Source organism: Lipophrys pholis (genome assembly GCF_963383615.2).
Source record: "Lipophrys pholis genome assembly, chromosome: 8".
Lineage (NCBI taxonomy): Eukaryota > Metazoa > Chordata > Actinopteri > Blenniiformes > Blenniidae > Lipophrys > Lipophrys pholis.
Genome location: NC_137630.1, coordinates 18830389 through 18972199, shown reverse-complemented (window position 1 = coordinate 18972199; position 141811 = coordinate 18830389). Strand labels below are relative to the sequence as shown.

At 40.5% G+C, this 141811-nt stretch overlaps 12 protein-coding genes across 14 annotated transcripts in view; 7 read left to right on the top strand and 5 right to left on the bottom strand.

The window, feature by feature from the left end:
• The window catches only part of LOC308113318 (uncharacterized protein), a 7153-nt gene extending 3380 nt beyond the window's left edge, over window positions 1–3773 (top strand). The window contains exons 6-9 of the mRNA XM_080469519.1: window positions 436–573; window positions 1189–1329; window positions 2264–2404; window positions 3433–3773. Coding sequence (XP_080325645.1) covers window positions 436–573; window positions 1189–1329; window positions 2264–2404; window positions 3433–3467 — 455 coding nt within the window. The 3' untranslated portion in view covers window positions 3468–3773. The remainder of the gene's footprint in view (window positions 1–435; window positions 574–1188; window positions 1330–2263; window positions 2405–3432) is intronic.
• A 4300-nt stretch (window positions 3774–8073) lies between these two features.
• On the bottom strand, window positions 8074–11446 carry LOC308112896 (uncharacterized protein). Its single transcript, XM_080468713.1, has 8 exons — window positions 11305–11446; window positions 10575–10727; window positions 10215–10364; window positions 9823–9978; window positions 9353–9508; window positions 8889–9038; window positions 8542–8717; window positions 8074–8452 (listed from the first exon to the last, which is right to left on the bottom strand). The coding sequence occupies exons 1-7, from the start codon at window positions 11381–11383 to the stop codon at window positions 8560–8562; spliced, it is 1002 nt and encodes a 333-aa protein (XP_080324839.1). The 5' UTR covers window positions 11384–11446; the 3' UTR covers window positions 8074–8452; window positions 8542–8559.
• Window positions 11447–20967: 9521 nt separating this feature from the next.
• On the top strand, window positions 20968–24789 carry LOC308113781 (uncharacterized protein). Its single transcript, XM_080470244.1, has 8 exons — window positions 20968–21072; window positions 21660–21812; window positions 21998–22147; window positions 22547–22699; window positions 22810–22965; window positions 23899–24051; window positions 24158–24330; window positions 24419–24789. Exons 1-8 carry the CDS (start codon window positions 20994–20996, stop codon window positions 24440–24442), a joined length of 1041 nt encoding a protein of 346 aa, XP_080326370.1. The 5' UTR covers window positions 20968–20993; the 3' UTR covers window positions 24443–24789.
• Window positions 24790–32593: 7804 nt separating this feature from the next.
• On the top strand, window positions 32594–35562 carry LOC308112965 (uncharacterized protein). Of its 2 annotated transcripts, XM_080468815.1 has the most exons (7): window positions 32594–32698; window positions 33285–33437; window positions 33623–33772; window positions 34172–34330; window positions 34584–34733; window positions 34926–35099; window positions 35191–35562. In XM_080468815.1, the coding sequence occupies exons 1-7, from the start codon at window positions 32620–32622 to the stop codon at window positions 35199–35201; spliced, it is 876 nt and encodes a 291-aa protein (XP_080324941.1). In that variant the 5' UTR covers window positions 32594–32619; the 3' UTR covers window positions 35202–35562. The 2 variants fall into 2 exon arrangements, with proteins under 2 accessions (XP_080324941.1, XP_080324942.1); XM_080468816.1 differs by lacking the exon at window positions 34172–34330.
• A 1940-nt stretch (window positions 35563–37502) lies between these two features.
• LOC308113965 (WAP four-disulfide core domain protein 18-like) lies at window positions 37503–42165 on the top strand. Its single transcript, XM_080470555.1, has 4 exons — window positions 37503–37630; window positions 38316–38453; window positions 38547–38612; window positions 41175–42165. The coding sequence occupies exons 1-4, from the start codon at window positions 37528–37530 to the stop codon at window positions 41216–41218; spliced, it is 351 nt and encodes a 116-aa protein (XP_080326681.1). The 5' UTR covers window positions 37503–37527; the 3' UTR covers window positions 41219–42165.
• A 670-nt stretch (window positions 42166–42835) lies between these two features.
• pigt (phosphatidylinositol glycan anchor biosynthesis, class T) lies at window positions 42836–52276 on the bottom strand. The gene is made up of 11 exons (XM_080468711.1): window positions 51845–52276; window positions 49964–50141; window positions 49435–49562; window positions 47857–47957; window positions 47540–47714; window positions 47353–47450; window positions 47106–47262; window positions 45473–45673; window positions 44747–44912; window positions 44576–44659; window positions 42836–44456 (listed from the first exon to the last, which is right to left on the bottom strand). Exons 1-11 carry the CDS (start codon window positions 52236–52238, stop codon window positions 44207–44209), a joined length of 1932 nt encoding a protein of 643 aa, XP_080324837.1. The 5' UTR covers window positions 52239–52276; the 3' UTR covers window positions 42836–44206.
• A 702-nt stretch (window positions 52277–52978) lies between these two features.
• On the top strand, window positions 52979–94070 carry phactr3a (phosphatase and actin regulator 3a). The gene is made up of 12 exons (XM_080470145.1): window positions 52979–53246; window positions 80129–80293; window positions 81662–81829; window positions 82589–82804; window positions 82886–83114; window positions 84069–84319; window positions 85735–85888; window positions 91886–91941; window positions 92210–92271; window positions 92379–92519; window positions 92899–92975; window positions 93432–94070. Exons 1-12 carry the CDS (start codon window positions 53144–53146, stop codon window positions 93445–93447), a joined length of 1638 nt encoding a protein of 545 aa, XP_080326271.1. The 5' UTR covers window positions 52979–53143; the 3' UTR covers window positions 93448–94070.
• A 31-nt stretch (window positions 94071–94101) lies between these two features.
• On the bottom strand, window positions 94102–110466 carry sycp2 (synaptonemal complex protein 2; the record flags this gene model as incomplete). The annotated part of the gene is made up of 43 exons (XM_080470049.1): window positions 94102–94517; window positions 94750–94806; window positions 95100–95178; window positions 96978–97036; window positions 97244–97343; window positions 97479–97573; window positions 97715–97896; window positions 98153–98293; window positions 98575–98700; window positions 99359–99401; window positions 99502–99774; window positions 100613–100908; window positions 101390–101540; window positions 101853–102014; window positions 102466–102630; window positions 102743–102807; window positions 102895–103060; window positions 103159–103219; window positions 103308–103351; window positions 103437–103482; window positions 103584–103642; window positions 103740–103776; window positions 104010–104134; window positions 104217–104644; window positions 104742–104809; window positions 104955–105000; window positions 105101–105227; window positions 105621–105689; window positions 106572–106658; window positions 106906–106950; window positions 107111–107259; window positions 107579–107639; window positions 107719–107817; window positions 108004–108049; window positions 108308–108360; window positions 108449–108591; window positions 108701–108735; window positions 108832–108926; window positions 109024–109109; window positions 109261–109285; window positions 109905–110002; window positions 110087–110222; window positions 110305–110466. 43 exons carry the CDS (start codon window positions 110464–110466, stop codon window positions 94461–94463), a joined length of 4647 nt encoding a protein of 1548 aa, XP_080326175.1. The 3' UTR covers window positions 94102–94460.
• Window positions 110467–112621: 2155 nt separating this feature from the next.
• On the bottom strand, window positions 112622–114461 carry ppp1r3da (protein phosphatase 1, regulatory subunit 3Da). Of its 2 annotated transcripts, none has more exons than XM_080468744.1 (2): window positions 114300–114461; window positions 112622–114049 (listed from the first exon to the last, which is right to left on the bottom strand). In XM_080468744.1, the coding sequence occupies exon 2, from the start codon at window positions 114007–114009 to the stop codon at window positions 113095–113097; it is 915 nt and encodes a 304-aa protein (XP_080324870.1). In that variant the 5' UTR covers window positions 114010–114049; window positions 114300–114461; the 3' UTR covers window positions 112622–113094. The 2 variants fall into 2 exon arrangements, with proteins under 2 accessions (XP_080324870.1, XP_080324871.1); XM_080468745.1 differs by having other exon boundaries at window positions 112622–114037.
• Window positions 114462–114774: 313 nt separating this feature from the next.
• Window positions 114775–117566, top strand: fam217ba (family with sequence similarity 217 member Ba). Its single transcript, XM_080468592.1, has 4 exons — window positions 114775–115249; window positions 115356–115455; window positions 115616–115680; window positions 115802–117566. The coding sequence occupies exons 1-4, from the start codon at window positions 115143–115145 to the stop codon at window positions 117237–117239; spliced, it is 1710 nt and encodes a 569-aa protein (XP_080324718.1). The 5' UTR covers window positions 114775–115142; the 3' UTR covers window positions 117240–117566.
• A 1827-nt stretch (window positions 117567–119393) lies between these two features.
• On the bottom strand, window positions 119394–122581 carry ttll9 (tubulin tyrosine ligase-like family, member 9; the record flags this gene model as incomplete). Its single annotated transcript, XM_080470048.1, has 13 exons — window positions 119394–119464; window positions 119636–119760; window positions 120029–120142; window positions 120259–120455; window positions 120527–120585; window positions 120858–120945; window positions 121132–121172; window positions 121274–121364; window positions 121466–121534; window positions 121654–121839; window positions 121947–122058; window positions 122263–122353; window positions 122563–122581. The coding sequence occupies 13 exons, from the start codon at window positions 122579–122581 to the stop codon at window positions 119394–119396; spliced, it is 1263 nt and encodes a 420-aa protein (XP_080326174.1).
• A 7230-nt stretch (window positions 122582–129811) lies between these two features.
• Window positions 129812–136185, top strand: edn3b (endothelin 3b). Its single transcript, XM_080469660.1, has 4 exons — window positions 129812–130167; window positions 130307–130514; window positions 132825–132983; window positions 134171–136185. The coding sequence occupies exons 1-4, from the start codon at window positions 130107–130109 to the stop codon at window positions 134223–134225; spliced, it is 483 nt and encodes a 160-aa protein (XP_080325786.1). The 5' UTR covers window positions 129812–130106; the 3' UTR covers window positions 134226–136185.
• The last annotated feature ends 5626 nt before the right edge of the window (window positions 136186–141811 follow it).

The following is a 141811-nucleotide window of genomic DNA, read 5'->3' as shown; positions in this document are numbered from 1 at the left end:
CCACTAACTTCTAGTTCCACCGTCAGAAATCCTGCAGGAATGAGGAGAGGTGGGGTAAGGGGTTTTAGAAAGGAAAGAAGCTCAGTAAAGGTCTCCCAGCAGTCTAAACCTCTAGTAGCGTCACGAGAAAATGATCCAAAGCAGCCTGAGCCAGGCCTTAAATGTAGAGACTGTGTTTGTCTCCTTAACTGAAAGTGGGAGCTGGTTACACTTAGGAGCTTGACAGCTGCTTGTGTGCTCTTGCACACATGTGTGCATGTGTGTGTAATGAATATTGTGTGTCTCCCTCCTCTGCTGTTTATACTAACTCAACTGTTTAACTTAATATATTTTCAAATGTTACTTTGCAGTAAACTTCTGTTGAACAGAAAGTCAAAAGTTACATCATTGTCCAGATGTTGTTGGCAGATGTTGATTTGTCTTCTTCTTCTTCAGTCAAGTCAGGAGTGTGTCACCGCCTGAGACCCGGACCACTGATGTGTTATAAGATGCAAAGGTGCAACAATAACTACCAATGCCGTGGAGTTCAGAAATGTTGTAACACTCAATGTGGATATGTCTGCTTAAGACCAGGTGAGATGTGATTGAAATCACATATTTTCATATATCCACTGTGAAGTTGAGACTTTTCTCAAATTAACACTAATTTTTGGGAAGAGAAAATAGTTTCTCAATTAAGATCTTAGAAAGCATGATGTTAATGATACACAAAGTGAAAGTGTTGAAGTGAGAGTAGAAATGGGCTCGTCGAGGTGGGTGAAAAACTTATTTGAACAGATTGTTCAGGTATTTCAAATGAATATGTTAGGAGAATAGATCATAATGAATACATTTTCTTTGAATAATTTTCTACTGGTCAAGAGTGTGTGTGTGTGTGTGTGTGTGTGTGTGCGTGCGTGCGTGCGTGCGTGCGTGCGTGCGTGCGTGCGTGCGTGCGTGCGTGCGTGCGTGCGTGCGTGCGTGCGTGCGTGCGTGCCTGCGTGCCTGCGTGCGTGCGTAATGAAGATTGTGTGTCCCCGTTCTCTGCTATTTGTGTCAACTCAACTGTTAAATTCATTATATTTTGGAAAGCTATTACATTTATGTCAAAGGTTACTTCACACTAAAGTTCTGTGAAACAGAAAGTCAAAAGTAACATCATTGTCCAGATGCTTTTGACAGATGTTTATTTGTCTTCTTCTTCTTCAGTCAAGTCAGGAGTGTGCTCCAGTCTGCGCGGTGGACCTTTGGTGTGTTCCAAGCAACAAAGGTGCAATAATAACTACCAATGCCCTGGAATTCAAAAATGCTGCAAGACTCAATGTGGACGTGTCTGCTTACCACCAAGAGGTGAGAGTTGAATTAAATAACATATTTTCAAATATTCACTGTGAAGTTGAGACTTATCTCAGAATACACACATCTTTCAAAAGAGGAAATTGTTGAAGTGAGGGTAGAAATGGGCTCGTCGAGGTGGGTGAACAACTTATTTGAACAGATTCTGCTGCTACTTAAAATGAATATATTAGCAGACTAGCTCATAGAGAATTCATTGTTTCTGAATACCTTTCTACTGTTCAAGATAATGAAATTAACTCTACTTGGCATGACGCTTGCGTGAGTTGTATTATCGCGATTCCATTCTTCTTTTTTTTTCAATTTCTTCCTGTTTGGCAGCTCAGATGTCCAATATTACACGATTGAGGGCCATTTTCTGGTAACAGTTTTTGCTCTTGCAAGGTTCATGCCGATTTACTGGGGATTTGAAAAGTAAATCAAAACAACACATACATAAAATTTTTGTTGAATCCCATGCAATGAAATCAGTAATTTTTAATTTAGTTCAATTGAATTTTATTTCTTATTACTAAATACAAGTGTAACTCAGTCATCTAAAGGCACTTTTACGTACGAAATTCCAACCTTTCCACTTGAGCAACCTTAAGTGAAAAAGTGGGAGAAAAAACTACTTTTTATCAAGAATAAACCTGCAGAACCAGATTCAGACAGAGGTGGCGTCTTTCTGCTGTTCTGGTTGCGGTTAGGGAATAGAAAGAAAGAAAATGATAGGATGGAGACAGAGAGCAACAAGCAAACAGACACGCGTGTGTTTAATGAAGATTGTGCGATCCCCTCCACTGCAGTTTATCAACTCAACACTTTCACTTTTCATATTTTGTAAAGCTACTGCATTTTTATGTCAAAGGTTACTCCGCAATAAATGTCTGTTAAATCATAGTCCAGGTGCTTTTGCCAGATGTTGATTTGTCTTCTTCTTCTTCAGCCAAGACAGGAGTGTGTCCCGGCCTGGGCCCCGGACCTTTGTTGTGTTATAAGCATCAAAGGTGCAATGGCGACTACGAATGTTCTGGAAGCCAGAGATGTTGTAACACTCAATGTGGACACGTCTGCTTACAACCATGGGGTAAGATTTTAATGAAATTAAATCTTTTTAAATATTTACTGTGACGTTCAGACTGAAAGTGTAGAAATTGTTTTTTTGAGGTGGCTGGAAAACTTATTTGAGTAGATTCTGCAGGTATTTAAAAAGAATACATGAGCTGAATAGCTCAAATTGAATTCATTGTCTTTGAATATGTTTCCACTGCTCAATGCTACTTGACCATCAGTTGCATCATTTGTAGTATCACAACTCCACTTTATTTTGTCCTGTTTGGCAGCACAAACGTACCGTATGACACAATTCAGGGCCTTTTTTGTGGTGAAACAGTTGTTGCTCTTGAAAGGTTCCTACCGATATGCTGAGGATTCTAAAAGTAAAATTCTCCTCATGCCAACAAAATTGGTAACCTGCTTGTAAACCGTAGCAGCTTTGCCAATCACTTTAAGTGATTTACATTGTTCCACATCGGTCACTGTTTGTTTCTTCTAGATTACTGTACAAATAAATTTAGTCATTATTAAAACATGTGTCAGGCAATGACATAGAGCCACTTTTGATGGGAAAAATCCAGAGATAACTTCTACAGACTGTTAATGTCTTTCATTCTTTTCCACCATGTGAATGAAATTTGAGTAAGGAATTTAATTTCTGAAGTCACTATTACAGTGAGGATTTACAGTGAGAACTCTTTAATTTTTTAATGCTTCATTTCTACAAAATATTTCGTGAAATATTCTAACTTCTGTGGACGACAATTTATGACAGGTGAAAACATAAAAAAGGTTAGATAATCTCTTTCAATTTTTTGGACATCAATTTCATTGTTCGTCAAGTCAGGAGTGGGCTCCAACTTTAACTGGTGCAGGGTGACGTTGGCTGCCTCAGACATATTAAGTGCTGCATCAAAAGTTGTAGACATGTTTGCATTTGAGGTTTGGGGGACATATAAATATGAAGAAAGAGAATGACAATTTAAAAAGAAATATCCTCCTTGTGTGGTTGTGAGTTCCTTTTGTAATTGACAGTGTTACTTTTTTATGTTTTGCCAGGTGGACACCCTAAGCCCCATCCAACGGCCATATGAGTGTTCACCAGGAATCACTGCAGTGATGTCTACTGATTTAACATTCTACAAAAGCTGGATTCTTCATCCTTCATCCTTGTTGTTTCTTTAATGCTGTAATCATAAAATTTGTTGGGAAATGTCTCTTGTGAGATTTTCCGACTTAACCAACTGCAATGCAGGGTATTTGAGCTTTGGTTGGCACAAATATTGATCTTAATGATTAGATGATTTTATGCTATGCCTTTCTTATCAAGGAATGGTATGGCAACTCTTGCTTTGAATCTGTTCTTTATAAGCCAATAAAAGAAAGTTGCATCAAAAGAGGATCCGTGTCTACTGTATATGCTGCCTTCACCAGGCATATTTCTGCATCTGTAGTTCCTTTGAGGACCAAGGTTTGAGTAGGAGCGTAAAACCAAGTTAGTCTAACATAAATCTTTGAAGGGAATGAGTTTTAATATTGTTCATTTGTTTCCATAAGCATGAGCAAGTATTTTTGTTGACAATACAGTAATTTTAACTGATAAGTTTTCTTTCTCAAGACTTCAAGTTCTGTTAATACTGATGAGGAACCAAATTGCATCAAAGCAACATATTTTTACCAACTCATTTGAGGAATAAAACTTTTTTGCAACAATTTTGATCAAGTGAGTTCTTAAAAGTCGTAGCCAAGTCCACGCACAAACTCACCCAATGTTTTCAAGAATATTTAGACATTGACATTAATCTGTCACAATATCACAAAAATAGACCAAAAAATAAAATAAAATAAAACTCAGCAGTAAGACTGTACGTGCTCCCACATATATATGCAATAAGAAGTATTTTTCAATCAGGGATTTGCTCTAAAAAAAAAAATCTTCATTGACTGATATGAAAACCAGACCCATAATAACATTACATGGAGAAAATAAACTGTGAGGGAATAGCCAATATGAATGAACTTGTCATGTGACCTTTAGCAACAGCTTGACAATGACATGTCATCCTGTTCACTAGTGGACTTAATGTCTGCTGAGGCTTGGCATCCTTCTCTTCTTGAAGGGCGGCCCTCACAGAAGTTACCAGCCTTCACATGGCGACTCAGCGGATCCCAGAGGTTTTCTATGAGATTCAGGTCTGGACAAAGGACAGTTCTCTCCATTTGAGCTCCCCCAGTCTCAAGCAGCTGTTAGTTACAACATCACAACAATATTGCTGGAGCTTAGCGTGTAGTTATCAATCATCATCCAAAACAGCTGGGTTTGATCATGACTTAAAGTACCATCAACTTGTTTACATTTTCAGCAAAATGCTGAATCAAACAAATCCATTCTAAATAATCTACTTGGTGTCCAACAGAAGCAGTGTAACATTTTGAACTGCATCAGCCTCATTGTTAGGGACTTGATGAAGTACAACTATGTACACATATTTTCTACCAGTCGTGGTTATCAAAAGAAACTCCTTAGTCTTTTTCCTGTTGGGCTCCAGATTCCATTGAACTCCAGAAGTTTCTCCCCCAGAGGGGAAACACCAGGGACAATGAACAGGCCATAAAACAGCAGGGGAGAAGCCAAAGGCCCCAGAAGTTTCCAACCTCCCAGGTTGGCAAACAATGAGAATGGTCGAACCCGACCCAAACACCACAGGGGTCCAAAATTCAACTTGGTGAGACTCCCTTCCTACCTTCCTACCTTCCTACCTTCCTACCAACTCTCTCTGCTTCTCAATCCGACCACCGAGAGGGACACACGTCTCTGCTGCTTCGGAATGGTAAAGAGAGCACCAAGTAGGTCCAAAAGAAACACCAACGCCAGCTCGCTGCATGAGCAGGACCCAGTTTGGACTACTTCTTCTGTTTCCTCTATTTTTCCTTTTTTTGGGGGGATTCTGGAGACCCGAGTCAGCGTCTCCTCTCCAAAATCATCTGCCACGCTGTCCACTCCTGCTGCTGAAGCCAGGCCTCTGAATTCAGCATCCTGAATTCAGACCCGGTAACAACCAGTTACCACAGCCTCACAGAACCAACAGCACCATGGGTGGTGCTGTCCAGAACCAGACGGTGAGAGCTTTTGTCGGGGCAGAGAAATTATTAGATTAGCGTGAAGCTAACATGCAATGTGTTTCAATGTGCCACTGAGAAGGCTGCAGCATCTCATATGTTTGGTTCTGAGGTGGAAAACCCAATTCCTGGACTTGGTTGTTGCGCGGGAACACGCGTACACAGAGGTCCAAGTGAGCTCCAGGCCCACTGGGAGCTCTGTGTGGAGGAACCAGGGTTCAGAACCGAGCCTTGCCAATATTCGCTGTCTCCCCCCTCTCTCATTCCCCCTTTCTTTCACTAACCCGGGTCTGCCTGCAGCCATGTGCTCCTATTATCTGATCAGATAAGCTCACAGACACACACAGCTACATGTAGCAACCAACTGTTATCTGTTGCAAGACCACATCTGCCTCGATCACCAGAGTTCTAACTACATGTCCCGACATCCACTTAGAACTCCGGCGCTCAGAACCGGGCCACTAGAAACCGCCCGTTCGTTACGCCCTCGGTAGACTGCCTCGCTCCGAGACCACCCTCGCGCATGCGCGCTCGATGGACGTCTTGTTTATCTGGCCGCGAAGCAACCGCCGCCTCCCCAGAAAGAGCGAGTCAAACGCCTCTGGTGGTCGCCTGGGTCATCGCAATCCCTCTTGACATCCACCTGGTGGACGCATCAAGTCATTGCGCTCTCCCGCTGTGCGCCGCCACACGCCCCTAGTGGTCGTCACGGTCACCACACTGACCCGCCAACGTCTGCCTCCACCTGGTGGATGTTCGCGGTCATCACACCCACTCGCATTGACCCACCGACGTCTGCCTCCACCTGGTGGACGTTCGAGGTCATTACACCCCCTCGTCACACCAGACCATGCACGCACACACACACACACACACACACACACACACACACACACACACACACACACACACACACACACTCTTGCTGTTTAATAGATTAGATCTCCGTGTTAGATGTCATTTGCTATTTGAATGTGTTGATTTATGAGATGATTTCCGAATTATTTATGAATTAATAAATTTTTATTAATAAACGCCTGTTAGCTGAAATGAACGCTTCTTGGTGATTATTGTGTATTTATGAGATGATTTCCGAATTATTTATGAATTAATACATTTTTATTAATAAACGCCTGTTAGCTGAATTGAACGCTTCTTGGTGATTATTGTGTATTTATTGTTGACAATTCACTGGTTTGTAACAGTCTGTGCTTGGATCTCACACCTTCCATTCTATTTAAGATTGTTATATTTTATGCAGAAATATTAACTAACTTAAATAAACTTTTTACAAACGAGACTGATATTTTGGTATTAGCTATTTCCAGTTTATCTGGTGGTGCCCCGATTTATTATTAATACATAAATAACAAATTTATGCAAATTAATCATTTTTAATTTTTTTGTTTTTAAAGTAATTATTCAATTACTTTAGGGGTTGTTAATTAGTAAATGACCGTTTACTTCCATTAATAATTTCAATTTTTCATAAATTACTTCCAGTGATTTATTACTTTTAGTAATCTATTACTTACAGTAATTATATGCTAATAACCAACCATAAATCCCAACAACAGCTAGTATGATTCCAAAAATGATATTTATTTCAAATGAAAACAAATAACACACAGATTCTTAACTACCCAAATAGATCTTGGTGTGTGTGTTGGGGGGAGGGAGAGAGAGAGAGAGGTGGGGGGAATGTGTGTGGGTGTGTGACCTGAGAAGGAACTACAAAACAAGATGGCGGATCACTAGAAACTCCTTTCAGAATGGAGGTTATCAGAGAGGCATGAAGGCTGTCCTCGGTCTCCACCATGTGCTGGGAGAACAATAGAACATAGAAGCTCGTCGAAGATTAGTTAACGTGGGTGTGATTTGCTTTGTAAGATAGTGTTCAATTGCGTGTGTGATGTTGTCTTTGATGTGATATGTGTAGGTTTGTTAGTTAACAAGTTGAATGATTGATTGGCTCTAGACTTGGACTTTGGACACGCCTGATCTAAACAAACCAACTGATACGAAGTTCCTGCTCCTGCTTCATCTTTTCTGTGTTCATCACATTTTTCACTTCGCTCCTCTGAACTCCCACACAAACTCCAATTGTTTGAGCTGCACAACTCCAGTCCCACCGTATTGCCGTCTAAAAAAATGAAAAAGATGTTGTGTCCTGAGGATCTGAGCTACCTGCTGGACAGACTCCTCCTGGAGGACACGGCCAGCGACCAGCAGATCATTGACTGGGTAGAGGTATGAAAATTAACCTTTGAAATAACTCATAAAAAGGCTGCAGAGACAATATCTTATTGATGTTTTGTTAATATTTATTGCTGATCAGGCCAGTAATTCACTCAGGAGAGAGGAGAGGAAGAGTAAAGGAGAAGAGACGAAGAGGAGCTGTAAAGTGGAAGAGACGAGAGGAACAGGAAACAAAGCTGTCAGCTGGCCTGGGTGGATGGAAAACTCATTCGGTTTTAGTTTCACCCTCACCCTGCCTATGGAGAACAGATACTTCAGCCTAGAAAATGTCTGGTGTTTTAAATGCAAAGTTGAATAAATAAAAATGAAAAAATTACCGAACAATTTTTATGCAATGGTTTGTTTTATTGGCTTACAAAGAAAAGATTCAGAGCAAGAATTTCCACACCACCCTTTAACCAAAGATGCTTAATCATATAAAGAGCAAACTTTGTGCAAAGCTATTACTCATTTCACTTAAATGCACTGCAATGCAATTGATTAAGTAGCAAAGCATAAAGAGAGAGATTAATACATTTTTCAATAAATGTTTTGATTATAGCAATAAAGAAACAACGCAACCACATCCCAGGAGGTAAAATCCAGCTTGTTGTAGATGGTCAAATCAGCAGAGCCCACTGCAGTAATGGCTGCTAGTTGATCTCAGCTGAACACTGCCCCTCATGAACAGAAGAACTCAGTTGTAATGATCATTTTTCAACTGGAAAAGAAGAGGAAAAGAAAATATTTCATACTGTTAAATACAAGAAAAGGACTCAAAATCACACTAGATGAATTGAAAAAACGTACGGTTTTCTTCCAAATATATCAACCCCGTCTGAAAAATAGGGGAACACAAACGCGTCGACATCCTATCATGCAGCACCTCTTATGTGCTGGGCAGTGAGAGTCCTTAGAGCACCTGTTCCTTCCAAATCTAAGACAGTTGCGTCGGGGAAAGTTGGGGCACACTCCTGAAGAGAAAGCTAAATGGATATATACAAAGAAAATTACAGCGTTTATAAAAGCAAATTTTCGCAGATTCTTTGGTATTTGCCAAAGTTAAACAGTTATGTTGTTAAGAAGTGAGCATTTCAAGAGTCTCAGCTAAAATAACTCTTTAATTGGATATTATTTCTTTCACATCTCACTTGTACCTTTTTGGGGTGCAACACACACTCGTCCACATCCGTTGTAGCAGCACTTGTGATTTCCATTACAGTCATAGTCATCAGAGCACTCATGACGTGGATGAAGACATTTAATTTTCCCGAACCAGGCCGAGCTGGGGCACTGTCCTTGCTTAACTGTGAAACACAGATCAAGATATTCCATGAGTGGAAATCCCAGCACAGTCATAGTCGTAGGAGCACTCATGTTGAACATTAAAACACTTTGAATCCCCAAACCAGGGAGAGGCGGGGCAGACTCCTGACTTCACTGAAGTGAAAAACAATTCAAGATGTTGTCAAGATAAAATACATTCAAATGTGGTCGTCAGCGTTTCTGTCATTATCAGGAAATACAACACTTCAATATCCAGAACAAAAAAAAAAGCAATATTAAAACTATTGTAAATTACAAATAATTCCAGAAATATATTATTTCATTCATATCTCACCTTGTCCTTTGGCTGGAGAAACACAGACACGTGCACATCCGTTGTAGCAGCACTTGTGTTGTCCATTACAGTCATGGTCATCAGAGCACTCATGACGTGGATGAAAACATTTAATTTTCCCGAACCAGGCCGAGCTGGGGCACTGTCCTGGCTTAACTGTGAAACACAGATCAAGATATTTTATGAGTGGAAATCCCAGCACAGTCATAGTCGTAGGAGCACTCATGTTGAACATTAAAACACTTTGAATCCCCAAACCAGGGAGAGGCGGGGCAGACTCCTGACTTCACTGAAGTGAAAAACAATTCAAGATGTTGTCAAGATAAAATACATTTAAATGTGGTCGTCAGCGTTTCTGTCATTATCAGGAAATACAACACTTCAATATCCAGAACAAAAAAAAAAGCAATATTAAAACTATTGTAAATTACAAATAATTTCCAAACTATATTATTTCATTCATATCTCACCTTCTCCTTTGGCTGGAGAAACACAGACACGTGCACATCCATTGTAGCAGCACTTGTGTTGTCCATTACAGTCATAGTCATCAGAGCACTCATGACGTGGATGAAAACACTTAGCGTTCCCGAACCAGGCCAAGCTGGGGCACTGTCCTGGCTTAACTGTGAAACACAGATCAAGATATTCTATGAGTGGAAATCCTACAAACATGTTTTTTTACTACTGTTACTTTTCTTACAAATGTTGACTTTTAGACTTGGTGATTGTACAACACTCCAAATACATAAATCTATAATCCAAAATAAAAACAGAAGAGTGTTGTCACTGTAAAAGAAACATTCAACTTTTTTTAAAAGGTCTTTAAGGCTGTGTTATTTCATGAACATCTCATTTCTACCTCTTTTGGGTGAAACACACACACGAACAAATCCTTTGTAGCAGCACTTGTGATTTCCGTCACAGTCATAGTCGTCGTAGCATTCGTGTTTAATATGTGAAAAATTTATCACATCGTCCCGGTGCAGGTTGGGGCACACTCCTGGCTTCACTGAAGAAAAAGAGACATTTTGGTGTTATGAAATTGTTGTAACTGTCCTTGAAATGATGGATTTCAGGACTTGACCTTTCTCAGTATCAAGTAATGAAACACCACTTTACTTACATACAACTAAAATATTTAACAGCACGTCAAAATAAACCCTCAACCACGAAACAGGTCTTCAGATTCATGCTATTTTCATTCAGATCTAACTTTTACCTTCTTTTGGTGGAAGACAAACACGTCTACATCCTTGGTAGCAGCACTTGTAAATTCCTAGGCAGTCATAGTCGTCCTGGCACTCGTTTTTCACTCGTAGAGAACATTTCAGATCTGCGGCCCAGCCAGACCTGGGGCACGCTCCTGACTTGACTGAAGAGAAAGACAAAGCAACAAAACAGAAAATCATGAAACTGCTTTATTGTTTGTTTGTTTTTTACTATTTGTTGCCTTAAGAATATGGTCAGTTCTTGTCGTCTTTGGCAGTTTGTAACACAAAAAAGTTTTCACAAAAGATTTCCTAGTTTCATCTGAATATACACTAAAAATTGTGCCTCAGAATTTAATCACAGAGAAATGCATATACCTCTGTATTTAGAGACAAAATATACACATCTTTTACACATTTTTTTTTTTATCATATAAGAAACCTTACTGCTAAAAACAAAAGTTAAATAATGGGAATCTAACATGACTGAACAGTAAGAAGATGAGTGCAAAGCATTACACAAAAATCTTACTATTTCTAATTGATGCATATTCCTCCAAATCTTTCAGGAGAAAGTATTCCATAACGAGAAATGTGGATAGTATATCTCAACAGGAAGTGACAGCGCTCTCGTATTCAGTTCAAACTTAGCAACCATCCAAAAGCTGTATTAGTGTCACACCCAAGGCAAGAAAATGAACATTAGCAGTTCACATTTCAAATGAGATTAAAGAAATATACCTCTGTGGGATGCATCAGAGAGTCCGATTGCAACCAGAACCAGGATCAATGCACAGACTGTAGACAGGTGTCCCTCCATGTCTCCACTTCCTGCACACTTGAAGGCAAGTCATGATCAGGAAAAAGTCCAGGTGTATATATACTGTCGACAGAGCAGGAGAGTCAGGATTGGTCTGCTCAGACTGTCATCCTCTTTAATTATTGATAGATGGGTGTACTGACATGTCACTCCCTCTATTGATGGCAATTGTCATAAAAACACACAAGTTGAACATTTTCACAGAAAAGCTATAATCAAGAATGTACTCAATGTTCCTACAGAAGAAATGCAATGCTTTCTGCACCCTTCACCATTTCTCCATGTCTGGAACATTTCAACCATATGGAAAAGAAAAAATCGACATTAAACCAGAAAGTCAAAAAAATTCATTTTAGCACCACCTTAACATAGAACACTTGTAGCACCCCCATACAATCTCTGATTAAGGGGATTTGGGTGGAATGGTCTGCAGTGCTGAGTTGCTCTGATTGAACAGATAGTCAGCAGAGGGTAATTCCATTCGCCATGTTTAGTAAGTGAAAATCACAACGAGCGATACATAAAATTGGTGCAATAAAAACAAAAAGTAAGAATTCCATAAAATACAGTAAAAGTGGGAAATGTATTTATCCAAAAGCTTTCTTAAATAACGTCTTTAAGTTCTTTTTAAAAGAGCTTGTGGAATCGAGCGTGTGGAGGGACAGGGGCAAGTCGTTCCATAGCCTGGGGGCTACAGCCTGAAAGGACAAGTCCCCCCGGGTTTTAAAGGAGGTCTTCGAGACCTTCAGGAGACTCTGGCCTGAGGATCGGAGGCTGCGGCCTGAGGTGTCGGGGCTCAGCATGTCAGCGTTGTATTGAGGAGCCTGACCATGCAATGCCCAGAAAGTGGGAATTTAAATTCTAAAGTCAATTCTAAATTTGACTGGCAGCCAGTGAAGATTTGACACAATGGGGGCGATGTGGGCTTCTTTTGGGCGTACCTATTTCAACAATGTGAATGTTTGTGGTGAAATTCAGACTTTTTTTTTGTCTCATTTCCAGTGTGGCCTCCATGAACTTCTTCATAATAACGCTTCATAAAATAAACCTCCTTCATCTTTAAAATCCCTCACACCAGGAAGCCACCCTTTCTGATGTTGTTGCTGTATCGGAGGTGTAGTTCACTTACTTTCACTGCTTTGCGTGTACCTCAACAGCTTGTAAGCAAAATAATATCAGCCAAGACTTTGGGTCATGGAAGAAATGCAGGCAGCAATGATCATTGGAATCTTTTTTTTACTTCCTTGAAGAGAAGTACAGCCAACTAAAGGTTCCACGTCCTTTTGCCGATAATGTGGCTCGTGTTTTAGCTGAACTACTTCCCTTCTCTTTCTAATGCACATTGTCGAATTCTAATATGCAGCAAACAAGAATCTCAAAATGTTCATCAAGAAAGTTCAAATTGGACCTACTGATGGAAAGTACAACTTAGTTCATCCAAATGTCAGTTGTTCAGTAATAAATCAACATCGCACGGAAAGCCACTCTGCACTGCGCAACCAAGTAAAAAAGTTCCTATGATACACATAAAACACCCTGAAGGACCTGATCTCAACACACATTCCCATTTTTCCATGCATGCACTCAAACTCCACACGCTCAGCACGAGACTCAGGACTATGGGGGACTAGGTTAGAAGCTCAGTTGCTCTATGTCTGTAAGGTCTAACAGTCAACATCCAATGTCAGCCCATCTATATTTTGGTCAAAACACACATACACGCATGACCTTTCTCTTCTCCATTTCTGAATTAAGGCCCCTTGATCCCAGCGCTGTTGAAACACAAGTTCAAGCTGAGCCCTGGCTGATTGAGACTGTGAAAGATGCTCAAAGCACATATTTTTCCCGGTTCTGTCATCAAACAGGAACAAGCCTGGTGTTTTGTTTTTTTTAAACAGTTAACACGATCTTAACTCCTCCGCGGACTCGAGGCAGCAGAAGCCAACCGGCGCATATTCTTTTTCAGGAAACAGGATGTTTAAAGTTGATCAAACTGTTCTGTGATTTTTAATTTTTTTTCATTGAATCTCTTTTCACTTTTTCTTTAGTCTGTTTATACGGGTCAGGCATGCTCAAAAACAAAAACACTCTTAAGAAACTCATCTCTGCCTGCAAAGACTTCAATAACCTTTCATTGTCTACCTCCTCCAACTTTTCTATATTTTATGTGACTACATTAAACTGTTTCATTGCTATAGAGATGACACCAAGCTCTAACTTTCCACCATGGACACTTTATGCAAGCAGCGTATTCACTTTCTTACGCAACGTGTTCTTGTCAGTCTCGTAGAGAAGTAGCAATTTGTCTGAAGCTACTTTATTATAATTGTTTATTATTTAAATTTAATTTACCTGAAATTATGTGCATTTCAACTTAAGTTTTTAATGCCAGTTCATTTTAAAGCAGTGTTTCTTTAGTTACATGATGGATACCTCTCGGCCCTTGCCAGTAATTAGTAGGTGAGTCAGTTGGCATGTGCAACAAACAACATTGTTGCTGTGGAAAACAAAGATTAGCAACATTTCTATGGAAAAAAGCTATCATCTTCATTGTTCTCAATCATCCAGCAGCACAAAAGTCATCTTTAAAGTTATTCCCATAGTGGGTTTCTCCCACATCTCTCAATCACACCCCGAAGAAGATTCCCAACTTCCAACCAGAAAGAACAAGATTCTCCTGGTCATTCTTTGACTGGTCTTTACGAATGCTCATGGGTCCAAGAAATCAAAATCGAGACCTTTGTGGTGCTTCAGAAAAATATGGTTACCAACAAGTTACCACTTCACATTTGGCAATAGCAGAACACCATCTACAACACTGCTGGCTGACTGCAACATTATATTCAGTCGACAATGACAGTTTTACATCCGAAGGAGGCTCTCTTCATCTCACATCTCATTCCCAAAAGAAGACCAGTCACGCACAACTGTTCCTTCTACACCCTCGACATTCACTCTACATCTATGGGGGAGGGTCAGTCAGGACAATACAGATTCACTGTGTTGGGGCTGAAGATTTCATTGAACTCTTCCAAGAAGTTTCTCCCCCGAAGGAAAACACCAGCAACAATAAACAAGCCATAAAACAGCAGGGGAGCGAGCCAGACCCCGGAAGTGGCCAATGAAGATGCTCGAATCCAACCTGAACACCACAGGGGTCCGAAATTCTAGCCTTGGTTAAACTTCTCCAACCAAATCTCTCTGCTTCTCATCTGACCATCGAGGGAGACACATGTCTCTCCTGCCTCAAGATGGTATAGAGAGCACCCAAGAGGAACAAAAGAAACATCAACGCCAGCCAGCTGGACGAGCAGGACCCAGTTTGGACTACATCTTCTGTTTCCTATATTTTTCCTGTTTTAGGGGGATTCTGGAGACCAGAGCCAAGGTCTCCTCTTCTCCAAAATCATCCTCTCAGCTGTCCACTCCTGCAGCTGAAGCCAGGCCTCTGAATTCATGACGCTGAATTCAGACCCGGTAACAACCAGTTACCACAGCCTCCCAGAACCAACAGCACCAAACCACGAAGGGTGAGAGCTTTTGTCTGGGCAGAGAATAGTTAGAATGATGTTCTGTTGAAAATGCAATGTGTTTCAATGTGCCGCTCAGAAGGCCGCAGTATCTCATATGTTTGTGTACGCGCGTTCATGCGCACCAACCAAGTCCAGGACTCTGGTTTTCCACCTCAGAACCAGAGGTCCAAGTGAGCTCCAGGCCCACTGGGAGCTCTGTCTGGAGGAACCAGGGTTCAGAACCGAACCTCGCAAGAATTCTGTCTTTCTCTTGTCTTCATCCTCTCTCATCTCTCCCCCCTTCTTCACTAACCCGGATCTCCTCGCAGCCCTGCTCTCCTCTTATCTGATCAAGATAAGGTCTCACACACACACACACACACACACACACACACACACACACACACACACACACACACACACACACACACACACACACACACACACACACACACACACACACACACACACACACACACACACACACACACACACACTCTTTGTACATAGTGTTTGCTGTTTAATAGATTAGATCTCCGTGTTAGATGTCGTTTGCTACTTGAATGTGTTGATTTATGAAATGATTTCAGAATTATTTATGAATTAGTACATTTTGTTAATAAATGCCTGTTAGCTGAATTGAACGCTTCTTGGTGATTATTGTGTATTTATTGTTGACAATTCACTGGTTTGTAACAGTCTGTGCTCGGATCTCACACCTTCCATTCTATTTAAGATTGTTATATTTTATGCAGAAATATAAACTAACTTAAATAAACTTTTTACAAACGAGACTGATATTTTGGTATTAGCGATTTCCAGTTTATCTGGTGGTGCCCCGATTTATTATTAATACATAAATAACAAATTTATGCAAATTAATATTTTTTTATGAATAAATATTTTTTGATAATTATTTTTTTTCCCTTTTAAAGGGGACATATCATGCTAAATCCACTTTTTTAGCCCTTAAATGCATTTTGTTGTATATTTAGAGTGTTTAGAAGTACAGAAAAGTTCAAAGTAGTCTCTTCAGGTGCTCCGTTGATATCTTTATATTCTGTTTTGGTCATATTTTGCGATCGGTTTCGATTTTTCTATTCTCTATTACGTTTTTTGAACAATGACGTCACAGTATTCTCAGCGGAACTGCCAAATTAGGACATCGACATTTCGAGCAATCCGCCATTTTTGTTTCTCGCTGCGATTTTGTAGTCCAACCGAAGTTACGAGAGGATAAGTCGAAATGTTCGGTTGTTGGATGTAGTAACCCACAAGCTTCGTTACACCGTCTCCCAGCATCAGAACCTTTTCGAAGTGCCTGGTTGAGTTTTATTTTTCACAGAAATGTACCCACATCTGTGGGTAAGGTCATTTTTGTGTGCGCGAATCACTTTAAGGACGACTGCTTCAGCAACCTCCGCCAGTATAAAGAAGGATTTGCCGAAAGACTTCGTCTGATTGAGCGGTCAGTTCCTTCTATCTATGGAGACGACGAACAGAGCACTTCGGTAAGCTGTATATAACGCTAAAAAGTGTGATGATAAGACGTCCCTGTCATTGTTTTGTTAGCATTAGCAGTTGCACCGTCTTCATATGTTAGCGCTGTGTGCTCGTTTTAGATTATAATGTAACTTCTGTGTTAAATAGTCGTTGTAATACAGGCAGTATTGTAGTAGTGGGCATGGATGGAGAAGTTAGTGTAAATATAGTAACACACCATTGCGTTACATCCATATGAAGACGTTGTTCTGTAGGTGCATCATCGTCATTTTCATCTCGCTCCGCCGGGTCCGACTCTGGCTCCAACATGTATGGCTGGATGGACAAATCTTCCGTTGTTGACATTTTGTAAATAATGTGTGAATATAAAGTTTCTGCGCCGCTAGATAATTGTATCTGTTCTATCAAACTACAAAGATGGCCGAACAGGGTGGCGTTGAACCGAGTGTCACCTCTGCAACCTGGAGAGGAGGCGGGGTATGAAGTGTCTCATTTGCATTTGAAGAGACAGCCCCAAAACGAGTTGCTCTCAGAAGCGCATCAGAAAAGGGGTTGAAAAGGGGCCTGTGGAGCTATAATAATGAGGAATTCAGACCCAAGCATTGCAGTTTCCCGTTGTATAGACCACAACTGTATGATTTATATGTAAAAAGGAAGGATTTAAAAGCATGATATGTCTCCTTTAAGTAATTACTCAATTACTTTAGGAGTTGTTAATGAGTAAATGACCGTTTACTTCCATTAATAATTTCAATTTTTCATAAATTACTTCCAGTGATTTATTACTCTCAGTAATCTATTACTTACAGTAATTCAATGCTAATAACCAACCATAAATCCCAACAACTGTATGTCTCCAAACAACAGACACCATCTTGTGAGCACAGTCATTTGAAGCCATTTTAAAGATCACTGCCTTCTCACATACTCTTCCATCTCAAAACGTTCATCCAGTCCTTTTGACCTGTCTGAGTCACACAACAGAGTACTTTAAACACTCGGCACAAGAACTTTGCAATGCGCTCGCACAAAACCCTCAAAAGTGCAACAGTCAACACCGCTACCCTCCATTCTGACTCCAAAACATAGGCATGCGTCTCTATTTAGTGTCAGTATTATTATTTATCGATGAGTCTCTCAAAAACTTTATGACTCCAACTACCCAAGTACAAAAGTTAAATCCTTACGCCTTTGAAACACGTCTTTCATAATTCCAAGCATAAGCACCGCATGTGCTACCCGACGCAACTACTAATCTAAACTACCACATCATTTTCCACATTATTAAAAAAAACACATCTATGTAATTCTATGAATTACATCACAGTTGACAGAACTGATGGTTTAAGATCACAGATCAAAGACTCGTTCAGGCAATCAATTCTATGAACCCACGATGAATATACTATAGCTTTTAAACACTATGAGAACTCTGTCTAAGACTTTTTAAAACGGCGATATGCCTGTGTACACTCCCATACCTGACATAACCAAACTACCCTGCGTCTACTATATTTCTATGAAATATATCTCAGTTTCCCCAAACTGAGGGTATGAAGTCCTCGAAATCAAACTCTTTACAAACAACTGTCTAAAATCATGTGTACACAAAATCACAAATGGCCAGAGAACACAATGCGGGGCAGTGTTTTTAACAACAATCTACTTGGATAAGGCTCCCATGCGTTATCGGACGCTTATCAGACTACTACTTCATTGACTATATATACCTGTATGAACTGCCATGTGTTTACAAAAATCACTTTCACAAATTTAGTATTAATTTCACTTAGGAGTAAGATGGACCTTCCAGAAACTTAACACAACAGGTCAGAGAAAATGTTCTGCTCACCTATTTTGTTGGCACCAAAGCATGCTGGAATGAGCCATGGGTGCATGGACAACTCATCCACAAAACTGCAACCCTGGACAACTCGTCCATGTGGTTCCAGACATCTTGTCCAGTTTATTTCAACATTCCTAATTTGAAGGATTGGATTTCAAAGTATATTTAATACATTTGGAAGGATTATGAAGTATATTTGACACAATGGCCTTCTTCTGAATTAAAAGAAAAATGTGATCAATATTTGTTTTTATAATTATTTCCCCATATTTCCACACCATAACTCAAAAATGGAAGATTGAGGGAGTTATATAACAAGTTGAGTGCAGATCAAATACTGAATACTGATCTGATTTTACGCATTATGCCAATATTTCTTTTGCAAATTTTGACTTTAGGATATTTATATACGGCTTCCAACTGAGCTTTTCATCAAAAGTAATTCCTAAAAATGTATTTACATGCACTTGTTGAATTTGTTTACCATTAAGAGAATGGTAAACTAAGACAAACAAAGCCATATGATACTATACTAAATATAAATGGACATATATGAGATACATGAAACATTTATAAAATATCAACTTGAAATAAAAACATGTAAAAGTGCATTATAAAAGGATTTATTTTCTCCAAAAAATTCTGAAATCTCATCCGTGGATGAGTTAGCCAGGGTTGCAGTTTTGTGGATGAGTTGTCCCTTGATAAACTGCTTGTTCAGGTAAGGACCATAGACATTATAAAGGACGGACAACTAATTTTTTTAAATGAACTAGCATTAAAAAGAAGAAAGTTAAAATGCAGAGAATTACAGCTCAATTTATTTTAAACAATACACAATTATAATAAAGTACAGTCAAATTCCAACTACTCTATGAGACTGACAAGAACATGTTGAGTAAAAAAATTTATACGCACCTTGCATAAAGCCAAGTTTCTTAAGGTATGATTGTCCGATTTAAACAGATAAAAGAAAGGTGAGGAGAGAATTCATTAAAAAAAATCTTTGATCTCGGAACAGTTCGATCAACTTTAAACATCCTGTTTCATGAAAAAAGAATATATGCTAGTTGGCTTTCTTAACTGCAGAGGGTGGCTCAAGTCCATGGTGGATTTAAGATAACGTTAACTATTTTAAACTGAACATGAGACTTGTGACTGTTTAATGACACAACCTGGAAAAATATGTCCTTTGAGCATCTTTCACAGTTGAACTAAGTTTTACTTTCCATTCGTAGGTCCAGTTTGTACGTTCTTGATGAACTTTGTGAGATTCTTGGTCACGATTGCTGAAGGGCTGAACTGGCCTGAATGTAAATATCATCAATGAAGTGGGAGACTTTGGCAAAGATGACTGATGATTAGAATTCAACAGTGTGTATGAGAAACAGAAGGGAACTGAGAACTGTGCCTCCTGGGTTTCCAGTTGTGAGGTGAAGGGAGCTGAAACAAGACAAGCTCATGATGGACAAGGTGGACTGTGAAGTGTGTATATAGATATGTGCTTATTGTGCTACTGTTGTAGTCAAGGTGTTTTTCAAATATATGCAAGAATGTCTGACTGTTGGAAGGATAATAGTTTTTAATGAAAATAGTAGCTTTTGAGCATCATCTGATTCATCAAGTGATAATTAAAGTCAACCAAACATTACATTTTAACTACATCAAAAATAGTGTTTGTGAACATTATTACTAATTATAGAACAATTAGATGAATTGGTACATGGGTCGAGAACTTCACAGAGACTGGGATAGGCTGGAGTAAAGTAGAAAACTGAAAGGAAGATGCATGTTTTTAGCTTTTTAAAATTATTACAGTTGATCAGTATTGATGCCAGTAATTGATGTATGATATAGTAGCAACTTTGACATTTTTAAAAACACTAAAGCGGTATATAAATGATTCATCTGTTAGTTTGTAGTGTGTTTTGACAAGTATTGTGGCCTGTATTTACACATTTTGAGCCACCATCATACTTTTCAATGAAGTATACGGTAGCCCGGTTAAAACTAGAGCCACATTGTGGGTAAAAGAAAGTGGAACCTTTGTTTGGCAATACTTCTCTTCAAGGAACAAAAAAAGATTCTTTTGATCATCATTGCCTCCCTTTCTACCATAACCCGAAGTCCTGGCTGAGATTATTTTGCCAACAAGCTTTTGCACAACATAAAAAAGGACTACACCTCCAGTACAGCAACAACACCAGAGAGGGTGGCCTCCTGGTTTAAGGATTTTAAACATGAATGAGATTTCATTTATGGAGCTTTATTGTGAAGAGGTTCAATGGAAATGAGACAAGCCCGCTAGAAAAATGACTTTACCAAGAACATTAGTGAAACAGGTGCAGAGGTTGACATATGTCATTGGAATGCCGAGTACCTGTTCAATCAGATTAATTCAACCCCCACCCCCCATCCCATCGCCCCCAACATTCAAAAGAACTACCCCTGAATTAGAGACTTTATGGGGGGTGCTACAAGTGTTATATGTAAGCATTGCATTTCTTCTCTAGGAACATTGAGTACATTCTTGATTATAGCTTTTCTGTGAAAATGTCCAACTTGTGCGTTTTTACGACATGCCAACAATAGAGGGAGTGACATGTCAGTACACCCATCTATTAATAATTAAAGAAGATGGCAGTCTGAGCAGACCAATCCTCTGACTCTCTTGCTCTGTCGACAGTATATATACACCTGGACTTTTTCCTGATCATGACTTGCCTTCAAGTGTGCAGGAAGTGGAGACATGGAGGGACACCTGTCTACAGTCTGTGCATTGATCCTGGTTCTGGTTGCAATCGGACTCTCTGATGCATCCCCCAGAGGTATATTTCTTTAATCTCATTTGAAATGTGAACTGCTAATGTACTTGTTTTGCATTGAGTGTGACACTAATACAGCTTTTAGGTGGTTAGGTTTTCACTGAATACGAGGGTGCTGTGACTTGCAGTTGAGATTTCACATTGATAGACCTTAATACGTCTTCGGATCAGTCACATGAAAAAGTTAATTGGAGTCTATTTCTGTTATCAAACAGGAATCTCTGGTTAGGGGTCAAAGACTGTCTCAGTCATTAATATTAAGTAGTTCTAAAACTGAGTAAACTTTGAATGAAATATTCGATATACTATCCACATTTCTTATGCCATAGACAATTATTGGAATGTTTCCTCCTGAAACATTTGGAGGAATATTCATCATTTGGAAATAATCACATTTGTCTCAAGCTCTGCACTCATCTTCTGACTGTTCAGTCATGTTAGATTCCTACTATGTTCCACATTTTCTTTTAGCAGTGAGGTTTCTTTTATGATAAAAAAGTTGGTGAGCAATGTCTGCAAACAAAGAAACAGAAAAAAACAAAATAGCACTTTCATGATTTTCTGTTTTGTTGCTTTGTCTTTCTCTTCAGGCAAGTCAGGAGCGTGCCCCAGGTCTGGCTGGGCTGCAGATCTGAAATGTTCTCTACGAGTGAAAAACGAGTGCCAGGACGACTATGACTGCCTAGGAATTTACAAGTGCTGCTACCAAGGATGCAGACGTGTTTGTCTTCCACCAAAAGCAGGTAAAAGTTAGATCTGAATGAAAATAACATGAATCTATGTTAGCAAAGTGGTGTTTTATCACCTGATAGTGAGAAAGGTCAAGTCCTGAAATCCATCATTTCAAGGACAGTTACAACAAATTAAAAAAAACATGTGTCTTTCGGATTTCCATTTTTACAACATCATGATTTGTCTTTTTCTACAGTGAAGCCAGGAGTGTGCCCCAACCTGCACCGGGACGATGTGAAACATTTTTCACATATTAAACAAGAATGCTATGATGACTATGACTGTGACGGAAATCACAAGTGCTGCTACAAAGGATTTTTTCGCGTGTGTGTTGCACCCAAAAGAGGTAGAAATGAGATGTTCATGAAATAACACAGCCTTAAAGACCATTTTTATCTTTTCTATTATTGAAGGTTTCTTTTACAATAACAATACTCTTCCATTATTTATTTATTTAACATTATAGATTTATTTAACCAGAGTGTTTTATAATCACCTACAAAGTTGTCAAGTCTAAAAGTCAATACTTGTAAGAAAAGTAACAGTAGTAAAAAAACATGTTTGTAGGATTTCCACTCATCGAATATCTTGATCTGTGTTTCACAGTTAAGCCAGGATAGTGCCCCAGCTTGGCCTGGTTCGGGGATGCTAAGTGTTTTCATCCACGTCATGAGTGCTCTGATGACTAGGACTGTAATGGACTGTAAAAAATTTCCACATTTGCCTGATTTGTCTTTCTCTTCAGCCAAGTCTGGAGTCTGCCCCAGCTTACCCAGGTTCCCCTATGTAAAGAGTTTTTCAGATGTGAAACATGAGTGCACTTATGACTATGACTGCCACGGCGATCACAAGTGCTGCGACCAAGGATTTGGACGTGTGTGCGTTGCACCATACAAAGGTGGGATGGAGATTAAATCATAGGAATGTTAAGGGTTTTTTCATATTCATTCTGATAAGCACATGTCCAAATTTCCTCTGCCAAACATCTTGATTTTCTTTTCCTTTCAGTCAAACCAGGCGTGTGCCGCAGTATTAAGTGGCTCCAGAAGGTCGACTGTGTTCATGTGCACTACCAGTGCTCTAATGACTATCAGTGCAAGGGACATCACAAGTGCTGCAACAATCAATGTGGAAGTGCGTGTGTTGCACCATTTCGAAACACTGGTAAGATGTGAATTACAGTACGTATCCCTCCACTTTCTACACTGCTTGATCCAACTGAGGATCGCAGTGCAGTAACCATGGGCTCACATTTACAGCAACCGGCTGTTTAGATTCATCAGTTAAACCCAACCTTATGTATTTGGGTTAACTTTAAAACTTTAGATACATCTTTGGAAATTGAGAGTTTTTAATAATACAGAATATTTTTGTCATTTGTGACAGTGAAAGTGTGATCATGAAGTCAGAAAGAGCCTGACTTACAAATGTGGCAGAAACCTTCAAGTTAAATCTGAAATTAAACTACAATTATTGTTTGATCAATGCTGACACATGCTGATATTACTGTGCTGATTTTTGCTCACTTCTTAACAACATAACTGTTTAACTTTGGCAAATACCAAAGAATCTGTTAAATCCGCTGAGTGAACAAAGCCTCAACACTTTAATAAACGAGAATGCTATGACGACTATGACTGTGACGGAAATCACAAGTGCTGCTACAAAGGATTTGGTCGTGTGTGTGTTGCACCCAAAATAGGTAGAAATGAGATGTTCATGAAATAACACAGCCGTAAACACCATTTTTATCTTTTCTATTATTGAAGGTTTCTTTTACAATGACAATACTCTTCCATTATTTATTTAACCTTATAGATTTATTTAACCAGAGTGTTTTGTAATCACCTACAAAGTTGTCAAGTCTAAAAGTCAATATTTGTAAGAAAAGTAACAGTAGTAAAAAAACATGTTTGTAGGATTTCCACTCATCGAATATCTTGATCTGTGTTTCACAGTTAAGCCAGGATAGTGCCCCAGCTTGGCCTGGTTCGGGGATGCTAAGTGTTTTCATCCACGTCATGAGTGCTCTGATGACTAGGACTGTAATGGACTGTAAAACATTTCCACATTTGCCTGATTTGTCTTTCTCTTCAGCCAAGTCTGGAGTCTGCCCCAGCTTACCCAGGTTCCCCTATGTAAAGAGTTTTTCAGATGTGAAACATGAGTGCACTTATGACTATGACTGCCACGGCGATCACAAGTGCTGCGACCAAGGATTTGGACGTGTGTGCGTTGCACCATACAAAGGTGGGATGGAGATTAAATCATAGGAATGTTAAGGGTTTTTTCATGAGTGAACAAAGCCTCAACACTTTAATAAACGCTATAATTTTCTTTGTATATATCCATTTAGCTCCCTCTTCAGGAGTGTGCCCCAACTTTCCCCGACGCAACTGCCGTAGATTTGGAAGGAACAGGTGCTCTAAGGACTCTCACTGCCCAGCACATACGAGGTGCTGCATGATAGGATGTCGACGCATTTGTTTTCCCCTATCTTCAGATGGGGTGATATATTTGGAGAAAACCGTAAGTTTTTTCAATTCATCTAGTGTGATTGTGAGTCCTTTCTTGTAATTGACAGTATGAAATATTTTCTTTTCCTCTTCTTTTCCAGGTGAAAAATCGTCAGCACAACTGAGTTCTTCTGTTCATGAGGGGCAGTGTTCAGCTGAGATTAACTAGCAGCCATTACTGCAGTGGGCTCTGCTGATTTGACCATCTACAACAAGCTGGATTTTACCTCCTGGGATGTGGTTGCATTGTTTCCTTATTGCTAGAATCAAAACATTTTTTGAAAAATGTATTCATCTCTCTCTTTATGCTTTGCTACTTAATAAATGGCATTGCAGTACATTTAACAGAAATATTTAATAGCTTTGCACAAAGTTTGCTCTTCACATGATTAAGCATCCTTGGTTAAAGGATGGTGTGGCAATTCTTGCTCTGAATCTTTTCTTTGTAAGCCAATAAAACAAACCACTGCACAAAAAAAAATTTGTGTTTTCTTTTTTCAACTTTGCATTTAAAACACCAAACATTTTCTAAGCAGAAGTATCTGTTCTTCATAAGCAGGGTTAGGGTGAAACTAAAACCGTATGTGCAGGGTTGCAGGGTGCTGGAGCAGATCCCGGCTAACTGTAGTAGAGGACAGTGTCAACCTGGGACAAGTCACCAGTCCATACACAGGGTCAGAAAACCACACACACTCACATTTACACCAAGGTACAATTTATGATCACCAATTAACCTCATATGCAAGTTTTTGGACTGTGGGAGAACATCCACATGCACACAGTGAGAACATGCAAACTCCACACAGGAAGGCACGGTTGGTATTTGAACACATGATATCCTCGCTGTGAGGCAAATCACTGCTCCACCATACAGCACCCAATGAGCTATTTCATTTTAAATCATTTCATTAAAACAGAAAACTGAATTTCCTTTAATAGCTTAAATTTATGAATTGAACTGAACTGAACTGAACTGAACTGAACGAGTAAAAATAGAAATGACAGGCACCCAACTATCTATATACGAGCCCCTCATTGCAATCATGTGTGTTGAAACTGGGAGAGAGCTAAAACATGCAGGACAGGCTCGTTATTTGGCTTTTTCATAACCTTGGTGATGAGATCGTCATTAGATTCAGGTATGTTGAAGCAGGGGCAGAACTAAAACATGCAGGACACTGGCCCTCAAGGACCGGGGTTGGACACCCCTGTACTAAATCCATCAAACCTTTTCCAATGTCACGAGTGTGAAATACCAATTTTACAATACCGGTACTTTAAATCCACACAATCCCAGCAAACCATCCAACCATCATTTGGACAGTCAATTTTTGGAAAAGACTGTCAAAAAGACAGCAGACAGGTTGCTCCAAGCCATCTAAAATATGTGTATAATGGCCATCATTATTTGGTCTAAATCCATTGGTTTTTTTTGCTGGAATATAGCAAATTATTTTCTCGAGTACATAATAAGCAACTGACTTCCGGTTTTGTATTATGCCAAGTATTGAGTGATGTGATTGGTCAATTGATACCAAGTGGGATATACCTTTTGAAAGGCGGCCTTTGATTGGTTTGGGATTCCTTGACTCATCCTGATGCGTTCCAATGCTAAGGGAGATGGGGGGAATTGGGAGGAATTTCGTTTCAAAGATGCTGGGGAATTATTTATGCAGAATCCACATGGGTGGTATTGATTCTATGGACCTATGATCCATGTAGTTTTTCTTTTCCAAAAAGTTAACACGTTTGATTCTCTACATCATTCATGTTTTTCATTGAAGAATGAAATATCCTTTGCTGTAAAAATGTTGATTTTGATGTAAGTATTGACAATCATGTTTGACCCTCTATGAATTTAATTATGTGTGACTGTGACATTCTAGGCCTTGGGACTGAGCTATAGGTGGCATGCAGATAACAAATAAGCATCCAATATCCAATTAAAACTAATAAGAGGATAATAGAAACTGTTTCACAGTTCAGAGTCTACAAGTGGACAGCTTAGGGGTGCAAATAGAAGCAATGTGTCAACTGCAGGGGGTATAAGGGGCATGAGGTGAGTCAGGTACAAGTGGAAACCATCACCAATAAAAAGAAGCCATTACCCTAAGAGAACAAAAAGACAACATTTAAACAAAGCAAGAAATGATATAGGATGCATCAGCAAAAATGGCAGGGGAAAAAAGGAAATAGATTATTGTTAAAAAGCACAAGTTGCCGACCAAATACATTTTAGACACCCAGATTTTTTGGATGAACACCGAAAACACTAATTTCTGCTTCATTAAGTTCTGGGTAGGTACCAATGTACTGAGAAGAAAAATGCATAACTTTCCTAAAAAACAATCCTGGGTCTCCAAGAGCTTGTTGGAACTTTTAGGCCAAATTTTAAAAAAGCCTTTTTGGGAAGGTGATAGGGATAAAGTGAAGTTGATGCAATGAGAAATGATCATGAAGATTGAAGAGAGAAAATTCATGCTTATGGGCAGAGAATAGAGCAACTTCCTGCTGAGTGTGCATAATCCTTTATGTCGGTTGATTGTTCTGACTTGGTTCACTTAGAACTCAAATGAGCCAATGTGCCGTTTAGCATTTCGCCAGTTGGTTGTGTAACTACCGGAACAACTGCCCATTTGTGCTTGCGAGGCGACAGACCGGATGGCCAAGTCTACTTGGACAAACTGCCCAAAATGCATTGTCAGAAACTTTTCAGGGATTTTTGTACCCTGGGTCACCAATAGCCTGTAGAGACTAGGATGAAAGAAAAAGCTCTTTTGAAAGGTGGAGACAAAGTGAATGAAGGTGATGCTGCAAGAACTGATCATGAATGGAACATGTACTAAAGCAATCCACTGCACATCATACGATGTCTAATTGTTTTGTGTGAAGAACAAAGGACTTGACTTCACTTGACTTGAAGTCTGAAGAGAGGAAAACACGCTTACAGGCATAGAATAGAACAACATTAACAGCAACCTGTAATAACACATCCAACTATGAATATAGATTGAGGATCAGAAGAATGGACTGCTGCCTAATAGAAAACAGGACCTGGGTTATGATCTTGTTTGATGGGGCTCTGCTTTCAACAACTCCAAAAAAAGTCCAAGAAAATCAGCACTTCACAGTCCAACCACAGCCTCTTCCTCTGAACCATTTACATCCCTGTTTCCTCGACCAAAGTGAGGGGGGGTGCTATTCGCCAGACTCACTCTTTCTCTAGTTTATGCCCACACTGGTGCCCTGCTCTATAGTCATGTTTCAACCACACCCATGGCCTCTGCTGCCCTCTGAATATATCCTGTCGTGAGTACAACCCCAGCCTGAGAGACCTTTGGTTCGCATCACTGTTGTTATTCCAGTACGGAACACCTTGAACTCTCTGCTCTTCTGCTGCCAATTGTGAAGTGGAATTTGTTCGTAACCATTTTTTCTGAAGCACCCCAAAGGTCTCACTTTTGATTTCTTGGACGCATAGGCATTTATGAAGTCATGTCAAAGAATGACCAGGTGGATCGTGTTCTTTCTGGTTGGAAGTTGAGAATCTTCTTGGAGTGTGATTGAGAGATGAGGGTAAGACCCAGGATGGATAGAGCTTGAAAAGGTTCCTTGTGCTGCTAGAATTTTGAGAACAATCAAGAGTATAGCTTTTTCCTGTTAAAATGTTGCCACGCTTATGTTTTCCACAGCAAAGGTTAGCAATGTTGCTTGGTGCACATTCCAGCTGACCCACCTACTAATTACTGGTGAGGACCAAGTGGTAAGCATCATGTAACCAAAGGACAATGCTTTAAAATGAACTAGCATTAAAAAACTAAGTTCTGGTCAATTAAATTGAAATAATACACAATTATAATAAAGTACAGTCAAATTACAACTACACACACACACACACACACACACACACACACACACACACACACACACACACACACACACACACACACACACACTCTTTGTACATAGTGTTTGCTGTTTAATAGATTAGATCTCCGTGTTAGATGTCGTTTGCTACTTGAATGTGTTGATTTATGAAATGATTTCAGAATTATTTATGAATTAGTACATTTTGTTAATAAATGCCTGTTAGCTGAATTGAACGCTTCTTGGTGATTATTGTGTATTTATTGTTGACAATTCACTGGTTTGTAACAGTCTGTGCTCGGATCTCACACCTTCCATTCTATTTAAGATTGTTATATTTTATGCAGAAATATAAACTAACTTAAATAAACTTTTTACAAACGAGACTGATATTTTGGTATTAGCGATTTCCAGTTTATCTGGTGGTGCCCCGATTTATTATTAATACATAAATAACAAATTTATGCAAATTAATATTTTTTTTATGAATAAATAATTTTTGATAATTATTTTTTTTCCCTTTTAAGTAATTACTCAATTACTTTAGGAGTTGTTAATGAGTAAATGACCGTTTACTTCCATTAATAATTTCAATTTTTCATAAATTACTTCCAGTGATTTATTACTCTCAGTAATCTATTACTTACAGTAATTCAATGCTAATAACCAACCATAAATCCCAACAACTGTATGTCTCCAAACAACAGACACCATCTTGTGAGCACAGTCATTTGAAGCCATTTTAAAGATCACTGCCCTCTCACATACTCTTCCATCTCAAAACGTTCATCCAGTCCTTTTGACCTGTCTGAGTCACACAACAGAGTACTTTAAACACTCGGCACAAGAACTTTGCAATGCGCTCGCACAAAACCCTCAAAAGTGCAACAGTCAACACCGCTACCCTCCATTCTGACTCCAAAACATAGGCATGCGTCTCTATTTAGTGTCAGTATTATTATTTATCGATGAGTCTCTCAAAAACTTTATGACTCCAACTACCCAAGTACAAAAGTTAAATCCTTACGCCTTTGAAACACGTCTTTCATAATTCCAAGCATAAGCACCGCATGTGCTACCCGACGCAACTACTAATCTAAACTACCACATCATTTTCCACATTATTAAAAAAAACACATCTATGTAATTCTATGAATTACATCACAGTTGACAGAACTGATGGTTTAAGATCACAGATCAAAGACTCGTTCAGGCAATCAATTCTATGAACCCACGATGAATATACTATAGCTTTTAAACACTATGAGAACTCTGTCTAAGACTTTTTAAAACGGCGATATGCCTGTGTACACTCCCATACCTGACATAACCAAACTACCCTGCGTCTACTATATTTCTATGAAATATATCTCAGTTTCCCCAAACTGAGGGTATGAAGTCCTCGAAATCAAACTCTTTACAAACAACTGTCTAAAATCATGTGTACACAAAATCACAAATGGCCAGAGAACACAATGCGGGGCAGTGTTTTTAACAACAATCTACTTGGATAAGGCTCCCATGCGTTATCGGATGCTTATCAGACTACTACTTCATTGACTATATATACCTGTATGAACTGCCATGTGTTTACAAAAATCACTTTCACAAATTTAGTATTAATTTCACTTAGGAGTAAGATGAACCTTCCAGAAACTTAACACAACAGGTCAGAGAAAATGTTCTGCTCACCTATTTTGTTGGCACCAAAGCATGCTGGAATGAGCCACGGGTGCATGGACAACTCATCCACAAAACTGCAACCCTGGACAACTCGTCCATGTGGTTCCAGACATCTTGTCCAGTTTATTTCAACATTCCTAATTTGAAGGATTGGATTTCAAAGTATATTTAATACATTTGGAAGGATTATGAAGTATATTTGACACAATGGCCTTCTTCTGAATTAAAAGAAAAATGTGATCAATATTTGTTTTTATAATTATTTCCCCATATTTCCACACCATAACTCAAAAATGGAAGATTGAGGGAGTTATATAACAAGTTGAGTGCAGATCAAATACTGAATACTGATCTGATTTTACGCATTATGCCAATATTTCTTTTGCAAATTTTGACTTTAGGATATTTATATACGGCTTCCAACTGAGCTTTTCATCAAAAGTAATTCCTAAAAATGTATTTACATGCACTTGTTGAATTTGTTTACCATTAAGAGAATGGTAAACTAAGACAAACAAAGCCATATGATACTATACTAAATATAAATGGACATATATGAGATACATGAAACATTTATAAAATATCAACTTGAAATAAAAACATGTAAAAGTGCATTGTAAAAGGATTTATTTTCTCCAAAAAATTCTGAAATCTCATCCGTGGATGAGTTAGCCAGGGTTGCAGTTTTGTGGATGAGTTGTCCCTTGATAACCTGCTTGTTCAGGTAAGGACCATAGACATTATAAAGGACGGACAACTAATTTTTTTAAATGAACTAGCATTAAAAAGAAGAAAGTTAAAATGCAGAGAATTACAGCTCAATTTATTTTAAACAATACACAATTATAATAAAGTACAGTCAAATTCCAACTACTCTATGAGACTGACAAGAACATGTTGAGTAAAAAAATTTATACGCACCTTGCATAAAGCCAAGTTTCTTAAGGTATGATTGTCCGATTTAAACAGATAAAAGAAAGGTGAGGAGAGAATTCATTAAAAAAAATCTTTGATCTCGGAACAGTTCGATCAACTTTAAACATCCTGTTTCATGAAAAAAGAATATATGCTAGTTGGCTTTCTTAACTGCAGAGGGTGGCTCAAGTCCATGGTGGATTTAAGATAACGTTAACTATTTTAAACTGAACATGAGACTTGTGACTGTTTAATGACACAACCTGGAAAAATATGTCCTTTGAGCATCTTTCACAGTTGAACTAAGTTTTACTTTCCATTCGTAGGTCCAGTTTGTACGTTCTTGATGAACTTTGTGAGATTCTTGGTCACGATTGCTGAAGGGCTGAACTGGCCTGAATGTAAATATCATCAATGAAGTGGGAGACTTTGGCAAAGATGACTGATGATTAGAATTCAACAGTGTGTATGAGAAACAGAAGGGAACTGAGAACTGTGCCTCCTGGGTCTCCAGTTGTGAGGTGAAGGGAGCTGAAACAAGACAAGCTCATGATGGACAAGGTGGACTGTGAAGTGTGTATATAGATATGTGCTTATTGTGCTACTGTTGTAGTCAAGGTGTTTTTCAAATATATGCAAGAATGTCTGACTGTTGGAAGGATAATAGTTTTTAATGAAAATAGTAGCTTTTGAGCATCATCTGATTCATCAAGTGATAATTAAAGTCAACCAAACATTACATTTTAACTACATCAAAAATAGTGTTTGTGAACATTATTACTAATTATAGAACAATTAGATGAATTGGTACATGGGTCGAGAACTTCACAGAGACTGGGATAGGCTGGAGTAAAGTAGAAAACTGAAAGGAAGATGCATGTTTTTAGCTTTTTAAAATTATTACAGTTGATCAGTATTGATGCCAGTAATTGATGTATGATATAGTAGCAACTTTGACATTTTTAAAAACACTAAAGCGGTATATAAATGATTCATCTGTTAGTTTGTAGTGTGTTTTGACAAGTATTGTGGCCTGTATTTACACATTTTGAGCCACCATCATACTTTTCAATGAAGTATACGGTAGCCCGGTTAAAACTAGAGCCACATTGTGGGTAAAAGAAAGTGGAACCTTTGTTTGGCAATACTTCTCTTCAAGGAACAAAAAAAGATTCTTTTGATCATCATTGCCTCCCTTTCTACCATAACCCGAAGTCCTGGCTGAGATTATTTTGCCAACAAGCTTTTGCACAACATAAAAAAGGACTACACCTCCAGTACAGCAACAACACCAGAGAGGGTGGCCTCCTGGTTTAAGGATTTTAAACATGAATGAGATTTCATTTATGGAGCTTTATTGTGAAGAGGTTCAATGGAAATGAGACAAGCCCGCTAGAAAAATGACTTTACCAAGAACATTAGTGAAACAGGTGCAGAGGTTGACATATGTCATTGGAATGCCGAGTACCTGTTCAATCAGATTAATTCAACCCCCACCCCCCATCCCATCGCCCCCAACATTCAAAAGAACTACCCCTGAATTAGAGACTTTATGGGGGGTGCTACAAGTGTTATATGTAAGCATTGCATTTCTTCTCTAGGAACATTGAGTACATTCTTGATTATAGCTTTTCTGTGAAAATGTCCAACTTGTGCGTTTTTACGACATGCCAACAATAGAGGGAGTGACATGTCAGTACACCCATCTATTAATAATTAAAGAAGATGGCAGTCTGAGCAGACCAATCCTCTGACTCTCTTGCTCTGTCGACAGTATATATACACCTGGACTTTTTCCTGATCATGACTTGCCTTCAAGTGTGCAGGAAGTGGAGACATGGAGGGACACCTGTCTACAGTCTGTGCATTGATCCTGGTTCTGGTTGCAATCGGACTCTCTGATGCATCCCCCAGAGGTATATTTCTTTAATCTCATTTGAAATGTGAACTGCTAATGTACTTGTTTTGCATTGAGTGTAACACTAATACAGCTTTTAGGTGGTTAGGTTTTCACTGAATACGAGGGTGCTGTGACTTGCAGTTGAGATTTCACATTGATAGACCTTAATACGTCTTCGGATCAGTCACATGAAAAAGTTAATTGGAGTCTATTTCTGTTATCAAACAGGAATCTCTGGTTAGGGGTCAAAGACTGTCTCAGTCATTAATATTAAGTAGTTCTAAAACTGAGTAAATTTTGAATGAAATATTCGATATACTATCCACATTTCTTATGCCATAGACAATTATTGGAATGTTTCCTCCTGAAACATTTGGAGGAATATTCATCATTTGGAAATAATCACATTTGTCTCAAGCTCTGCACTCATCTTCTGACTGTTCAGTCATGTTAGATTCCTACTATGTTCCACATTTTCTTTTAGCAGTGAGGTTTCTTTTATGATAAAAAGTTGGTGAGCAATGTCTGCAAACAAAGAAACAGAAAAAAACAAAATAGCACTTTCATGATTTTCTGTTTTGTTGCTTTGTCTTTCTCTTCAGGCAAGTCAGGAGCGTGCCCCAGGTCTGGCTGGGCTGCAGATCTGAAATGTTCTATACGAGTGAAAAACGAGTGCCAGGACGACTATGACTGCCTAGGAATTTACAAGTGCTGCTACCAAGGATGCAGACGTGTTTGTCTTCCACCAAAAGCAGGTAAAAGTTAGATCTGAATGAAAATAACATGAATCTATGTTAGCAAAGTGGTGTTTTATCACCTGATAGTGAGAAAGGTCAAGTCCTGAAATCCATCATTTCAAGGACAGTTACAACAAATTAAAAAAAACATGTGTCTTTCGGATTTCCATTTTTACAACATCATGATTTGTCTTTTTCTACAGTGAAGCCAGGAGTGTGCCCCAACCTGCACCGGGACGATGTGAAACATTTTTCACATATTAAACAAGAATGCTATGATGACTATGACTGTGACGGAAATCACAAGTGCTGCTACAAAGGATTTTTTCGCGTGTGTGTTGCACCCAAAAGAGGTAGAAATGAGATGTTCATGAAATAACACAGCCTTAAAGACCATTTTTATCTTTTCTATTATTGAAGGTTTCTTTTACAATAACAATACTCTTCCATTATTTATTTATTTAACATTATAGATTTATTTAACCAGAGTGTTTTATAATCACCTACAAAGTTGTCAAGTCTAAAAGTCAATACTTGTAAGAAAAGTAACAGTAGTAAAAAAACATGTTTGTAGGATTTCCACTCATCGAATATCTTGATCTGTGTTTCACAGTTAAGCCAGGATAGTGCCCCAGCTTGGCCTGGTTCGGGGATGCTAAGTGTTTTCATCCACGTCATGAGTGCTCTGATGACTAGGACTGTAATGGACTGTAAAAAATTTCCACATTTGCCTGATTTGTCTTTCTCTTCAGCCAAGTCTGGAGTCTGCCCCAGCTTACCCAGGTTCCCCTATGTAAAGAGTTTTTCAGATGTGAAACATGAGTGCACTTATGACTATGACTGCCACGGCGATCACAAGTGCTGCGACCAAGGATTCGGACGTGTGTGCGTTGCACCCAAAAGAAGTAGATGTGAGATGTTCATGAAATAACACAGCCTTAAAGACCTTTTTTATCTTTTCTATTATTGAATGTTTCTTTTACAATGACAATACTCTTCCATTATTTATTTAGCATTATAGATTTATTTAACCAGAGTGTTTTATAATCACCTACAAAGTTGTCAAGTCTAAAAGTCAATATTTGTAAGAAAAGTAAAAGTAGTAAAAAAAAAACATGTTTGTCGGATTTCCACTCATAGAATATCTTGATCTGTGTTTCACAGTTAAGCCAGGACAGTGCCCCAGCTTGGCCTGGTTCCGGAACGCTAGGTGTTTTCATCCACGTCATGAGTGCTCTGATGACTATGACTGTAATGGAAATCACAAGTGCTGCTACAACGGATGTGGACGAGTGTGTGTTGCACCCCAAAGAGGTACAAGTGAGATGTGAAAGAAATAATATCCAATTAAAGAGTTATTTTAGCTGAGACTCTTGAAATGCTCACTTCTTAACAACATAACTGTTTAACTTTGGCAAATACCAAAGAATCGGTGAAATCCGCTGAGTGAACAAAGCCTCAACACTTTAATAAACGCTGTCATTTTCTTTGCATATATCCATTTAGCTCCCTCTTCAGGAGTGTGCCCCAACTTTCCCCGGCGCATCTGTCTTAGATTTGGAAGGAACAGGTGCTCTAAGGACTCTCACTGCCCAGCACATAAGAGGTGCTGCATGATAGGATGTCGACGCGTTTGTGTTCCCCTATTTTCAGACGGGGGTGATATATATGGAGGAAACCGTAAGTTTTATGTCAATTCATCTAGTGTGATGTTGAGTCCTTTTCTTGTAATTAACAGTATGAAATATTTTCTTTTCCTCTTCTTTTCCAGGTGAAAAATGATCATTACAACTGAGTTCTTCTGTTCATGAGGGGCAGTGTTCAGCTGAGATCAACTAGCAGCCATTACTGCAGTGGGCTCTGCTGATTTGACCATCTACAACAAGCTGGATTTTACCTCCTGGGATGTGGTTGCATTGCTTCCTTATTGCTAGAATCAAAACATTTATTGGAAAATGTATTAATCTCTCTCTTTATGCTTTGCTACTTAATCAATTGCATTGCAGTGCATTTAACAGAAAGGTTTAATAGCCTTGCACAAAGTTTGCTCTTTATATGATTAAATCTCTTTGGTTAAAGGGTGGTGTGGAAATTCTTGCTCTAAATCTTTTCTTTGTAAGCCAATAAAACAAACTATTGCATGAAAAAAACGTTTTTTGACTTCTTTTTTTGTGTGTGAATTTTGGATTTAAAACACCAGACATTTGGTAAGCTGAATTATCTGTTCTTCTTAAGCAGGGTTAGGGTGAAACTGTAAAACCGGATGAGATATTCATCCACCCCTCAATACATCTTTATCTTGTACAGGTTAGCAGGGTGCTGAAGCCAATCTCAGCTAACTATGACACACCCTGAACAGATCGCCAGCGAAACACAATACAAACACAGAAAGACCCAACCGCACACACTCACGTTCACACCTATGGGCATTTTATGGTCACCAGTTAACGTCACATGGATGTTTTTGGACTGTAACCCAGAACATGCAAAAGCCACATGGAAAGACCTGGTATTTGAACCCTTGACCTTGATGCAAACCACTGTCCCACTGTGTGGCCTCTTAATAAGGGGTACTGTCCATGGTGCATGTTTGCTCTTTCCGGTGTTATTATTTTGAAGTTCTCTGTCTTCACACTTGACTTCCTCTCCTTGCATCTTGATTGCTGCTCTCAGCCTTGATGCCTTTCATCTGTGCCCGAGTGTGTGATTGTTGTCACCTGGTGACAGCGGGATATATCGGGCTTTTTTTCGTGTGTCCAGTCTGATGGTTTGTTGAGGCTCAGCCGTCCACCTCTTACTCCAGGAAAATCGACACTCAGCTGCACTCAGTCTGGGCGCCAAGCTGCCGCATTCCAACCATCACTCCTCCTCAAAGGATGTCCATGCCTCTTCCTGGATGACTTTCATCCCCCCTTGCTTTCTCAACGTGACGGTGTGTCCCACTACCTCATTCCCGATTCCACAGCACAAAATGTGCCTAGATGGAATGGGACAGTTTGGTACGGTACGGTCGGGGCCTGCCCCCAGCTGAGGCTACTGTTGCGACGTCACATCCCACTGACACTTTAACCCATACCGGCCCATTTTGTACCGTGGAAATGGAGCACTACTCTCACTCTTTCCCAGGTCACTGCCCACAACAGTACACTGTGCTGCAGACATAATTCAGCCACATCCAAAGACTGAGCTACCCTCTACTTAATTAATAATAAGTACACACAAATTGCAACGACTCTATGACTATGAAAAGAATATATTCTAAAAAAAAAAGAAAGTGAGTATGTTGCATGTTGGAGAAGTTTTAAATTGTAAAATGACTCTTGGCTGTGGGTTGTCAGGATGTTGTATTTACTTCAAATTTGTGATCTAAGGTGAATCAACAGCCCTGTGTTCTACAATTCAAGAAGAAAAGAAATTATACAGTAATTGTATTAAGTCTATTCATTTGTCATAGACCTGTTGGAGTATGAATCAGTACTGTGTAGGTGTAAAAAGTGTTTCATCCGTGTTTCTCTCTGGGATCAAAGTTTTCTGATTCAGAAATGGTGAGGAGATCAGTCATGAGTGCTCGACTGGGTGTTTTTGCCAAATTGCAGCTTGACTGACTTTAGATGTTGACTTTTAGGCCTTCAGGTTGGAATATTCACCTACTAAAATGGAACATGGACTCAACGTCCTGTGCTTGTTATAATTATACACCTCTTTATAAAGTTCCAAAGAATAATGTGCCGGACTGGCTCTGTTCTTTGTGTTCATCTTGGTTGGACCACCCACTTGACTTACAACATCATTGACTTTCTGGTTAATTGTTTTCATGGTGGCATGGTGTTGAGGGCTGGAAAAACATCTATTCTGTTGTTTGAATACATTGTTGATTACAGTTTTTTTTGAATGTGTCCCTTTGTTTGTGGGTCATTTAAGGATGTGCATGAACATTCTAGTAGGAGGACTTTTATTCTCATCAGATCTTTTCAAAACAAAATGTCAGGAAATGTAACTCTGCAGGCACAAGGACCCAGCGTCTTCTGACTGCTCTGTTCAGTCAGAAGACTATGTACTGACATATTTGTCCAAAGAGGAGTTACATTCTTGTGGGCAAAGAGTTAACATGGAGCAACACTGGTCCACAGTCTGTGCACTGTTGTTGGCATTTGGTGCTATTATTCACTTTGACACCGTTTCTTCTGCAGAGGATCCGCGCAATTTAACAGGTATGTTTCTTTTCTTTTGTATAACGCATGGTGTATCTTACAAACCAAGTGTATGACCAGGCAACCTTCAAGAATGTTTCAGCTGACCTCTGTTTCTGCTCTACAAGCCCTTTCTCTCAGAAATTCTTCCAAAACTTGCCCACTGTCCGTAACGCCTTAATGTTGTCCCATCACATAAAGGGTGTGTGTGTGTGTGTGATGAAGACTGTCCTGCAGAACACAAATGCTGTGTTGTTGACTGCGGAGCTGTCTGTGTTCCCCCTGCTTTCAGTACAAACCACAATGTTTCACCTATTCTCAAGTGGGCAGCTATTAATTCATTTGTTCAACAGTAGTTATTGAACTGCTATTAATTCAAGACCGAGTCTGTGCTTCATCAAACAGCAACAAACATGCCTCTTGCCAGTATTTTATTTTATTTTTTTCAAAACTGTGCTGTGCTGCATGTGTTGAAACTTTGAAAGCTCCCAAAAAAAACCTGAAACAATCCTATCTGAAATAATGCCAGCGCTGGCTTTTAAGATTCTTTCACAGCTGTGCTATATATTGAATATTTGAATAGTGAGGAAGAATTGGCCCTCGGTGTGACATTTCTTCCGGACTGATTTTCTGCATTGTTTTTTTTAATGTCACATGACTCAGTGTTTCGGGCTGCTTGTAAACATTGATTCCCGTCTCCCTTCAGTGAAGCCGGGACGGTGTCCTCGCAGACAGTGGGGCTCAGGACTGTGTGCTGAATTTTGCTCTGAGGACAGTGACTGTCCCAACGACGAGAAGTGCTGCAGCAATGGATGTGGACACGAGTGCATCGCACCATACACAGGTGAAATTATCAAGGGGTGAAAATATTCCTTGTTTGATTAGTACTTTTTTTTTTTTTCTTTAACTGAGTGTATTTTTATCTTTGCTATTCAAGTGAAGCGAGGACGCTGCGGGCTGCCCCAGGGTACTCCCATGTGTGCCGAGTACTGCTACCATGACGGTCAGTGTCCAGGGGAGCAGAAATGCTGCAAGACAACCTGCGGCCATGCCTGCAGTGAGCCCTGCTGATCAAACCATCTGCACCCAAACACCCTAAAGTGCACTTATCAGGTTCTTTAATGCAAGAACACAAAAAAATAGCAAACTTTTTTTTTTTTGTCTCTTACACCAAAGTGCGACATGTATTTTGTACTGTTCATAAAAAAGGTTTAGTTATCTAAGAAGACACTTGTGTCTCTTGCATTAAAGATTTGTAGCTGGAAAAATCTTAGTCAAATTTTCTTTCACGTTTTCCCCATGTAAGCTATAAATATTAATCTCCTATATAGAAAAAACGTCTTTTTTAGAGTATGACACACTTTGGGACTCTTTGTCTCTCTCCCAATAAACATCCTCCATAACCGCTGCCTAACACTGTGTCATGAATGTGTCATCTTGCCGTTTCTCAGTCCACAATGTTGCTGGGCTCTTTTAAATGAGATGAGTGCATGACTGTGAAAACAAAGGATGAGATGTGCCAAGAACGGGAAGAGTTTACAGAAAAAAAGATAATAATAATAATTATTTACAAATGTGAACACAAAGTTCTGGAGCAACAGGAAATCACTATTGCGTCATATCTTAAAATCCATCTTAAGCGGAGCTTTTGGCTAAAATACACTAGTTCAGCAAACTACATAAACACACAAGAGATTTCAAGAAAAGGCTCTGTAATTAAACTTTCTCTGGCTGGTATTAAGAAAACAAGGCATGTGCAGCTGACCACGTTGCCTTGTGGTATGCTGCCTTTCCTTTTGTTTGTGTTCCTTGCTTGTTTGTTGGCAAATGTGACGGGTGATAATCACTGACCGCCCAAACAGAGAGGTCTGTGTTTTTTCCTCAATGCGCTTGCCAGAAATGGGGCCATGTTTGTTTAGATAAAAACTTGGGCATTTGAAAAATGTGGGAGGTAATAAAAGCCCCAGCTCCAATGGTATATGAGCATTCCGTCTGGATTCGAGAGAAACCAATATCATTTCAAGTCAATTGCTTCACAGCACGGACTCAAACATTTACAGTACCTGTTGCTTGTGTTTGCACAAACAAATTCAACAATATAACCGATGAGCCAGAGAACGCCTAAGGCAACACGCTTGAGCGCCCTATAATTATACAGACATTCATGAAAAAGGCGTTCACCAAACAAGTTTGCAGCCAAATGCCAGTGCCAAATACACGTTTGGAAAAATCAGCGCTAAGCTCTCCAGTTGAAAGTGGCAAATCCTAAAAAGACAGAAGCAATGAGAACCAGCTGTCCGACAACAATGAAATGGATGTAAGAATGTAGAATTACACTGAATCGAGTTCAAGTGAAAAGTGATCAAACAATTAAAAATGAAGAAAACATAAAGTTAACAATATGGTAAAACCTTTACTATTTATAATAACAAAACCTCCTTAGACTCAATTTCTCCCTGCTTGGTCCAGATTAAAATATTGTTCTTATGGCTTTCCTTTTTGAATTATAGTCAGATGATAGCGTGGCCATGAGTAGGGCCTATGGTTTGTCCTCTCACAAACTGCTGGTGCACGAGGAGCTGGAGCAGAATTATGCCCCATTTGCTACTGAAATGAAGCCCTTGAGTTTCCTTATATATATTTATTTTGTGGGTGAAGTTTTTGGGGGAAAAAGTAGAGATCAGTGCAACTTTGCAGCACATATAAACAAAATTAGAGCACTAACAATGTATCAGTAAATGACTAATTGCAATGTGGTGTCTATTATTATATGTTGTCCATGAGAAACTGTTCAATCTTGTTCTTACCTGTTGTGTTCCTCTAGTCAGGGGTCTCTCCCCATTCACCGACTCACAGCTCCTTGTTATTTTTTGAAAGCACCTTTTTGTGGGGCATTTTCACACTAAAGGATAAAATGTTACAGTTAATAAGAGAAAATATATGAATAAATCTAATGTTACAGACACAGACACAGACACACACACACACTAAATGATGTAGTTTCATTCCTACACTGCCGAGCTTTTGCAGGTTACATGTCAGGTCACAGTAATTAATAGTCCAAGACAGAGAAGTAAGATTAAATTAATCCATATTGCACGTTTCCAATATGTAAACATATCAAACGTGCAAGCATGGTCATTGTATTCCGTACACACAACACACACTCCTATAGACCAGGATCCTCTCTGGTACCGAGCAGTAGGAACTAATCAGTGACGGGACTGAGGGAGGTGACCTTCCTTGACTCTTCAGATTAGATATCTACAGGAACCTGCAAGTGTTTTACTTACTAAAAAAATTAATTTAACTTAATGCTCTGATGAAGAAACTAAAGTCCATGTCAGGATCAGATTTAATAGCCAGATTTCTTTTTTTATTTAGGGATGGAGACAAATTGCTCCCAGACACTGAAGTGTTGGCTCCTTCAAGTGCAATAACGGACGGCCCTCGTTTATTTTTATTCATCCCTCCTCAATCAGGGACATAGAATAACGTAGAAAAAATCCAGAGGAGACTTTGCAGTCTTTCAATGAAAGTAACGTTCATTCTTTTCATTCTCCAGCTTTTCCTATTTTGTCCACTAAGAGTCGCACTTTTCAAGAATAAAGACCAAAGCTGAACCACAGATGGCAGCAATAACGAGTGATGCAGCGGTGAGCGAAGATCAATACCGTTTTTGCTGGTAGGAGTTTCATTATATCATCAGAGAGAGACACAATAGTCTTTGACCTGACATTGATTCTTTTTTCTTTACGCAGGTGTTCTTTATACTAGAATAAATGGGATTTACCCACTCCTCGTAACAAATTATTTATCAGCATTGAAAACTAAAATTCCTCAAAAAAATCAAATGACTGGTCATTTAATCAAAACTAAATGTAAGTGATTCACTTTTTGGCCTTCGTTAATGTGTCATTTCCTTAAAATAAAATGGCATTTCCACTTTAAAGCAGGAAAACATTGTTAAATACCACTTGTGATCTTACGCTACAGTTTTACCACGACAAGGGTTTATAAATAGTGATCTCGCCTCAAGGCAGGGCGAGTTTATTCATATAGCACTGAGCTTTTACTAATATGTCATTCATCCATGAGGTTTTTCTCCTACTGCACACATCTTTATCTCGAACTGGGGCTGTCAATGATAGAGCAATAGCATGAATGATATTTATAACTATAGAGCTGAATTCATCTATAACGGGATTGACGGGGGCTGAGGGCAGAGTTGGCATGTGAGTGAACACCTGGGTATATTATGTGCGCTTGTTTTCATCAATGAGATGTTCCGTGATAAATCTGTTTTACTTGTGCTGCAGTCAGCTGAGATTAAAATGAAACCAAGTAATGATCAGAAAGTCTAAAATGTGTCGTGTCAAACTTGTTTGATGCTGGAAAATAAAAGAAAGTGTGGTTTGTAGCTGGTTACTAATCATATCCAACAGGAAGAGCTCACTTGAAGGGCACATTGTTCAAAAAGTCAAACTTTCCATATGACATCCGTTTGCATTGATGATCATTAAAGAGAGAAGGTACTCCACCTCAGTCAACCAACCAACCAATCAATTGTTGTTAATTACAGTCGCAAGTGGTCTTTCTCGTCTCTGGTGCCATGAATGCAGGAATTTTCCTTTGGGAACTCAGGTTTTCCCTCACGGTTCATAAACATGCATGTGACGTTAACCGATGACCCGAACTTACCTGTAGAGTTGACTGTGGGTGGACTGGTGACCAGTCCAGGGTATATCTGGCCTTTACCATGAGTTGGATGGGTTTGGCTAAAGCACTAAAGCACAGAAAGATGGATGTAATGGAGGAAATTCTACTGTAAAGCTGGTAGACAGGAGTACTAAAACTGGGTTTGGATGAAGATCAAATTAGCTCATTGTTTAAATTAGTGTTAGTTTGGTCTACTTTGCTTTTTCCAGTTTGAAAATCCAGCATTTCCTCAGTTGGTGAAAAAGCTTTTAACACAACGTGGGAGTCAATAAAATGGAAGTAAAAATTGAATAATGTCTGTTTTTGTTGATGCTGGTTCAAGCCTTGCAGTGCAGGTTTGGTACATCAGGAGTCCATTCAGAGCTGATTTGCGTGACTGAATAGGAAAAATATGATCTGGATGAAAATGGCATGAATATTCATTTCTGATTCAGGCGGTGAAATTACGGGATGGCGTTTGCCAATCTTTCTGGGATGTGAGTTTCCTTCATTTACCAGCGTTTGTATCATCGCTTGGATATTTATTTGCGTGTGAGTCGATATAAAACTGAGGTAATTATGTTATGAAACGTAAATCTCCCGTTGGCATAATTGAGGGCAAACTACCCGAAAGACAGCGCTCAGTTTATTGAAAAGCCCGGTCACATACACACACAGTACAGATCCAACACTCGTGTAAAACAGAATGCACCTCTTGGTAGACAACAATGTGAGAGCGCAGTGGCTAAAAGAAGAAAGAAACATACGATGACATTTAACGTATTCGACAGAATTATGAAGCGATAAAACCATTTTGAACTCATAAGTGATATATAGATTCATCAAGCTAAAAGAGTAGTAACCATGGAGACAGTCCCATTGAACATTCAAGCATGCATTCATAAATCAGTGCAAAACACTTTGGAATAAAGGTGATTATTTTTTCTCTGGAACAAATGGATTCAAATAACATTATTATGAATTTGAAAAAACAATTTTAGTTTTTAGTATTTTTTCTTTCTGTAGAAATGTCTTTTTGTTTTATACCAATGCATGAATTGTGTTGTATCACTTTCATATAAAAAATATTGCTGGATAAATTATCCTTTTTTGGTTGAACCTGAAAAAATTGTACTGAAGAGCTCTTAAATTTCCTGTCACGGCTTATGGTTGAAGAAAAAAAGTGACTCTTGTTGATGTAAAGGTTTAGCTGAAATCAATGGGTATCCATCCATGGAAATGGGATTTAGTACCAACACAATCTGTGGCGTGATTCGTGTGGAACTGCCGGTAAATAGAAACTGTTTGTTTTACCTGATAATGAGTTTGTTTTCACGAGTCGACCATATTTATGCAGTAGTCACAAGATCCAAAGCCACTTTAGAAGAGCATGAAAAGACACTAGATATTTCACACTTTACTTTTAGTGCGTCATTTCATATACATTTTCTGGGAAAGAAGAATTCAAATATAAATAAACAAAGATGTCAGAGACAGCGTAAAGTAAAACCAACTGGATAGTAGGCAAGTATTTTGACCACAGTTTCCCCCCACAGTGATGGCATCACTGCATTGTGCAGTAATGATGATCAAAATCAAAACAAACATGGATGCAGTTGCCAGCTACTCCAGATTCACGGTCCAGGTTCGGTTCCCTTTGTTCTCAAAAGATCCCAAACTGTTTTTCATCCAAGCAAACCAAAAGGGTGGCATTTTTGCTGTCTTTCAGGAAAACATCCCAAATAAAATGTTCAACGGTAATCGTCTCCTTCAATTCGAAAACAAAACCTTCAAGTTGAACTTTTGGGAAAAAACATCCATATCAGTGTTTGACTTACTTCTTCCAGAGCTGAGCACAAGTTTCTTCTCAGAGGGTCCACTCTGCGTTCTGGCTCAGCTTCAGAGCGGTGGCACGCCCCTCATCCTGCGGATCACGTTCGCTATCCGCTTGGCCAGTCCGGGGTTGGGCTCTTCGATCTGGAAGCTTCTCGTCAGCAGGTTGTACAAGGAGCCGTAGCCCACGGCCACAACAGTGCAGGTCAGGCAGATGACGTTATATGGCATGCTGAAGTCTGGGGTGGGCAGGTTGACGAGCAGAGGCTCCGTGTAGACGCGCACAAAGTAGCTGGATTCCTCTTTACTTGGAAAACTAGTGGGAGATGGTCAATTTAAGCATTTCAATTACGATACAGTTGCTTTTTATCGACAGAAACTCAGATAAAGCCTACAGTAAGTCATAGCCTCAGAGAAATAAGTTACTTCACTTACAAGGAGCTGAAAAGTGGTCTTTCCTGGGTACTGTTCGTATCCATGGCAACAGTGCTTGGTACAAGAGAACTGATCACTGAAGATCTAAAAAGAGGAAAAGACAAGGTAGTGACTTTTAGGAAGAAATTCATCTTCCCAAAAAACTTCTTGAAAACAACCAGCGGTGCGTACCCGACGTAGAAGCCATGGTTGGGGTCGGGTGTGTACTCGGTCCATTTGAGCAGAGCCCTCTCAAACTGCACCGTGACCTCAGTCACGGAGTTGGGGGGAAGCTGGACCAGCATCTCCAGCAGGTGGGGGCTCACACGGTCCTTAGATGGCTGGTAGTGGATGTAACCTGGCAGAAACGGAGAAAGAAACTCAGGGCGAGAACCTGGAAACCACCTGGTTTTATACAGTGTTTGGATTTATATATGCATACTATCATATATAACAAAACTCCCAAAATAGCTGCACTTGAGGAAGGTTTTGAAGTAGGGCCTTGCAAGAGACAATTTTCCACTGCATTCAAGTGTTTGATATCTTGTGGTGAAAAGAAGCATCTGCATGAAGAAAAATTAAACTAACAGTTAGAACATGATGTCCTTTTCACAGTTTAATAAAATCAAATTATTTCTAATGTAAAGTTGACTGAAAACTACTATTTGAATAATTGAAATTACTCTTAACCATGACACATTTTGTTGCATGTACAATGACTTAATCTTAATCAGAAACCTTGTGTTAAAGTAAAGCACGTTACTTTAGGGAGCACAGTCAATGTACAAAATCTATATAAACTCTGGACTGTATGAGGCCGATCAGATTCCTGTCATTTGAAAAAGTAACCAGTTGTGATCAGCAGCTTCTATTTATCAACCATATAGTTGGCCATGTGTTTTCTAAAACACCACTCACTTGGCTTGTTTTCCTTTCCTTTGCTGGTGACGGTGAGCGTGTGGATGTAGAGGCGGAGGTACCAGGGCACAGAGTCCAGCAGCAGCACAGGGAAGGACCTGTAGGGGTGGTGGTTGTACATGAGCGTGTGAATCTCTCCTGCCTGGAGTCCGTATCCGGCCACGTAACGCTCGGCGTGCAGCAGGGGGCGCAGCATGTCACCTGCAGAGAGGCGACAAAGTGTAGAAGACAGACATTCAAAGAGAGAACCTCAAACTGAATTTTCTCATCTTAAGAACATTTCTAGAGTGCGACCCATTCTTTCCCAACTCATTATAGATATACCGATGCTTTCTTTTTCCCCCTGCAGAATTCACTATTGCAATAAGAGAGCACATGTTACTCCAATTTTAAAGTGGCTGTATCAGTCTGTTCGTTTTGAGATTCTTTTACTGGTTTATGAAATTCCTAATTTATGTCCTCACTATTCTCCACAGTTTCTTCTTATATGAACCCTCTGGAGCAGAACCGGGCCACAGCCTTTGTGATTCTGTGCACGTTTGAGAGCATAACTAACTGAAGTGAAAGGTTAAGTTGTGGGTTTGTATTGTGGGGAACAAATCAGAGTTCGAAGGTTGAAATTTGAGCAACGATTACAAAAATATATATAAAAAAAAACACACGTGCAGATCCGGAACAGCAGCTGAATAAAGCTGGAATATATTTCTATTGAGGTAACTGAAGCCATCTTCAGGCTGAGCGCCTCACCACAGTTTTAAAGTTTCATGTGGCTCCTTAGGGAGATAAATTGCCCCCCCCCCTCCCCCCTCCCAGCTCTAGAGCCTCCAGGTCCTTGGGAAGGAGCTTTTAATTATCTCTAAAGTTAGAACAGAAACACACTGTGATTCATCGTTTTCTTGGTACAGCCCACATTGGTGGAGCAGCTTTCCTGAAAAAAGAAGTGTTCATATTTTTTAAAAGCAAACTTAGGAGCTCCCTTTCAATCTGATTTTTAGGTTATTGGCTTAGAATTAAATTTTAAAGCTTCATACATTCTGTGTTAAATATTATTCAAATAATAAAACTTATTCATTATTTAAGTTTATTTTAATTGTGACTCAGTCTTTGGCGCATCCCCATTGATTATTCTTCAGTCCACTGTTGTGTCTTCGCCTAAATGTGTGAGATTATTGCTTTTATTGGGTAAATCCCTTTGTGTCGTTTTCCATTTGTATGAAAAGTACAGCACAAATACATTTGAGAGATTTTATTCAATTAGCTAAAAATGCATGCATGCATCATCTTTGCTTCCTTTGGGCCATATTAGGTGATGTGAAATTGTTCAGACAGATTATATTTTGAAAATAACAATAGTTGCTAAAACTTCGAAAATTAGTGCGCACCAATCAGATAACGATACGATCAAGAACGTCATCTTAGAAATAAAAGTAGACCAAAGACAACATCTCGAACAATAAAACAGTGAAAAACCATCAAACCGTTTTTTTTATTGTGATGAGTTCACTGTTTTTTTCTCTTCCTCATGAAGCACTTTGAGCAGGACGTCATATACAAACGGTCCAATAAGAATGAAGTTGTTGTTGATCAATTGAACTATGTGGGTTACTGAGAGCTCGCTGTTCTTTTCACTCACCGTCAGAGGACTTCCAGCGGATCAACAGGTTGAGGGAGCGCACACTGCCAAAGGTCGCTTGTTGGGTCAGATCGTAGACTGAGAAAGTCCGCCTGTCGCCGAGCACCATCGCCTGACTCAGGAGGGAAGTGGCTGGGCTGAGGTCAAACTGCTCTCCCTGCAAGACGGCGACAAAACTTCTTCAAATTAGACTACTGGAGATTTCCATTTGTACATTACATGTCATAAATGGATTGAAAGAGCAAACCTCGGGGTTGTCTGTGACGTCAATATATATTTTGCTGGAGGAGGCCAGTGGACAAGCTTCTGTCAGAGTCCGAGAGAACATCTTGAACAAGGACCACTCTGAAGGGGCAAACAGAAAGATAAAAGAAGGGGGCTTCAATGAAACACCAATTAACTGTATAAACACAGAGAAATGCTCTGAAGGTTACCTCGTTTTCCCTGCCCGGACGTGTGCAGGTCAAACACCACATTCAGTGTCTGCCTCAGCTCCCAGGACATTGATCTGCACTGCCAGTCCCGGCACACGGGCCTGATGTGCACAGCCTGGGAGTGAAAACTGCTGTGGAACAGCTTCTCCGACTTCAACAGGACGGCGAGACCTGCCTGCAGGGGCGGCCCGGCCACACAAAGAAACAGAACAGGAAAAGTGAGCTGGCTGCAGTAAAACGCAGGATAAAAAGGGAGCGGTGCTGCGTCTTCAGAACGGCAAACAGCTACAGACTCTTGGAGGCACAAATGTACTCACCTTGGATCCACACGGCAACAGTTTCTTCCAAGGTGTCAGATTCTCGGTGCAAACTATCTCTCGTGGGAGGGTGGCGTAGCGCAGGAAGTGGTGGTCTGTCACTTCAAGTTCAGGACACAAACACACAAATAAAATCATTCTGTTGTCTGTATACAGAGAAACGACGAATCACAAATAACAGATTGAGGCCGCATCACCACAAGGCAGAGAAAGACTATTGTGCTTCACTTTTAGTTGTTTTGGTTTTGTGGTAATCCGATACTAAAACGGGTCAGGTATACACACAAAATCAACTACAGAATGAAAGTAATACGAAGAAACCAACATGATAAATTAAAGGTAAGCGCTTGTGTGTCATAGTTGTGTACTGCTTGCACTAAAGCTGCAGTAGTAGGTTGGTCTCGCAAGCTGCCGTTTGCCCAGGTCGGATTTAAGTCAACAGTTGGGAAAGAGTTTCTGCATCTCTGAGGAAAATGTTGTCCCCCAACAGGGAAGTTGTTGAACAGAATATTTGTTCAACCACTTTTTAAAATTCATCGGAAAATTAACCCGGATCTAAAGAAAGTACAATTCTGCATATTACTACAATCCAACGATTTACTGCTGGGATTCCTATTTTCTATAATAATACTCTCGTCTCCTAGAACCCTGAACGTGAGGTGACATCTGGTATAAAGAAGCCAGGTCATTGTCCAGCTCTACAGAAGAGAAGCAACAGGAGACCTACAATGAAGCGTAGGGGCCCAGACTCGTTCTCATAGTGAGTTTGATAATAAAAAGACAATGAGCCAACTGGTGTGTTATCAGAAGCCTTCACTCGTATGACATGACTATTATTCTGAGCTTATGTTTCCTGAAATAAACACTTTTGTGTTTTTCTGCATGTTCTTTACTTCATATTAAAACACTGTCCACAACAACTCCACTAGTAGTAAAAATGTAATCTAACCAAAACGCTTAATGAAAGAAACTTTTGAATCCTTTCACAGCTCAGACATTTCGAGAAGATGTTCAGTGGATAAAAGCTGCTACATTCCGGCTCTGATCAAGTCAAAGGAATAACATGAAACTTCCGGAGTCAGTTGAGGCAGGAATGTATCTGGTCTTGTGAGAAAACTGCTCAAAGACCCTCTGTGTGCTGTGGCACCAGAGAGGTTCTGCAATGAAAAGTTGAATGCGGTTGCTCCTCAACAAAACACAACGAGCCATTGTTTTCATGGAGAGTGATCACTTATTAATACTGGCGAGTCAGACGTCAGCGAACATTTTTGATTTTATAAAGATAACCATCAATTAAAATGTTTGATTACTTTTTTTCATTAGTCTGAGTAAACTCCGTTTGCTCATGTCCTGTGGCACGAATATCTCATTTGAATACAAAAGGCAAAGCATGTTAAGATGGCTAAAAAAGAAAGAAAGTACGACACAGCCCTGTCTGTCACTAATTTGCTGGGAGAATTTAAATGGATGCCGTGAAGTCACAACCACACTGACCAGGCAAGGCCATTAGCTGAACACATCATTTGCTTCCACAATCACTATGATGCTTCACACAGAGGGAGGCTGAGCAGGCCGTACCATTTCCTACTCCCAGCGGTTTGAAGGAGGCACTGGGCTGCACAGTGTTAGTAGAGTCAATGAAGTTCAGTGAAGCGCAGAAGATACCAGACAAAACATTGGTCAGCTCCTTCCATGTGGCATCCACACTGCAAAATAGCACAAAAGAAACAAACTAAGTAAACATTCAAATGATTGATAAAAACCCAAACTGGAAAAGTATTAACGTACAATTCTTCTAATTCAAACAAGACATGTAGTTGTCAGTCAAAATAATAGTAAATGGAAAATGTTTTTAGTCTTGTGCTCATTATGAATATAAATAGTGTTTGTTGTATGTAATACCCCAGGCTCTACGTGTAATATTAATATAAATATAAAGCTTCAGTTCATAGTTATCGTATAGCTGGCAGAAAATGTATGTGATTTACGTCTGGCCTGTAGTTTTTAAATGGGAAACAGGCTTGTTTGGCGACGATCCTCCTGTCGATCTGAAGACGTGACTCATTCATGTGTTCAATGCTCTGCGGCCAATAGAGGGCGCACTCACTCTGTCACTGTGTCCTGGAACCAAACCCAGAGCTCAGCTCCAGGAGGGGAGGGCAAGAACGGCTGTCCCCACTGCATGGTCCTCCAGTAGCCCTGAGTGAAGGAGATGTGCAGCTCTCGCACGGAGAACTTGGAAATGACCTGGCCCAGAGACTTGGGGAAAAGCCGGTAGTGGGACACTGAGAAGTAAATATAGGAATAGATAATGTTAATAGAATAAAAGACTTTGAGACATTGCAAGAAAACTTGAAAAGGCCTTCTAACATTAGTGACAGAATATATTGCAGCCAAATACATCACAGGGAAACCTGTTAATCCAGTTAATGTGCATGGATGTATGCATATCATGCATACAGCATATCCAGCATACACTGGATTGTTAACTCACTAACGGGGAATCTGAACTGGGTTTCAATGGTTGTGGGGCCATTGAAAAGTTAGCAGGGCCCCAAATTTCAGATCCATGTCATCATGTGTATTTCTGAAACAGTCATAGTATTTGGCTTCATTCGAACAAATAAAAACACTAAATAAAACGAATTTTTTTTTATCTTGTTTTACTTTTTTAAATTACTCATAGGCCAAGACAATGGTCACAATGTTTATCAACATCTATTGTCATTTATGAAAAGGGCTGAACACAAAATATCACTACTTAGGTACATTTTAATGTTTTAAAAAAACAACAATATGATAATAATATTTCAGCCCCCAGTTTTGATACCACTGACAGTGGACACGAGTCCGTTCGGTGATGTGGCAGATTTCTGTGGAGCGCAAGTTTGTCTTTTCAAACAGGAAGTGAGACCAGTGGCCAAATTTACGGCCAAGGAAAACATTGTGAGCACCATCATCTTTAAAAGCATTCATCTGTGTTTATTTTGGTTTCAAAACCAAAGAGGGGAGTAATCAAATGGACAAAACACGAGCCGTTTGCAAACATTGCCACACTGGAATACGGCACAACCTGGCCAAGCTGCACGTTGACCTGCAAAGACAACACACTGAAAAGTGAGCAGTGCCAGCTCACATAGTGATATTAGTTCTCAGTCCTCAGATATGTGATGAGATGTAAATCTTACCCACATATCTGAGGACTGGGAGTGAACGATGCACGTTGTGCAGATGAGAGCCATGCTGGAAGCAACACTGGACTTATTGAAAACGGCGTTGGAGGAGTGGGACCTAGCAGGTAAGGAGCCGGCCATCGTCGCAGACATCGCCTCCCAACATGAGCAGTGCCCTTCGATGGTATGGAGCCAGTCTGTTGCATTTGAAGTATTTTGCACGCACACACACACATACAAACATACATACATACATGTGGCCTTGCAGTGTGCACTGAAGCTCTCTGCAGTCACACACTTGTTTTCAATGAATAAAAGTGAGACCTATGAGTTTTCAACTATTTTACCAGTATTATAAGACATAGTTTAATTGACAGGCTTTATACGAGACAATAAATTCATACGTATTGAATCATATCGTACCATATTACACTACGGTACATATCAAATGTATCTCTAAACCCATGTATCAAGGTACAAATTGTTTCATAACCCTGGTGTCAAAGTATGTATCGTAACTGAGGTATCGAGGTACTTATTGTATTGTAACCCATGTATCGAGGTACGTATCAATCGTATCGTGACCATAAAAGTAGATATCACAACCCATGTATCGAGGTATGTATCGTGACAATGACGATACCCAACCCTATTTATGAACATGCATTTAGAACATGTAGGAGCTGTAAAGGTTTATTTCAGCGACGTTCAAACATCAATATTTCAAATTTTGCATTTACATCATGTATACATCACATGAAGAGACACAGGTGTGGGGTCACTGCGTGTTTGTTGACTGCTAAAGGTGCGCTTACCTTTGTTTCCCCTCGTGAAATCTGTCTCCCACAGAGTGCGAAACTGGAAGCTGGCATAAATATCTCCCGAATGCAGGGGTCTGATCACTAACTCCTCCTGAAAGTCGTCTTTAGGCGGTGGTACTGACGGGGGGACCGTGGCTTGGGGGGAAGATGTGGCCTGTTTCACGTCTGCAGCATCAGCCGACGTCGCTTCTTGAACCTCGGTTGCTTCCCATCGCCTCTCCTCCACCACAGGCTGCTCGCGCGCTTCCTCAGCTGCTTGTGGATTATCAACCACTCCGGCATGGTGGCCATTGGTTAACGTCCTTTCGTGACCGTCTACCAAAGCGTTTACCGTCAAAGTGAAGAGAAAGAACAGGAAAGCCGAGTGACTGCACCTGCGAGCTGCCATTTTTCAGTGAGTTCACTTCCGCGTTCTGCGTCACGCGTAGAACTGGCCAATGAGCTGCTTCCATATGGAGTCAGTGGCAGTGACGTATGTCTGCTATATAAATTTATATTTCTACATTTTACGAGTAATATCTAATTTGGAAGAGGATTCCCACTCGATGAAAATAACTGAAAATAAATAATAATCCAGACTTTTGGAAGCAGTCTGAAGGAATGTTTCATATTAAAAGGCGCTCCCATACACACGGCGAATGAACATATGCAGACACAATTCAGCACATCAAATAACAAAGAATCATATCGTATATTCAGAAATTACCTAAACAACCACGTTCGTATATTGTAAGTCGTTTAGGCGTTTCATTACCATGCCTGAAACTAACACACAGCATATAATAAACAGTTCCAAGCCTGTTTTACTGAAAACCATAAAAATGACCCGCATGCATGTTAAATAAAATGTAGGTTAAGAAGGTGAGTGGGGTGCTGTTGGGAGATCTGCTCGGGTTGCTGGACAGGGATGGGCATCGTCAAGCCGCTGGCATCATCGGGGGCACAACACCCACCCATCCCTCCCTCCCTCCCTCCCTCCCTCCCTCCCTCCATCCCTCCCTCCCTCCTCCACGCATCATCTCCGCACACGGCCCAGACACACACACACACACACACACACACACACACACACACACACACACACACACACACACACACACACACACACACACACACACACACACACACACACACACGGAATTTCAGCTCAGCCATGGCTCCCCGCTAGATGCTCAAAGCGGCTGTTGTCAGAGCGAATTAAATCCACTCTCGCTCGCTGCTTTTCCTCCTGACCTTGCCTGCCTCCGGTTGGGTTTTCAATATTTTATTCAGGATTCCTGCGCTGCCTCCCCCATGGCTACATCCGATGGACTAGACGGCTGTCTGCAACGAGGCAGATCTCAAAGTGACCCGAACATAGTCACCGAACCGGGCATCGATCTGGCTCACGGCACAGGTAGGGAGACGGACGCGCTTATTTATCTGCTGTACATATGGAGCATGTGTCTTTGTGGTGCTGCCGCTTCTTTCGGGGGCGCGCAGAGATGCTCTCCTGTCCGGTGGGATGTCAGAACACCGAGCGATAATTAGCGCATATGCTTACAACATTGGATGTAGAATGTGGACTGTATAACGTTGCACGGTGGAGCCGCAAATTGAAAATTAATGTGCCGTATCACCGAGTGTGAACGGCTGCGATCCTCCAGATCTGCGCCCCATAAAGACGCCTGTAGCCATCTGTGCTCATGTGAATACGCGTAGTATTTATGATTTGGCGTGAAGGCCGTTTTATGTGACATTAACGTGTCCAACTTGTATCTATCTGGGTTGTTTTTTCGCGATCTCTTTATTTTATGCACATCATCGAATGCATTTGTTGTTTTTAATGCTTCGTCTAATCTGAGGCAGCCCTGTATAGGCTACCCTCTATTATTTGGGAGACACATGTTTTTGGCTCTTGATGTGTTGCATTCAAAAAAAGACACATGCACATCTTATCGGCTGTTCACAGAGCCGTGTGTGCGTGTGTGTACTGATAACAGTTATGATCAATGACAGTCCATCCACGTGATTGAGGTGGAAATATTCCCAATTCAGCACAGCCCTGGCCTCTCAGGAAAATTGATTCAACACTCCATGCTGCAGGTGTGCTTCCCGCTATGGAGCCTCAGTGCATATCCCAGTGGTCTGTTAGTCATCTATTCAGAATGGACTAATGAATTGATCTTTCATTAATAGCAGAACAGCAGGGTGCAGTGATGTCCTGCTCTTCTGCACAATAAACTCCTGCAAATGATGTGGCCTTCCTCGTGTTTGCTGCAGGCTTTCTTAAACCATCACTATATGTTCACTGGAAATACATGATATGATTTTTTTTTTTACGTAAGTGGGGCTATTTATGGACATATTGTGTGGGTTTGGAAAGAGTCATTGCTTACTCCCACACATGGTGAGTTTTACGCACATGAAGAATGCTAGAGTGAATGATTCAGAAAAAAAAATGGTCGTTCACCTTTCATCTCCTCTTTAATGAGAGCGGGTGTTTTTTTTTTTCTCCCCCATCTTTAAAAACAATCACACCTGTCTGCACTCATCATCTGGCCATAGCCTATTTTTAATGGACCCTTGCTGAATTCAACCCTCCCCAGGACAATTTAATTCACACATAGGTGAACGCAATGATGTCACACTGAGTCTTTGACACACCTGAATAAACAACACAGCAGTTTGGCAGGTCAGCCGTGCTGGCAGTGAGCGCCAAAGCTGTCAGGGAGCACAGGATATCAGCCTTTCGCACTGGAATAAGCACAACTGCGAAAGATGTGAGCACACTGTACAATACAAATGAAAGACAGAGTAAATATACAATTGTCACTACAAGGACAATGTCAGTGTCTGGTGACCCAAAGTACACAACATCGCCCAGCCCCTTTCTGTGTGGATCATCGCTGCACTAATGTCTGGGGCACCAGTCTTTGCCAAGGGATTACTTTGGCAAAGACTGGCCCTTTTTCCCCCAATACAGTGGTGTTTGCAGCTGCAGAGTCCGTCAGTGTATTCATCCTCTTACTGGAAATAAGAGTCAATAGAGACAACAGTTACAGCTGACCATGTCAGAGAATCGGAGCAATGTCTTCTCTTGAATGACGCTGCGATCATACAACAGGAGCCTCAGACGGGGACAAACCAAGTTCACTTTCACCTTCTCCTATGTGTGCAGAATGTGATCTCAAAGAGAGCTCTTTCATGAGCTCTTTCATTGTTTCTGGGGGATCTCCCTACATTGGGACATCCTCTTTGAGCTGCACATTTAAATCTGTATTAAAAGTTATTTATGATCATATGTTGGGTAATAGAAGCAGCAGCATGAAAAACAATGTTTGGTCAGTTCGTTCAGACAGGAGCCCCTCAGACTCCCCTGCTAATAAGATGTCACTTTCGCTGAAAGTTTCACTTATTCATGGAGTGTTGAAAAGGTAATGATGTGGAGCGGACACCTTGAAGCTTGCATACAGGCAGTTTGTCCAGGCAGGGTCGTCCCAGATGTTTTGTCCCAGCAAGTGTTTCTATTGTCCTACAGACAGATAAATATAAATATAGAGCTGGAGTTTCATACGTAGAGCTGTTTAGTTTGATGAACTTATTTATAATAGTTAAGATATCCATGGTTTACCTTCCTTTCGTCATCTGAAAAATGGTCAAAGTCTCAGACTCAGTTTAAAAACATTATTTTCACAATGTCATAATGTGTGTGTGTGTGTGTGTATGTGTGTGTGTGTGTGTGTGTGTGTGTGTGTGTGTGTGTGTGTGTGTGTGTGTGTGTGTGTGTGTGTGTGTGTGTGTGTGTGTGTGTGTGTGTGTGTGTGTGTGTGTGTGTGTTTGCGTTTGTGTGGGGGGGTAGTGAAAAAAAAACTATGCTATGTTGCTCTAAATCAATCAATAATTAGATAATATGTGTGATTTCCCAGCATCATGAACAACCGAGAGAGAAAAAGAAATAATTCATAGAGAAAATGATTTTTTACTTTCTCTTTCACTTGTTTACCCTCCAGGGTCATTAAAAAAAAAAAAAAAAAACAAGTACAATGTCCTCAGAGCTCACTTATCTGTATTATCTTTTTTTTTTTTAATTCGTTCTTTTTTCCACATGCCGATTGAAACTGTGGGACCCGATTACACGCTATCATTGGATTGTGTCTGACCACGAGTGTCCACTGATCAGTGTATTGAGGTCTCATCTTCCTCTGCTGGTCCGACTGATACTAAGATAATCTTTTCAGATCTCACATCAGAAAAACCTGAGAGGACTGCAGGTAGAGGTGAAGCCCCCTCTAACAAAATATAAGATATATTGAACCCAGTGAAAACTGCTCCTGAGCGATGAAGATGACTCACCCCAAACCAGAGTAATGTCTTCTCCGTAATTCTTCTCTTTCACTAAGGCCTTGATGAGTAAATATGGGAAATTCTGAGTCAGCGGGTCTTATATAAGGAGCTCACCACTTAACAGGACATTGTTCAAAATGAGGAAGTAATTATGTGCACAAAATGATATTAGTATATCACAGAAATGTATGAAATAGCAGAAAAACTAACACACAGCTTCAGAACTGAATCCATTGCATAACTGTAACGAACAAATATAGGAATGCATATTAACTTTATACAGTTGGAATTACCATATACCTTTATTTAGCGCTAAAAACTCTTTAACTGTGGCTCAAAGCTGAATCCAACATTGTGCAAAAGGCAGGGTACAGCCTAAACAGGTTTACAGGGAAAGTGAAGTCAACAGTTGATCTAACAAGCATTTCTTTGGTTGGTGAGATGAAGCAGTATCACTCACAGAGGTGTCACACAAGCAACCTGCAAACTCCATACAAAGGTGCCGCAAGCCTGAAGCTGAACCGATTTCTTCCTTATTTGATGTGAGAGGGCTCACCAGAACTTGTATAATCTATCCATCCATTTTCTTAGTCCACATTCTGGAGAGCAATGAAGTCCAGACATCTCTGTCTGCTGCAACATCCTCTCACTCTACTGAGAGACGCCGAGCTCTAGAGCCCCTTCTCATTCGGACGTACTTGATAAATCTATAATGAAAGGCGACCATGTGGCATCCTAGTCAGAAGCCAGAACCACGTTGAACTGGCTTCCCTCATCAGTGGAGGAGTAGCAGCTCGACATGAACTCCTCCCTCTGTTACAGAGAATATGGCCAGAGTACTGCAGAGAAAGCTCATTTCATCTGCATCTGTATCTGCAAATCTCATTCTTTCACTCATGACCAAACCTTTTCAACCATAGGTGAGGGTGTGTATGCAGATCAAAGCAGTAAACAGACAGCTTTATTTTACTGTTCAACTTCCTCTTCACCCCCAACAGTCCGTTTTAAATCTGGAGCTGATCTGTGGCACAATCCCTCCTTCTGTCTTCCGTAAACAGGACTGAAATATACTTGAACTTATCCCCCTGGAGAAGGCTGTTTCATCTACCTGGAGAGGGCATACTATCCTTTTATTTGCAAGGAACAAAGACTTGGAGCTAATGATTGGCATCCCACCCACCTCATACTTGGCAGCAAACTCCCCCAGTGTTTGCTGCAGGCTCTCATGTGACGGTGTCAGGAGTACATCATCTGCAAAAAGCAGAGGCGCCACTCTTTGGCCACTGCCCTTGGCTGCACCTTCACACCCTGTCCACGAACATCCCAAACAAAAGGAGGGCTGAAGCTCAACCTTGGCGGAGTCCAACACTCACCTTGAATAAGTCTGACTTAATGCCGAGCATACGGACACAGCTCACACCAAGTACAGAGACCGGATAGCTGACAGCAGTGGTGAAGGTTCCTCCTACACTTGAACACCTCACAAGATGTCTTGGTAGTCTCAAGCCTACTCCATGTCCACAAAACACACTGGACTGTCAAACTCCCATGTTCCCTCAATAATATCTGAGAGGGAGACAATATGGCCTGTTGTTCCACAACCAGGACAGAATCTTTAACGGCTCCTGCTCAATCCGGGTTTCCAATATCGGTTGGAGTCTCTTCCTCACCATAGACATCTTCTGGGAGTCTGAAAACTATCCGAATATAAAAACAAACTTTCTTTTGAAATACATGATGTTTCTTTAGGGCTAAACATTAGTGTCTGCTCTGCCTTTTAGTGTTTGAAAAGTCCCTTTATTAAGAAAAAAGAAAAAAAAAGATGGTTAAAAGTGAAGAAGCAACCTCACAGGATCCTCAGAGATCTTAAAAAAGATCTTAGTTGAAGGAGGGAAATCAAAATAAAAATGTTAATAATTCTTAAAAGGAGGGTTGTAACACCAACCTGATGCTGACAGGTAATTAATTTCTTCATTCTCCTCAGTTGTCCCATCTGTAATTAGGCCGTCAAGTATCTTCAGTGTTATGAACAAGAGCATGGAAGTGACTTGATAGTTGGCGTGGCGGATCATTTACTTGTATTGCAAATAAATGCATTGTGCTCCCTTGTGTCTCTATACCCATTTATCTATATATTCACACATTAGGCTAAGATGACTCTAAATGAGAAGAAACACCTTGCTTGTCTCAGAGGTATCAATACTAATCAAAATCCACCCACTAGAGCCACAAAAGCCTTTTTTTTTTTTTATCTCAGCACTGCATCTCATTTCTTCAATATGTGCAATGCTGAAGAGAAAAAAATATGATAAATTGTTGTTGATGTGTGTTTATGTGCCACAATATATCTTCGTCTTCCCCCATGCTTTCAGTCTTTGGTGTTGAGGACAACTAACCAGTGGCTGGTGGTGGCACTTAGCATGCAGACCTGAGGGCAGTATCAGCTTTCCTTTCTAATTCTTAGTCACAAAAACTAATTTAGTGCACTACAGAAAATGTTCAAAATAACAGCTTTCCCTTTGATAAACGACAGGCTCACATAGCGCCATATTCTCTCTTACCTGCAGGGCAAATGTTTTTTCTCTAAAAGATAGACAACCTCCAACGTCAAGAGAAAGGGCTTGAAAGTGTTATTACATGTCCCAAATAGGTGGGACACAATAAAACATTAACAACATATCAGAAGCTAAAAGTGAGACCATTGTGCATTAATTTTTAGGTTGTTTTGAAATTGATGACACTGGTATATCTGGGACAAGATAACTTTGTGTCATTGTATTGCAGGATACTCTCCACTGCATAGAATGCATTTTGGTTTCTGGCCAAATCACTCTACAGAGACGGCAAACTGCTTTTTCATTGAAAAACTGAAATTGTTATTGGACAAAAACCCTTGTGTCAGCGCTGTGTTTCTAGATCTCAAGAAGGCGTTTGACACAGTCAACCACCAAATCCTTTTGAATAAGCTCACATGTTTCAATTTCTCAGCAGACTCCTTAGCATAGTTTCACTCTTATTTGGAACACAGTGTGTCTCTACAACTGGAGTACAATCCCAGTGTCTCAGCAGTGATGTTGGAGTCCCACAGGGTTCTGTGCTTGGGCCTTTGCTATTTTCATTATAAATCACTGACCTATCAGATGTCTGCCCTGAGCTTAATATATTGACGTATGCTGAAGATGCTGTGTTGTTCATCCAGGGCGCTGATTGTTGGAACAATTGCTGCCAACCTCACAAATGGACTAAGCAAAGTGCATGACTGGCTTAAACAAAGTAGCCTCATGCTCAACTAAAAAAAAAACTGCATGATGTTCAGCAAAAAAAAACTGTTTAACAACCATCAACACAAGGCTGATCCTTTGTGTTCTTGGTTGGTGGAGAATTGGACTTGGTACCCAAGTTCAAATATCTTGGGGTCATGCTGGACTCCAATCTCACATTCAAAAAACAAATTAAAAAAGTCACAAATGCAATTACATTGAACTTACAAAACTTCAAACAAATCCGACCTTTCATCACAACAGAGACCACAAAATCCTACCACCCATGTGTGGTATTCTCCCACATGGAATACTGCTTCACAGTGTGGTCCTTTGCTGGTGTCACTGCGTTTAAGCCAATTGAACAACTATATAAAAAAGCTATCAAGATATTTGATCGAAAGCCTCAGTCTTATCATATATGTGCCTTGATAGAAAAATTCAATCTTTTAAATTCTGAAAATCTTTTTTTTTTTTTAACTAATTGCCTTGTGTACAGAGTGTTGAACACCCTGGCCCTGCCACCTCTTAATGAATTCATTAAAAAAAAAAGAATAGTGAGACTAGTACTCGATCCCCAGTGAGGGGGAACTGTGAAGTGCAGTTTTGGAGGTACATGTATTATAGTAACGATGTATGTTTGTGTTTGGTGGTATGGTTTTACCCCATGGGACTGCAGATGGAAATTAGCTCTGCGCTAAGTCTGGCATATTTACAGCACTGTGTGTCTGTTAATCAATATGCAATGTCGCATTCAAATAAAGTAATAAATGAAATGAATGAAATGTATATCATTCCCATTCTCTATAACGAGAGCCTTCTCAACCTCTGGCAATTGATGAAACCAATTCCTGAAGCTTTTGGGAAAGAAGATATTCCCATTCTTATCACTCATAAGATTCTGGTAAGGAGCTGCTCAATAGTCCACTATCTTCTGTGCCAATGTTTTTGTTTTTTGATGCACCAAATGTTTGTTCTGGTGTAAGATCTGAACTGCAGATGAGCGAGCTTGTCCCAATTCTTCTACTGTGAAGCTGTACTGCTGAGATGGATACAGTATATTGTCTAGCTCGGCTAAAATACACAAGACTTTTCCTGAAATAGAAGTTTGGATGGGAGCAGATGTTGCTCTCAAACCTCTCTTTACTTTTCAGCATTTTCTTTCCAGATGTGTAAGCTTGCAACATGATGTTACTCGATACTATCACAGACGCTGGATTTTCTCCAAGTGCAATGAAAATAAGCTGGGCCGTCCTCAGTTATCTCAAATTGATTTGACCACGGAACAATTTTCCATTTTCTCGCAGATCATTTCAAATGAGCTCTGGCCCATTAAAGCTGACAATATTTTATTTATTTATTTGTTTTTTTCTGGTCACAAATGACTTCTACTTTCCATGATACAGCTTCAACATACATTTGTGGAGAGCATGACAAGGTGTGTTCACAGACCATGATTTATGGAAAGCGTTATTGAGCCCATGCTGTTGTTTGTAATCTAGAATCATCTCTTCGCTTTACTGCTCAAAGGTTCCTCCACCGAGAATAATATTATGCATTATAGGTGATATTATTATTATATCAGTTTAGGAAAAACAGATTTGTGAGCCTCTCGCCATCTATACGTCTTGGAGACTTGCTGCATATTTACCTCAATGTTTGCAACCGTCTTCCCCAGCTGGTTACTGTGAATACCACTCACAACTAACTTACTTTAAAGCAGTTTTTTCCCTATCCATCTAAAATGTGTGGTTGCCATCAAAGCTAAAATTGATTATTTGTCATGAAATAGTAATGTGTCATACTTTTTAAGACAGAATGTGTTAACTATGTTCTATTGTGAATCATTTTTGGGGGTTATGGCAATAGTGAGGATTTGCACAATATTGTTATTCATACTTTTTACATTGTGTTCACATTTTTGGAAGTGGGTAGTCGCCTCCTGTCATATGTGTGAGAAACATCTGGGAAAGCAGCAGGGACTATAAAGTGAGCCCTTTTTCATACAAAATGTGTAAAGAAGTTGAAAAAAATTTAATAAAATAAATAAATGATAACTAAATAAATGACAAAATTAATTAATTTCATTCCAGCTTAACTGTAGGTCTCATATATCATCGTATGTCGTCCTGTCTGTGTTATGCAAAGTTTTTTTTTTTTTTTTTTTTAAATGCACCTAGACCAGAGGCTTCCTTCCATCCCGTGGCACGCTCACTCTGCATCTGTACTTTGTGCTGTGTGGGTTCAACATGAGGTAAAAACCTTCTTTATGACGTTTCAGTTTGTTTACGCCCTGCCAGTCTTTTAGTACTGCCGATGTTTATTCTTTTCTATAAAAAGCATGTCGACACCAAAACGAGTACCTCTTCTAAAAATTGGTATCTTTAAAGAAGAAATATTCGCATAACAACATTAAAAACTCACTATTACATAGTGCACCATGGGCTGTGTCTGACATATGGAGGGGGGGGGGTTAATATTAATAGATAAATATAAAATGTGGAACATGAATGGCTATCTCTGAAAACTGCTTGCTTACATTGTATTTCACTTCAGCAAAGAGCTGCAGTTATTGTAATGCAAGGCTTTTTCTTTGGCTGAATTTTGTCAACGATGTAATTCTTTTGGAAATGGAATTCACTTATACTGCACGTTTCCACTACTTCAGCATTCCTCAAAGTGCTTTACATCGTTAATCTCTCACATCCACACGGAGCAATTTTAGGCTCAGTGTCATTTTGACATGTGGACAGTGTCAAGTCTATATCATTACCTCCTGTGCGTCACTCCCGACTTGCAAGGATTGACATCCGTGCAGAGTTCACTGGATACAGGGGGATCGAACCTGCAATGTTCTGAGTAGAAAACAACCCCCCCTCTAACAATTGAGACTATGAGGGCTCAGCACTCCAGTCTGTCAGTCCAAGGTGAACGCAAGCCAACAAACATGGAAACAATGGTGTTTCCAGCAGATTGTTGTCATGTACAAAGAACTGAACGTGCATAAATCCCTCATGTGACTACTCTGGCTGTGACGTCATTCGTGACATTATTCTTAGTTGATTATGCGAAATCACAAAGTTACTTGAATTGATTCGGTTTCCCAGAAGACCACCTTTTCCACTCCCCATCCCGTCTAATTGAGTCGTTGCTTTCTTTCTTTATTAGTGGAGTCACGACTCTCGTCACGGTCAGCATGAAAGGACTGTGAGTCAGTCAAGGCCACCTGTTAGTAGTAGCCACTGGAGAGCTATTCATTCTTCCCTCTGTGGTGTATAGAGGCCTGCACAGCAGGCAAAGGAAAAAGCTCAGCCAATCAAAGGCTGTCAATAACTTCCTGATTTTCAAACTAAATATCTGCCACCTGAGCTACTTTATGCTTTTATTCCTACATATGCACACAAATACCTGTACTCCTTACTCCTTACATTCGCTCAAACTGGATTGTTACTTGTTGCCTTCTACAAATGATGATTCTGAGTTACAGTAAAAGCATGAAAGCCGCTGACAGTATTGATTACCATTAATGAAGGTGCAGAAATTGAATGCCGAATTTAAGCATGATCAAGTGACATCGACAACGGTAAATCGTGATCTGTGTCTTTGTTAATGATTAGGATGGTGTATCCACAGTGAGTATTTACATATATACTGTACCCCTTCAGCTAAAACATGGTTGACTTTAGTAAACCACAATAAATTACTCTGGAAAACGTTTGGTAAAGGTGACTGCAAAATGGCAAACACAAGTAAAGTGAGCAGAGGGACTAAGAAGAGGCGCCACTATCCCTATTCTTTGCGATATGCAAGCCAATTTTCCAGACATTAATACATGATAAGTTGTACAGGTTTAAAGAGAGGACAGTCATATTAACCTTGTTTGAACCCAATATAAGAAAAGACATTCCTTTATTTGTCCGACAGTGCGCAAATTTGCATTGTTACAGCACCAAGTGGACAGTAAATAGAAGAAGAGTAGCAAAAGAAAAGAACAATAAATAATAAGTATGAAAAACAATGACAATAACAGTAACAACAATTATTAGCAGACATTTCAATTCTTACAAGTAATGTTGGTATTGATTGGTAATATACTAGACATATATTCATTGTGGAGAAAAAATGAATGATATATGTATATTGTATATAATGCCATAAAAAATTGCAGTGTGTCAAATTGTCCATATTGTCTGGAAATACAATAAGAAATCAAACAATGAATTAAAATTTTTAGAAATTTACTCACTGTAACTTCTATATATTCTTACAGTACACCTTTCTGCCCTCTGTTACTTGCTTTAATCAAGGTTTCCCATCCCTGAACTGGATTAGTTTAGGTCTTATTTATTTAGTCCAAAAGACTGCTTTAGGTAAAACAACTCAGCCTTTCATCCTTCACAGTAATCGAGTCAAAGAAGCTCAAGTATTCATGATCAAAACTGAACCAGACGAAAAAGAAACTCCCAAAAAAGTCCAGATTCAGCTCACAGATTAGTTTGAGCCCACACAAAGCACAATATGGCGGAAACCATTCATAAAGTCAAAGACTCTGTGATAAAATATTCAAGAGAACATGCACAGTAATGAAGGAGAAGTGTGAGACATGTTATTCTCAGATTAATTCTAATTCTAGATAATAGAAAGTTTGCGTGCCGAGTGTCCAACCAGACTGCATCAAGAGTACAGAGGAAGACAGAATGTTTTTATTTTCCTGCAACAAAGTGTAGCAACAACCCGTTAAATACCAAAAACCTCCCACAATAAGGGAGGACAAATTAAAGCCAGATTTTAAAACCACTGTATGGATTCTAAACTATTTTCCATGAAGTATATAATCAGTTGTATTATCTTTTGAAACTCTCTCTGCCTCTCTGTGGTTGTGCTGTCTTTCTTTTAAAGAAGCCACTTTTTTTTTCACCCACATTGTTCAAAGCTAATGCACATAAATTGCGTGGCCGAGGTGCTTTGACAGCAGTTGAGCCCACTTGATCTACCCGTTTTACTCATCTAGTGATTTTAATTGATTAATTTAATCGAGGAGGTAACAGCCGTTGTTATAAATGGACATGATTCATCATATTCCTTTAAAAGGATTCCACACATCCATCTATCCATCCATCGCTTAATCCCGTGCAGGTTTCACACTGTAGCAGTAACATCTAAATATGAATATTTTTTATTTTACCTTTATTTTACCAGAAACACCTTGTTGACAATAAATATATAGATTAAGAACATATGGGTGATACGCTGAAACAAAACAAACCGACGCCGACATGAGAGTCACTGAATGGTTTAATGAAAATCATGTGAATCATATGTTGATGCATTTAATGAGCAGCAGGACGTTGGGGAGCGTTTGGAGCAATGCTGGCAGAGGTCTTTACACATGAAGGAATAAATGTTGAAATAATTGTGAGCGTTATTTTGCAGAGTTCTTCTCAGAAGAGGCTGGTTGTAGTTTGTGTGTTGGGTTCATGCTGACTTGCCTCAGGAGCAGCATTGAAAAGTCACAAGATCTGTATTCAGGGCTTCAACGAACAGTTTTTTTTGTTTTTTATTTTTGTTTTTTTTTTCCTTATTGAGTTGTGAATTTGTTTTTGTGAAGTTTCTTTAAAAATATTTTGAAGAACAGGAAGAATGCAGCAAATTATTGCATGTCTGAAGAAACCAGTGCAGCTTTTGTTCTCCTTGAACTGTTTGTTGATCAAACTCTACATATTGTGTTAGTCCTCAGATCTCTGAACACTGTTCCTTAACAGATATAAAAGTTTGTTGTTAGTCTGAGCGCACAAATTTTGACGATCATGATATAGTCCGCAATTGTCTCGCCTTGTTACTTATGTGGTTTTGCACTAAAGATTACGGAAAGGTTTTGTTTCATTGAGTTCTAAAAATTATTGTTTTACTCACATAAGCAATAGACAAAGTAATCCATTTTGTTTTTATTTCTTCTTAAATTGTAAAGAAAAATCCCGCGACACAAATTGTGTTTCAACTCAATGAAATTCGCTGTTCGCCGTCAAACTCCAAAAAAGAACAAAACGTCTTTTTCCTCCTCATCTTAGTGTAACGTAGTTGGATATTGTACAGACTGTACTGTCACACTGTGTGTCCACAGTCACTCAGTACTGAATGTGGATAAGCTGCATCATTGAGCTCTGCTCTCTGTGGACGCCTTCACTGTCTTTCGGTCGCCCGTGAAAACGGAGCACAAAAAATGACGACGACAACAACAAGCCTCCCACATCATGCCTGCTCCCTGTGGATGTGCGAGCAGATTAGGCTTTTGACAATGTTTGAGCCATGTGTTACTGCGGCTGTTGCTTGTGTTCCGACATCCGTGTATGTGTCTTTTGGCATGTGCTTGAGCCATGCATGCGTTCATCTGCCGGTGGAACCTGGCAGCTTTTTGTGCAGCGACAATAATTCACAGCCAGCATGAGGCAGAGATTTGAACAGACATCCCTGGAAGAACAAAAGACCCGAGCACCCCTCAACACCTGGGAGAGACCTCGGTGTAAAAAGCAGCACGTCAAAGGGCCGTTTAGCCTGTGACGGCAGGGGTTAACTGGAGTTCAGGAAGTTGTGTGCTCTTCATTGTGAGTGGTTAGGAGCTGAGAGAGGAAGCTCCTCTGGGCGTCGACAGTGGAAACGCATTTTGTGTGGAAGCAGAAGAACATGAGCTGAAGGGAAAGGGACAGGGGACTGAATGAGTGAGGCAGGGAGGAGGAGACGGAGCGAGGAGAGAGGACGATGAGGAGGCGGCAGCTCGTATTGAAAGAAAGCCAAGATGTTATCCTAATTGCAAACTGGCCACAGTGAGATGATGGATAGCCTATAGGAGCCCAGTAACAAAGAGACAGTGGCTGTGTGGATCTGATCTGGAACGACTCTGGAGGAGCTCCAGCGCTTGGCTCGATTCCCATGGATCCTGTGTAGACTTTAAAGTGGTATAGTTGCACCAAGGATACTGACTCCCTCTTTTTGATCGGGCTCGAGCTGCTTTTCTTTTTTTTCCCTCCGTCATTTACCTCTCACTACTAATTAGTTTGCACGTTTTTAATGCAGCTACTTTTTTTGCACATGAAAATGAACATGCACAAGCCTGAAAACTGCTTGAGAACCTTCAGATAGTTCTTATGGTGGAACTGATTGAGGTTTGTCTGTAAGTCGGTTCAGTCATGCTCAGAAATCTTCTGATGCATGAGCATTCATGAAAGTTGTCAAAAAAAAAAGGAAAACAAAAAGAAACCACAGCATTGTAGAGATAATTGATTATCTTACTCCGGATATATGCGACTGGCAACATGCAGCCTCTGTTCCCACATTTTGCAGGTTGCATGCCAAATACCAAAAACAGATTTGGATGGATATTGATCAGATGTTGGTCTTACAGGCAAACAAAACGATCTATTAAAATCACTTCACTCCAAATACCTGCATTAGTGTAGTTTCATAGTGATAATCTTGTGGGTTTGACTCTGGACAGTCCTAAAACATAAATGTATTTTTTAACTGAAGACCTGTGAATGTGAATGTCTTTTCTTATCCGTCTCTATGTGTTTGTCCTGTGATGGACAGGAGACCTGTCTTGGTGAGTCCTCCCTTGAGTGTTTTCCAGACTGCAGGGTTAGAATGAGCGAATACTTTTTTTTATTTCTTTGAGTTTCAATGCTGGTGCATTCTTTCCCGGACAAGTGAAATACGAGGCCAAAGGCAGAGAGACGGTTTGTTAAATCACGAGGGAGCTCATTGGGCCCAGCCTTGACATCTACTGCCAACTCAGACGAGAGAATTTGGGTTTAGTCAATTTCTCCTTTATATTAATTCCAGTAGTTTCTATCCATCTTCAATACCGCTTTATCTAATTTATGGTTACTGGAGCCAAACTCAGCTGACCAGGGAGTGCGTACCGAGAACAAGTCACCGGTCCATCACAGGACACATACAGAAACAAGACAACTACACTCTCACAAATCACACCTATGAATGGGAATGTGTGAGTGACCGATAAACCCACACATAACAAGAACATACAAACCACACAGTGAGGCCCCTCTATAAAATGATGTATGTATTAAAAGGCCCTTTAACACGGATGATGGGAAACCGGTGTCAGTTGGCTGTGAGCTGTTGTTTTGTCAATGTACGCACAAGCTGGTCTTTTGCATCTCCACCTAGTGAGAAGGAAAACAGACACAAGAGGAGGAGCTTGCATCTGCTTGAAACACAGCAAAAATAAAATGGAAAAAAAAAATAAAAATGCAAACAGACACAGAGGCTCCACACAAGCAGATTGTGCAGGTGCTGCTTGTTTGATATGCAAATATCACATGAGGTCTTCTAGTTGTCCACACTTCCTTCACAGTGGTGCCTCAAAATAATGACAAAATGAGCAGCAGCATCTGGATGCACTTTTGTGATAAGTGAAAAGTGTAATAATTGCCAGAAAAATATTTCATACAAGTCCGGGTCAACAACTAATTTTCACCACCACTTAACAAACTCAACATGACAGATGCGGCTGACAGCGGATTGTGTTTACACTTTATTTGGTTGTCAACCTCTTTATTATCTGATGTGGCTCAGAGTCGAGGATCTGATCTTCAGTTTTTTTTGTTAGTTCCATCTATTCTTTTAAATATAAATGTTGTATTGTTGTCTAGGTTTTCTCTATTGTTAAACGTGTTTTGTCAGATGTGGCTCAGGCCAGGATCTGATCTGTGTTTGTCATGCAGGACTGTATTTCATTGTTTTGTTTTTTGTTATTTTCACATTAAAATATTTTGGTCAGTAACCATTCCATTATTGTAATGAGTGTTTGTGTATCGTCAAAACCAACTGAACTTTGCTCAAAATGCCGTTTGTGAGTAAATTAATTGTACCCTGACTTGTTTTTAAATTTTTCTATATTTTTCTCTCCTTTTTGGGTGTCGCATAAATGACATAAGTCGACAAAGCCTAAAACATTTTATAAAGTGCGTATCCAAAACAGGGATCTCACTGCAGACGTTTATATATAATATGTTCAATGAATGCAGATCAGATGTTAAAATGCAGTCCACGCATGCCAGTGAGTATTTTCTGAAAAGAAAATATGTTATACTGCCTTCTAAAAAGTAATTACATTTAAAAACGAACCACTGTGGCAGTCTCTTGCCTTGTTACTTCAAAGGAACTGATCTTAAATAGTCAAATATCTCATCACGACCATACAAGCCTGGACTTGAACCAGGGATATCTAGCTGTGAGGATATCTAGCTGTGAGGATCACTGCTAACCACTACACAACCCTTGTATTTGGTCGCCTTCTACACGGAGATGGGTTTAGTTGGAAGTTTTGTTATCGTACAGGTATTCCATTCACATGGAACTGACGTCTTAGCCGAACCTCTTCCTTCACCTGCATAAAGTAGCATTCCAAACAATGGCCAATTACGATATTGTATAAATTTTGTTACAAATGTTCCCACTCCCTTTTAGTTTTCTGCCTGTTTAATTTGTCTCAAAGACAGAAGTCCTCCTTCATTGTCGGCCCATACAAACAACTATTTTCTCACTCACTTTGCTCTCATTCATAATTGTCATAATATTTCTTTCAGGTATTTTTCTCTAGTTTTGGTGTATGTCTGTGACAGCATTACAGTACCACCACACAATTATACATTTAGTTTTGTTTGTATAGAAAAAAATTGTAACAGTAAATGTTTTCATCTCGTCCACCAGTGTGGACTTCAGTTTTGTTTAGTTTCCTCCTGTTGTTCTCTACCTTTTGTCATTGCTTTGCTGTTCAACCCGTTTCTTAAAAGTTTAAAAATGTTAAACGCCACATAATTAACATTTTGTTGTTGTTGTTTTTACTGTGTTCACGTGCTTCTGTGAACCAAATCGGGCCTTAGGGATGATGAAGTTACTTTGAACCTTGTATTTGTTAAAGCAGTCATCTCTCAAGTTTACACATCAGGTTTTTCTCACCTGGAAGAAGACGAATCAGCTTGTTAAAAGAAATCAGTTGAACGATGTCTCGTTTGACTTTTAAGACAGACCTCAGAAGTTTTAACCTTGATGATTTCATCATGATGTCATCGGGGTTGTCTCAGTTTGAGCTGGCAGACTACAAAGACACCAGCAGTCTTTGTTGCAAAGCCTCATTTCTTTTCTCATTGAATTTGCAGTCCTCGCGCCTTCCTCGCCGCCCTCTCACCCTCCTCTCCCTCACATTAAATGATGCACTGTACCGGTTCACACCTGTTGTACCCTCCGTTCCCTTTCTCCTAACGAATCTGTCAGATTGAGTGTGAGATAGATGGCGGGGGCAGAGGCAAGTCCTGGGATCCGTCAACGATAAACACTCTTGTCTGGGAGCAAGAAACTGCGGAGACAGCGAGACAGGAGGCGTAGATTAGGGCAGCAGTGCTGAAGTAAAAAAGATGAACCCCGGGGCAGGTAATGCTTATGTGCCAAGGATAGTGGAGGTTTGATGTTATGTTGAGGTGACAGAAATTTAAGCGGCACAAAAAAAAGAAAGGAAAAGTGATGTGAGGCTTTGTGTAGTAAGTTTGATAGGCACTTACAGTGCAGCATTATTGAACGTCTCTGTCAGGTCTACTCAGGAGATACTAAATTAAATACATTGCCAGATCAGATAACTGTACTAGAGGCAATATAGTCGTAAAAGGAAAATGAATCGAAGACTTTCATTGTATTGTCGGTCTGGCTGGGCGTGAGTTAAATTGAGGGAAGCAAATGAAGTTTAGTGAGTCTGCATACAGAACCATTTTATTGTCCAGAGACCCACAGGTTACTCCATTAGATAGATTTTTTTTTATATGGGAGATTAAACAAATCAATCCATCAGAGGCACATACCACAATGTGTAATGATTATGCTTCTGATGCTAGTGGATGGGCCTTTATAAAAACAGATTTAACATGACAGGTGTTTTATTTATTCTATTTTATTTAACCAGGAAGGAAACCCATTGAGATGGAGATCTCTATTACTGGACCTGGCCAAGAGGTCTGCTGCACACATCACAACGTCATATTTACAAACCAACAGATTTGACAAGATATAACAGTTAAACTGATAAAATGCAGATTACTATAGACAATTTGAAAAGATAAAAATGCAGAATTTGTAAACCGATTGGAATAAAGTGTCTTAGTTATATATAGATTATAAAGCGCATTAGAATGTCGCTCCTTGTTGCATGAAACAGAATGGAAATGATTCCAAGAAATCAGTTCAATAATAGTTGACATCAGTTGTTATAACTCCACATCTGGTCAGTCCTCAAAAAACATTTCTACAATTAATTAAAGAAAATTTAAATGTAATAATTGCAACCAACTCTGTGCCTTGGTGACAGTTTGCCGTTCATCTCTAACTAAAAATCTCCGATGCACCTTCACCTGACTAAACAGCTTCCATAGCGACACGTTATAAAGCTGTGATGAATCCCACCAGAAGAAGCTGTGTCACTCTTCTGACCCTACACATTGCTGATGTCCACAGTGTGTTAGATTTACATTCCTTTTCTCCACTGGACCATTTTCTGTGAGCAGCACCTCCCCATTTCTGATGAGCAGCACACTACCTCTACAGTAGAGAGTGTTAAGGTCAATAAATCAACTTCCCCTATGCTCCACAATAGCAACACCCCTTGTTCTTTTGATCCCTTCTCTTTTTCTTATGCTTTTCTCTCTTTGTTTCCAAATGAGTAAATGCTGGTCTCTGATTACATCAATACAGTTCAGTTATGTATGTTTGCCTCATCTCATCATGTCTCACCATGACACTATTTTTACATGCATTGGTCACTTTTGCACTACAAGATTTTCGAGTTGAAAACTCTCCTTTAACTGGCTGTTACATCCTGACTGCATTCTTAAAAAATGAAGCTCAAGCAGTAAGAGACTGCAGCCAATGAAGATTGTATCAGCGTCAATACAATAAGAATACAAATAAATGTGAGGACAGTTTTTTTTCCCTGATCATTCCCACATTATGAATACCCCCTTTTTCAACTCAGTTATGACCGGTGAAGATGAGACTTACAGTGTCTATTTCATTATTAAATTGCCAATAAATCTAATTATTTCTGCAGGTTTATTAGTGTATTCATACTTAAAGTGATGTATATTTGGTTGATTAAATGTGGCTGTCTGATAATATGATAAAAAAGATGGAAGTCAGACTGGAGTGTTGATGTATTATAGCGGTGTGAGTTTCAGCACCATGGACAGAGTCGGTCTTTGCAGCAGGTTGATGAACCGAACAGAGCCGTGTTCTGTGTACTAAGTCTGTCCTGGATCACAGATGCCTTGACTCACCCTGGCCTTTTATCTGGTGGGAAAGAAGCCCAGCTTTTTTTTTTTTTTTTTTTTTATCTCCTTACTACCAATTACACAATGAGGAAAAAGCACAATGTGCCGATGTAGTTATTTATACAATTAGCCCTTACATGCATGTACGCCAAAAGATCCAATCCGGTCACATTAGATTATTTTAAAGAACTGTGGGCAGAGCAGATCACAGTTGGTTGTCATGGTTGACTGAGTAGTCTCTAAAAACCTTTTAATTAACCCTGATTCATCACATGGGCCACCTGTTCTACAACCAGCTCATGTTATATACTGTGCAGCAGCATCTCTGTGCCACAGAGAAATTTTAGGCAAAATCGGTAAGGTCACTCAAGTGCTTCAGTAGGTGGATAAAATGTTTTATCAACAGTTTTCCTACCTGCTATTGTCTCCAACACCCGTGGTTCCAAATCTGAAGTCCGGGACCCTTTTGGCAGGGCACCAGAGATCACAGTGGAGGTTTCGTTGCTTTGTATTTTCTGAGGCCTTCAAAATGAGAGTTGGACAAGACATAGAAAATCTGAATAAGATGCAGAATAGAAGAGGGGTTCTGCATCATGTGCCAGCGAAACAAGGTTGGGAACCTGCCTTGAGCATGTCACAATAGATAAAGCAGTTCTAGGAAAGTGCACATAAAAACATTAAACTGTGAAATTTCATATCTGAAATGACAGGCAGTATATTTGTTTGACCTTGTGTCCTCAGAGTGTTTTCCTTGATATGCATGAAATGGCTATTGACACAGTTATTCCATGGTGTAATGATAAATAGGTCCATGTAACTGGCATGTCTGGCCTCTTTAAATACATCCATATGTCCATGACGAATGAGGTTACCGGACCGTCATCGCACTGGCTCGTGTCTGTACAGTCCAGCGTCACAAATCGAGCTGCAGACTGCTGTTCGTTCTGGAGCTGCATCCTCTATTTTGGGTCCAGGACATGGACAAATAAAACTTTTAAAACAATAGGATGTTTGAAAAATATCAAGTTATTTTTAACTCTGGGATACAAATTCCCTTGAGGAGTTGCAGCGTTGCACACGCCACTGTTTACTGTGACTCCCTCTTCTAGTTAGATCGGGCTGTTGTTGTGAGATCCAAACCGTCCCACACTTGCCTCACTGCACACTTGAAGGAATCCAGACGGGAGTGGTATCCTCGCTGTGTTGAGAATGTGCTGGGAAATTACAGTGCTAATAGTGGTGAATTGTACTGTTCCTCTGTGTGCCTCCCTTTGTCTCTCCTGCTTGGAGGCTCTGCTTCGCTCTGCTCCCTGCAGAGTAAAAGGGAGCCTGGTGGAAATGAGCTATCAGCCTCTGCATCGAGTGCATTCACACCCAAAGTGAATGCAGTGTGTTTATACTCTCCTGTGTTCTCTCCTGCTCACTCAGGGCCACACTGAGGATAATTTGTATAAGTTTTTCAAGCACTGACCCAAATCAGTGGAAATAAGATGAATATATTTCACACTATCGCAGTAGTCCATAACTAGCTTTGTCAATCCAATCCGGGCCAGCTCACCTGTGCATAAACTGTTCACCGGCAGTTTCCAGCACCATTAGTAAAATGAATTATTATGGACTTATTAAGTAATGGCTTTGTATTTTAATCGAGGACATCTTTAAAAAAATTATTGTCACATTGGCTGACCTTTCTGTTGCTTTGAAAGTCTCTCCAAACACAGCTGCCTGGCACTTTTTTGCCAGCAGGGCTTATAAGTGTACTTTTATAATGAAAGCAAATCCTCTACAAGCAGCATTTTTGAAGTTGTCAAAGGAGCTGAATGAGTCAATAGAATCCTGCAGTTTGTGAGATGAATATGGAGGAGCAGCCCAAAAGTTCAAAGGGTGAACCAACGCTTCCATTACCTGATTGGTGGGAGCTTTCTGACAGAGTAGAAGATTTCTTAAAATGGGACAAATGGGAACAAAGCCCAAACGTTAACTACAAACTGGATGTCTTCCTGGACACATTCAGCGTCTCTGCTTCTTCCTCTGGTTATTGTTGTTAGGAGAGCAGATTGGAGTGACATTTTCTGAGGATCACCCTATTGTGTGGGTGACAGGAAAAGCACTTTTAGCAGCAACATTTTCAGCCCACTGGGTGGATGTGATGGCTCCTGTGAGGCTTTCACAGTTGGTCAAAGATAGCCCATCTTTTTTTTGGTTGAATTGCAGAGGCGTGTCTGTGTATAAACGTGTTGTGCATACATGGCCGTGCGCGTGTGCGTGCGTGCGTGCGTCTAGAAATATAATCCATATTTTGAGTGGTTTTGCTCAAGCACTGGGACCCATTTCCAGTATTCACGGTCAATTACGAGACCGTCGACCTTTGAAAAACATATGAAGAGGGCAAATTTGCAATCAATGATTCCTCAACCTGAACCACATTTCTTTGTATATGTACCTGATTGACAGTTTAGCAGCATTTGAATCCCGTTGTGATGACAGTCAATTTGTTGCTGGAAATGAAACAGAACAAAAAAACATGCAGTTTAGCAAGGGAAACTTGTACTTTAGTCTGAATTTGACTCTGACTGTTCAGTTGAAAAGAAATTGAGGACAACAACATAGAAAAACTTTTATAACAAATCTCTGGAGGTATAAGACGTTATAAATGAAAATCGTGATACACTTGAAGATGAACATTTGAGAGGATTCTCTGTCTTTTGAGCCTGGAGGGTTTAAATTAGGACAAAACTAAAAAATGTCTTCTTTTTTTGTCAAAAATAGTTTTTATTTTGCGTTGCAGAAACGTTGTTGTACCTGTGAATGAAGAGCAAGTGAGTCATCACTCAGGGTGAAAACATTGTCATTGGTCAAAGTCAATTTTCAGTCATTCTAGAGCAAATCTCTACTGCAGACTTGGATGGATGGATGGATGGATGGATGGATGGATGGATGGATGGATGGATGGATGGATGATATTATGCATACAATGAAAGTGTTTCCTATCCCAACAAACCTCGAATCAATCGCCGTCTAACTGTGATGCATTTGCTCGTCCACATTACTTAAACACCGGGGAAGTCGAAACAAGGAGCATCAGAGAATGAAAACAAATTGAGTTCTTAGTTTTCTTTGTTGTTGTCGCAGCTACAAGCACAACCGCCCACTCGTCCTCATTCTCAACACCAACATATGGTAATGAACAAGGGCCTCAGGCACTTCCCATTGGCTGCCGGCCTCACTGACATCATTTCACTATCTTGATGCCAGTAGCCCACACGCTGGTGTTTCACACGTTGGCTGTAATCACTCTGATGATCTGGAGGCTTGACCTTTGCAGACTCACGTAGCTTTACACCGCGAAACTCTGTTCTCCCAGAACTGAGTTTCACTCCTGAACAAGTCCCAGTCCACAACACGCCATTAAACTGACTCATTTAGCTAATTAGCACAGCGTTTTGCGCCGTTCAGGCCAGAACGTTCTAAGCAGGGTTAATACGGGATATTCTGCTGGGTTTTTTTAGAGGGGTTTTGATTTTTGATATACTCATTTACTATGTTGTGAAATGAGGAGGTTTTTCTTATAGCGAGGCTTTTATAAATCATAATTTCCTCTACTCTTAATGAAGGAAAAAAGTAGACAATGGGAAATCTTTCAGTGCTGGTTATTGATCTTTCTTTCTGATAAATTCACAGTAATGGCATCAAAACTCGCGAACGATCATAAAGGATCATTAATTCATAAATAATAAAATTATTTACATGTGTTGACATTCAGGAGCATGTTACTAATCAGTTACGCAGATGTATCTGCTGTAAAAAACACCAGTGTCCATGCAGTAAGAAAATGCACCTTCTTCATTAAAGAAAACTTCCTGAGTTGGTGTCTCAATTCATACATGATATTCAGCCCTGTGCAGAGTGGACTTTGTTCTTTGAGTCTCTACGAGAACAGTCTCATCATTATTTCTGCTTTCCCTCCTGTCGCTGACCACTGCCATCCCTTCTCGCACTACTGCCATCGTACGCAGTTTCATCCCTTCTGTGGATTGTTAGCTGTGCGCCCTGACTGTGGCCGGGCCCTGGAGGCAGCGGGGCAACAGACAGATGGCAGCACAGTTGTAAAGCCAAGGGGGTAAAAGTGAGGAGGTTAGCTGGCGTGGCAGCGGGTGAGGAGGGGGCTCCTTTCAAGGGCACATTGTGCGTTAGGTGGGAGGAGTGAGGTGGTTAGGGCGAGAACCAGGGCACTGTAGGATCTGCAGTTATGTTTGGAGTTTGATCTGATGTTAATTATAGCGCTCATGCAATGGCACAGGCTTGCACAGGCAAGTAAAATTGTTAATACCTATAATAAAACATAATAAGGTAATAAGTTTAACAGTTACGACAGTCACAGACTCAATATAAAGACTGACCCAATATTTCTTTTTCATTTGCAGCATGAGAGTTAGGCGTGCTAAGGTGGTGGGAATCAATGTAAGCAATATGCAGGCCGTGCCCATCCCCTCACACTGAAAATCCCTGCCCAAGAGGAATACTTGCTTTCTGCTGTTTCTCCAGATAAATCAATACAGAATCATTGGAGTCATTATAATCATGCCAAAAACAAATATTTGAGGACTTGAATATAAAAATATATTAGCTGCTGAAAGATTTGTGTGAGACAGACCAGACAACTGTTTTAAAACAACTTGAACATTTTATGACTTGCATTACTGCGTCGTCTGACTGCTAATTTGTTTTGACAGTTTCAAACACCTGCTCATATTGTAAGATGCTGCATCATTGATTTAGTCAAAGAATGCAAACTGTCATTGGTATCATTTGCGTCCTGCTACGTTAATAGTGGAGTGCGATATTATTCTGATTTGTTATTCAAAACAAACTCAGTGAGCTTTGGAAATACACGTGTGCTCATAAAATGTGTTTATCGGGGGATTCAGGAGAGCAAGGCTTTTCTTTTTCTTTTTTCTCACAATAATTTTGTGCTGAAACTGTGCTGCTGATATGTGTGTTAATCTCTTTCATCGCAAAATCTGAACAGGCCACAAGCAGGTTCAGATTTGTATTCTTGGCTCATCCACATGCTGTGTCTTCCTGGTTGTCAGTGTCACAGCAAAAGTAATGACTGAGCAATACTCTAATATTGACAGAGCATTTCTAAAGGTAACTTGTATTTTTACACTTGCCGCAGTTTAGGAGAAAACGTCTCCTTGTTAGGTAGGGGTCACTTTGAGCGCCAGATTTGCTCGGTGTGTCTATGTGAGGAGAGTTCCAGTGCTTCTGAATGTGCTGACAAGCTGGTTAAGTGGGGTGTGGTCCCTGGTGGCGCACTAAAGGCGATCTGTTTTACTTTTCTTGCCAGTTCACATTATCATATTGTCGTGATTATTCTACTCATAAATCTTTTCTGAATCCAAACTGCATCAATGCTGCATCAAATGTAGTTGGGTAGACTTGTCTGCAATCCTGAGGTCAATTATGATTATATTATATACATACACACACGTGTGTGTGTGTGTGTGTGTGTGTGTGTGTGGTTTTTTTTTTACCAGAGCTTTAATCTCTCTGGTGTAAAGCTGTGACAGGACCACCTGACAGGAGCTCCAGTGTGTATAGGCGTGGATAACAGAGGAATCAAATAGACTATTGGTCCCCTGCATGACACATGGATTTGATTAATCCTATTTGTATTAGCATATTAATTAGAATTAGCACATCATCGCCACATGGAGCATGTAGTCGATTCATGCCTATGTGACACACATTTTGGTGCATCCTCATCCAGCAGATAAAAGAAATCTCCCTGTACATGCTTGTGCTTTTTTTTTTTTTTTCACCTAATTCCTGAGCTCCATCCAGACTTCTGTCATTTTCTTTGAGTAACCACCCCTTCTATGAAAAATGAAGTGTTACTTGATATGCATTATAAATAGCCACCCCGTGATTGGCTGAAGCCAGATTCTCCTGCAAGCTCTTCCGTATAGCAACAGCCCCCTCCCACCTCTCCTTCTCGCCTCTTCTCCCTGGAATCCCCCTTCTCTCCTCCTCCCTCGCTCCCTCCCTCCCATCTCCTTCCCGCTTTCAAAGCGCAGACAGATCTCGTCCTCCATGTGGCTTCACCATCTACCCACAATGCACTGGGTGCAGCCACTGGCTTTAGATGTGACGGTGGTGCCTGTGCAGGGGGGCTTCTCTCCCTCCTCCCCTTCTCTGAGCCTGACTCGCTCCGCCTCTCCCCCCACTCCGGCTCCCACTGCTGCGGCAGCATCTGGATGTGGTCACCATAGCAACAGCAGCGGGCCTGACCCCACCTCCTCCCCCTTTCTCTCCTCTTCCCACACACACACACACACACACACACACACACACACACACACACACACACACACACACACACACACACACACACACACACACACACACACACACACACACACACACACACACACACACACACACACACACACACACACACACACACACACACACAGTCTCTCTCTTCCCCTCACACAGACACAACCCTCCTCCTCCTCCCTCCTCCCTTCTCCTGTTAAGCTTTTTTTTTTTTCCTCCTTTCTGGGTGCGTTTCCTTCCAGCTTGACCTGGATTCTGCGTGCGGCGCCACGTCTGGTGCACTGCATGTGTGACAGTAGTGATGATGATGAGTGTACATGGTCAACTGACCTGTTTCCAGGAACTTTTAGTATCAAACATCCAGCTACAAATGAACTCCTTTCATCTCTTCTACTCTCTTTCACTACTCTCTCTTTCTTCTGTCACTTTTTCTTTTCGTCTTCTCAGCTTGCTCTTTACTCCTGTTGACACCATCTTTTCCTGCCATATGTGTATTGTTTTTTCCTCTTCTATTTTTTCTCCTGTGCTTTGTCTCGTTTCTCACTCTTCCATCTCCCCTTTCCTTATTTTCTGTCCTTTCCTTGTTCACCATCCTCTCTGCACACTCCTCCCCCATTCACTGCCAGCATCCACTTTCACCATGTGCTCTAGAGATGAAGCAAGCATTTCAAAAAAGAGGCATGAACCAGAGTCAGCTTTATCCTCCCTCCTCCATCACTGTACTTCACGTCACACAGAGCAACCCCCCCACCCCCCCAAACCTCCTCCATCCCAAATCCTTGCCTCCTCCTCCTTCTTGTTTAAACAAAGATATGTGCCTGGAGAAGGCAAATATCGCTTCATTTTCACGTCACATTGACGCATTTAGCTCTTAAAAACATGGCATTTATTGTACATTTTTGCATTCTGGCTGTACACAGGACGCCCAGCAGCACTGTGTGCACATGGATCTGTACACCGTGTCTGATATGAGTCGTAACCATGGTTAATTCACATACAAGTTTCATTTGAAGGCACAAGAAGGAGCAGGGAGAGCAGCAAAGTGGGAACAAACAGCTCGTCTATCACATGAGATGAATTATAGATAAATTAAAGCCATGAACTGCACCTTGCCTAGATTGTTTCACTTCTTTAAGATATAGCAGCATTGAGACATAGTTTTCTGATTGCTAATTCATTATTCAGTTCTATCAGTTTTGTTGTTTGCTTTGTCCTAACTGTGTACCACTTTCAGTATCCAATGTTTAAAATAAGATATGGAAGATAATGGAAATCCATAAGGAGAATAAAATGCATTTCTTCTTGTCAAAAATGGCACCAATTTGAGTGTATGAGGTCAAAACAGCTGTGGTAATAAAGTAAAGTAACACACAGATATAAACCACATGTTGTGGCTTTGTTGGACTGAAGAACAGAGATACAAGCTGCACGCAGGCTGTCTGTGTCATGAGTCTGTTTTGTAGTTTAACGTGTATTGTTGACGCAGAACATGAAAGACATGCTGATGGATGGATGGATGGATGGATGGCTGATCGGCAACTGACATTTTTTTTCTGGGAAAGCAGTGACATTAGCCCACCTGTTAAGGGAAATCTGCTTTTTGTTGTCTCATAATCCCGTCGATGTGCTTCCACATTTTCCTTCCAAACTTAGGCTGTGAGAGATTTTTATTTTGAAACATGACGTTGGGCTCAGAGGAAAGCAAGTCACTGGAAAATGACAGCCGTGAGGGAGTGTGCCTTGATCAAATTAGTCTTTCTAATTCAATCTGTTCACAGCACTCGGACTTCATCACAGTTCATTCAGTAAGGTGTGTCTACTAATTGAGTTCTTGTGTCCCTCCCCATCCACACTCTTTAATTTGTCATCCCTTTGTCTCCCGTCCTGTTTTTCATTCTGTTCATCCCCACAACCTCAACCCGCCACCCCCCTCACCTCATTTCACCCCCCCCCCCCCCCCCTGTGAAACCTGTCCATCCTTTTGGGGCCATCCTCTCTTGTCTCCTCTGTGACTGCAGTAGAGTTGGTGGACCAGCAGAGGGTGCTGAGAACGGGCTGCTTGGTGAGCGGGGTGCACACTCCACCCATCCGACGCAACAGCAAGCTGGCCACCCTGGGTCGCATCTTCAAGCCCTGGAAATGGAGGAAAAAGAAAAACGAGAAGCTCAAGCAGAGTTCCACAGGTACAGAGGGAGATGATCCACATTTGCACAATCAAAATCATCCCGACAAATGAATGAGGCCAAGAAAAGATCGTGAGAGGATGAGATTTTAAAAAGAAGCGGCACAATGATACAAGAGAAGAGGTCCTTCTTGCTGCAACCACAAACCGTAGATGTTCACCAGAGTTTTATTTAATATTGAGATTAAATTCGTCAGAGCAAATCAAGATCCAAGAAATTTAGAAACACATTAAAAACTTGAAAACCTATTATTATTATGTATTGTGCTCCCTGTTACTTTGTCATGTTTAGAGCAATAACCGACCATTAAATTGTTATCTGATAAAGTGTCTTCATACCATATCAAAGGTAACGTCACAGCATGATCAGCTGATGTTATAGTGTGTAATTGTCATCCGTCTGTGTATCGGTGTGTTACCAATCCACTTTTTTGGTAGGTTGCTGCTGTGCTGCAGCATTATGGTCAGTAAACTCTCATTTTTATCAATACATCATATTACAAAAAAGAAAGTATGACCACGATGAAAATTTAACAACAATTTAATCTAACAATGGCTCGTCATGTTTAAAGTCTATAGATGACGATTCGAAGTTACGATGAACTGCAGCTGATAACATTTATTCATCCTGAAGGTGCAGAAGTTAACAAATTGAAGGCTGATTCAGTGACAACAATGACCGAATGAGAAGATCCTTCCAAAAAAACAAGTGTTTGAAACAGCCCAGTAAACATTGTCCCTAAATGTATTATTGCAATAACGATTGTTGTATTTTATGTTTGAACATCACCGACTAAAATGGTTCAGTGTATCAATGAGTTTTAAAAAATATAAACTTTGGTTTTATACTAAAGTGCATTTCTGAACCTGTAACCTTAATTTGGGAGTTGTGGAAATTTTTAAAAAAGATTTTAACCCAAGTATCTGAACTTCTATTTTTGCCCGTCATGTGATTGTTTTACTCTAAAATGCTCCTCCGATTCGTCCCTCAGTCACCTTGTACGTCTGCTTTAAAAAGCAGCGGTGTGTTTGCTGAACACAGGCCTAAATATGATGCTCTTGCTGTAATGGAGAGAGGTGTTGAACGCAAGGTGACTTCAACCCAGAATGTCATTTAGGAAAATCCCAGTTGGACACATTGGACATCTGTTGCAGTCTTACCTTGTTTGTTAAAGACTGAGTGACCACTGGTAGAGATGGAGGCAGACACTTAAAACGCCTCAACTTTTTTCCATTTAGCCTCAAATATCATTTTTAACAACTGAGCGACGATGAGGTTTTTACAGTTTATCCTTTAAAAACAATTCACTGTTTTCACTATTACACACGGTCCCTCCTTCCTTCAACATTTTCTGTACTCCATTCACAGATGTAGCATTATCCAGTGGTCTTTTATGCCACGATCCAAACTCCCCCACCCAGGGCTGCTGCTCAGATGGTGCGGTCCTGCTTGGAGGATTCGGGGGTCCCTTGAATCCTCACCTCACTGTCAGCAGTGTGGAATACCTGGGTCCTGAGGAGGACCACCCCCCTTCAGGTAGGACGCAAGTTTTCACTTGAACTTATGAGGTTGATGGAGATCGTATGAGATTGCTGAAACCAAGCGAAGAAAGTGCTTGAAAGAAGTTTGGAGTGGTTCCTCCTGTTGCTGGTATACCTGAATGATTGCTTTGTGAATGGGTTTTTTCTGAGTCAGGGATTACTTGCAAATATCGAGCATGTTTGAGCCAGGGCTTTTCAATCAGTCACCCTGTGCAGTCCGTTGGGGTTGTTCCTTTGTTGAAAAGCAGATCAATGAAATTCAAATTAATATAGTGAATCATGGACATCTTGAGCCAACCGATAACCTTTTGTTTGTTTAAAGTGGGAGAGTTGGATGAGGAAGACATCAAAACCTGCCGGGCAGTGGTTCCAGTGAGGATTTGGGGAAATCCACAACGTGATTTCTCAGACAAAATTACTTTTATGCACTGACCAACAGAGGGCATCAAAGACAAGTGAATTCAGTTCACTATCACATAGGGACTTCCATATGTATGCTGGACATACTGAAACTAGTGTCATTATTTCAAAATAGTTGCATGATAAGACTTTTTAAAGACCTCAGACAATTCTTTTAACTTTAGACTCAACCTTGTTTTTTATGTTTCTAAATGATCTGCCTTCACATTTTGTGTGAGTGAGCCGCGACGTAACAGCACTCATCATCCAAAAGTCCTTGCATTTAAAGATACCTTTATTTGTAGCTTTCAGTTATCTCCCACAATAACTGTTGTCTTTTGTTACTGTCCTTCAGCAGCCGCCCCTCTTCACGACTGTGAACGAGTGGAGGAGAATGTACCACAACAGGAGGAGGATGGAGACGAGGAGGCGCACCCTGCTGGGGATTTACCGGAGGGGCTGCAGGACATGGGGGAGCAGATGGAAGAACGAGCAGAGGAGGAGATTCCTCCGGGAACGTCCCCACCACAAGTACCTCCAAAACATTTGCCCCACCTGAGCAGTTGTGATGGTGAGTCCCTAGAGGTCAGGTATCACATCATTTTTGGGGGAGATGATGACCAAAATGACCACTTTCTTCCTCTCTTGTCAGATTCAGGCCCGGTGTCACTTCCTGCTCACCTGCCCAACTCCTACCTCCCCAAGGAGCCTCCACCCAGGCCCACAGAAAGCATGGCTTCGATGACCCTGCCACTACGAGGGCACATGGCCAACTCCTCAGGGTCCCCACATATAGGCAATATGATGCATCCTCCTATGCCCCCTAGCTGTATAATGGAGGAACTGCAGAGAGCCTTTGCTTCCAAGAACAGACAGGAGAGGTGAGTCTTGGCGCTGGCCCCTCGAGTCTGTTTACATAAGATGCTGCCTCAACACCATCAATATCGGATCTCTGCCATGCTCTGTTCTTTTCTTTACTATTTACATCATGCACCATCAACAACATCATTTTTTCTTGTTATTTTTTTTCTCTGGTATTTTCTCAACTCTGCAGTATGTTGTCACTTGATCGACAAACAGAGTGCACAAACGGCTCTGGATCATACCCCTCCTTTTAGATTCTAAAATAATCACAATAATAATGGCCTTGATGTTTGGTAGTGCGCATGTAAGCTGACGTTTGGTCGTTTGAATTTGAAGTTATTTGAGGGAAATGACTTAAATTGTAAATGTACATCACACATTTTCAAAAGCTTTTAGTAAAGGAGACATTTTGAGTTGTGACAGAGATGACAGGGACCTGAAATCTGTTTTGAATGCGGATATTTTCATCAATTTGGTACCTTGAAGTAACCAGTAGTGCTCCATCTGCTGGTCCCAGTCCATAAATCACACCAGGCATCTCGAACAATACCATTCTGAAATCATCAGCATGTGAAAAGAAACAAGCACATAAGAGATATGATCATATATTTTAGAACAGATATAGGCCACTGCTGCTCCATGAGCCACATGTGGCCCCAAAACTATCTCCAAAAATTAATACAATATTGCTTTCACAGGTTATCACATTTCTACCTAATTTCTGACACATACTGGGTAATTTCAGTATCAAACTGATATTAAAATCATTATTTACATGCATTGCATACATATTATGTTGATCATTATTGTGATCCTTTTCTCAAAAGTCTCAATATAGTTAATTAAATTGTCCCTAAATAAACTCGATAAAGTTTTGATTTGTGGAAAAGCACCTTTACAAGAGTGCACGTTTCACTCCTGGGACTGTTTTCATGAATCCATGGCGTGTCCTCGTCCTTGTGTCTCCTCAGTGTCCATGAGGGGTGTGAGCAGGGCTCGCCCCCGCGGCTGTGGTGTTCTGACGGACGGCTCTCGCGCTCCTGCAGCTCCGAGAACCACCACACGTCGCCCTACGGGGGCGGCTGCATGGGAGGCGGGGGGTCCGACTGGCCCAAGAAGGAGGCGGAGGAGAACAAGGAGAACATGCGGCTGGACCAGTGCTTCTCCAACACGTCGGGCCTCCCCACAGACCTGGAGGGCTGGAACGAATCGGTCATCTCCGGTGAGTCCGGGGTGGGCAGCTCAGTGTCCACAAAAAAAAAAAAAAAAGAAACAAGGTCTACTGTGGAGGGCCAAGACATAAGTTGAACTTAATTGTTAAACACAGTCTTAATAAACAGTATTTATGATTTTTTTTTTGTTGACCCTGTGCCAATCAGCTATGACCAGATCTGATTTAAAGTAATGTGGTTGTTTTCACCTCTGAGCTCTATATGATTCAGATCAGATATTCAGTATCATCTTACATTTGAAATCGTGTTGAACTCTTTACTTCTGCTTAAATTTGAGCATTGGATAAACTATAAAAAGAAGTGGAATCATAAATACCTCTGAATAATAACTTGTACTTCTAAATTAAACCAGCTTCAGGCTGTGATAACCACTTTGCATATGAAATTACTGGTCATAAAACTTGTTGAAGATTGCTATTTTAGCTCTGCATATACAACTTTGTTTTAAGTCAAATAATGAATAATATTGGGGGATTTTCTCTTTTTCAATCCAGAGCCCATAATAATTTTAACATTTTAAACCTGGAAACGATGAGTTTTGATGTAATCTCTTTAGAAATAACTGACTAAAACATTGAACTTTTCATTCATATAAACATTGTAATAACATTTGCATTTGGGGCAACACGATCAAATATAATCTTATCTCTTATCGGAATATCAACATTCATGAATTACAGTACATCTCGCAAAAGAGTGACTGAACTGCAATAAACAATGTTTCCATGCACTGGGCATTCACGGATGATCAGCTGGAGCTCTTCTGCACGATACTGTGCTGACAACGGAATGCTTTTCACTTCATTGTTTCAACATGACGCAATACCTGGAACTTTGGAGCCGTGTTACTCGAGCGTCTGTTTATTTATTGTCAAACCATATTCTGTCATATTGCAATTCGCGATGATATTATTGCTCCGTTTAACTAATGTCGTGCAGTCCTAATTTTTATATCACAGATTGGTGCAATGAGCCACGTTCAAGGTTGACAGCTTAACTCCTCTAAGTATCACACATCGACTTCCACCACTATTTATGTTTTAGTAGCTTCCAGCCAAGTTTTTACTGATGGTAAATTCAACATTACAGTTTAATCCAAACACAACAGGATGCTTTTTTTCAGTCGACAATAAAAGAGCACAAACGACTGTATGAAAATGACTTCATGTTATAGTTGATATAGTGAACTTAAATCCTGTTTCACACAGCTAGTGCTTCATATCTGGTGTACACACAGAGACGTATCCTTCAAATATATGATATTGGAGCTGTTTTAAAGCCGATACTGCTCTAAAGGTTTGTGTTTGTGTGAGTATTACTGTTAAAAAAAAGAAGAAGAAAAAAAAAAGCAAGAAATTGCAGGTCAGTGTCTTCGACGACTTATTGTGTGTTTGCGTGGTTGCAGGCACACTTCCTCGCAGGTTAAGGAAGGAGTTGCTGGCTGTCAAGCTACGAAACAGACCCAGCAAGCAGGAGCTGGAGGACAGGAACATCTTCCCAGCGAGGAGCGACCAGGAGCGCCAGGAAATCCGCCAGCAGATTGAGATGAAACTGGCCAAGTAAGCAGTGACGTCTTCTCTAGAGTAGCTGCGACCTTTACCCTCACATGTGTTTTAGTCTGGTGATGCTTGGACAGGTTCAAGAAGCTTAACTTTTTTTTTTTTTAACATGGCACAGAAAGTAGAGAACTTTGTGTTTGGTAGATTATTTCTTTGTTGCGAACAATTCTTTTGAAAAAAAAACAAACAAAAAAAAACATACAGGCGAGAGACTTTTGCATTTCTCATATTTTAAATGGTGTCACAATTTTAAGAAACATACATTTGTGGGACGAGCAGCTGAGATGAGTGTGCATTTAAGAGAAATAATTTTTGTTTGGTAGTTTGGATAAAAATCTTAACAATAAGAAGGATCCGAATACTTTATTGAACCTCGGAGGCAATAATTTATTGTCTTAGGGCTTCTTGCAGGGATTAAAAAAGTATAATAATGTAATGAATAACATTTGACACCTTGGCGGGTGTAAAAATACAAATTGTGCAATACGTACAAATATAAAGTGATATAGAGTAGCTCATACCAAGACAAGAAGAAGACTCTTTGGCATCGACAAACATTCTACAATTTGTGCTTGATCCAGATAGACAACTAATTTGCTCATCCCACAAATGTGGGTTTAAGGGGCACAAGGAGGAGTTGCCAGGGAGTTGTAGCTGTATGTGGCTGCAATTCTTCGGATCGGAATCATTCAATCCACCAAACTCGATGCAACAGCGGCATAAACTGTTTGACATCACCTGAGAAGATTTAGTCTGTTCAGATATTCTGCACTGCTGCTAATCCCACTAATGCATGTTCCTATACGTTATAAATGTGGCACCATTTAAAAGGGAAATCCTGTGGTTTCCAGAAGTAGATGAGTTCTTGCTTATTCAGTGATGTTTACTTACACACCTCACTGTGCGACGGGACAAACTTCCTAAGCGATGTGGGCAAGTCTCCTCCCAGGATTGAGCTTGATTGTCTCCCTTGAACAACAGGAGTGGGTGGAGGTAAGACAGAAAAGCAGATCTGAATGGATTAACTGGTTATTTTGCACAGACTTGATTTGTCTTGTGCAATCTGCTGCTGCTCAGATGACACTGCTGGGGTGTAAAGATTCCTGACTCAAGGCCCATATTGGCTTTGGGAAGCCTCTTTATTATATTCCACTGCAGCACTTAACCATTTTAACTCAAACTGAGACGACTCCCTTTGGAGAGAATGGTGTACCTAATCAAAGCAGCGAGCCGGCCAAGTGGAGCGATATCACCAAAATGTTTTGGCACAAGAAAAATGCTCATGTTCAGTGAGTTTCTGGATCTGATTGAATTAGCACGATTCTCACAGTCTCCGCAGAGCAACGCGTCCAGACCGACGCCGCTTCCAGGAAAAGCGTCGGTACGAGAAGAGCTGTACGTGCTATAAATGTCCCGCGGGGACATTAATAGAACAACTTGTTTTTTTTCTTATCCAACTGAGAAGCTTCTTGCCCAAACACTGACAGCAGTGGTCTCGTGTGTGAATGTGTCACAAGCTTTAAGCCTCACTAACACCAGCGTATCAAACAGGGGCACGCCGCGGCGTTACGCAACCCGACTGTGCAATAACTCACAGCCGAGCTCAGAGAGCCACCCACACGTTCCCAAAGAACGAGATCTAGCGCCTGTCTGTGAAACATCTAATAATACAGCCTTCACCTCTATTCTTACACTCCCAGGAACAAAATGTCTTATTGTCACTGGCGATACATGTGTAGGGGTGGTTGGTCTCAGGTTTGTAAGCAAACAGAGACAAAAGCTTGCATAAGGGCTTGCAGGATCGGCGTTTAGAGGTTTCACTTGTAGCGCAGAAGTGAGAAAAGCTGCGTCTTACATAATACGGGAAACAGAAATTAGGGTTCAAGTGATTCCGTCTTTTCGGATTAAAGCTGTTGGTTTCTTTTAAAGATGCAGCCCAAATTAAATGATTCAAGGAGGAGCAACAAGTATTTCTATTTATGTGAGCAATTTCTTGAATCGTGGCTGAATATAGCTCAGACGAGGAGGAGGAGGGAGAAGATTTCCTCAGATATTCATACTGAATGACAGAACAATCCGTCAGAGCTCCTCGAGATTTGAGCGTGACTCCCAATGTGAGACTCCTCGGGCTCTTCTCTCCAGAAAGAGAAAACCCCCACAATTACATTTGCTGCCGATCGAGCAGAAAACTTAAGGGGGATAATAACACCTTGTCTGTCTATTGTGTCCGTGATAGATGACCTTTCTATCTTTAGAGACTCCCCACCTCGCGATGTGCTGCAGCCGCACTCCGCTGTTTCTAATCTTAGCTCCTGACACTGTTCAATAATGCATCTCCCCATGCGCTCCCTCCGTTTCCACCAGTGTCGGGGAGTTATAATAGCAGAAATAAAAGCAGGGGAGGAGGGAGAGGAGGAGCAGACGATGCTGGTGGGGAAGCTACTGTACTCAAAGAAGAAGAAGAAGAAAGCAAAGACGTGTCCAATTTTGTCTCCTTGGCATCTGAAAGAAAAGACTGAAAGCTGCAGCCGCCCACACTTTGTTTTGGTTGTTTTTTTCATCCCTTTGTTTGGAGTCTTCCTTCCTCCAGTGGCTGTCTTAGTTAGGCTTTCTATTTCCCGCTCGTTTTACTGCAGAACATCCTGCGTGTCAAATGCAAACTACTTCGCTCCGACAAGCGTTTATGCGTCATTGTGGTATTCTAGGGATACCTTTTTAAAAAAATAGATCTTACTTCTCTTGTAAATTCACAGGCAGTGGGTGCAGTGAGTCAGTCTGTTGTCTCAGGCTGTGATTTCTTCCCAAATAAACCGTCTTCTTGTCACCTGAGAGCAGCACAGTAATGATATTTTAAGAATCACTTGGCTTCTGTGTAGGAGAACGAGATATGTGTACAATACTGACAGAGGGTTTTAATTCAATCTGCCCACCAAGAAACACAATAAGAAGGTGGTGTGTTTCTAAAAATAGCCACAGAGCTGTGTACAGAGCACACGGAGGCGTGTGTGCAGCACTGAAATACCCTCTCGCGTGTTACTAGGGAGAAGTGAGAATTCGTGCGGGAAGACTTATTGTCTTAGAGACACCAAACGTTGTTGCTAAGCAACTCGCCGGCCCGGTCAATAATACAGTGGATATTCGCCGTGGCTTTGCAGGCTTCATTTATTCAGCACTGGTGTCAGTGGTGGCGACACTTTTCCATTTGTTTAAAGAAGCGTTGTGAATTAAAGGAATCGTCACAAAGCGCCATTTCCTGTCTGATGAGAGTCAGAGGCAGTGGCGTTGTGTTTGATGAAAAACAACTGTGATCAATGGAGGAACTTCACATGGGAGGTGCAAAGAAAAAAATTTGATAATAGTGGAAAAAATGTTTTTTTGTAGGATTATTTATACGTATAAAACACAAACGGGAATTCCTACGTATAAAACACAAACGGGAATTCCTACGAACCGACTTTTGATAACTTTCCTGATACGTGCGTGTGCTCCATTTGTGAATCACACTTCCCTGAAGAGAATCGACTCGGGAGTAGCGCTACTGAATTATTCCTCATGCTATTCCTGGATGTCTAGTCACTTGCGTTAATTAACAAAGACTCCCTGCTTGGCTGTTACACATTAGGCTATACAGAAATGTGGTAAAACAGGATTCAAAAGGGAGGAGCTGAGAACAACACTGCACACATCTCTTAATGCTTTATTTTACCAAGGATGTGTCATCTTAGGTCGTGGTTTTTATAATGTGTGGGGCCTCCCGGGGGGGATGCTTGTCGTCAGAAGCGGGAAAGGTTTGTGGGTTTACAAGCGTGGTTAAACAAAATTAACAGAGATAAGTGCAGGGTCACACGAAGGCAACGTTTACACGACAACGAATTCGAGTGTATCCGCAAAACGTTCTTCACTTTTGGGGGGGTCCGTTTACCCGGCACCAGTGTGCAGATGCACTGTATCTGGGAAGTTTTTAATCCGGCTCCCAAGGTGGAAAGATTCTTTCACGGCGAGATTCCCTCCTGCAGAGACTGCCTGAGGCTACGCAGCCTGTTACTGCGCATGCACATCTCTCCCCTTTCCTCCTGCAGTTGTAAACAAACATGGCGGTACGATTCGCGGTTCTGTATTCTAGTTTTATCCTCCATGTCAGTATGGACAATAATTAATAGTTGAGACTCACCCCCGATAGCATCCGATGCGTTGTCAGTCCATGTGGATGTCGGCTGCTCTCCATTTTCTTCACGTTTATAGTGTATTGCTCTCTGCACTCACGTCTGTGTAGTTTCATTACAAAATCAAACAACAGCGCCCTCCTGTGGCCCGGCATACTAACTCCATCGTTGTCTCTGTGTCCGCTGCTGCAGTGTAAACACTCGCCAATATATATTCAGTTTTAGCCTCTGTTTCCCAACAGCTAATAATCTGTGTTACAGTAGAAATATCTCAATAGACTTGAGATTGTATGAACCTATTTTTGTTGGAAGAATAAATAATATAGTATGACTCTAGACTCATAACCGCCAGGCCTGTGTCGTGTGTGTGTGTGTGTGTGTGTGTGTGTGTGTGTGTGTGTGTGTGTGTGTGTGTGTGTGTGTGTGTGTGTGTGTGTGTGTGTGTGTGTGTACCAGTCTCACTTCGTGTGACCTAACTTTGATCGTCGACAGAGCTGGACTTTAAAGAGTCTCGTGTTAGCTGGACTGAGGGGGTAAAGAGAGTCCCACTGTGCAGCGGCATTCTGTCGTCTGTGTCCTTTCTACCTCTGGAGGTGAGCTGTGGTGTGTCTCACTCGCTGTCTGAAGCTGAGCCCTTTGAGCAGCTCGCATTTATTATTCATGCAAAGTACACATTCGTGGGGATCCCGTTTAAAAACGGAACAGAACTTTGGAGACCTTTTTAGAGGCTTTGATGGCGAGGGAACAGTGCAGAACAGCTTGAATCCAATTCTGATATTCATACAAGGGTTTTAGGATGGTGCTGCATGAGTCAATAAATTGAAGTATTATGAATTCTTTGGGGAATTAATGCACATGCCTGCATACAGGAAAGGTGTACCATCCCTCTGGTCAATGGATTCTCTTGTCCTGATTAATTATTATTATTATCATTACACAGAGGAGCAAAATGTGTTTAGGCAGAGGCTGAGAGGTTATAAAGGCAGACTTTGGATTGGAAATTCATAGGTTCAATTCCCATTGCAGACAGGTCATCACTGTGGGTCCCTGAGCAAGATTCTTGGCCCCCTGGAAATAGAAATAGGATGGATAAATGTGGCGGAAATTAATGAATAAAGTATGATTGCTTTAGTTTTAACCCAAAGCATACACTGTGTCACAGCCTTTCCGATTGAATGCCAGACCTTTCTGTATATGCAGCATTCAGAAATAAGCGCTTTGTCCAGGAGCGATGCTGAAAAGCTGTTTATAGTCTCTCCAACCACTGTACCTGCAAAGATTCTGCCATTTCTTTCTGTCTAGTGTGTCGTGTAGTATCTATGTGGCGGGAGCAGGAGTGTGGAGCGTAAATCAAGGGGAGGTTGGAGGAGGTTGGCTGGGGATGCCTTGAGTGGGAGCCCGGTGAGTCTCCGCCCCTCCGCTCATTATGCATGCAGTAACCAGGGAGACTGGAGGAGGCGCGCCCATCACGACCCGCTTCAAAAGCGCCTGTGGCGAATAGTAGTGAGGAGATCCTGCGCTGCTGCAGTGGACACCAGCTTCACCTGATATGCGGCTTGCTGACACCCGCAAGCCGTCGTGGTAGAGAGTCCTCAACCGAGAGATCCGCGCTGATTATTTATCGGGGGCTTTTTTTCCAGATGTGGGGAGCGCCTCTGCCCAAGTACCACAGCCGCGGTTTGGATGCGAGATGGAAACATAGGGGATTCCTCTCGAGAACGCGCACCGTGAAGAAACTACAGCCGGTTTAAAGAGGATCGGACCCACCCGGAGTGGAGTACGGGGGGGGTTCAGTGAAAATGGTACAAAACGTGGTTCTGGTGTTTCTCCGCAGGAGGCTGAGCCAGAGACCCAATGTGGAGGAGCTGGAGAGTCGGAACATCCTGAAACGTAAGTTTTACCACACACACAGCCTCCTCTCACGATCGTAAATTAAAACAAGAAAATAAAAGTAAAGGTTAGAATCCCTCCATGACAGGGTCGCTCCATTAAATATTTGCGCTTGGATTGCATTATTTAGGAGCAAAAGGACGCATGGGTGCACGCTGCCTCTCTTTACTGTAACCTGATAAATTCTTCACGACTTTTCCTCCATGCATGCTATTCAGAAATATTCCATATTGCCAAAATAGTCATGTCTGTGCTTTATTGTCTCCAGAGAGGAATGATCAGACCGAGCAGGAGGAGAGGAGGGAGATCAAACAGCGGCTCAACAGAAAGGTACAACATCTTCACTTTATACCTTCACATCTAAATCCTTGCTTCATTCAACATTCATCTGAACTTTGGTCCATTTTTTTTAATAAATTTTTTGTTGTTGTTTCCAGCTCAACCAGCGGCCCACAGTGGATGAACTCCGAGACAGAAAGATTCTCATCCGCTTCAGTGACTATGTGGAGGTGGCCAAAGCTCAGGACTACGACAGGAGAGCAGACAAGCCGTGGACTCGCCTGTCAGCAGCAGACAAGGTGTGTATGTGTGCATGAAACGGTCAGATCGCTGGGTCCCACTGGACTTCATCACCTGCCAACAATCATTTCAATTCGTTAGTGAATGAAAGTTTACCATTTAGGTCAGTCTAATTTTTTTATTTTTATTTTTTTATAAAGATCCCCCAATTCTGTGACCCATCACTCAAGACGATCGGCATTACACGCTGTTAATCAGCTTATCGCCCAAAATCCTGTTCCCGTTATAAACATTAAAAAAAGAGAAAATTCATACTTTAGCCCGATTATTATTGCTGCGGTCACTTTGCAGCTCAGGGGTTGTAGCAGCTCGCTGGCTCAGGATGCACTTAATGATGCGCTGATGTTTTTCTCCTCCTCCTCCTCTTCCTCCGCGCAGGCTGCCATCCGAAAAGAGCTGAACGAGTTCAAAAGCACCGAGATGGAAGTGCACGCCTCAAGCAAACACCTAACGAGGTCAGTATTGTGAAGTGCATGTCTGTGAGTTGGGCAAATGCATATGCATGTTCTATTTTTAGCTCCAGTGGTCTAAATTTAGCTCATCCGGAGACCACTGGGGAGCTAAAGATAGATGGGAATGCTTCCAAAGTGGGGAGTGGGGAGGGGGGGGGGGATTGTCCTCTGAAGAGCTGGAACTACCAGGCAGAGAGGGGGAGATGGTGAAGAGGCAGCGTCCTTGGATAAGCCTGTTTGGAAAGCAGGGTCCTTTGCGAGGTGTAACAGTGACCCAGAGGGAGGATGGGAGAGAGTACGTGTCCAGACCATTCAATGACTGATGCTAAAAATAGAACAGAACTGATTAATGGCTGCAATAATAGCTGAGCACAATGACAAAGTCACGCTGTGCCCTTCTTGGATTTTCTCCCCCCCCACCCCACCCCCCGTAACACACTCCGTGTTTCTCCTCTCCAGGTTCCACCGGCCATGAAGGTGGGGAGTTTCTTCTGTGAAGAAATGCTGAGCTCAGAAATTTTCCTGAAGCTTCTCGAAGCTGCTTAAGTGGCGAGCGTTCAAAAGAGCCTGGAGCCTCGTCGTCTCCAGCGTGTCTTTTAAAATTCTTCCAGCGCCCTCGTGTCAGCAGTGTGACGGCGCGGCTTGGCGAGAGGGGATGAGGGTGGATGTTTGCGGGCGGCGCGTCCCGGCGCCGACCGGATGCCACGCCGAAGCTGGCTTGTGGAAGAGACTTTGGTGGAGCCTCCGACTCTCAGGAAAAGAGCGGAGGAGGAGAAAAAAAACAACAAAAAACAATCTTGTCATTCTGTCATTGTTGGGGTTTTTTGTTTTTTTGTTTTGTTTTTTTTGTACTAATTCATGGACTCCTTTGCCGAGGCGGTGTGAATCTGTGTCGTGGGAAGAAGTTGTGCATGTGACCAGCTTCATCTTTTCTTAACTGATGAAATAATGTGACTGTGTAGAGACGGTGTGAGGGGAGGGATTTGATATCGACTGTACATACAGTATGTCAATCAGAATGGGATTGTCAATGTCTTCACTGAAAAGAGAAATACCTTTGTAAGCTCCACTTGTCTTCAAAATACAAGGTCTTTTTTTAAAAAAACAAAAAAACGGCTCATCTCATTTAATTTCTAACTACTTTATTTGGAACTCACAAAAGACTTGAAATAATTATTAAAAAGCAGGTAAAACATCCAAGTTAATTACTTTTTTTTCATAGCAGTTTTCAGTGCTTCGATATTTTTAACATTCACAAAGCCTAAATCTGCATTAAAAACACCACGAACTAGGTTAATAAATATTAAACATCACAACAACACTTGTAATAAATAGTTAACACATGTAAAGGAAATCTTAAGATCAGAATACACTAAACCCATGTATGCGCGTTAAAAGCAGAACTTGGTTAAATAAACACTGAATGTTAACAGCTGGGGGTCAGCGGGACGACACGGCGGGGGCGTCATCAGTGAGATCATGGCTCCATTAAGGGAAAAACAAAGAATGCAGTCCTCTCTTCATGCTCTCCAGCTCCTTCTCTTGCTACACAAGAACAAAGGAAAACATTCACAAGAAAAGATCACTTCATTTAAAGCCGTGCACAACATCATCACAGCAAGAAATTCTCTGTTTTGCCACGGCTTTCAAAGAGCCATTGTTCTGAGGACGTGGCTGAAGGATGCAACATGAAAAGACGGAGAGAACCGGCCGAGTGCTTTTTTTTTTTTTTTTTTTTTCCCCCTCTGCCGGGTCACCTGTGTCCATATCTACTCACCATTTTACTGAGGAGTCTGTCCTGAGCTGACTTCATGTCGCTTCTCATCAGACACATCTGAAAACAGCCGGCAGAGGATGAGGGGGGATTTATGCTCTGCAACTCAGTCAACAGTATTAATGCACAGTCAGTCACAGTGACTATAGTCAGGATGAGAAGACAAGCAGAGACAAACTGATGTAAACGACAAGCAGAGACAAAGGATTGGACCGAGCTGAACAAAAACAACAAGTTTTTCCATGTTGGAGCTTTTTTAGATTTACACAGCTAATTAGTCGTCACACCGGAGCAACACTGCGAAGCACAAATTAGATGTCGGCTGTGAAGTTCATGTTCCCCGAGGGTCGGACCTGAGATGTGAAGAGTCTCTCCTCAGACTCCAAACTGTGGCATGTGTTGCTCTGAAGGGTCCTTTTCAGGGTCTCGTTCCTGGAGAACAAGAAACAGACGGCGAGGAGAAGAACCGTGATGGTCATTATCAGTAGCAGTAGATAAACCTCAGTGGATGGTGCACCTCTCAAAACATGAAGAGGAAAAAAAAAAAAAGTCACACTGATGTGACTGATGTCCATGTCAAGACGTGACAGCATCGTCCGTGAACTGCAGCTGCTGTTCCAGAACAATCTGGGAATGTTTCTTAGCTTCCTGCGCTCGCTTGAGGCCCTCGACTGGCCTTCTTTGTTTTCTCTGGCGCGGCAGCAGTTTTTCTGATTGTTACCAGCCTCACGTGTTCTTCCTTTACTCTTTGTGAGAATGACAACTCATGTGAATATCATTACAATTGCTTCTGGAGTGAGCGCGACCTGACGTAAAGCCTGGTAAATACAGGAAGGAGGTGCAGCGGTCAATCCACAATGTGACTCCAGTGCTTTTACTTTCTTTTTTTACTCAATTACTGCCCTGAGCTGTTCCATCATTTTGAGAAACTTAAAGAAAGGAGCGGGCTTGACCTTTGTAGTACTGAATAGACCATAGCATGTGTTTCAGGGACACACACTAACACATATTAAATAAGCTACGGTGGTAATATGGTTGTCTAGTCCTGAGAAAACCACCTCACTGCACCACGGTCCAACCAACGCTCCTGACAACCAGCAGAACATTACGTGGTGATCAAATCAACACCACTGATGCATCAGAATAATATCTTGTAGATTCCCACGGGGGTTAAACCATCTGAGCAAGTCGTTAATTCTCTGCCTATTTTAAGACGGAGCTTTGCTGCCTGAACATTAATGCCACAAGAAGAATGGCTCAGTTCTCTTGTTAGTTCAGTTGATTTATTTCCTCATGTAATGGTGGCGTACGTAAGCTCCATACAGAACAACAACATTAATGTTACGCGATTAAATATGTGGCAGCACTTTGAGTCCAACAGTTAGTTTTACAGTTTGATGTCGCTCTCCACTCAAACTAAAACTGCTCATTGTGCAGGAGCAGTAACTTTTACTCTCACTTCAGGAATGAGCTGAGATTTTACACAACTGCAGTGTGTGCCACCATATTCTTTTTTTTTTTTTTACAGTGTTATAGTAGTTTCTATAGTGTTTAAAGAAGTGACTTAGTTTGATTCAATTCCAATAATAATTCTAAGCCCCAGTATGTCATTATCAGTCCACAGATGAAGGTAATTGATTGACGGCTGGAACAGAAAACCTTTCAGAACAATGGCAGGTCAAGCCTTTGAAGAGTTCACACACTCTCACTAAACATCAGTTCTCAATTCTACTACCGCAGAAATTCTGCATTCTGTGATTTTATTGAAAAGATAAGACGGAAAAGTACATAAACTGACTGAAGGAGTGGAGGCTTGTCATCTCGAAAATGAAGAAATCGTGTTGAAATGCTGATTTTATAACCAGCCACTTGTGTGACAGAACAGTGCTTGGATCCCACAGTATGTGCTAATTAAAACATGGGGAGGATGCAGAGGGACACAAGGCGTGTTAATCAGTTTGGGTGCTTTGTATTCATGCAAGGGAAATGGCTTTAGAACAACAGGACACTGCCTGAGTGATCCCAGCGTGGAAATGCTGGTTATGTTTGCTAAGAAAAAAAAAAAAATAAAATATGTAGTTTACAATGAGGAGCATGACTTGAAATGAGAATGATGAGGTTTGAGTGAAAAGTATGTGCAATCCATCCCTTTACCAACTGTGTTGATCAGAGGAGCGAACATGCAGCTGTTGATGCTCACACAAACAAATAAACACAAGTCGGAGGTTTACCTGACGGCCTCTTGCTTCTTGTACATGTGGAAAGTGCTGGTCTGCTTTTTCCAGTACACCTTCCAAAACAAAAGAAAAACAATGATCAATCACGGCCCCAGTCAGAATAACATTCACTTTTCAGATTTTAATATCAGAGACGTGTCCAAGCTCATGAGAAAACAAAGAATAAGCAACAGTCTCTGGACTCCCATTTTCCCTCGAGCGAGCAAGAGAGAGAGAGCGAGAGGGGTAGAGGTAGAGAGGTAGAGCTAGAGGTGGCCTACAGTGGAGTCTTTTTCCATGCTTTTCAGCACCGAGTCGTCCTGTTCCAATTTATCAAGTTCTATTGAGAGGACTTTCTGAACCTGCCCAAGCGTCTGAGACCTGCACAGAAGAGCGGGGAATACAAAATGAAATGCAACCAAAAAACACTGTGTGTTGTGGAAAAGACTTTTCTTAAAGAGGAGCCCATGAAATACAGGAGTACATGTTTTCAACATACACTTCTTCTTTACTGACCTGTGTTTGACCACCTGCGTACTGACGGACAACACGTGATGTTGGACAGTCTTCAGGGACTGCTTGTTGTAGGCCTCCACCATCTTGTAACGGTTCTGGACAAAAACCCATTTTAAATCGAGTGAGACATGTTCACGATGCTGAGCTGTGTTTTAGGTGTAAATCACTTCGGGAACGAGGAAACGAGTATAATGGAGAATAATCTCTTGTATCATTGATTTAAATGTGTGTCCAACCAGGAACTTCGTTTTGATTTCAGAGTTGAACTGCTGATACAGGTTAGTTGGGTCCACAGCAGTTTCTGCCAACTCTGGATCTTCAGCCATGTCCTGATCTCCAGCCACACCTTCATCCTCCCAGGGACTCATGTAAGACGAGCCCACCTTCCTCAGCTTCTCCAAAGCAGGCGCCTCAGTGACTGAAGGGAACAGCAAAATAAGACGGTCCAGAAACAGAACAGTGTTTTTATCTAAAGGTGATTTACTGAAAATTAAATGTGACAAAATACTATAATTTGTAAATAATTTGTGTTCCAGATAGCTTTCTGATGGTTTTTATTTTTTTTAAAAGAACATGAAAGTTACAAAGATCAGAATTTCATCACTGAGGTCTATACCTTCCTAAATGACTGCATGGTTAATCTGATGTTTCATAAAAACAAGGGAAACTGGTACCTGACTTGTTGGTACTTTCATTATCTTCAGATATTCCTTTTTTGAAAGAAGTTTTATCCTTTGTCCAGTCTTTCTTGTTCAACTTTTCCTCAGAAGCACATTGCTTTCTCCACCTCTGAACCTTATCGTGAGTTTTGGTTGCTGAAACAAATAGATACATTTTTAATTTTCCATTTTAAAAAGAAGAAGTAAATTACTGTTTGTTTTATCGTCTCTTCCTGCATTGGAGAACCTCTGGATTGGAATTCACAATGACAACGTAACAAACACATTTCAGTGGTCGCCTTCATAAGACCGAGTGCGATCACTGCTTGTGTTGTTCAGATGACTACGTAAATTATGTGTTTTCCTCAGTACATTTGGACATGTTACTACACACTGAATTTACAGCTCCATGTCTAAGTAAAAGTAAAACAGCTTACAGGACTTGAACAACTTCCTTGGCTTCATCCGAGGAGACCGTTGACCCCGTATCTTGCCTTTCTTTTTCTCTTGCTTGTCATCGTCCTCTGAATCACTAAAGGAGAAATGGCGCTTGCAAAGGGGACCTGTGAGCACGAACACAAAGCTAGACTTCACTAACCATAACACAACTTCTTAAATAAAGACCTCTAAACTAACAACAACCCCAAAAACCAAAACCAAAACAACATGGATTTGAATCTGGTGTCCCATTGTGAAGCTTTGCAGTCAAAAATCCAAAGACATTAAAGCTTTCTTAATATATTGTAACTGCACTAAGGTCCTTTCAGTTCTGAGCACTTCAATCATACTGATGCACGAGACATCATGCACCACTTGAGTGTGCAAAGCAGCTAAGAACAGTAGTGGGCTAACATAGGAGATGCATAAAAGAGAAGAGAACATGTTCTTGGCGAGGTGAAAGGAGATCTTCAACTTAAAAAAAAAAAAAACACAACAACTGTGGGACAGAAGTCAATATAAGAGAAAATAAGAATCTGCATATCAACAAAGAAATTCAAGTCTTTAGTATCACCGCACTGCTAAACATCGCGAGCTTTGAAAGGTAAAAAACGCTGCGTCTTGTATAAAATACTGAGATGTTATAATTATAATAATTACACAGCATAATTGTTTTCATAAAGTCTCATCACTAATTGTAACCTGATTCGGCTTTCCAGTTTAGGGGAGAAGCAACGAAAACCTCCAGGAACAAACAGCAATTATGAAAAACGTTTTTCTTACCTGAGACGTGACACCGAGAGCCTCTCTTGGAAAGAGGCGTTTTCTGGAAGAATGGGTGGAAGTGAGTTAATTGCTGATGGGAACACTTCGTTCAGTTGTATTAATGCCATAGAAAATAAATAAGGGGGGTGAAGAACTCCCACCTCTATTGCTGCAACGGGGCTGTCTTTATTTCCATCAGTCAGTACCGACGATTTACTGGACGACTGGCTCAGTGAAAGCCCCGATGGTGTGGACACTTTGCTCATGCCGTAGTACTGGCGATAGTTACTGGTTTCCTCAGGAAATGGAGACTGGGGAGGAAAGGGCACAGCCGGCTTGTCCAGCTCATTGACAGTAGAGGTCAACAAGGGTTGAGTGGGCAGAGACAAGGGAGACTGAGACACTGAAGAGAGTTGTTTCTTGGCTTTACTCTTCTGAAAGACAAATAGAATGGAATGAATAAAATGTGGCAGCTCATGTTGTGGGTCTCTAATCAGCATGTGAATGATGAAGACATTCGTCACATTGCAGCACAGTTGAAGTGCTATAATCTCTTGTGTGGAAAATTGAATAGGCCGGAAAAAGCTCACTGAAGAAAGGGAACGTTGACTCTTTCTAGCAACGTTTCTCAGTTCAGTTAGTCTGGGAATTTCAAACAGCACTGCTCAGGCCACAGACATACTTCCGTAAATTCCAGACTGGAGGTAAGAAGTCCTCATGTCGCTCCAGAGATTCTCACATGATCGTCAGATGACGTGTATGACTTCCACAGGGATTAAAGCTACGTGGATAGCGCCAAGCTGCTAAATACCATGAAGCTGCTCGTCAGGACGGATGAGGCCATGGAAATATGATCACCTGCTCAGTAACTGCACTTTGATGTACAAATGTAGGTACATTTGGAAAAAGTACTTCAAAGCTGGAATTAAATTTTTTTTAATAGATTAACTCTAAAATTATACTGGACTAAAAACCTAATAGAGCAACACTACACGTCTACTGCACAATCCCAGAGATTAACGTTTTTTCTGAATAGCACATGAACATATCAAAGATCATCAACTCTTAAGAAAAGCTAACAAAAGGCTAATGAATAAACTGAGCCATTGAGGGCAAATGTTTTTGTCAAAGTTTATAAAAAACTTTATAAATATCTGCACAAGGTAGACCAGGGAGGGACGCTCATACGCCTGAGTGAAATATCTCCATGTCATTTTAACTGTTAACACGGAATCTATGAGCGTGACACTGAAGGAAAATAAAATGGTGTACCTCTCGTGCAGTGGGTTCACACAGGGGACCGGGTCCACGAGTTTGACCTCTCGGTGAAGCCAGAGAGGGAACAGAGTGGTCTGAATTGGTCCTGGACGAACTCTTTCCTGCTCTGTAGAAAGAGGACGGTGAGACTTTCCCTTTACTGCTGATTGTGGACCCACGCTTAGGGGGCAGCAGGACCAGCGGGGGGGAGTCCTCGCAGGGTGGGCCAGGGGAGGCAGGGAGCGGGGATCCCTGCGGGCTGAGGAGAGGGGAGCAGGTCAAACCCAAGGTTGGGGCCGACCTCTCGGCAGCTGTGAAGATCCAAAATAAGCACAGATGTTCAAACAGCTGGCTTGAAAGTTGAACAGAGTGTAAAAGGTCAATACAGACTTGCTTTTCTACATATCAACTTACACTTAAGAGGTTGAGAGAGTGAGAGGGCGCTCTGTGTAACACTTTAAAGTATTTGGATTCAAAGTACACATCTGCACATACACAGATGGTTTGACCAAGATACATGAGATTAGTTACTGGGGTTAATGAAGAAAGGCCTCATCTAATATTAGTATCATATTGTGGTTTTCAAATTTTCAACATCAATGAGTCATTGACAAGAAACTATTTTTTATCAGCAACTGTCTAACATGTGTAACACTGCAAGTTCTATTTGTGGCCCCCGTGATGGAATTAACCAACCAATGAAATTTTAAAGAGGCATTAGCTCATGTCAGAGGTGTCAAATGACTGTTATCTAATTCTGATCCTGGTGAGTCGCTTTCCACTGAATCTTACATCTCAGTTTCTCGATGAGAGGCGGAGATGGGCAGAGAGTGGTCTGACGTGGCACCCAGGAAGCCTTGGCTGTCTTTTCCTTTCCTTGAGGAGCAGTGGCTCTTTTCTTTTTCAACTTTGAGGTTTCTTGAAAAACATTCGGAGGCCTTTTCTGCTGGGAGGAAAAAAATATAAAAAAGTTGCTATTGACACGCATCTGTATGTAAATGAAAATACTTGTTTTTCAGTGAGGATAAGGAGTCTATGTAGCAATGTTGTTGTTTTGTTGCCAATAAACTGGCATTAGGAACATTTAATTTAATCTATGTGAGTAGATATAACAGCATGCATGCAGACATATTTCCTTTAACAAATAAATTATTCACATCTAGCTAAGATGTGAATGTCAATTGCTCAATAGGGGACCAGTCAAGATTTATTAAACTAAACAACTGAAGATGAATATTCCCTGACTGACTCCCACCTTCAGACTAGATGTCTTTTTCAGATCTGTTTGGTTGTCGCTTTCTGGTTTTCTGAGACTCTCGGTGAATCGCTCGGAAAAGGTGTGTTTTTTCTTCTTCATCTCTGGAACGTCAATGCAGGTTTCCTCTTTCTTTCTATGATCCCGGCCTACCAAAGATTTCTGTTGGCAAAGGCATCAAAAAGAATATGTGAAAATGACAGGGAACATTACTTAATGGCCAACAAATGGCTCATTGTGTTCAGCAGCCATGGTCACGAATAAAAAAACTAACTAGTCTTTATTAAATTCCTTTAAGTGATGATATTTAAAAGGCTGTCTGATGGTAAAAAATAAATATTAGTATGACTAATATTTAGTAAAAACCTTAAATAACTCTGTTGCAGTTATCTGCTCTGCTCCTTGATAATTGTGACTTTGACCACACAAGCAATTTTGCAAATTACTGAAGTGGAATAAACTCAGAAAAGGTACTGGTACTGTGTGGTCTAATCAAGAAAACCTTTTGAAAAGTTGCATTCTAACTAAGAACACTGATTTCATCATTTGATCCAGAAGATTTTTTATATAATATATATTATGCATGTTTGAAAAGAGTAGAAAAGTCATTTGCCTTAGGATGAGGGGGGGGTGTCTCAGTGTGTGACAGGCTGTCATCAGTATCTGGCTCTTTGTAGTTTTTGGTGGATGCGGCTGTTGCTCTCATCGGCCTACTGCCAGCTGCATGTGGTCTCCGGGGTGATGCTGTTGCTGGCTTCACTGTCTTCTTTGGTTGAGCCTGTGAATTATTTAACAAGGTTTTTGTCGAAGACAACAGTGACACACTGTGGCTGACAAGAATAGTGCACCATTGGTTTGCAGTAATGTTCCAAAAACAATTAGCACCTTACCTTCCTGGGTTTGCTATTGCCCAATGCAGCCTTTGGGGAGGGTGGGAGTAAATCTGAGGATTCACCTGCATGTATGAAATGTACCAACAGCATTATATGACTGTATGACCATCCCAAGAGAGCTGATCAACAGTTAGGAATGTGTCACTCACATGAAGTTTGAAGTGGCACAGCTTTAGTTTTGACGGGAGCCTGTCTGGAGTATTGAGCAACTTTGGGTTTGGGCTTCCTGTTTGACTCCCTCAGCCAGCTCACCTCTGTGACGGCATTGTCTGAGTCTGTGTCACTGAATAAATGCTTTTTCATGTGCCACTTGCTCTGCAACACCAATGCAGCAGAAGACGCACATCTGTTAATTTGCTTCTAATGATACAAATATGTAGATGCACGGATCACATTCTCTTTTAAAAGCGTACTTTTTTCACATGTTGTCCTTTCTTGGCTTTGTTGACGGACAGCGATGACTTATGGATGCCACTGTCCAAGAATATAGATGTGAAATTAGTTTAGAAATATGATTAGTTTGAATTCATCTACAAATAAATCCACAGTCCACCTGACCGACCTGTGTAATGTGGCAGAGCTGTCAGTGAAACTTTTCTGTCCTCCCTTAGGTGCAAACAGACACAATGAAACAATAAAAGCACTCAGGCAAGGCACAGCTGCATGCATGTCTAAAATTAGTACGAGTTACCATGAATGGCAATGGAGCTTCAACGCTGAATGCGAACACATCTTTCCTGTGTCAAAAAATAAAATTAAAATAAAAAACACAAAAAGCGATTACTTAAAAGGCTGTTGAAGCCAATTATTGATCTTTGAAATGTTCAGCTGAGGTTACCTCTGCTCGAAAGACTTTGTTACAGTCCTTCTGTGACTCATAGCTTCAGATTTCTCTCGCTAGATCAAACAGTCATCAGTGACACAAGCATGAAAAACAAACGTAGCCTTTAGTCCCATGTAAAGTGTACCAAAACAAGAATTAATCCTTACTTACTTTACTAACTGAGAGCCAGCTCGTGTTGAAGATTGGTCTGTCAAAGAAATTCAAATCAACAACATGCAATCCTACAATGAGAACAATGAGATCCTTACATTCACTGCAACAGAAAAATGAACTGGTGTGTGTGTGTGTGTGTGTGTGTGTGTGTGTGTGTGTGTGTGTGTGTGTGTGTGTGTGTGTGTGTGTGTGTGTGTGTGTGTGTGTGTGTGTGTGTGTGTGTGTGTGTGTGTGTGTGTGTGTGTGTGTGTGTGTGTGTGTGTGTACCTATTGGTAGGAGGATGGTTCGAAGGCTGAGGGACACTTGCTGAACATTCTTTTGTGGCTTGTGTTTTCTTCTTATAATGGCTTGAGATGAGCTTCACCATGCTGCCATTGACCTCTGTGTCTCTCTGGGTAAAAGTTGCAGAAGAGACAAATGACTTTAAACAGAAAGAAACATAAAGACATACGTAAGGTTTACACACTGCATACCTTCATTTTACTTGAAGTGGCTGAATTAGTATCACTGTTGTTCTTGGATGATGTTTTCTTCTGCCGGGTTTTGGTCATGTTGGTTTTCACCGCTGAAGCTTCCACTTCCAGTGACGACTGCCTTTTTGCATCGGTGCGGCTTTCTTTTCCCCAGACCTGCGGCTCTTCAGGGGAAGAGAGTGAGGATATCCGCTGATCTCCTGCGCTGCCATTTTTGGGGGTGACTTTGAGATTAGACATTTTTTTCTGGGGTAAAGCAGATTCCTGAGGTGGAGCATCTTTGTTCTCCTGGTCAAGTAAACTTTCCAGACGATGTGTAACCTCCTTGTGAAGTTTCTTCTGCCAGATTGTGGTCGAGTCCGAAATGGACCATTTCTGGTTTGAGGTTGGAGGGTGCTCCAGCTTTCCTCCCAAACTAGAACGAGACTCTTGAATTCACAAAAAAGAAAATCCAATATTCTTTTTAAAATCTTTACACTCTGAAACTGAAAATTTGTGAAAAGATTTGATGTCTTTATTGATTACCAGGTTTTGGAAGTAAGCCGATCTTCTGTGTGGGCATCATTAGCATTTCGGAAATGGACAATTTGTTCCTGCAATTTGAACATGGAATCATATGAAGACACAAAGACAATTGTATAAACACACAAGCACATGCATCTTTACAAATTGGAGCATTGTCTACTCTGACAGGAAGCAAATTTGCAGTTCAGAATAAAAGTTCTTCATGGTCCTTACCTGCTTTTTCCCATTTTGGGTTGACTATCCGGCACAAAGTTACGCTCTGTAAGGAAAAGAACACTAATAGTTACGCAAGTCCATAAAGAATTAAAATCCAGTGCTCATAAAACCTCAATTTGACAGCGATACACTCAGAAACTTACCTTCTCCTTGTCCACTTATGATCATGGAGACTGCTTCTGATACTGATGTGTTCTGATTCAAAGGTAGAGAAGAAATCATTTCAGCCAAATGAACATAAATGTACAGAGTTATGCAGAAACACCAGTTTGAAATCCAACAGAAGGGGATTGATACAGGGCGAGGCACAGCAATGCGAACCGTCAATTAGGTAGGAGGAAAAACTTTGAAACCTGCTACAACTTGTGCCGCGCGCCCATGTGCATCACAGTCGGAAAGACGGCCTGGTTACACACTTTTACATTCTGAGCGAGTGGAATTGAAATGATTTACATCAGATTACAAAGAAACACACACTGGCGCGATCATCTGCAAACTGAGCATTGCTTCATTTTGAAATAGCATCTCCATAGAAAGAGCTTACTGCTTATTTTCTTCCTCTGGGGTTTTCTGAACAATTCTGAATCTTAAGAAAGCAATCAAGAAATACAGTACAAATAGAGCAATAATATTTCAATGACATTATTTACAAAGTGGCTCTACCGTTTTGTGTTTGTTGGACTTCATCTTGAGGGCTGTTTCGGAGGTTGTGCTCACAATCGAAGTATCCCCCTGAGAAAGATAAACAACATACCAAAAAGAGCAAATCACAACTTGCTCGTTGTGTTCTTTGTAATATTCTTGGTGCAGCGTTTTCTACATAGCCTCATACCTGCGGTTTCATTCCTGAAGTTACACTACAAGGGGCTACAGTGCGACTGAGGGTTTTTGCAGAAGCTTCATCGGAGGGAACCCTCGTCACAGATGACATTTCTTTACCTTCAGCAAATGGAAAACACTCAAATGGGTGACCATGAATCAAGAGGTGACACAGCAAATGAAAATGCTTTCAATCCAAATTGAGTAATTTAATAACTGGTGCAACTTTAAGGTAAATAAGGAAAATATGTAATGGAGTAAGTATTGAGAATTTCTTTGGTGTCACCTACTTGACGACTTAAGAGCGAAGGCTCCGCCACCGTGCACGATTCCTCCTCCGCTGCAGGTAATGGTGTGTGTGGACTCTGAAACCCTCATTTTGGCCGGAGTTTTCATCTGATTCGAAAATCATAATAAATCTTAAATCGATCCCTGTTCATCCCCTTTACACATTGTTAGTAATTGAGCACAACAAAGTTGCAAATTTTACCTGATGACATGCAGGCTGAACCATACAGAACCCCCCCCCCTTTTTTTTTTAAGCTATTGACTACAAGCACAATATTTCATCTAATGTCAGTGTGTTATTGTTCAATCACTTCACTTCAGGTTAAAGTTGACACTCGTTCATGTACTTCCTCACGAACTGAATATATAATACATGGATCTAAAACAATACAACACACAGTAGTCAATAGTTTAAAATCTGCCCAGCCGTAAGAGAACCATGAAGACATATATGTTAGAGAGGTAGATGGTGGGTTAAAGTAAATCACCATCATTTAACTTTTCTACCTGCAAAGGGTCGGAGTGAGGAGGCAAAAGGTGGGGAGCAGTGGTTTTCTCACTCCAGCTGAGAGACACCTGGCTCTCTGGAACAATCTGAGGGAGGAATTTGCATGAGAAGACAATTAACAAAAAACACAATCACTTTAGACTGAAATGCCTTCATTGTCTTTACAGTTCTGGGAATAATAAGATTTCTCTCACAGAGGATTCAAAATGATGAAAATTAGCTCCAACTTGCACCATATGAATTTTATGAGATTCAACAAGGCTGTTATTGTTCAATACACGGGTAACTGGAAGAGTGCTTTTATCACAGCTTCTGGGTGAGAGTATTGTTTACCTGGGTGGTGTTCTCTTCCATTGCACTTTTCACTACAGACATGGCCTAAAGGAAAGAGACACTTGTTAATGAGCTCCAGATAGAGCTCGGGCCAAAAGTTGTGATTCCACCTTTTTTCTTTTTTCCTGACATCATTTTACTTTTATTAGCAAAGCGTGTACTGTGGCGATACAAGAACATCTCAAGTGTTGCAGACTGAAAATACTCTGTTTTTGGTGGGTCCATAGGTGCTGCCAGCAGCCTGAAGGACGTCCAAGGAGGAGCTGAAATGGATGCTCAGACTGGATCCTTCCACTGAACCAACAACCACCACCTCTGACATCTTTATCTGCAACACTTTCCTCTTACGCTTCTCTGCACACAAAGAGCACAGTGTCTAGGCAGGAAAACAGATCCCACACATAGTAAACACACAGTGTATTATGTTTTTAATTTGATGCCCCCCCCCCCCCCAAAAAAAATCTGCCTTATAAAAGTAATTAACCTATCATTTTTTTTCATATATGTGAATACAAAGGTCAATTACCAGACAAGTGGTATTTTTCTTTTCCTATCAATATTAAGGTCACGGATGACCGGAAATACCACAGTATTTGTGACGTTGTTGAGAGACTGAAATTGACAACAAGGAAAAAAAGAGATAAAACACAAATAGTCTTTGGTCTTTCATTACCTGTAACGGCGTAGCTGACAACTTCATTCTCGTTGACAGATATTGCTTCCCAGTGGCTCTCCTGCGTTTAAATGAACAGATGTTGGTGTCTGCTGTCGTGTGAGGGCTGCTCCTTTTGATTTACACATTAAGGCACTAACCTCTGCGTCAGCCAAAGTAAAATAAAATGAGATGCTGTGGCTGCCAAGGTTGAAGTCAATCCAGAATTCCTCAAGCTTCTCATCTATGGGCATCAGGAGCTTGACAACATAACCACATCTTGTCAACACACCCACGAACAAGCTTGGTAATAAAGTATGCTTTGTGACTTCCACAATTACACTTCAACGTGCTCAGAGAGCAGCAGAGTTTTTTTCTTTCTTTCTATCTATTGGAGACGTTTACTTTCATTTTGTGCATGATTGCATAGATGTTATAATACTCACCTCATATTTGTCGAGGTAAACTTCCAAACAGGGGTAAGAGTATACTCTACAGTACAGAAAAGACAATGGGGTTCACTTAATGGTAATTGTTGCACATGTGCTTTTTGTCCGTCTATCAAGATTACCCAAATCTTTTGCATGTTTATATAACAGTCATTTATATCAGAGATCGCAGAGGAAACAAGAATCGATTTGTTTTATTTTACATTTTGACTTTCCAAAACATCGCTTGATTTTACTTTACAAGAGCATATGTGAATTAGCCTTATACTCATTCATTTTCTAAACCAAATAACACCTGTACCTTCTTCTGTCTCCATGCATCCCATTCACCATGTTCAAAAACTGGCGGCAACCCTGAAATTGGACACATTTACCATTGAATTTGTCATTATCTAAATGCAATAAACATAATGTTAACGGTGCAAGAAAAGCCTAATTTTACCGTCTCAAACTCCAAATCACAGATCTTGGTAAATGCACAGGCTACGTGTCCCATGCTGAACCATGTATCGGCCAGCGCTCTCCTCTGAGCTGGAGAGGTCATTCTGAACAGTGACTCAATCAGTGATGACTGAAAGTCATAATCTGAAAAAAGGGGGACGGGGGACGGACTGTTGATATTGTACTTCTTTAAATCTTTTAATTTTTAGTTATGGTTGATAAAATATTGTGCAGTTTATTGAAAAACACTTACCCCCACCATCTAAAATATAACCAGCCAGTTTCATCCTGTACAAAAGAAATTAAGCAAATATCGAGGATCTTGTGAATATTCTCAACATTTGTGATAATGTTTGTTACTATGAGCAAATGAACGTGACCTACATGAGGCCTGAGGACTCTTGTGACGTTAGGAGTTTCCTTTCTCTCTTAAGTTCCACGGGCATTTTATCCAAAATGAGGTTAAATTTATGGATTGCCTGAAAACATTATCAGCAAATGACCGATGAACGCACAAACACTGCAATCTCTTAGACTAAATGCTACACCAAAGCAGGTGTTGACACCATTTCCAACCTCTTTTTGAATCAGTATGTAGACTCTGGGATCGACTGCCAACTGACCAATAGGATACAGGAAGGACTCAGTGACCTTGTATGTACCTGCAAATATGCACATTCTTGGATTGCCATCACAAGAAACACATCACCTGTCAATTTGTGTGACATATTAGATGACCCAGTGGCTGAAATGGCAGTTCCGGAACACAAAACAAATGCTGACAATGGATTGCAACCAAATAAATGTACAAACCCTCTTTGCAGGCCTCATGAATGGTCTGCAACAAATAACATGCCAACAAAACATCTTAGAATATGAGCAACAACAAAAAACAACATTTAAAAACATCAGGCAAAAGACAAACATGTAAAGGAGTAAACATGAAGAATTCACATTTCGGGGTGTGACACAAAAAGTACTACGTAACTAAAAAATATTAAAGGCATACTTAGTTAAGTTGTTTTCTTTAAAGGAAAAGTTGTCCAAGACATTTGGGGCATGCGCACACAAAATCCAATCACCTTTCGGGGACCAGTAAAGTAACCAGAGCCTCTGCTCCAGACGTTCTTATATTACAGCCAAGTACATACAGTACAGGGTTAGAATGTCTGCAACACCATGGAACAGGAAAAAATCATCAATATATTCCTTTGAAAAATTACAAGGAAGCAATTGAGGTATGTCAAAATACAAGAGGTGTGACTTCAATTGGGATTTGCCGAGTCTACAGTGAGCGCAAATTCCTGTACAAACTTATGATTATGAAGTGTGTATAGCAGGAATGAGAGTCATCCTTAACAGATAAATGTGAGAATGACCATCTTCTGGCTGCTGATGCACACTATAGCATACTATAGCCCCAGACAAAGAATGTATACGAATAGAGATTAGCTTACCATCAAAGCATTAAGGAAGTCTTCGGAAAGTACGAACAAATCCGCATCCCAATGCTGGACCCACAGCTGCTTGCACTTCTCGAACCACTGCACCATGTGCACAAAAAACACATTCAATTAAATACATTTAACTCTAACAGCAGTTTTAAAAGCACCACTGTCAGTGTGTGTTAGATGTCTACTTATCTTGTCGATCAAGCCTTTGGTTATCAAACCAGGGAGTCCTTGGCCAGTGCCACATAACTTCAAGTTTTTCCCACACTTGTAGAGGCTAGCAAAGGCCAAACTGGCTGCTTTGAGATCCTTTTTGTCCAAACTCTAAACAATACAAGTAGAGCTTCATTGAAAAGGACAAAGCAAAGAGATATTTCTGGCGTGATAGTGAAAGCCTTCCACTTACCCTGCTGACTAGTTTATCCAACTTGTTGACAAACTGTTGGGAACATTTCATAATGGCATCCTCCTGAAAATCTATTTGTAAGAAGACATGCAGCGGCTGGACATCACCACTCTTCAACACCTCGTTGATCACGTTCTCCAACTGGACACAGTCAGCAGACATTACGGTTTCATTCAATCCACGATATCAGCTGAGATGACAACAATGTTGAAAAGCTAAGTTAGAGGCATCATCACCTGTCTTTTCTCACCGAGCACCATGTTTGTTTATGTGGAAAAGCCTCCACTGTAGAAGGAGAAATGCAAACATAATGTAATGAAGAGCAAGTCAAAGCCAGGCTGCTGTGTCTATGAGTGAAGTGGCTAATAAGTTAATCTCTACATTCTATCAAAACCAATCGCTTCAAATATCCTAACTAGCTCATAATCACACGCAAAATAAATCAACCATTTCGAACAAACTGACATTTAACACCGTTCTGGAATGTTGTCTATATTTTCTTAATGCTAATGATTTAGCAAACATAACATCTGCGATAGTGAGCAAGGATTAATTAACGGAAAACTTCGAACAGGTGAAAGTCTTTGAGAAAAACCTTTTGGTCTGTATTATAAAATACGCGATATAACTCACAGTTAGTTGAAGTTTCACATAGGAGCGTGACAGAGTTCATTTATTGTTTTGTTTGTTTAGTTTTTTTTTAATTTTCTTCCGATGGGCCCGCATCTGAAAACCGCGGGAAGCTCGTGACGTGAGATCGCGAGGACAGCTCGCTTGCGTCATTAACGTCCGACCAGAGACCCGAGGAGTATGTAAACATGGGGAGTGCAGCAAGAGTCCCCGAAGGTAGAGCCTGGAGTCTCTGAGGAAGTCACAAGTATGGCGATTTCTCACTTGTTATCCGAAGCCCATCAACATGGGTGACGGAGGGACAATAATCTGCGGACACAATCATTTCAAAATACCCCCCCCCCCCCCCCCCCCCCCTCGTAATAGATGATATCTGTTGGCTCAAAATCAACCTTTTAAACCTACAAAATTCTGAAAGTGCATTTCACTACCTAGGGATGGATATTTTTGATCAAGGTGACAACCACAGAGGTTTCATCTATACTACCAGAGCTCAGAATTGTAATGGACTCTGTAGACTCCTTAATTCACTTATAGAATGGATTTGATCTAGATTTGACCTTCCTATTTTCATCACAATTTTCTAAAATATCCTGCAGAGAAAGCAGACCTGGGTCACATCTGTCCCAAATACCCAAACATTGACATCAGTGCTGCTGTGTCAGATTTCTCGACTATGGAATTATTATTTTTTTACTCAATTGACATTTTTATGCTACAAATTATGCAATCTCTAGACATTTGGTAAATGTTCTACTTTTGGACAGATTTTGCAATGCTCAAATGGCTTAACATCCATCCATCCCTATATTGTGCAGCCAGCTTACTACAAGCTTATGTAGGGTCACCAATTAACCTTACATACATGTTTTTGGACTGTGAGAGGAAAGTGGAGTGCCTGGGGGAAACCCATGCACACAAGGGGAGAACATGCCTGTGTGCAAAAAGCACCTGTTTTTTATTTGGTGCTATATAAATAAAGCTGAATTGAATTGAACATGCAAACTTCACACAGAAAGGCCTGGGGGTATTTGAACCTGGACCTTCTCACTGTGAGGCAAGAGCACTTAGCACTATTCCACCATGCAATGGCATATGCAGTTTTTATTTCCCCAATACAAATAAAGTGTCCACTTTAAAAAAAAAAAATCCCAATGTTGAAACCTCACAAGTATCTAGATGAGTCATTATGAAAGTTTAAGAACAAGTTGCTCTTTCTAGGTAAAGGGATCTGCAGATTGTAACACACAGAGTTACAAAAGACAAAAAGTACATTTACTGTTACACCAGCTTTCACAGGAGCCGTGATGATAAATAACACAGATCATGGTTAAACTTGTATCACAAAATATATATATCTTCTATACCACTTAGTCCAGTTCAGAGTCACGGGGTGCTGCAGCCAATCCCAGCTAACTATGGACCAGGGCAGACACACCCCAGACAGGTCGCCAGTCCATCACAGGGAAAACAAAGGTAGTCACACACGCTCACGTTCACACCTATGGACAATTTAGAGTCACCAATTAACCTCATGTGCTTGTTTTTAGACCACTATGGATTGTTACTGTCAGCTGCTTTTGTCTTTTCTTTATAACTGTGATTAATTGCAGTTGCTTAAAAATTTTTTTAAAAATGTGGAAAATGGCTTGAACAGTCAGTAAGAATAAAACACAGCATATTGTTTCATGTACAACATTTTCAAATTTATTGAAAAATATTTTAAGATTTTCATTTATTTTCTTGAAACATTTCTTTCAGTAACAATTATTCTTAGAATACACATCAAAATTGTTGAGCAGACCAAATACTTTAGAATTTATAAAACATTTTCATATAAGAATCCAGCTCAATAAAAACAATGGATGTACATTATTTCAGTTTTAAATATTATGTGGACATAACCTCCAACCCTCAGTGAAGTGCATTTATTAAGTGCTTTTTTTAATAGCTAAAAAAATACAAACAAATCATCTACAATTCAAACAAAACAAGTTAGCATCAGATGTGCTCGTGTGAATAACTGGCGAAAACTGTGCAGTGCCAACAATTCAAAGTAGACAATATATGTCATTATGCAGTTGTTGTTTTTGCCATAGATTTCACTGACAGCTGTCATACAGTGCTTCATATCGATGTACTCTACCTTTATTGTGCATCCTAAATGAAATGAACCATGCTATCCTCGCATTCTTTAGGCACAGCGAGTTTGTAGATTTGGCAAACTAATTTATAATTCTCCCCATGATTGTTGTCCCAGTACTCAGCTCCACAGACTTTGTACTGAATCGCAAATTCTAACATGGCTCCTGGCTGCAGGAACGGAGGGACAGGCAGATGAAAACGAAACGTATCACAGCTTAACTGCCCTTCCTCAAAGCTTGTGGTGATGGTGGACACCCAAGAAGCCTTAGCTTCTGCAGAGCTTTTCCACTCTGTGAATGAGTAACGAGCTGTGACATCTTTGTCAAAGTCCAAATTGAGGACCTGTGTGATTCCAATGACCCCTAGTTCGAAACACAACACTCTCTCCAAGCACACTTTCTGCTCATGGAGACGATGCAGAAATCCCGGCTGGTCGCCAGGCTGTTGGGCAAAAACTGGTTCTAAGTATGGCAAGCAGATTTCCAGATGTTGCCCATCTGCCATCTCGGCACCCATCAACAATCTGAAGGCAACATGATGTGGCACAAGTGGCTCCTCTCCCGATTTAAAAACCTTGATGTCTTCCAGGTCAAGTCCCAAAGAGTCCACAAAGCGCACACCCACATGCCTGCATTGCTTTCTTTTCTGTGTCGCAGAAGGCAGAGAGTGTGACCTCTGTCGAATGATGGGTTTGGGTGTGGGCTCACAGGAGAGGCTGCGGTGCAATTCCTTTTTTTTTGGCACAGACACTCTGGGACTCGGGGGACGGATTGGAACAGGCTTCCTCTCTGCATTAGATTTGTCAGCTCGAAGCATTTCAGTCAGGTTGATCGTAATGCGTGGCCTGGAGACCCTGCTGCAGCTTGGCATTGGCTGCTCAAACTTTGAAGAGGGGATCCTCTCTCGTCCTATAAACCACCCTTTATCCATGCTTTGCAGGAAGTGGTGCTCTGCTCACCTGAGAAGAAAGCTTAACATGACAATCATCACATTTAGTTTTTAACTTCAGTCTTATATGTTTATATCACTGCAACATTGAGGATCGTTTAAGTAAAACAATTGTTGTCCTGTAACTTTGGCAACAACACTTTTAAGACAAATAGTCACAATTCTAACGGGTAGGCGTGGTCTCAGAGTGTACGTGCCGTGCATGAATACATACTGCACTGAACAGCTGCAGCACCATCATAAAATAAACACAGATAATCACATCATCTCACCATGTAAAGCCAGGAAACGTCGGTTGCATTCAAGCTGCACCGTATGGCCTAACCTGGGTCCTCCATTTGCAGTATTATTTATTTAAGCAGCGCATTTCCGTGCGTGACGAAGTCCTTGGTATTCTTGTGACCCGTATTCCTATCCGTCCAACCCACATACATGTCCCCTCCCGCGTGAAGTCGTTGGAGATCATCTAACATGCGCGCAGTTCACAGGAAACTACACAGGAGTAGAATGTCACATGGGTGATTGAGTACATTTCATTTAAATAGTTACATTTACTTTCATTATTGTCTTCGCTACTTTCGTGGCTACGGTGGTGGACGTTCCTCCAAATAATATCCATTGTTCGGTAACTACAGGTGCAGTATTTAAAGCGCGTTTTGTAGTATTTTTAATGCGCGATAGGCAGAGAAGAACTACAAATACCAGAATGCACCGCGCTGACGCTGGCTTCGACACCAGCAGCGAGCCAGTCAGTAGCAGGTAAACAAACCTATCTGACTGGGACTGCGAGCCAAACAAAGCGCTGTCCGACCGCCCTCCGTATGTAATGGCGAGAAGGATGACAGACGAGAAAAATACACGTCTACTGTCACCACTCAACTAAAATTGCGTTTGCTGCGCTGTTGTTGGACATCAGCAGGTCGACGTGCTTTTTACCCTGCAGTGAAGGAGCCACAGACGTCTGCGCATGATGCATTGCAGCACTTTGGAGAAAATGGGTGTTTTTAGCCTCATCCTTAGACTAGAGTATCCGATCCGAGATGTCGGTTGGGTTCTTTAGCCACCGTGTGGTTTAACTTGTGCATGACTCAGAACAACATCTCCTCTGGTGCAACATGGGGCCCATCATGCAGGAACGCACAGCATCCACGGCACTGAAGCGCGTCGTCTCCAAAGAGAAGATCCGGGCAAAAAACACTGAAAACAGCGGGCCAGTAACCAGGTAGGCCTTGTTTTACAGATTCATGCGAGAGATGTATGTATGCATTATACGTTTTGTTGCAGAGATGTGTTAGAGGCGAGTCTGTTAAACAGTCGCGTTTCCATAGTTCAAAGAAAGGCAACAAAACGAAGAAGGTGGTTGGACAGATGAAAAATGCCCCCCCAGGACCGGCTCAGGATAAGGACACAGTAACGACAATGCACAGGGTATGTGAATGACTCCCCTGTACAATAAACAGTCATTTTATTACCTTGTTGTTGTTTTTTTCACGGTATATTTAAGGCACAGTCTTGCTGCAGCTGGTGTTTTTGGCTCTGTGTTCAAGATCGAAATATTCAACTCATTCTCAAAATGATTATCTTACAGGGTGCCCAGTCAAAAGGTGTCAGAGTAAAGTCCAGCAGTGTAAAGAATACAAGCAAAGTCTCCAGGTAAGGGCAAACAGGAAGTTCACGTCTTCTCAAAATGGTTGGCTTCAGATTCATCACTCCCTAAATCAGCATACAGCATTTTTTTTGTTTAGTTTTCATAGAGTAATCTCTGTTGTTACAGCCCGGAAGAAGAAGGAGATGTGAGACCTCAGCTCCGCAAGCACTCGTACACACACAGGAAAGAGGAAAAACAAGAACATCAGCGGTTGTCACAATGCAGCAGCGATCTATTCCAAAATCGTGGGGCAATGGGGAAAAACAGACGCGCCCTGTCGCTGCCTCTCTGTCCAATATCAGGCTTACGACAAATGTCGAATCACCCGCTTACACACTCTCCAGCCCCAACCCCGGAGGCATTTCAGCAGCACTACAACAACAAGGAGGATGATACTGACAGTGCCAGTGATCTGTCAGACTCAGAAAGGCTGCCTGTACTGCCGTCTCCATGCACCCCCTGCACCCCGCCTCATCTTAACCTCCGGGCTGAGATCATCAACACAAATGACTTTCCCCCGGACATTCCAGGGCCTCATGGGACAGGCGCGGGTGATGAAGATGGGAATGAAAACCCAGCCTACAGCTACCCTGAATTTCTGCCCCCTCCCTTTAACAGCTGGAGCTTGAGACAGCTGGCAGTGTTTCTCCACACAGAGGGCCGTGGAGCCCCCCGGCCAAAGCCTGTAGGGCCCCTAGAGAAGTACCTGGAGAGGCTGCTGCAACTGGAGTGGCTGCAGATCCAAACAGTCCAGGCGGAGAACAGCCGCCCACCTGGGAGCCGTCCCAGGCCACAGGGTTTCCCCTCCGCCACGGCTCCTCACCCGCCCAGGCCTCACACAGCTCCACCCTCACGACTCAACTCCCCGAAAGGGCTGCGACACAGCCAGCGAGCCTTCCCATTTGCACCTGTTAATAACCCCCCATCACCAGCCTCAGCGTCAGCCCAGCACCAGCTCTCTCGCTTTCCAGTTTGTCCCCACTGTCATATTCGCTACCCTTTGTGTAACGGAAGCTGCTCCGCCTATGCCTACCAGCGCCACTCACGGCTCAGCCCACTGCTCGAGCGTAAACCCCGACCAGGAGTGACAGTGAAGAGGAGCAGCAGTGAGACCCGAGCGCCTTCCACAGAGGGCAGGAGCCCAGGAGCACAAGGTGGAAGTGTCGGAGGGGCCCAGACCCCCGTGAGCCCCTCTGCTGGACGGAGTCATCTCAGGCACATGCAGGCTGCAGGCAACTCGCGAAAACAAGCCCAGGAATCGGGCAACAACCAAAGCGGCAGAGGCCAGGTGAGGAAGAGCCGCGTCAGAGCTAACTCTGAGACGGATGTTAAAAAGGATCCCGGTGGCAGCAAGGCAGCTGGTCCAGACAAACGTGTTGTTGCCGCAAGTAAGAAAGAGATCACCACCTCCCGGAGAGAGGACTGGCAGAGGACGGAGGCAGCAGGTCAGGCCTCGAAAACCACCGTAAAAAGAGTTGCTAAAGAGCCATCATCTCTCTCCAAACCCCCACTTAGTAGTAAGCAGAATGGCAAAACAAAAAATGTGCACTTTGTTGCAAAGTAACCCCTACAAAACCTTGCAGTGTAGTGCTTTATTTAGAGGTTACTTGGGACAGGAGCCTGAAACTATGCTTGCTTTCTGTGTAATCTGTGTAATACTAACATGTCGTAACTGTTGTACAGCAGTCAAAATCAGTCAGTGGTGAACAGCCTCATAAAGGTTCTAATTAGCAGGAATAGAGCAGCTACAATACAGATAAAACAGCTCAGAATAATGTGAAACTTCAAATAGAACACGCAAACATTTCATTTAAAATGTACAGCTGTAGTCATAATGCTGGACTGTGTTTTAACTGAAGGCTCATTGTGAAGCCAAATACTGCTAGGATTCAAAAAAAAAAAAAAAGAAGAAGAAGCTTTTATGTGAATCTAAACTCTATTGCACTGCACTGTCACCTTGATATTCTACTGATAGTAAAATACGCATAAAAATAGACATCAACCGTACTGCTGGCTAATTTCAGCGTAAGTAATCCATAGTGAAGTTCAATACAGGTCATTGCATTTTAAGACATCCAATATGCCATTCGCAGTAATAGTGCAATTTTGAATGTTTGAATGTATTTATTTTCAATGCACTTGTTTTACTTGATGTTGCTTTATAACTTTTTTTAATTTTATTTATTTGGTGCCTCATCTGTTCAATCCATTTTTAAATTAAAGCATCTTCGGCTGAGAAGACGGAGGCACAGTAAGTGGTGAGGGGCGGTGTTACTGTAGTTAGTTCCACGTGTGTTTGTGCTTTGGTTTTCCATTTTTGGTTCCAAGGGCTTTTCATGTTTGAACAGCTTGAATTGTCGTCTACGATGAAATACTGTATTTTGCATAGAGCTGAGCTCTTCTTATCATTGAAGATGGTGTAATGTTTGCTACGAATGTAAATGGATATTTTTCCAGATTTTATATACCATAGTTATATTTATGAGAAGTGTTGTGATTGACTTGTACCCATCATTGTCATTGTTATGTTTACATTATGCACAAACATGTTTATTTTAGTTAAAAGACCTGAATGTGTCTGTATGCCTCCTGTAATGTCATTTCCATTATTCAGCATTTCCAGGCTGTAAAATGTTAATGTTATACATATCACCTTCATAATCCACTGCATACTTGATGTCTTTGGGGCACTGTGTTTACATTGGAGTGTTTTATCAGTTTGTTGTGATTTACCATTTGCACTTGATTTATATATATATATATATATATATATAACACTACATCAATCTAATAGTGATGTATATTCTGATTGCACCTCTTAACAAGATTATTCATGTAGAGTATCAAAGCCATAAGGGATGGGGAGTTGTAATGTTATTATAAATGTGTACATTACATCAAACATGCACGCAGAAAGATTGTGGTATGTATTTTCTCAGTGTTGAATGCAAGTGTTTGTAAGGCATAGAAATAAATGTTTTGCACACAAAGGGCATTGAGTCTTTTTTTTGGGGGGGGGGGAGACCTGAAAAAAGTAATACGCATACTATTTGAATTCTGACAAGGAATGAAAGATAACCCGTTATAGACTTCATACAAAGTATGAAAACAATCAAGTGTTGGGTATTGAGCTTAAATTGGTTGGAATTTACAAATGGCTACCACACAAGTTGCAAATTTCTTGCAGTGGTGACCCTTGTAAAAAAGGGTCATAGCCATGCTATGTCTGTGAAATAATTGCATTAAAAAGTAATCGTGGCTTTAATAAACCATGTATTTTATTATTGTCCTATTTAATGCATTTTTTTTCTTTGACTTTTCTGAACTGAAGGTGTGATAAAACCTCTCAGGAACACAAACAAAATTCTGAGTAGCACTTCCGTGAAAAAGACTTTTAGTGGGGAAAAGGTAAACACATGAAAATCAGCATTTTCTTTCATGCAAAAGCCTTGGAGCTGATGAGGAGGCACTTATCAAAGTTTTCCAAAAATGTAGAAAGATTAAAATTTTAAGGCATTTCTTTTATTTATATTTTTTTCAATTAATTTCCATGTTTGGTTTTTGAGAGCATGCTGAGATGTAATCCTTTTTTCCAAAAGTAATACTAATGTTTTATCAGATGTTCATGCTGAGTGAAGTCAGTACACACCCAGCACATGCCTAAATAAAGCCTCGCACATCAAACACCACGGCAGAAGTGTTGACATTTTCAACATAATTACATCTTCTTCAGGAATGGAAATGGCTTTAACAGCTGTCGAAGCTGCTTCTCCCTGTCATTCACACACCCTGCAACACAGAACAGGCATATATTTGCAGCAATTAGTAATAATCAGATAAGGAAGATATCATCGTGCTTTGTGTTGATCTGATGAGTTCACTTCTATAATCTTCTTGAAATTACAACTCCTGGTCCTAAATTTGCTCAAAAATGTCAGAGTAACGGCACCTTTAGGTTACCTAAGTGTGTGTTGGCAGTGAAACAGAGACTTCCAAGTGTCTGGTGGTTGACATCTTCTCTATAGACAGGCCCATCATTCCACATGAGATCATAGCCGCCCACCCTTTTCTCGCTGCCAGTCAGCCTAATAATGAGAAACATTCATAACATCAAAGAAATGGAGGGAGGAGGAAAAACAAAATCAAAATGTATCATCCATTTTGTTGCACTCTTGTGATCTGGGGAAATTGTGTTTAGTTGTTATGGCACAGTCTGTCAATACGTTTCTCAAAAACGCCTTTTCAAATCAGGCTTTTCAGAGACAGAAGGCTTACACAGTGTTCCATGATGACAAAAAAAAAAAAAAAAGAAGAAGAAGCAAACACATGTTGGAAAAAAACAAAGGCTTTTACCTTCCCTCCATATCAACAACGTTCAGAGTGTCTTCCAACAGTCTGTACTTCATTCCATAGTCTTCCTGAGTGCTGGGGGTTTGCGACGGAGAGGCGTTCACCTCAATTAACCACCTGATAAGAGAAGGAAGGTGACGGCATTGTATACCTTTAAGTGCAAGCCTGCTTTTTGTGTCGGTGAAGATGCGTTGGGTTAACCTGTACACTGCATCGTGTACGGCAGCACTCACGGTTTGAGGTTCTGGTCCAGTAGAATGTCATAACCGTAGAGCTCGAAGCAGTGTTTGTCATTTATAATGACCTTTTGGACACTCAGAAGACTGTGGACAAAGATGTTGTCCATCTCTTGAAACATGTTTTCCACCATCTCCAAACCGTGTTTTGCAGTCAGGTATCTTCGGAGCTGTTGCATCTGCCACTTACATCCCTATTTAGAGGTGGATGAAACCATGGAGGAGTGACAACATGATCTCATCAGTTCAAACTTACCTAACTTACCTTTTCAGGATCATAGTCAGGGCCTGTTTTTTGAACAGACACATTGGTGAGGTGCATATCTGAAAAAAGGCACTAAGGAGAATTTCAGATACTTTGTTTTGCGAATTTGGAAAAAAAAACTAAATCAGGAAGGGCTTCAACAGAAAGTCAAATGTAGCTTTTTGAGAGAAGTATTCCAAAAGCAAAAAAAAAAAAAAAAAAAAAAAAAGACAACACGTGAAGAAAAATAGTTCGTCCATTAAATCATGATCTACACCGCCACGTGAGTTTATCAACGATCAGATGAAAGCTGAGAGACTTTCACCGAGTCAAAAGTCAAAAGTAGGGATACATTTGTCTTCAATACTGCTGAGGGAGAAACGGGTGCTTGAGATGCGTGCAAATCCGTCTCGATACAGCCAGGCCTTCAAGGGAACATACTGAAATCCAAAATACAGAGAGAGAGAGAGAGAGAGAGCAAGAGAGAGAGAGAGAGAGAGAGAGAGAGAGAGAGAGAGAGAGAGAGAGAGAGAGAGAGAGAGAGAGAGAGATACACTGATATGGGCCTAGCACCAACATTTGCCGTTCATACTAACTACTGCAATTTGCACATTTTGTGTTCCTACCGATGTAACCAGCACATAGACTCTCAGGTCAAACTTCCTGCCTGTGGAGATAAAGACATAAAAACAAAATGTTTTGTCATTTCAATATAATTGTATTCATTGTTTTCAAAGTTCACCTCTCTCTCTCGCTCTCTCTCTTTACCATTAATTAAGTAGGGGTTCTCTATATAGCGCTGGGCCACGTAGTTTTCCACTTGAGCAGCATCCTTCTGGTCCTCTGACCGGGAGCCATCCTGTACAAGCACGATTGTTTTCAATCCCACCATGTGGTCCAGTATGTACAATGTTTCTTTTTACAAAATTAAACTTCCTTAATTAAACAAGCGCGTGTTACCTTTTTCCATTCCATGATGTCTTTCAATTTCCTGAACAGAAAAATGCCTTTGCCTTGAGACTTTGCCACCTAAATAAACATAGAAATTTTTCATAACCTTTGTGAGAAGCGCTGGATACTTTCATTTTCGTCTCTGGGGTCATCACAATACTGGTAGATAGGATCCTGTGGAATGTATTTGATCTAACCGGTTTCATGATCCAGGTGCTCCCGGGGCTCCTGTTGAACTCCTCCACGAATAGATGGTACTCACTGGGCAGTGCAAAAGTACAGGGGAAGAAGTCACATTTCGAGGCCTCGGTGCAGCCCGTGTCCCTCTCGAGGGTTTTCTGATATCTTTTGAGGTTTTTCACCAAGAGATTTTTGCGTGTCAGCTGTAACGTGAAACAGAAAAACACAGAATTGGACTTTTTATTTATTGCTGTTAGACTTTTCGTCCTTGCAGGTTCCCCCACCACGATATGGGCCGACGCTCCCTCACCTCATAGTGATTACGGAAGTGGTTTATCCTCACATGCTCCTCCATGTATGTGTGATCGAAGTTCTCCCTGACCCAGGCCACGTCACACCAGTAGAAGTCCCACTCTCCGTCACTGTGAGAACGAGGCGCGATATCACTGGATAAATGTTTTGGCGAACGTGTTTCGAACACTTTATCCAGTGAAGGCGGCGAGGAGAGAAACACACTAATTCATTCGCTGCGCATGACTGTCCAAACATGTCCTGATTCAACATGCATCCAGCCACCCAGCTCTTTGCTCGAATATCACTTTTCAATCAACTTCGACCCAACTCACTCTTTTACTTCAACCCAATTTGGTCTCTGGCACAGGACATTTTGTATGGTGCTGAGAAATCCACATTTGTAGCGCACACAACTTCTTCCCTCTGAAAATACAATGTAAGGCAGTCAAGATTCTTTTAGAGCAACATATCAAGAAAACACAAGCCACGAAAGACAGAAAAGGAATACAAAGTTGATACTCAAAACGAGTGGTTAGAAGTTCAATGAATTTATGAAAATCCCTGTGTGATTTCCGGTACTTACTATTGTGATTATTTCTGAAAGTTAGAACCAATAATAAGAAAACACTTACCTGTCCTCACCTTTGCCATGGTCACGGGAACCTCTATATCTAATATATAATATCACTTCTTGGCTACAACACCGGACTAAAAGTTACAGTATTCTCTGTTGTTTGACTGCTGTTGTCATGGCAACCATTAAACACAGGGGGCACAGGGAGGACTGTCCCATCATGCTTTCCGTAGACCGCTGCGGGCACAACCCAATAATAGTAATACAACCTAACACCATTGTGACAACTATCACTTTGATAAGCTGTAGCTTATAAGTGCGAACTCACTGTTTTAGAAAAGTGTTGATGGGGCCATTTTTAAAGTCTTTGCCTCAGAGAGTTTCTTTTTTTTTTTTTTTAAACATAATGCGACTGTGATACTCGTACCACTAGATAGCGCCAAATCCCATTTAACAGAGTTGAATGGCGCTCAACGTTGCAGCTTAATGCTGATTTTTTGAAGTTTTCATACTGCATGAAAAAAACCCTACCTAGCCAGTCAGTTTGAATTTCATATAATTTGCTCACCTACTCTGTTAACCTAGCAGGAAGTGTATGAAAACTGATGACAAGGAGAGCAAAATTTCCATCAAAAGGTTGACAATTATTTTAGGATTGGAGTGGGCCCTGTAAAAATACCATCGGCCATATATGAATGAAGCAACAAGGATCAAATAAAAAAAATCAATGAAATTAAGTAAAAAAATGTAACACCTTGTGATCAATTGGCATCAGAATACACAGAAACCTGCTGCTTGTGCATTCAAAATCCGATAACCAAACATGCCTAAGGGAAAAATTGGCCCTGCACTCAGGAGATTTACTGTGACAAGAGGATTATATAAGTAAACTGTCTGAGGTACAAGACCTGGCTCATATGACATCATTGATTCTTTGCAGCTATGATCACAAACCACATCGTTGAGAAAACATACTACCTTGCATATTTATCCCCTAATGTGAACTAGATTGTATATAATATGTTTATGTTTCCCCATGATAGGAGCCAGTCTGGTAGCATGCATTACTTCCCTCAGTAACATTTACAAGCACGTGTCACATAGAATTTCTTTCTTTTGTGTGATGAAATCACAAGCAGGGTTTAAAACTGCATATTACTAAACCCCAACCAATAACCAGTGAATAAAAACACTTACATTCGTCGCTTTTAACACCTTTGTCTCAATATGAAGAATCTGAAGAATGTCCACCACCTGACTGAGATTCTCCTGGAAAGTTAAATAAATGGTTAGATTGCCATTTCTTTTTACAGAGATTAGTGTCTTTTCCTTCCAATGCCACCCACAGAGAAACAACCAACCGCACTTCTATGCATGGCCATGAGTACAAGTTAGAGTGAAGCAGGCTTTAAGATGAATTGTCGCTGTATGTATGACAGACTATTATAAAGTGCACAGGGGTATTCATTAAGATTGTTCTGTCAGTCCGGCCAACCTCCCCTCCTCCCCGCCCCCTGCCATGATGACAAGTTATGGCATTTTGGTTCCATATTTGGGTCATTCTGTCATCCTTTCGAAATTACTGTCATTATTCAAGTGTATGTGTGTATGACTGTGTGTGTCTTGGCTGCTCCTCTCTGGGGCTGCCACACAACAGAATGTGTGAGGTACATGTTCAGTTTGACTCAAGATTTACAACTGAAGCCCTTCCTCACACAACCTGAGTGGTTGGAGATTATGATGGTTGCTCAGGGACCCACAGTGATGACCTGTTGGCAGAAGGATCAAGTCAGCAAACATCCCTTCACGAGCTTACTTCAACAACCTCGAAGCCTCCACTGTTTAGAATTCTGAATTAAGACTTTGTGTTACCATGCAAGACATTCTGCATTATTTTTTATTAATGGTGAAGATGAAGAAAAGAAGAACAAAACTATTCACAATGGTAATAGTTCTTTTGCATCCACATCAGATGGCAGACATTTTCTTGTACCCTTCGTCTGTCCGGATGATATGATGATTTATTTCCAAGTGCCAATGAGAGTTCCCATCTCCTCCTGTTGAACGGTAGACGGTCCGTGGTCATGACTGAAATAAAATAAAAAAGAATGTGAGTAGAGCACAATGATAAGTAGTGGTATCGATAACAGACAAACTATTCATTTTGATATATACAGGAGATTCTGTGGTCCTCAAGTATGTATTTTCTCTCAAAACGCAGCTTCCACATTTCTTGAAATCACTAATAGGCATAAAACCTCTGGTTTCAAACAAAAGCCAACTTCTTATTTCGAGTCAGATTCCCATCATTTGTGTCAGTTTAAAATTCTTTTGGTTTGGCAGCCGACCCTCCTGAGATTTCTTTTTCAGCTTCCAGCAGTTGTATGAATTATACCTATAATTGTGGCGAACCAGGGATATTTCAGGCCATATGCACAATAGCTCTAATGATCAGCAGTATAATGGAATAAGAATAATGAAAATTAAAATACATCTGCCCACAAAGAGGTTGTGTCTTCTTTACTGTGGAAATGAAGTGAAATATCAACTTTATTGTTCAATTTTATATGTCATTTTTAATATAAAAAAACTCTTTCTCTAACATGCCTCCAGGGACTGGCACCGTTTGACAGAAGTGAATTTATCACACTTTGGATTTCGAACTCACTGGAAGATGGAGTATCTTCTAGGCCGTACAGTTTCCAGTGTGAGATAGTCACCGGAGCGAGTGAATGATGAACTCCTCTAAAACAACAGCACAGGGCAGGGAATCTGTGGGGTCCGGAGGAATTATCTGCTTTTAATTTGAGGGGTATCTACTTGACTTTACTCTGCTAATCCTCACCTTGGCAGGATGTTCTGTTTGGGGGAGGAAGCTCAGCTCAGCTATAGACTTTCCCGCGGGGCTATATGGTTAACCGCTTCAAACGTCTTTCCACAGGATGTGTCGAGGGAAAACTTCGAGTCTGTCTCTGGTTAAGGTCAAGAAGGCAAAGGTAAGTGGCATAAATGCTTACCGTCATGACTGTGCTAAAGGGGAAATGAAAGTTTAGTTGTGTGTAATGTAATAAAGTTCATCTTCTTTTCATCCCCATGTAAGTTTTTTTTGTATTCAGTAATCCAAAGCATCGGACACTGCTGAAACACAAAATTGCAAATAAAAAAAACAACAAACCCTGAATGCCGCAGGGGGGAAGTGAAGCCCAAAACAATGTTCCAACCATATAGAGATAGTTTTCAGAATCCATATTATTGATGGATAATGGTTCGATAGCATGTTGTTTGTAAAGGTTTCCTTTTATAATTTGCAATGTGTGATTTGTGTAACTCAGAGAAGAAACACTGGAAAATAGAAGAAAAAAGAAAAACGGCAGGTTGGTGCTTTCAGTCAAATCTAAATATGAAAAAAGCAATGTTTTAATAGCAAAGCATTACACTTCTATTTCAATAAGATTTTTTTCACTTTTTTAAACCACGTCATATTTTAAAAAATCCTATTCACCTCAGCGGTCTTGGTTGTCAGCGGTCTCTGATGTGTTAATGCCTCCTGTTCATTATGTCCTTGCTCGGTAGAGCTCTCCACTACTCCGACACTCCCTTGAACTTGCATGCCCTAAACTTTTTCTCATAAAACATCAAAATAGACCAAAAATATCATGACAAACTGGTAGACAGACACTTTGCCAAAAGTTTTCCTTTTTGTTTTCGTGTCATAGTTCAAGAAAGTGAAGGAAAGGGTCCCTGCTGGAAAGACAACTATAATCAACGATTTACAAGCAGATGTTAGCAGGCAGGAAGTTGACATAAGATACATGTATTTAAGCTGTATATTTGGCTTTTTGAGTCCAAGCAGAGAGGAAAACTAATATAACACTGGGAAAGACCCAAAACGTTTTGATTAGGAAAGTTGGTAGGTCTGTCTTACTGGGTTATATGTATGATGGTTCATTGCTAATGAACAAGAAGTAAACAACCTAAGTACTGGAATCTGTTGGATAATCCCCTAAGAGTAAACTCAGTAAAAGATTTTATTATATTGAAGCGTAAGTTTCGCACGCCCAATCCATTTCTGTTGCTTTAAAGTGATGCCAAACCATGGAGGGTATATAGAGATGTCGCGCCATGATTATTTAGTAAATAAACAGCAGCGATCATATGAAATATCAGGTGCAAAAGTACCTTCAACGCAAAAACCCTATAGTGATACCTTGAGAATGTGCACTCTCTGTGTGACCGTGAAACCGCACACAGTCCACTTTGCGATAGCACTCTGTCTCCATGACTCTGGTAAGGAGAAAGAAAACAGAATATGGTCCTGATTTACGTGGAATTCTCTCCGTTTCCCAGCTCGGGGATTGTGCCAGAGAGCTGGGGTATGGCACATAACATTGGCCCTGGGGAATTTGGGAAGAAAACAGAGGGCTGTCATGAGTCAGACATATTTAAATTTACTGAATGATTCCGATGAAAAGCACTAATTCTGGCCCCCGACTATATGAAAGCCATTTTAGAAACTCAAGACATGTGAATTTTTTATTTTTTTTTATCAAGGTATATATTTGTTGCATGAATTCGTTTCAACTTCTAATTGAAGAGGCAGCATGGATTTAATGGATGTTTATCGTACATACTCGATCTTAGTTTCTACAGATGATAGACAGACATTATCTGTCGGACAAGAATATTGAATAAAGCCCAGAGAGATTATCAGATTAGAGGGTAATAATTGCTCGCAGAGGCTTTTGTGGCTGTCTGCTGTTTGATTGCAATGATTCGCTGTAGGAAGCAACTGGAAGCGGGAGGAAATTGGAGTTGGAGGCTCCGCGAGGTAAGTTTGTTTTTATATCAGTAATCTGAGCATGACTGTAGGTGCCACTCCCACTCACCACTCATCTCGTTCTGGTCTCTTATGTTTGATTTGTCTTTTCTTTCACCCACGAACATATAAATGATGATCTTACATGCCACCGTTCAAAGTCATCACTTACTCAGTAGCTAACCTTTCAAACTTGAGCCTGATCATCAATGAATTACCATGATGCGGTTATCTTTCTCTTTTGTCTTTTTTATTCTACTTATAACTTCCAATTCCAACAGTTTTCAACACTTAGACTGGCAGTAGTGCAAAGAACAGGTCTGGGAGTGTTTCATACATGTATCTGACTGGCAGCTTAGCGTCGGTTCCAACCCTATGATTGACTTCTTGACATCTGTGTTTCGCATTCCATTCATCAGCAGACACTTTATTTTGGTAAACCTGTATTTGACAGTGATTGTGTGACTGTTTGTCAGAGTCAACAACATTCCTGCATGGACCTATAAAACATGTTATTTGAGCAGTCAGGATGATCATCCGTCTGCTTGGCCCTCCTGCATGACCTCCCACTTGTCCACGTCTGACTGATGAAGTGGTACGAAATCACTCCAAGCTCTTACAAAACAGAAGCAGACTGATCTTCAACTCATCTGTTCATTACAGTTCCTTTTAAATATCTACAAGACCAAAGTGTGACTTAATCTTTGTGTTCTTGAAGTCGAGCAAAGGGTTCCTTAACCCCTACACATAATGTTTTGTCAATCTGTTTCTTCATAAAGTCTCAAGAGAGTTTTTGAACTGTGTTGGATTTGCAGATGGACACAATCGTTGACGACCTGCCAGGTCATGCCTCCCATTACATCTTCTTGATTGTAACATGCACAGCACCAACTTCATATGCCTTTCTGTTGAAAGAGAACTGCATTAATGCAATAAATTCCAGACCAAAGTTTGCAAAAACAGCAGGGTTGATATTGTTATTTTAAGACAATGACGTTCAGACATGCTTGTCAGAAAGGGTCTGTCTGAGTGGAGATTGCATACTCTCCCAGTGCCTGGATGAGCTTCTGGTTATCCTGCCAAAACTGAGGTTAATTAATGAGCCTGAATTGCTAAAAAGGCATGGGATAATGTGGTAATATGCTCAAGGACAACTCAAGCTTTCACTGGATCCAAGCAATGATAAAAGTCAGCTTCCTTTTACCCGAGGATGAAGAAGCATAGAGGATCACCGAAGGCAACATCCAAACAAGCATCTTCTTTCCATTTTAGTTAAGTGTATGAAGTCAAGAAGAAGACAAACAGGCCTGTGTAGTAGGTCCTCATGCTATCCATTTTACTATGTTGGGAGTTTATGGGAATGGAAAGAAAGTATAACCGCCCTATTGCTCAAAATCAATCCTGCATCCTAAACAATAAAAATACAGCTGTTGAGCAGCAGTTTAGAGTTACGCGCATACACAAAAACAAACAACTTTTTTTTTTAAACAATCAAGGCTCCATATGTTTGCTCATAGCAACAAAATAAGAAAATAAATCTATTCAGATGAGTCCACCATATTTTCAATCAGTTCTCGCAATGTATGTTATTAAGCTTCATGTGTCATGGTCATTTGTGTTAGTCTTTTTGCACCACCATTTCAAATACAAAACACTTATACAGGGATAAGCTGGGTATCCCAGTAAACAGTTGCAATTACTAAGGCTTAACATTTTACCTCAAATTGTGAATTAGCTAGTAACAATTTGCTCGACCATAAATGAAGGATTTTCTTTAGATATAAATTGAAGGACTTGATTTAGCAGAAAGTTTATTGAGAAATTTGTAGTGCAGAGTTATATATATATATATATATATATATATATATATATATATATATATATATATATATATATATATATATATATATATATATATATATATATATATATTGGGTGGGGCGGTTTCTGGTGGGTTTCTATGTAGATATTATCTGATGTTCTTTGTGAGAGCTGATGTTAGTTTAGTCCTCTAAAAACCTTGATCCCCGGAGATACTGTAGACATTCAAGTGTTTTCATGGAGTCAAGAAATCACTGACAGGAGCATCTGCTTTCAGTTTCCACTGTCAGAGAAGAGGGCCTAAGATTTTTTTGAACTGCCTTTTCCACACCTTTCCAGAGTCCGGATTGATGACAAAGTGAAATGTTTCATATAAACGGCCTGAATCCCCATAGAAAATCACGATAAAAGGAAATACCTCCATCCAATAAGTAATCAGCAGAATATGATTTTAGCGCAGGGGACCTTGCTGTTTGATGTTGGAGAATGATTTCACTTACTGTCGTTAAACAAGACAGGTTTTATATTCTACATATCGTGCATCAACAGTAACATAAGAGGAGTTCATGTGCGCACACGCACAGCTGCAGCAGCTGCCAGAAGGCTATTATGGAAATGTGGGCGTGCGCCCAAACCTCTCCAAACCGCTGGATTCTGTATTCGCGCTTTCATAGAGCGAAGTGTCTTTAAGGATAAGAGTCCCCACTTTTTAACTCTATAGATTACATGCGTTGGTGACAGGGGGGATTTCATAACGACAGTTTCCCCCAGACATCAGTCGCAGGCAGGATATATGACGTGAAGCCTGAAATATGCGAGGAGCGGAGCGACATGTGTTTGCCTCAGACGCGTCTTTTGGCGTGTGTCCCTCGTGAGCTGCGCACTGATTCTTCTCCGAAGCTTGTGGATTTTCACTGGATGTTGGTTGGAGATTAAGTCGCATTTTGGAAATATCTGACGTGACAATGTTGTCCACCTGCAAGAGAATCATGATCTTCAGAATACTGGCATTTATTCTCCTGCAAGGTAAGTTTAATGTCGCGCGTAAAACATGGCTGTTTTTTTTTGTTTGTTTGTTTTTTTTAGTTTCCTTGCGCAATCTGTTATTCAAGTGCTTACTTGGGCGTTTTCTTTCTTTTTTCTTTAAAATATATATCCAATAAAGGTGCTTTGGCGTCCCCAGCTTCGGTCAAACCTGAGCTCAACCCAGGAGGTCTCCCAGACTCACATGTGTCGGGGGGATCCGCGGTTTCACCGCTGTCGGAGACACCAGGGAGTAAATCCAGGCAAAAACGATGCACCTGTTATTCCTACAAGGATAAAGAGTGCGTCTACTACTGCCATCTGGATATCATCTGGATCAACACTCCAGAGTAAGATATGCCTAAATATGTGAACCCAGAAATATAGTTTATGCCATAATTAACATTATTGCTCTTATTATTAGCGTTGCCACAGTTGTACAAGGGTCGACTGATTTTTCCAATGCACTTTGAGTTACATGTGTCTTTAAAACGGTTGAAAATGGAGATTAACGCGAGCAAAAATTACGTGGGAGTTTTTTCACCTTTGCAGTGTCTATTTGCCAATGCACAGTAACCTGCCCTCAGGGATCAGACACAGTCGAGGTTGAGGCAGGCCCAACAAAAAGAAACTCGCCCTGCTCAGGTCTGAGAGGTGAAGGGCCTTTTTTTGTTTTGTTCGGTGATAGCTTGTCTGTAATTATCGCTCTCTATTTTTTTAACCTTATCCAACACATGACAAGCAATCTGTGGGGTGAATGAATAATTTAATATTAGGAATATTTAATTGGCAAAAACATATCTTAACGAAGCATTCCTGGAAAAACCATGGACTGAAAAACAGGATAAATGACAGGCTGATTGCTCCCCATTATTTCAGGTTGATTAGGATGAACCTGGTGCCAAGTGGATACTGTGTTACTTTGAGACATGTAGGTGCAAAACCAAGCTCTCTCCTTTCACACCACTTCAGGTGCATGGGATCAAAAGCAAGAGTTCAGTAAACTAAAAGTGAACTGTGTATGTTTTTATTTCCATCTGAGTGGAGATTAGGATTTTGTGGAGTTTATCGTCTAACGTCATGTACAAGACTTGATGCTGCTGAGGATTTGAGACCCATCAGATGCCAGCCTGTGATGACGAATGAGCTTTTAAATGTTTTTAAGTACCTCCAAACTTTGCACAGTTGCCTGACTGCACGCTTCTTTTCCATGAATTACAGCAACACCAAGCAGTTAAAATATCATTCCTCAGGAGTCTTTTGTTGGGGAGAAAAAAGTCCATCATGCATCAACCAAAGCCTACTGGGCTGGACGAACAGTAGTTCAATCCTCTATTAATGGTAGACTATTGTCAAAATACTCTTTTTACTAAATTGTGCCACAGTTTTACTGCTGTGCTGTATTTTTCTATTGAGTTGTTTTTTTTTCTTTTAGTCTGATTCAAACCAAAAGTATTTTAATGGATGAAAGTCATTTTAAATGACCCCGTTGCACCTGGTATTGTATAGTGACAGTGTTGTTACTCATGGTGGAAGTGATTTGGCTTTATGACCATATTCACAGCTATTTTCCTGTCAACAACAAAACACAAGTCTGTCCTGGCCCGAGGTATTCTTACCGTGTCTCAAGAGTCACGTTGACTCGGCAGGTGATGAGAAAACAACTTTACCTTCAAAAGGGGAGCAGTTGAGCCAAATCTATACGGCCACCATGTCCCTTTAACGTGTGGCGGGATACACCACAGCAACACCTACAAGTATCATTTCCAGCATTTCTTTTGAGAAATGACACCTCGTAACCGCAAATTAAAATCTCTGGCAAAACAGGAGGAAAAAATTCTTTCTTTTTCTGTCTTCTTGTGCCAAGACTGCTGTTGGCTGTTACTGTTATAAATAAGCTATTCTATTGCTTTGCATGTTGAGGCAAAATAGCATAGTTTCAGTCCTGATTGTGATGTTGGAATACACCACAACTTTATAAAGCCACGAGACTATAGCTGCCCTGTGATGGAAGATAAACTCAAAAAGTCATGATTATTTCATCATTTGATCACCTTGAGTTAAAGGTTAACGCATTCCCCTTAAGTATTGATAACCCAAATATCTTCAAAGCTCCTCTTTGATTATCTGATCGTTGCAATCCCGTTACGTTAGCAGTTTTTATAACGCTTTTGAGATAGGTGAGGAGATTTGAACTGAAAAGGACATCAGTCAGCCAGGTATACTCATGAGAACAAAGCAATGAGTGAGGGGCATAGTGGAAGCAGGAAACATAATGCACTGCAGTTATTCAACCCAAAACAGAAAACTGGCATCGGATATGATCTGCAGAGCAACTAATCATCCTGTCAATGGACACACAACACTCTCAGGAATACTCCAATAGCCTTTTATATGTGTATATATATACAAACTTTCACTGACCTCTGGCCAATTTAATTGTCTTTGCATTCGTAGTGTCCTGTGGTCACTTAAACAAAAACAAATGCTCACAGGTGTTAGAAACTGTAAAAGGCTGAACATATCATCTTGATCATTACAATAAAAGGCTGAGCTGTTTCGACCAAGCTTTAATTTTATAAACAATGCTGCATTTCAAATTTTTTTTAATTTTTTTTTTACTGTAACTGAAACCAGACATCTTTTCTCGCTCCACTCAGGCGCACAGTGCCCTATGGAATGTCGAGCTACATAGGACCTCAGCGAAACAGACGTGCTGCTGAGGGATGGCCATCTGAACATGAAGGGGCAAAGAGATCTCGCTGCACATGCGCTGTGACTGATTCCGACCCCGAGTGCCGGGATTTTTGTCAGTCAAGGTGAGTCTGATTCTTGCTGACGAGAGCGATGATCCTTAGGATGCAGTCCTTCATGAAAATCTAATTTGTGACATATTTCAGAAAACCAAAAAACCCACACAATATTTGCCAAAGTCAGGTGGGTAAAAAGAAACAAGTGAAAGAACCTCGGGTGAATAAATCTGTCTGTGGGCCATTTGAAGATACATTTTGTATGTGGTTATTCGCAATGTGTGCAGAGCCCTTCTTTTAAAATGTCTTCTCATGCCAGAACTATGTATTGAATACTAGTGATATTTTAAATGCAATGGTCCAAAATGGTCAAATGTTAGGAAATTTAAAAAAAAAAAAGAGATGGGGACAACTTAAAAAAAAGTATTTTGGCAGAGTTTATTAATGAAAAAGCTCAGTGAAATATGATATTAAGAAAAAAATTGTCTGAACTGAACATACAGTTCTAACCTTCACTTTCTCAAAAGAATGTGAGGCAAACAAAGTGTCAAACTGTACCGTAGGTCAAGAAATGTCAGTCAAACAACTAAAGGTTGGCATCGCAACTCATTCACTCAACCATCTCTGTAGTTGAAAGAACGACAAGACAGGGAGGGAAATCCCCATTTCATTGTTGGAGCCTGGAGGGACAATAAGCAGAACAAGTTGTGCTTAAATGTTTTTCAAGAACACAATAAAATGGTTCTGGTATGGCAGAATCTAGCTAATATTTCAGTTTGATCAAATTTAACACATTAATCATATTGAAGTTATAATAATCTCTAATCAGTACGGTAATTTCTATATTAAGATTTTAAATATGCTCTACCTGCACTTCCAAGTCTGACCAGTAAATGGCAATGTACCTCAAATATGTGTATTTCTGATTACAAAGCATGGGCTGAAAAAAAAAAAAAAAAGAAAAGAAAAAGAAAATACGTGGAATGCCTCCCAACAATGAAATGGAATTCAACTGTGATTTATAAATTATAGGAACAGACAGTAATTACAGATTAAGCATCTACTGTATATACATTTGAGGTTGTCTGATATCATGTAATACAGAATAATGTTTTCTAGGGGACTTTTCAAATGACTTTACCTACATTACACATTCTGGCAAACTAGTGTGTAACGCGTAAATACTTGGAACTATATGCTTTACTAAATGACGTGTTTAGCATTGCTGATTATAATGTGAAATGTTCTCTTCAAAGCCACCTGCAGACTTTGCCGGTCAGGAGTCTTCACAGAATCCCTGGCCTTGGATGACAGCCTAACGCCTCCAGCTCCTCACCTCCTCTGGCTGGGTGAATGGACACTTTTTCTTTCCCCGCAGCCCCTTTCACCCTCCATTTGGTGCGCAGCCTCCCCGGATACATACGGTCAAGGAAACAACTCTGAAGTTTGACACTGTGGACATTCCTTTTGCATCATAACTCTTGGAGCGGGGTTTTTCAGGCCAAGTGGGTTCAAGACCTCTTCCGCAAATTTGATGCTGATCCCTGGAGGCTATGTTCTCCACACCTCCGTACTGAGAGCGCTTCATGATGATTGCTCTCCCCGCAGTAAAATGGTGACCTTCCGTCTGTCAGGCGTTATCCCTCTAACACTTGTTATTTACACCCAGTGTTTTCTTCCCTTTATTCGACACAGCTTGAGATGAACTTGAGTTAGAATATAAAGGGAAAACAGACATTTCCATAAATATGGCAGACAGCAAAAAATGCATGGAGGAGCCATGGAACATATTAACAAGCCAGTATTGTGTGATGTTTTGCCCTTAGTAACACTGAAATGCACAATGACAGTTTCACAAGCTTCCATTGATGAGGTTATTTCTAGGCTTTCTGGATAACTTTCACAAAATGCAGTTTGCATTTGTTGTTCATATTTGTGCCTTTGTAGTTGAATTATGAGTCACATTTGTGGCACTCTTCTCTCATCGCTGATGGCTGTCACCAATCCTGAACACCCTGTATCACAGCTGGACAGAAATCTACCGAGCCATTTTATTTTGGATCCACACTGAACAAGAATAAGCGCAACACTTTTTGTTTTTTGTTTTTATTGTGGCCAGCCTAAGGCAGACCTGTGCAATAATCCTGCTGTCTGATCAGCATCTTCATATGCCAAACCTGTGGGGTGGATGGATTATCTCGGTAAGGGAAAAGTGCTCACTGACACAGATTCAGGCAAATTTGTGAACAATATTTGAGAGAAAAAGCCTTCTGTGTACAAAAGTCTTCAATCTTTGAGTTCAGCCCATTAAAGATGGGAGCAAAAACAAATGTGTTGCGTTTATGATTTTGTTTAGTGTAGTTCAAGTCATAAAATTAACGTCACACTCTTAAGATGCTATCCACTGGTCTGAGTTACCTCTATGCCAACAACTCATACACGAAGACCAAAACCCATTCAAATGAACTGGTATTGTCATTGTCTTCGAAGCAGGATACCACAACGCTATACTTTCCCCCCAAAACTATGAAAATTCACTAATAAGGCACAATATACAACAAGATGTTCATACAACACTCTTAATACAGGCCCTTAAGTGTATTTAGAGTCAGTTTCCATTATTCCATTCCCACAAATAAATAAACAAAAGTGTACTTCCTGTTAATCAGCAAATGAAATATTTTCCTGTACAAATGCAGTTTTGTGTTGTTTGCTGAGTGTTTTCAGTGTGCAGCTGCGTCAGGAAAGTACACACTATTTGCGAAACATAATCCTAAACATCTGACTCATGATTACACATGTTGCTCAGCATTGAAAATGAAGGGGTTTGGAACTGGGAGTCAGAGACAGGGCAGGGAAAATCCTGCATAACACTGAGCTGATTCATTCACAGAATAACAGATGTTTCCTTAATTGTGAGATCTCCATTGACTCTGACCATACTGTGGTCCAACCATGTCAAATTCAATGAGGCTATGCTGCTAAAGGTATAACAAAACATACTTTACTACTTCCGTGTTTCTAGGAAAGGGGGGGGGGGGGGGTCTCCCTCCCACTGACAAATAATTGAATCTCCTTTTCAGTCTTGTCTGACTGCTGCTGTGCCTTTACTTATCTAACCTATTTAGTGCCTTAACACATCAACTTGTGTATCAAGAAGCCTGCAGTGAACATACAATTTGATAAGATACCACTTATTAGGCCCTCCAAGAGTAAATTTGTTGCTTTACAGCAGTTCAGATCATAAAACAAGATGCAGGAAGGGTCAGGTAAAAAAAAAAAAAATAGAGGCGCAATAACAACTAAAGAGCAATCCCAACACAGTAGGAAAGCCACCAAGTTGAAATGAATACGTGTAATTTAAATTGAGTAGAGGTGATTTCATGAGGAAAATATCATTTTGAACCATGTTTCCCCTCTTTGTTTTGTTTTGGTCTGCAGCATTGTGTCCCTACAAAGAAACATGTTTATCCAATAATATTAGCGAAGGGCAAGACAAGAACACATAAAAACTCTGTGTTGGCTGGTCTGTGGCGAAAGGAGAACAAGAACATCCCCAAGAAAAGGGAATTTAATATGTAAAGACTTCGAGACAAAACACTCTAAGCTTGGTGTAGACTTTATTTTGGGCCCTTAAGCTTAAACCTGGATCACAGTTCTGTTTTTCTTCTGTATTTTATAGGGTTTTAGAGAAAGTAATGCCTACAGTGGCCAGTTGGAATGTGTATATATATATATATATATATATATATATATATATATATATGAACACAGAAAACTGTTCAATTATGGTATTAATGGTTATTTTTCACAACGTGCTCAGGAAAGAAGTGTACAGTGTAGGCGTGTTATGAATACAGATGCGTTTGATTGTTGAAATGTCTCAAAACAATCTATATTTATACTTCGGAGTCATTATTACAGGGTCAGTGGGAATATACTGTGACACAATCTGCATTGTGGATGAACTAGTTCAAATATAGGACTTTTCACATTGAATTCCACTATTTGTGTTTCCCCTGGAAACAAGTATCAAAATTACTTATTTAAGCCTAAATAGATAAATAGTATTTTTGTCTGTAATTTAACTTGTGTCATGCAGACAGCAGCATTCACATAGCCATTGCGAACATACTCTTAGGAGCATAACGACATGGTGGAGGTGTGAGGGTGTGATGTGTTGATCCTCTTTAGCTGTTGTTAGACATTGTAGTTTTTTTTGAACACATTACATTTTCCCCATCATTCATACATTTTTGGTAAAGGCTTAAACTCTTCATTGTTGTATAGAGATGAGCACGTTTGAAGCTTTCAATTCAGTGAAGTCACGTTGCTCATCCTGTCAGGAACTGTGCAACAGTTTTAGGTTCATGGCAGGAAATATCTGCTTTAAAATGGGGAAAAAGCTAAACAAAACTGTGAAATGACAGACGAACATTACTGGAATATTCTGACAAATCTTAACATGTTTGTATGTGTAATTGATCTTCTTAAAAACAATCGCCTCCTGCAGAGTGGGGTAAAATGCTCATTTGTCAATTTTTGGGAATATTCCAAATATGTTTGTAACATTTTAGTAAGACAATGTGCAACGATTAGACTTCCCCATCTAATAAACGACTGCTTTCTTATTTTGTTGTGTATTGTATGTATGACTTGTATGTACTTGCATAAAAACAATATTTCTATATCTTAATACTTTTAAACCTGTAATATATTTTCAAAAGGAAAATGTGGAAACAGGTTTTCATTGTATACAATTTAATCTAATGAGAAAGATTGTTTTCTCCCTTTAACCTAAAACTCAATATGATAAATTATCTTTTTTTTTGCCATTTTTATGATTTGATTTAATACGATGTACTCCTTTGACTTCTTGAGAAGCATTAGGGTGTTTCAGCATGGTGATGCAATTCAGACCAGGTTTATACACAAGCTCTGTTACCTGACATCTAGTTGTACCAAATGTATTTAAAAGCAATAGTCCCTGATAATGACTGTTATTTCTTCCACGCTTAAGTAAATCCAAATGGTTCACAGTCTGTGTATTTGTGGTTTGTCCTTTCGAAGCATGTAAATCTATTTACTTTGATTTGTTGTCTTTTTATATATATATATATATATATATATATATATATATATATATATATATATATATAAAACAGCGCAGCCGGGTCGCCTGGGAGTTTATTGTGTGTCTGGTGTGCCCAAGGTCGATCAAACTGCTTCAACCCTCAATTCCATTCAAATTGCTTAATTGTGGCCGTCCAGTGAGGGCTGGTTTGAATTTACGGTTCTCAGCACCCGAGACCATCCTCTGAAATTCTCACAGTCTTGAGCTATGTAAGACCACCCCAGCTGATTGTGCCAGGTTTTCCTCTCCAGTTTTATCTACCATATCTAATCCATTTTATACTACATTCTTGCCATTCCTGCCAATGTATGGCAAAATAGAAACTGAATTAGCTTCAGGGCCAGAATATGCTATCTCTTACTATTGAAAAAAAAGAAATGTGGTGGGTGACTGTCAATATGTTTAAAATTATCTTGTTTTTCTTCTTTCTTCTCCGCACTACCTAATTTTCTTGTCATTGTTGGTTTAAGTTGTTAATACTTTGAGAAAATATATTTTGTTCCTAATGACAAGTAAAGTTACTTTCTCATCCTAAGATGACGAGATAATTTCTATTTACAACCTGAAGAATTGCCTTCAAGACCACATTTTCACAGTTTGTGAAAACATTTCCATGCAACTTTCTTGTGTAATTTGCTTTATTTCATTAAACACCTTGATTTTTTTGGAGAGAAAGTGAGATCAACTGGACCTTTGAAATCCTAATACCACCTATCATGCAGGAATGTCGCACTAAGTCCACCCCAAATAAGCCTACCCTGGAGCCTCAGTGTAAACCTTCTGGAGTGAGCAGGGTCTTATTCCCACAGTATACCCTGGGAAATATTTCAGAGTAGACATCCTGACCATGCAGAGGAAGCGTTTTAGCTCATTTAATGAAAGGCCTTTTATTCCAGACAGTTCAGTTTTGCTTGTTACAGTAGAGTTAAAGACGATCAAGACTCCTCAGGTCATCCAGTGATGTACATCTAAAGTTATCACATACACAGTTTTCATTGTATTTTGATTTTCAAGATAACATTTGTAAATGTTCAATCATGTCTTATGATAGACAATAATCATGCTTTTAAGATAATGCCACAGTCGGTGGAATCTGTTCTTAGATGAAAATGGTTGAAAAATACAGTTTAGATCCTCAACATTGTGGCGATTCATCAGAAGGTTATTACAGAGAGTCCAGAAATCACTCAATACTTGCGCCTGCAGGCTAATTTTTAGTGTCAACAGTAAACCTAACATGCACATCATTGGACAGTGCGGGAAAGCCATAGCTGTCAGAGAAAACCTTCAGAGGCACATGCAAACTCCACACAAATCTCGAGCCCCAATTTCACCTGGCTCTAGTGGGGGCTAACCAACAGTCTAAATAAAATACTACAATGCTCAAACACACGATAACCACTTCTGGTAATAAGCCAAAGAGTATTTTTTCGGGACAATTTTGTATTGAGACACTGATAATACAGTACATAATTGTGCAAACACATACCTTACATGTTATTAGATGCATTAGAGGCCACAATGAGTTGCATTACAAAGTGACTGAACAATACATATGAACTTTTTTTACATATGCACAAGATTCAATATGATTTTTTTTCTTCTTCGCACTAAAATATATAGTAAGCACAGCATAAGACTACAAGGTGGTTTTGATTAACTATCCATGTGGAACTCCCTCCTTCAGTCTCTCCCATTCACATATGAAAATAATCCCCTTTGATACTGTTTTATCCTTTGGCTGGTTTTAATGGAGAAACACTTCCATTTTCAATGGGAAACAACTTTCATGTGTTTGAACAGTAATCAGATCCATCCATCCATACATCCTCATTGGGTTATTAAGAGTTCAATGCAAAGACGGCTGAATCACAAGATAGGTCATCTCAGGAAAGCTTTTCATGAAATATTCTGCGACTGCTTGGCTATTTTGGAGGGGAAAACTCCCTTTTGACAGGATGAAACTAAAGGAGAACGAAAAGAGAGGGGAACTTTTTTTTATAGCATAAAGTGTGAAACCCTCATGTTGGACGCCTGCTTACTCACATTTTCAGAGGAAGTGTACAACTGAATTTGGCCCGCCATTCATTTTCTTCCAAATTCCAATTGGACACTTGTAAATGCAAAAGAAAGAACCGCAAGCCAACGGACGCCTCAGAAAAACTCAAGGTCTCCTGCCAAAGTGTAACCCAACGGTAATAAAGTTTTACAACAAGCTGGCTGGATGAAATAAATTATTAAATAGGCCTAAATTGTGGTGTTTAGGAATCAAGTATTTTTATAGTATTTTGAGTCAAAATATAGCTCCAGTTTTGAAAAGCCAACCAATTCTTCAAAAGAGTATAAATCACGACAGTAAACGCCCACAGACCTGATGTGTAGTGCATTGGACATACCAGGGCAGTATTTTCTCAGGTACAGATGTGCGTTTCTCTACTTAGCACAACTGATATATGGGCCATAAAATCTGAGGAATTTATTTTTTCCACACCGACACTCATCATACTGTCATCACAATGTCAATCGCTGTCTGGCAGGTCACCTGTTATGAAGGCTGGCATCTTTTTCTTTTGTTGAATCCATAAGAGTAGAGATTGAAAAGAAATTCAAGCAGCATGGCAGATGAGCGTGTAAAATAGTCAAACCTATCTTGCCAGTGAAGAAGATGGAATATATATTATGAACATAAGTTTGAATGATTGATAGACTATACATGTTTGAAAAAAAGAGAATCCTTTGACCTTTAAGTTTAACTGTGTCATATGTTTCTTCTCAAAGAACCACGAGGAAGCTGAAGCAGGTTTAGAGTGGTAAATGAACTCCACTGCTTTTGCAGTCCACCTTACTTTTCTTCCCATTGTCTGTCACATTCACACATGTCAGTGGTGACGGCTAAACTCCATTGGGACTTTCTTAGCCACAGTGGAGGGAAAAAACTTCCCCTTTTACCGTGTCCAGAGACCTGAAAAAAACATTAACATTAGTGAAATACTTAACTGACAAATTCAGATGTATCGTGGTATCATCTGACTTGCTCCTGTAGAGTTAGTCTTCACTCGTTTACAAGGCTACACTTTAACCCCCCCCATATGCCAAAGTGTCCTTGAGCAAGACAGTGTTACAAGCATTTACAGTTAATGTTCCTTTAACAGCTTGTTTCTGTTAAAGATAAATCGAATGAAATAAGTCGTAGGCTACCACAGACATTTTTCACAGAAGCATCAAGCACTCCAGATTCATATTTAAAACTATAAGAAGCATCATTAATTGTATAAAACATTTGAAGCTTAAACAATGCACTAGTTTCTGCAACATTATTTTAACGATCAAGGATTTTCCTTCTCTGTTCGCTAAACCTCTGATAAATCATTCAGCGTTGCAGCCTGAAAGTGTTTAACACAACAATAACAGCGGGCTTCTGTGATAAGCATCTATAATCAGGTTATACTTTGGGAGGTTAACCGAAATGCACAACAGATGCATGCCTTCAATTTGATATAATTCCCCTTTAAAGCAAAGGCTGCAAGTTTGTATCACCATGCATGAATTCATTCAACCAGGTCAACAGTAAAGAAAAGATTTCTTAGACAACATTGCACTCTCCTTATCTGTATTTTGTTGCAAAATCTTCAGCAGTAAAGAAATCACCTGCAAGGGGACACTTTAGGAATATATATCGAGGACTATTTAAAAGCCAAAACTGAGCTCTCGTCAAAGATGTTTAGGCCTCTCAAATCAAAGCTAATTTGTGAACTCTTTAAAA

What these genes read in the sequence shown, in the direction of transcription:
- LOC308112896 (XM_080468713.1), bottom strand. Translation starts at nt 11,383, where the DNA reads ATGGAGGGACACCTGTCTACAGTCTGTGCATTGATCCTGGTTCTGGTT. An exon ending in TTGTCTTCCACCAAAAGAAG is followed by an intron (nt 10,365 to 10,574) that starts GTAAAAGTTAGA and finishes CTTTTTCTTCAG; the next exon opens with TGAAGCCAGGAGTGTGCCCC. An exon ending in GTGTGTTGCACCCCAAAAAG is followed by an intron (nt 8,718 to 8,888) that starts GTACAAGTGAGA and finishes ATATCCATTTAG; the next exon opens with CTTTCTCTTCAGGAGTGTGC.
- LOC308113781 (XM_080470244.1), top strand. Translation starts at nt 20,994, where the DNA reads ATGGAGGGACACCTGTCTACAGTCTGTGCATTGATCCTGGTTCTGGTT. An exon ending in GTGCGTTGCACCATACAAAG is followed by an intron (nt 22,700 to 22,809) that starts GTGGGATGGAGA and finishes TTTTCCTTTCAG; the next exon opens with TCAAACCAGGCGTGTGCCGC. An exon ending in TGATATATTTGGAGAAAACC is followed by an intron (nt 24,331 to 24,418) that starts GTAAGTTTTTTC and finishes CTTCTTTTCCAG; the next exon opens with GTGAAAAATCGTCAGCACAA.
- LOC308112965 (XM_080468815.1), top strand. Translation starts at nt 32,620, where the DNA reads ATGGAGGGACACCTGTCTACAGTCTGTGCATTGATCCTGGTTCTGGTT. An exon ending in TTGTCTTCCACCAAAAGCAG is followed by an intron (nt 33,438 to 33,622) that starts GTAAAAGTTAGA and finishes CTTTTTCTACAG; the next exon opens with TGAAGCCAGGAGTGTGCCCC. An exon ending in TGCACCCAAAAGAAGTAGAT is followed by an intron (nt 34,331 to 34,583) that starts GTGAGATGTTCA and finishes TGTGTTTCACAG; the next exon opens with TTAAGCCAGGACAGTGCCCC.
- LOC308113965 (XM_080470555.1), top strand. Translation starts at nt 37,528, where the DNA reads ATGGAGCAACACTGGTCCACAGTCTGTGCACTGTTGTTGGCATTTGGT. An exon ending in GTGCATCGCACCATACACAG is followed by an intron (nt 38,454 to 38,546) that starts GTGAAATTATCA and finishes TTGCTATTCAAG; the next exon opens with TGAAGCGAGGACGCTGCGGG. An exon ending in CGAGTACTGCTACCATGACG is followed by an intron (nt 38,613 to 41,174) that starts GTCAGTGTCCAG and finishes TTCATTCTCCAG; the next exon opens with CTTTTCCTATTTTGTCCACT.
- pigt (XM_080468711.1), bottom strand. Translation starts at nt 52,238, where the DNA reads ATGGCAGCTCGCAGGTGCAGTCACTCGGCTTTCCTGTTCTTTCTCTTC. An exon ending in CCGCTGGAAGTCCTCTGACG is followed by an intron (nt 45,674 to 47,105) that starts GTGAGTGAAAAG and finishes GCCTCTCTGCAG; the next exon opens with GTGACATGCTGCGCCCCCTG. An exon ending in AACCATGGCTTCTACGTCGG is followed by an intron (nt 44,660 to 44,746) that starts GTACGCACCGCT and finishes TCCTCTTTTTAG; the next exon opens with ATCTTCAGTGATCAGTTCTC.
- phactr3a (XM_080470145.1), top strand. Translation starts at nt 53,144, where the DNA reads ATGGCTACATCCGATGGACTAGACGGCTGTCTGCAACGAGGCAGATCT. An exon ending in TCCAAGAACAGACAGGAGAG is followed by an intron (nt 83,115 to 84,068) that starts GTGAGTCTTGGC and finishes GTGTCTCCTCAG; the next exon opens with TGTCCATGAGGGGTGTGAGC. An exon ending in GCCTGTCAGCAGCAGACAAG is followed by an intron (nt 92,520 to 92,898) that starts GTGTGTATGTGT and finishes TCCTCCGCGCAG; the next exon opens with GCTGCCATCCGAAAAGAGCT.
- ppp1r3da (XM_080468744.1), bottom strand. Translation starts at nt 114,009, where the DNA reads ATGGATAAAGGGTGGTTTATAGGACGAGAGAGGATCCCCTCTTCAAAG.
- fam217ba (XM_080468592.1), top strand. Translation starts at nt 115,143, where the DNA reads ATGGGGCCCATCATGCAGGAACGCACAGCATCCACGGCACTGAAGCGC. An exon ending in AACAGCGGGCCAGTAACCAG is followed by an intron (nt 115,250 to 115,355) that starts GTAGGCCTTGTT and finishes GCGTTTCCATAG; the next exon opens with TTCAAAGAAAGGCAACAAAA. An exon ending in CAGTAACGACAATGCACAGG is followed by an intron (nt 115,456 to 115,615) that starts GTATGTGAATGA and finishes ATTATCTTACAG; the next exon opens with GGTGCCCAGTCAAAAGGTGT.
- edn3b (XM_080469660.1), top strand. Translation starts at nt 130,107, where the DNA reads ATGTTGTCCACCTGCAAGAGAATCATGATCTTCAGAATACTGGCATTT. An exon ending in ATCTGGATCAACACTCCAGA is followed by an intron (nt 130,515 to 132,824) that starts GTAAGATATGCC and finishes CGCTCCACTCAG; the next exon opens with GCGCACAGTGCCCTATGGAA. An exon ending in CGGGATTTTTGTCAGTCAAG is followed by an intron (nt 132,984 to 134,170) that starts GTGAGTCTGATT and finishes TTCTCTTCAAAG; the next exon opens with CCACCTGCAGACTTTGCCGG.